Source organism: Pygocentrus nattereri, chromosome 16 (assembly GCF_015220715.1).
Source record: "Pygocentrus nattereri isolate fPygNat1 chromosome 16, fPygNat1.pri, whole genome shotgun sequence".
Classification (NCBI taxonomy): Eukaryota; Metazoa; Chordata; class Actinopteri; order Characiformes; family Serrasalmidae; genus Pygocentrus; species Pygocentrus nattereri.
In genome coordinates this window covers 31,410,897-31,555,075 of record NC_051226.1, presented here as the reverse complement: position 1 = coordinate 31,555,075, position 144,179 = coordinate 31,410,897, and the positions used below count along the sequence as shown (strand labels likewise).

Below are 144,179 nucleotides of genomic sequence, written 5' to 3'. Positions count from 1 at the left end.
ACAATTAGTGTCCTCAGTTCCCAAACGCTTATTGAGTGTTGTTAAAAGGAAAGGTGATGTAACACAGTGGTAAACATGCCCTGTCCCAACTTCTTTGGAACGTGTTGCAGACATCAAATTCAAAATGAGTGAATATTTGCAAGAAAGTTTATCCGTTTGAACATTAAGTATCTCGTCTTTGTAGTGTATTCAATTGAATATAGGTTGAAAAGGATTTGCAAATCATCATATTCTTTTTTTTTTTTTTTTTTTGTTTTACACAAAGTCCCAACTTCACTGGAATTGCCGTTGTAGGTATTTTTTGGATTTGAACAAAACTAGTTCAAACTGCTTGTTACTAAAAGACGTATTTTTAGGTTGATTGGATGAGCCATTTTACAGCATAATGTATTTCAGTATTTAACTTTTACTGAACCTTTTAAAATAGATTTAAATGTCTTCTGTTTGGTGGCAACTGATGAAACATAATTTGTTTCAGAACATCCATTAAGGTGTGATTACTATTATATTTTTTATGTTTAGATATTTTTTCAATAAGGCATATGTGTCATGTTATACTGTTCTATAATGCCCTTTTCTTTGTTTTTATTTAATATTACATTTGGTGTGTTGCATAGAGGCACCAAAAAGTGACTGTTGCACCATTTAAGGTGGAACAGGAAGATTCTGCTAGAAGCTCTGTCAGTTTCACGCAGTTTATGATTACCTGTGTCATACTGTTACAACATAAATGTAAACTGTTGTTTTTATTGAGTTTATTTATTTATTAAAACGGAATATGAATACATACCACCCTCATTATGAAAAATACCACCTTTAGAAAAATAAAAAGGTTGCCCATTACACATCTGCTATTCTTAAAAAAAAATCTATCACCATTTTTTAGTAATGGAAAGAGCATTTTGGAATGAAACTCCAACTGTTTCCCCAGCTGAAAATTACAGCTATTTTTATTTGCCAGGTGACAGCAATGTGATAACCGCTATATGTCAAGCGGCCATAGAGTCTGGAGTGAATATGTCTATGAAACTATTTAAAGAGAAGGAAAATCATTACTATTAACAGGTTACAATGTTCTGAATGAATCAAATCATATTTGTCGTCACATCACATTTATGCAGCTGCAAGGTGAGTGAAATCTTGTGCGGAATCCCTTTGCAGATTTGTATATATTGCACAATATTGCATATATGTGTACATATTTACATTCTGGCCTTAATCTGATGTCCTTAGCACAGCATGCTAAAATGCTGTGGCAATTTGAGTGATTTCAGAGCTCATCATAAAAGGTAAGAGTGAGAACAATTAGTCTGGGAAAGTGCTCTTCAAGTAACTCACTAATGTTAAAGCTAGAAGAACATTTTCTTTAGTAGAATGTTGAGGAAACTCTGGCAAATCAAAAGGTAATTGCTGACTTGTATCTGTGCTCTCATTGTTCTGCATCCAAAACAGGTGCAAGTTTAGATGATACGTGTAGTGATTTAGAATCACTACACATGAATGTGATGAGTGTGATCAGAACACTGTTGTTATGTAAAGTGACACTAATCACCCACACCAGCCTGTCTGTTAAACAAATGACTTCATCTGCAAGTCTTACATCACGTACATCTAACAAGTTCTCTCTCTCATACTTTCAAAGACTTCAGATGCTCAGTTGGATTCAGGCTTCAGAAATCACCCTTTTGGACCCAATTAAATTTGACCCATCAGAAGGTCTAGCTGTGTGAGTGTGCTGAGTTGTTTTATTTATTGTTTATTATGTATTTTGTTATTTTTGTAAAATAACTTTTAATAATAATAAATTTAATAATAATAAAATTTAATAATAATAAATTTTGTTTTGTAAAGTGTCTGTGGGTTTGAGGAAGGCGCTATATAAATTAACTTTACTATTATTTTTTGTGTTTATCATATCTACTTATTAAAAAGGACAAGTTGCATCTTTGGTACTCTGAACCTCCATTGGTGCTTATAAACCACCGGTTTATACACTTGGCTACTTGTGGTTTAAGGTTCAAAGACTTAACTTAAGGCTCCACCTCTGCTGTTAGAAAAATTCTGGTATTTTCCACCATGCACACAAATTCTCAGGGGCTTTGCTATCTAATGATCATACCTTTATTAATGATGTTCTCTTGAATCTTCATGTTTATTTATTTATTTTTTAAAACCTATTTGAATGACTCATTTAATTTTATTGATTACTTTTTGTTACTGCAAATAAGAAAAAATACACATTAAAACACAACATCCATGCAGTATCCTTTTATTGTGAAATTGATTGTAATATTTCACACTACAACATCAAGATGAGCTGGAAATAGACTGTCACTGATGTCCAGCTTTCTATAGAGTCCTCAAAGCACAGAGGATTGTATCCACATTTGGGGCAAGGCTGGGCCAGTGTTCTGGAGACCAGACTGCTCAAGTCAGCGAGCACTGATGATGACGTTGAAGGGATCAATGCAGCCAAGGTGCTCTGCAGCTGGGCAGCGTTCAGGGGGAAGTCTGTGCTGGTGGTCTGGAACAAATAAGTAATTTTGGCCAGAAGAGACTGCAGGGTAGAATCCAGGCTGGACTCGACAGAGGAGGTCAGGGATGGACCATCACTGATGGTGTTCTGGCTGAAGCCGAGATCCAGGGAGGTCTTGCTGGCACTTGGGGTCACCTCCTCAATCAGGCCTGACTGAGGGGTCTGACTTTGGGAGGTGGAGGCCAAAGTCATGGACTTGGAACCAGAGTTCTGTTTTGCCTTGACTTGCAAACGGCGCTTCACATGCATGAGGAGCTCAGGGTGCTCTCTGCGGAAGTAGCCATTGTAGTAAACTTCTGTCTGTGGTAAACATGGAGAGGGAATAGGTTACAGCTTGTTTACATGCTTAATATCTATTCAGCTGCAGTTGTTCTAATCCAGGGTTCACCAGTTCTCATCCTGAAGGGCCAGAGTCCAGCACAGTTTGGTGATTTCCACCAACAAACCGGGAAATAAAACTGTACAGGTCTCCTCCCCCCAGAATGGGAACTGTTGGTCTCTATTCTTACCTCAGAAGTAGATTCCTTCTGATCCATACAGGTGCTCTCTAATTTGCCCTCCAAGGACCTGATCTTCTTGAAGCCATGCAGGTTGAGCTGTCGCTTGAAGCTCTTCATAACTGAAGTCTCAAAGATCTAACTCTCCCTGTTGACTAAGAATCTCAGCCAAGAAAAGTTTTACATCAATGATGATGGTGATCCCCACTGGTGCCATCCGATGGACTTGTAGGTCTTGTTCTACACTATGTGCCACAACTTCTGTGGGAAGGTGAGGGTGGAAAAGTTCACCTCCTTACCATCAGTGCGGCTCCTTTTGATTGAGAATGTCTGGCCGAGGGTCTGGTCATCACTACCTTAACTCGCTTTCCTTTTCGTTGTGTTGGTCACTTAACAGCAAAAATCATCAACCTATCGCTGAGATGAGATTTAGATTCTGAATCAACTGCAGGTACAATGCATATTGCTGATGTTGAAGTAGCATCTCAAATTCCAATGATAAGGTGAACATGCAGGCACTCAATAATATGATAATTTTTTAAGCACATTTCATGTCCTGGCATGTTAACCTTGTCTGAGTCCCTCAGAAAACCTTTAGTAAGCTACATATTTGGGACTCTAGACCTCAGTTTTCTTCCAAGAATGAGATGCTATTTCAGCATCAGCGCTGTGTTCTACCTCCAAAATGCAGAGTCTAATCAAGTCAGTAAATCAAAGACTCCTGGTTATATCTGATCATGGCAATTAATAAAGCTGAATAAGTGCTGAATCATTAGATTGGAATCATAATATCATTTTGTCAGTTCTAAAGGCTGTACAGCACCACCTTCATGAAACTACTGCTTTCACTTTATTGCACAGATTTAGTGAAAGTGCATCTTTTGGTAAATTATTAATCTCTCCAATTACATGACATACAGCAATTTTAACACTCATTTGTAAATAACACATGGTGAAATCTTCACTGGTATCTTGAGATATCCTGAATATCTAGTATACCAAATATTTTAAGAAAAATTGTACATGTAAATTGTTTTATAATAAACCTTTTTTGAAAAAAAGACAGATCTTCGTTCAAATACATGACCATGCTTTTTTAGGATGTAGTCCCTCCTGATGTCAATCTTTTTGCAAACTAAATATTTAAATTTATTGAAATTAGACAGAATTAAACCAATCTCAATGCTGTGGCCTAAACTGATGTTTTTTAGTCAATTTTCTGATTCCAGTAAGTTCCACTTTATCTGCAGAAGTTACTTTACTGTTTACTGCGTTTTAGGGGGTTATTCACAGTAAATTACATAAAAAAACAGCAGTAACACTACTGTGGTTCAAATGAGTACGGTTAACGGTTTCAGACTGCTGTGCTCAGTCTGAGCTAGATCTGAGCTAGTTTGCTAGATCACCGGTCTGCTGTGCTGGTTGCTCGTGTTGAGAATCTGCTTCTGAGGAATCCAGCACTACACTAGACACCTAACCTAGCTAGCTACGTCAATTAGCTGCGAGCTAAGTGACCTGGCGCTTTTCAGTTCATGAGAAATATCATTATACGGCTTTCACACTGCGCTCAACAACAGATTGAACAGCTGAAAACTAAACGAAAACCAAAGAGACACTGTTTATATCAGAAAACGCGAACAGACAGCAAGCTAAGCTCAATGAGGCCGATGAACACCATTCAGTCGTGATTCACGTAGCTAGCTAGTTAGCGGTTAGACGGACAGATGCGCTGTTATAAGCATCAAACACGGACCTCAGCTGTTAATGTAGATATTAAGCTAATTTTCACCATATATTTAATCTGATAGAGACCGCCAACAGTCTCGCTCATGTCATACAGAGGGCACAGCCACACAGAGGCCACAGCTGCTGCCTGGTGAACCTCACTTTTAGACTGGGCTGCATGAAGGATGGACATGAACACAAACACCGCTAACGCTACAATACAGAGAATAACAGGGAGAAGGTTTTCTTACCCTTTTACTGCCACAGATCCCGTCTGACCTTCTCTGTCTATATTGCAGTTTTTGGTTCTCTTGACATCCCACAACTCAAATTCAAAAAAACTCAAAATTAGAATCTGACAAGCAGATGTAAATAATCCAGGTGGTGGATAAACTGAGTGGGGAAGCAGCTCTAACGGATTTTCAAATTTCACCGGGTGAAGGGCGCGCTCAGCTCTGATTGGCCAGTTTCCTGGATGACAGTCAGATTAGCCAATCATGCTCAATGAAATGCGGTGAGACAGACAATAGCAAATGTTACAGCGTGATAGCGTAGCAACAGTAGGAACATATGACCTCGAAAAGATAAAGAAATTAAATATGCGTATTTCGTTTATATTTAACTAGTTGTTGAAATAAGGTTTCCATTGCCGTGTATGAATAAAAATGAGTAACGTGTAATAGTAATTTTCTCATTTCTGTTCACCATTTCCTCTGTAGAGCACTGTGGATCAGCCTTGTTCTGTTTAAAATGCTATATAAGTAAAGTTGATGACTTAACTTTACTAATGCAAAATAGCAAAAGTATTTATAGCATTTTTACTCCCAAGTTCTGGAGTGTGGAAATCATAGCATTGTCATTTTGGATTTTTTTTTTAACAGCAGATTCCAGTTTAATTCAACACATTGAATAGAAATTATTTTTAGGATATATTAGAATTTATAAATATTAACCCACTCAGCCTTTTGTTGTGCAGTGATCATTGTTTTTTTCAGAAATGTGCTCACAGGTAATCAAGGTTTACTATCAACAAGCAGAAACTGATGAGTTCACACTAAATATGTGAAAAAGTTCAGTCCTGCATTGAGGTTGAATCTTTCTAGTATGTTGCTGGTCTAAAGTCCCGCCTGGACTATTGCAATGCCTTGTTTTTCTGACTTACTCACCATGACATCACTGGCTGGGTGTGGGCAGAATGTTGCAAACTTGAGAGCATTGTGGCGTTGTACTGTTTAAAAAAGACTATGCATCATGTTTGATTTAATGAATCATGTCTGTTAAGTTGGTATCTATTACAGAGTTTGAATGTAAAATTATACAAAAATATAAAACTAATGAGATTTAACTTTAAATACAAAGAAAAACATTAAAGTATTAGTATGGACATACACATTTTTATTATGTGCTACTTATTTAATTACAGAAAATTAGTGTCTTTTTCCAGAAATTTGCATGTAATGTAAAACAACAAAATAAATGCTGTATAAATGATAATGTAATTTTTCTGTAAAAAAAAAATATATAATTTGTCATTATTGGCAGAATCCTTAAAATAATAGTTGGACTGTTAAGTTACAGATGTTGTCCATAATTTTACACTTTTTTTTTTAAACAGTGCATCACGGTACCACTCTTTTCAGTACCCAACCTTTCACTAACGTTTGTAGAAGCAGTCTGCAGGCCCAGGTGCTTGGTTTTATACACCTGTAGCCATGCAAGTGAATGGAACACCTGAATTCAATGATTTGGATGGGTGAGCGAATACATTTGGCAATACAGTGTGGCTGATCTATAATTTCATAGGAATGGATGTAGGTATTCAAAGGTAAGTACATCCAAATACATCTTAGCATTAATGTAGATTACCATGTGTATCTGAAAAAGGCATGTGCAGTTTTGAAATCAGAAATACAGACACCTTCTAAGCTGCTTATCCTTCTGGATCATGTATGAGGTTTGTCAGAAAGCTTATATTGAAGTCAAATGATTCATGATCTGTTAATCCTGAGCACCCATCAATTATGAGCCAACAGATCATCAGCTGTTAAGTTTATTTTTGTTGTGTTTCATCTATTGACTGGGCACCTGAAAATAAATGCAGCACCTTTTAAGATGGTACAGGACACTTGAATAAGAGGTTTACGAATAAGAACCTAACTTCAGCTTTGTCTGAGTGTGTACAAAAAATCTGCAGTGTGCTAGAAAATATCAGACACTGTTAGCTGTACAAAAGTTACAAGATGATTTATGTCAAATGCTGACATTTTATATGGCCTGGAAATGTTTGCAAAGTGAGTTAAGGCCAACATTACTCAAAATGTGTCATATAAAGTACTGTGCAAAAGTTTTAGGCAAGTGTGAGAAAATGCTGTAAACTAAGAATGCTTTCAAAAATATAATTAATGATTGCATTTTGTAAATTGATAAAAATAAACAAAGTGAGTGAACAAAAGAAAAATGTAAATCACATCAATATTTGGTGTTACTAACCTTTGCCTTCAAACCAGCATCGATTCTTATAGGTACACTTGCAAAAAGTCAAGGAATTTGTAGGATTGTTGTCAGGTGTATGATCAACCAATTATACCAAACAGGTGCTAATGCTCATTAATGTCACATGTAGGTTGAAACACAGTCATTAACTGAAACAGAAACAGCTGTGTAGGAGGCTTAAAACTGGGTGAGGAATAGCCAAACGTCTACCAAGGTGAGGTTGTGGAAGACAGTTTCATGTCACAGGTCAAACACTATGGCAAGACTGAGCACTAGTGATGGGTAGATGAGGCGTCATGAAGCGTTTCGACCCATAGGGAAAACTGTATTGATACTGTGTCGATACTGTGTCACTGAATATTGACACCTACTGGACCTTAAAAATCCCTACAGGCAACCTAGTTGACGGACTGATTTGATGACCTAGTCTATACAAAATATGTTTTAAGTCATTGTATTTTATTGCGTGTTATGTTATTTCATATATTCAGTTACATTTTAAAAATCTTTGATATTCTATTCTTAGATACAGTCAATAAATAACGTGAACATGTAACATAATGTGAAAATGTGAATGTGTTTGGAATGAGGATGCTTGTGGACTGTTTTTTTTTCACAAATTTTTATTCAAAAAAATATGTTTTTCCAACGTTTTGAATTTTAGTCTGTTACGCTTTTTTGAAACTACTTCTCCAGCTGTAGAAAACACTCACTCACACGGGACAGATGAGGCTGGAGTGCAAAGATATTTTAAGGACAGCCGGAAGAGATTTGGATAAATAGCCTTTTGGTTCTGCCAGTATATCATAGGATCCTGAGACCTGGCAATATTGCCCTCTGCCAGGTATTTCTGCACCTCCTGGATGGCATCAGCAGTGGCACTTTTGGTTTTTCTGCTTATTTCAACATCAAGATGGTGCCAAAGGTTATCAAAAAACAATAAATTGGCATTTAAGTGCATGATGTCCAAACAACAACAAACAAATAATGCTGAATAACATGCCTGATGTGGATGCAGACAGCTATTGTGAAGACGGTCCAGGCTAGGGCTCATTTGTGCGTCCGATTACAGATGCACATTTGGACTGCAGTCTACTGATGGCCTCATTGCCCTTGGAGGAACTGCGGAACCCGAGTGATTTAAATCTGGGGTCTAGAAGTGTTGCTAGGGTCAACACACTTAATGACTCCAGATTGGAAGCAGTGTCTGTGACTTGACGCTTCAGGTGGCTGCCTGTGTGTGCAGGTTTGAAGCATTACGCTCTAGTGCAAGATAGAGCATTTTCATCATCGGGATGACCTTTGACCCTGACACTCGCCTCTCTTCAGACAACTCCACTATAGCTTGATAGAAAGGAGCAAGCACAAGAAGTGTTTCTCCTATGATGGTATGCTCATCAGCTGTAAGTGGAGACAAATCTGTTTTTAGAGAGGCCAGAGATACCCACACTGGTTCCCTCTCAAAATGCAGCCTTGAGAGCATTTCATATGTGCTGTTCCAGCATGTTGGCACCTCATTTAGAAGTTTCAGGGTTGGTCGACCCATCTGTTGCTGCACTTGAGCAAGCTTCTCCTTGGCTGTAGTGCTTGATCTGAAGTATGTGACAATGTGCCTAGCTTTGTGCCTGATGGATGTAAGTGTGGGGATCTGATCACATGATTTTCTAACTAATAAATTGAGAGTATGTGCAATGCAAATCGAGTGCTATATTTGGAGCCGTCTAGTGGATGCGATCATGTTTGGATCATGTAGGTCAGTCACAAGACAGTTTACTTTATTGGTATGGCCCAGTCCTCCATTATGGCTCTTTTGAGTTGGGCCAAATTGTCAGCAGTGTGACTTTGTGGAAAGTATTGTACTCCCAACACAGATGTACACAACTGCAAATTCTCATTAATGTAGTGACAGGTAAGAGCCAAGTAAGCCTCCATGTTCACAGATGTCCACATGTCAGCTGTTATACTCACTGCCACAGCTTGCTGTACTTCCATTTTCACTCGTTCACGTTCCTCCTTGTACTTTTTGGCCACCATTTGTTTGATGGTCTGAAAATTAGTCAAACTAAAAATAAATAAATAAATACATTTAAATCAAAGATTACATAAATTGGATTTATCAACTACTACTTTCGATCATTTCCACACAAACCTTTCTGGTTGGCAAAACATATGAGGGCTCAAGGACTTGAACCAGTTCCTTGAACCCTTCACTCTCCACAATGCTGAGGGGCTGGCAATCCATCAAGATGAAATTCAGCAGAGCCTCATCCAGCATCTGCTTCCTGGAAACTTGATGGTTAAAAATGAAGTAAAGAATACATGTTACATAAAAACAACTGTGAGTCATTTGTAGAATGGTTGTATACCTGAGTTTATCCTGTATCTGGGACTTCATTCTCATGTTTCTCATGTTTAAATATGACTGTCATATTTAAACAAATCCAGCTCCTCAATGCTGAAGCATTATAGCTTCAGCATTGAGGAGCTGGATTTGTTTAAATATGACAGTTCTGTCAAACAAATGCGACATTGAACCTGCAGAACATAATATAAATAGTAAACTAAGAGTCAATTTGAGATGAATTTGGATTCAGATAGATCAAGTGGAAGCTCTGAAAGGAACCAGATGAAACAACGCAATTAAAACAAATACCTTATTTTCCGACGTAAGATCAAAATGGTCCAACACAGCAGAAAACGTTCTTTTTCCCTGAGGCTGTTCCATAGTTTTGGATGGTTTACATAGTTTCAGTGATTTTTTTGGCAGATGCATCGCGACAGATGCGCTTCCTTATAAACACAGTTTGGCGCGTTAAAAAAAAAGAAAAGTGAGACGTCTGAAAGCGAGACGCGGGGTTTGCTCTAGGAGCATGTGCCGACTCATCAGTGTTGCCGAACCCATCACTACTGAGCACAGCAACAAGACACATGGTAGTTATTCTGCATCAGCAAGGTCTCACCTAGACAAATATTTCAAAGCAAACTGGTGTTTCAAGATGTACTGTTCAAGCTTATTTGAAAAAGCACAAAGAAATGGGCAATGTTGATGATCATAGATGCAGTGGTTGGCCAAAGAAACTTTGTGCAGCAGTTGGACAATGCATCAAGCTTATTTCCCTTTAAAATTAGATCATGTCCAGCAGTGCCATCAGCTCAGAACTGGCAGAAACCAGTGGGACCCAGGTACACCCATCTACTGTCTGGACAAGTCTGGCCAAAAGAGGTCTTCATGGAAGAGTTGCAGTCAAAAGGCGATACCTCTGACATGGAATAAGGCCAAGTGACAGAACTATGCATGAAAACATAGGACCTGGTGTGCAGAAAAATGGCAGCAGGTGCTCTAGACTGATGTCGCAAAAATTTAAATATTTGGCTGTAGCAGAAGAAGTTCGTTTGCCGAAGGGCTGGATAGCGGTACAATAAGTGTCTGCAGGTGTAGCAGACGTAAACAGGTTCGGACAATCAGAGAAGAGCCACACCACAATGGAGAGTCAGACTTCAGGATTTTATTGCTGGAACTGAGCACAAAACATGGGGCAGAGTTAGCATAACACACGCACGCAGGCAGACAGGCTCACACTCTCTCTCCCTCTCCAGTCCAGCGGTCACCATGTGACTGTGTCAGTTTTCCTTTTTTTTTTACATCAATTCAACCAAGTCCAACCCCACATCGAGCACAACAGAGAATCGGTAGAAGAAATAAACAAAACCAGCCGCGGAGATATCACAACCAGAACACACGTAAATATCACACAGTGTACATAAAATGTTAATATTTTGTATTGTAGATAAAATGAAAATATTTTATACTGTAAATAAAATGTAAATATTTTATACTATAAATAAAATATAAATATTTTATACTGTAAATAAAATATATTACAATGTAAACTCAAGCTAATTGAAACTGGCCAGATAGAGACCTTGGATACCGTATAAAATTATATAGAACACTACACAAGAGGGTATATTTATCACATATGGAGACATATATTAAATCACAATGAGCAACAAGTGGCCACTTTTAGAACTAAATTACTTAACTGACTAAATCCATCAAAACTCTGGATTAAAAACTAGTTGTAAACACTTAACCTACTAGTGAAACATACCTGAGCACAAAACATGGGGAAGAGTTAGCATAACACACACGCACGCAGGCAGACAGGCTCACACTCTCTCTCCCTCTCCTGCACAAGGCAAAAAAACTCATGAGGCACAAAACTGGGGTTAAAAACACTATTTACGCTGTGTTCTCATTAAGAACGGCAATTCAGCTTCACTATGAGGTTATAATACATCCTTCATCAGATTTATAGAGCTCTAAGCTCCTAAAGAGGGACTTTTACACGAGAGAGAGTGAATGCACATCTTACCAGTCCAGCGGTCACCATGTGACTGTGAATAGCCCGGGAAAGCACACAGCTTTCAGGCGTGGTGTAGCGCTAATTAGTGCCCCATGTACAACAAATAAAGGGGGAACCCCAAAAGAAAACTTTTTTTACAGAGAACTGAGCTTAAAACGCACATATAATTTTGTGTGAAAGCTTTGAGGGAGTTCACATCGAACTATTAAATATTTCTGCAAGTATCTAAAATAATAATAAAAAAAATTGAAAGAGCAAAAATAATACGGTTACATTCTCCCCCCTGAACTTCTCAAAGCTTGGACCATAAGGTATAAGACCCTTAAAGAACTCATCAATTCCTGGCATATACTACCATGCAACACGCGTTACCCAACTATTAGGGAAAGGGGCAAAATAGAGTTGATCAGGCTCGCAGATGCCCTCTTGCTAAAGGGGTGCCTTATACACCTCCAACAGGTATGCTCTGATGATAATTCATTCTCATGGTCTAAAGGGAAATATTTTACCCATATCACTAAAATGCACTATGACAAAAAGGATTTTGCAAAATACTTAGCTGAGCCATGTGTCACTTTCTGTGTCATGTTGTGTATTAGCCTATTCACAGGTTTCACAAGTCTACCAGCTCTTGTTTTGACATGAGTCACTATTTCAGTAACAGGTGGTGGTAGGCTATGCATAGATGACACAATAGGCCTTTCTGTGTCCTCCCTAACATCGGGCACTATGCCTTTAGTGGACCCTATTGTTTCAGTGTCGTCTCTGCCACCATTAGAATGACCAATACTTGACTCTAAGTCCATGCTCTCTGTTTGCTGCCCAGGCTCTCTCTCAGAAGTACACAGGTTCTCCTCTGGACCATTAGGGTCGTCCAGTGCTGCTATCCAGCTGGCAGTCTGTCCTTCTTTGTCGGGTCTGTCATCAAGCGTTAAAGACTGCCTGGAAGACACTTCGGTTGGATCATTCCCTGCCTCTGAATCTCCAAATGATGGTTCTACTTCATCCTCTGTGTCAAAGGGTAGGAAGCTAACTTGTAGCATTAGATTACGGTGAACCACCTTCTCTTGGCCAGTTCTGATGTTTTTTACACGATAGATGTGGCGCTGAGGATCTTTGGAAATCACTGTGTAGGGTACAGACTCCCACTTGTCTGCCAATTTCCGACGTCCTCATTCACCTTTGTTGGCAAGTAGTACTTGGTCAACTTCTTCAATGTCGTAACCCTTTGTTCTTCTGTTGTAGAGCTCTGTTTGGCGTTGCTGACTTGCGTTAGCATTGGCTTGAGCAAGGGACAATGCTTCCTTGAGATCGTCTCTCATCTTTTTAACATAGCTGTCAAAGTCTGTTATGTCATTGTCTCTCTCTGCATTATGGAACATCACATCTACTGGTAGACGGGGGACCCTACCGAACATTAAGAAAAAGGGTGCATAACCAGTGGACTCGTGAGCTGTACAATTATATGCGAATGTCAGAGTCTGCAGCATTTGGGGCCACTTTTGTTTTTCCCTTGGGGCTAAAGTTCTAATCATATTGCCCAGTGTGCGATTGAACCGCTCAACGTTTCCATTACCCATGGGGTGATAGCTCGTAGTTCTCGACTTCTTGACCCCAGAAATCTGCAGTAACTCTTGTATCAGGTGGCTCTCGAAATTTGCACCTTGGTCCGAATGGATGCGCTCCGGGAATCCGTATACACAGAAGAATCTGTCCCATAATTGATGAGCTACTTGTTTGGCTGACTGATCATTGCAGACATGAGGAATGAGACATTTTAGTAAAATGGTCAGTAACCACCAAGACGTCCACACTCTTACCACGGGAGTCTTCTGCACTCCAAAAGTCTATACAGACCAGTTCTAATGGTCTTGAGGTTCTCACACTCTTGAGTGGAGCTCGGCCTTCAGGTTCGGGGGTCTTACTCACGACACATCGCTTACAGTGCTTGACATATTTCCTTATGTCTTGTTCCATGTCGACCCAAAAGAATCTCTGCCTTGCCAAGTAAAGTGTCCTGCTCTGTCCTTGGTGACCGGCATTATCATGGACACCCTGCAATGCCAGCTCTATCAGTGAAGCAGGAACAACATACTGATGGCGTCTCTTTGCTGACAAAGGGTCTTTGCAGACACGGTACAGCATCCCATCTAACATCTTTAACTTGTCCCACTGCTTGAGGGTTTTTAGAGTCTTGAATGTCTCCTTTGTCCTCTCTCTCCTCGATGGCTTTCTGCCTCGTGTAACATATGAAAGAACTCGAGACAAAATGGGATCATCCTGCTGTTTATCTTGAAGTTCCTTCAGAGACAGAACAGGTAATGCACTTTGGCCGGGTGGCAGCAGGTCGTGTGCACTCTGGGACAGCCACAAGCCCACTTTCTCTTTAAAGCCTGCATCCCACTCTATGTGACTATCCAGAATAGCAGACACCTCATCACAGGACAATGAGCAATGTGTTAATTCTTGGTGGGATGATGCGGGTTGTACGACTTGGCACTGGGCACTGACATGGAAGGTGAGTTGAACAGCATCCTCTTTGAAGTGTTGTGCTTCTTCAAGCAAAACTGTATATGGTTCCGTCACCAATCTCTGGCTAACACGTGCACGAGTGAAGGGTTGTCTACTCAAGGCATCTGCCACCACATTTTTGCTACCAGGGATATACTGAATGTTGAAATTGTATGGTGCCAGCTTAGAGACCCACCTCTGCTCACATGCATCAAGCCTGGGATTTGTTAAGATGTAGGTCAACGGATTGTTGTCCGTCCAGACAGTGAAAGTTTGCCCTTTCAGCCAGTGACTGAACTTATCACATACTGACCACTTTAGAGCCAAAAATTCCAAGCGATGAGCAGGGTATTTGCTTTGAGCGCGAGTGAGAGACTTACTAGCGAAAGCTATGGGTCGGGCTTTTGTCTCACCTTCAGAGACCTGCGATAGCACAGCTCCCAAGCCATCAAGTGAGGCATCCGTAGACAGGATGAAGGGTCGGTTGAAGTCAGGGTGGGCGAGCACTACGGATTCCAAGAGTGCTAATTTCGGGTTCTCAAATGCTTTGCAATGCTCTTCTTTCCAGTCATTGGTGTTTAGTTTTTTGAATGCAGATTGTCCACGTCCATTAACTTTCCTCCCTTTTGGTGCAGCAGTTAAAGCGAACAGGGGTTTAGCTATACTGGAGCAATTTTGTATAAAGCGCTGATAGTACATTACCATGCCAAGGAACGCCTTGATTTTTCTCTGTGATGGAGTGACACCGTCTTCCATCATAAGATCAGCTTCTGTCATAGCGGTGATTGCTCCGACCTTGTGGGGATCAGTTGCTATCCCATTCTCGTCAACAACATGGCCCAGGAATTTCACACTCCATCGCAACAGGTGACACTTCTTGGGTGCTAACTTTAGGCCATGAGCACTTAATCTATTAAAGACCAGCTCAAGTCTGTTCAGGGCTTCGCCTTCGTTGGGTGCGACCACAAGAAGGTCATCCAAGTAGCAGAGTAAAGTGTGGAAATTTTGATCGCCAAACACACCCATCATGAGGCGCATGAAGCTCGCCGGACTGTTGCATAATCCCTGCGGCAATCTGTTGAATTCGAATAGGCCCATGGGAGTTGTGAAAGCAGTGAACTTCTTATCTTCCTCTGCCATCTCAATGTTATAAAAACCAGAGGTAAGATCCATTGCACTGAATATAGCATTGCCTCCTAAAGCAGCAAGACAGTCGGCCTGGTGCGGTAGAGGGTGGGCATCTTTTGTGGTGCGAGCGTTCAGCCATCTGTAATCCACACATATTCGTAAGTCGCCACTCTTCTTCCACACAAGCACTAGTGGTGAGGCCCACTCACTGGAGGATTTGCGAATGATCTCACGCTCCTCCATTTCTGAGAGCACCTGCCTGAGCTTATGATAGTGCCCAGGGGGCACACGACGATAAGGGAGTCTGAATGGCCGATCATCGGACAGGTGTATACGGTGGGAGAAGTCTTTGGCTTTGCCACAATCTAGTGTGTTCTTTGAAAACACCTCTTCGTGTTTACAAACTAGATCTACCAACTGTTCCTTCCAATATGCCGACACTTCACACGAGTCAACATCAAGGTCACCTAACCCAAGCTGGTTCAATCTGTCATGGAGACTGGATTTGGGTAGCTCTTTGTCAGCTGTGGGATCATCCACCTTTTGATTTAACACCTTCACATCACTACAGGCTGACTGTCGGGGGTTGATATCAAAATCCTCAAGGGCCAGACAGGGAAATACATCAGCCACTCTTGAGTTCCTCCTCAGTATTACTGGCCTATCACATGGGTTCAATATCTTGACTGGAACCCACCTATCTGCACTCATTGAAGCTACAACCCTCCCAACTATGATGTTTTTGTTATGAGCTTGAGATCTTGGTGGCTCTATAAGGATAGCACTCCCCTCAGAAACTGTTGTGGTAGCTGGTAATTTTGCCCACACAAGGTGCTCCTGCTTAGGTAAAAGTGTGATGGCTTGGGTGAGTTTAGCTGTTCCGACCATGCTGGGAATTTCCTTGCCTTTCCATCTGTGCAGGCCAGACAGCATATTCAGAAACTGCTCAATTTCAGACTCTCCTGAACTTTCAGGCTGGCTGAGAACACGCCAGTAGCTAGGAGTTTTCTTGAGTTGACTGAGAATGTACTTGATAACGTTGGTGCCCAGAATCATTTGGTCACGTTGTCCAGGGACGACTAGCGTAGGAACAGTGACTGCATGGCCATACACCTCAATTTCTATGTCACAGATGCACTTTGGCTGAACTTGAGCTCCACCACAGCCTACAAGTGTGATGGCTGAGCATGGTTCACTGGGTTGTAGTACGATCCCTGAACTCTTGAGCTTTTGTTCTGCTTCCTCATTCATTGTACAAGCCATGGACCCGCTGTCTAATAGAGCTCTCAGGGAAATCTGGTCCTTTACTAAAACATCTGTGTAGAACAAGCTATCTGCTTTTTCCAATTTCATTACATTTTGAAACAAGATGGCACTTGTGTTGGGAGAATTTTCACAGTACTTTTCGTACACTGACACATCATCGATACTGAGGGTTTGGCCTTTATCACTCACATTGTCCCCTCCCGAATGCGAGTATGCTAGTTTCCCTGGTTGTGTGGCACTGGCTTGGGGTGTAAGGTGGGTGGAGCAACTCTGGGACAGTCTCGTCGCTGGTGTCCACCATCGAAGCAGGCTAAACATCGCTTCTCCTTCATACAGTGTGAGCGGGTAGAATGCGATGTGTCACTACACACTCGACAGGCTACACCACAAGCCCAAGGTGACACATGAGGTACAGCAGGACTGTGGAGGGACTGACTAGTGCGTTCTAGTACCTTTTCCAACATACTGAGGACACGCTCTAATGCATTTGGGCTAGCTGCTACATTTTCAGGGGGGTTGGAGGTGTTATTAGAGACAGATTGAGCTGAACTTACAATGGTATGCTTGTCCTCAGCAGCTTGTTCAGAGCTAACAGCTGCTGCAGCTGATGCAACCTGGACTGTACGAGGTCTTAGCATGCTAGGAGGGTTGCGTGACTGGCTCTCCCTCTGATACTCATCTATGGCCTCCTGAACTTCTTCAATTGACCATTTGATCATGGGTTTACATTTGAAGACGCTGGATAGATCAGGGCTGTTGCAGTTTCGTATAAACATCATAGCGATTTCAGCGTTAATGTTCTCCATCTTACCCCCATTTTGCTGTAGATAGTTGGCGGCCCGCTCTGCAGTGGCATTTAACCGGACCAAGTAGTCGACAGGGCTCTCCTTGTCTTTGGGCCGTGTGGCATAGAAATCGGCAAGTGGCAAGGACGACACAGGGCTATCACTAAAGTAGCGTTTTAACACATCATATATATTCTCAGAACTCACTACTGTGTTAGGGGCGGAGCTGCTCTTAAGTCCTACCTTCACTATGTTCTTAGCCCTACCCAAAAGGTGACTCAGAATTGTGTTTGACCTTTCTGTGTCAGGGCAGCTACTTTTGTGTAGATACAGCTCCATAACATCTATCCACTCCTGGACAGTGTACTTGTCGCTGTCATCCCCTCTGAACATGGGAGGCTCTTTGATGTCTGACCTAACGACTACACTCATCTTGGAGAGGTCGAGTGAATTGTTGAGGCTTTCAGTCTCCCTATTACAGGGTGGCGCTAATGGGGTGGTAGTAACTGGGCTTTGATTAGCTAATATTCGACTCGCAATGGTCTCACCAATTTGGCTCCCAAGCTCCCCTATCAACTCACGCAACTGTTGGGTCACATCACTGTTATTATCCCTGGGAGTTGAACAGGTTGGCATTGCTGGCACATTACGAGGGGTACCCCGTGAACCTAACGGGCTATCCCGGGTCAACTGTAAACCATGTGGGAGACCTATGGTCTCATCTGACATGTGCAGCGCTCTGCCCCTTCCAACCAGTGGGGAGAACACATTAAACGTATCATGACCTCTGCCCCTACCGGCCATGGTATGTGTGTCTAGACAAAAACTCATACACACTATTTTGCAAAAAAAAAACAAACAAAAAAATAATTAATAAAACTGACTTTCAATTTAAGGTGTGATTCATGAAGAACTGTCCATTGACTGTTACTGTTACATCTGCTGCATGGATCCTCTGACCTTGCGAAGCAATACTCCAGGCGTCACAAACTCACAGCTTGACCCCGGCGCTCGGCTGCGGCTGAACATGAAGATCCGGGTCACGGCACCAGTTTTATGTAGCAGACGTAAACAGGTTCGGACAATCAGAGAAGAGTCACACCACAATGGAAAGTCAGACTTCAGGATTTTATTGCTGGAACTGAGCACAAAACATGGGGCAGAGTTAGCATAACACACGCACGCAGGCAGACAGGCTCACACTCTCTCTCCCTCTCCAGTCCAGCGGTCACCATGTGACTGTGTCAGTTTTCCTTTTTTTTTTACATCAATTCAACCAAGTCCAACCCCACATCGAGCACAACAGAGAATCGGTAGAAGAAATAAACAAAACCAGCCGCGGAGATATCACAACCAGAACACACGTAAATATCACACAGTGTACATAAAATGTTAATATTTTGTATTGTAGATAAAATGAAAATATTTTATACTATAAATAAAATGTAAATATTTTATACTGTAAATAAAATATATTACAATGTAAACTCAAGCTAATTTAAACTGGCCAGATAGAGACCTTGGATACCGTATAAAATTATATAGAACACTACACAAGAGGGTATATTTATCACATATGGAGACATATATTAAATCACAATGAGCAACAAGTGGCCACTTTTAGAACTAAATTACTTAACTGACTAAATCCATCAAAACTCTGGATTAAAAACTAGTTGTAAACACTTAACCTACTAGTAAAACATACCTGAGCACAAAACATGGGGCAGAGTTAGCATAACACACACGCACGCAGGCAGACAGGCTCACACTCTCTCTCCCTCTCCTGCACAAGGCAAAAAAACTCATGAGGCACAAAACTGGGGTTAAAAACACTATTTACGCTGTGTTCTCATTAAGAACGGCAATTCAGCTTCACTATGAGGTTATAATACATCCTTCATCAGATTTATAGAGCTCTAAGCTCCTAAAGAGGGACTTTTACACGAGAGAGAGTGAATGCACATCTTACCAGTCCAGCGGTCACCATGTGACTGTGAATAGCCCGGGAAAGCACACAGCTTTCAGGCGTGGTGTAGCGCTAATTAGTGCCCCATGTACAACAAATAAAGGGGGAACCCCAAAAGAAAACTTTTTTTACAGAGAACTGAGCTTAAAACGCATATAATTTTGTGTGAAAGCTTTGAGGGAGTTCACATCGAACTATTAAATATTTCTGCAAGTATCTAAAATAATAATAAAAAAAATTGAAAGAGCAAAAATAATACGGTTACACAGGCAACAGTGAAACGTGGTGGAGGTTCCTTGCAAGTTTGGGGCTGCATTTCTGCAAATGTAGTTGGAGATTTGGTCAGGATTAATGGTGTTCTCAGTGCTGAGAGATACAGGCAGATACTCATCCATTATGCAACACCATCAGGGAGGCGTATGATTGGCCCCACATTTATTCTTCAGCAGGACAATGACCCCAAACATACAAAGTCATTAAGAAATACCTTGAGTGTAAAGAAAGTTCCTCTTACCATATAGGAGCACTTTGTAGTTCTACAAAGACTGTACAGACTCTAGTTCTTCTGTTTTTCTGCATACTTTGTTACCCTGTTCTTCAGTGGTCAGGATCCCACAGGACCACTACAGAGCAGGTATTATTTGGCTTGAGGATCATTCTCAGTACCACAGTGACACTGATGTGATGGTGGTGTGTTAGTGTGTGTTGTGCTGCTACAAGTTAATCAGATAAAGCAGTGCTGCTGGAGTTTTTAAACACTGTGTCCACTCACTGTCCACTCTATTAGACACTCCTACCTTGTTGTTCCATCTTGTAGATGTAAAGTCAGAGATGATCGCTGATCTGCTGCTGCACAGTTTGTGTTGGTCATCCTCTAGTACCAGGTCACAGGACACTGTTGGCTGGTTCTCGGTCTAGCAGCGACACTGAAGTGATTAAAAACTCCAGCAGCGCTGCTGTGTCTGATCTACTTGTATGACCACAACACACTGCAGTGCTGAGAATGATCCACCACCCAAATAATTCCTGCTCTGGGGGGTCTTGACCAATGAAGAACAGGGTAACAAAGTGTGCAGAGAAACAGATGGACTACAGTCTGTAACTGTAGAACTACAAAGTGCTCCTAAATGATCAGCGGAGCTGCTAAAATGAGTAGTGAGTATAGAAATCAGGAGGTGGTGTTTACTCTTTCAAACGCAAGTTACTAATTTAAAACTAAGCAGCAGGTTTCAGGGCCTTTTAGGGGGACTGTTGCAAGTGTTTATACAGTTTGCACTAACAATTTGAATCTGTACAAAGGACAGTGAGTAGTAGTTATTTGTTCATTTGATTTTCAGTAGCTGTTTTAAACAAAGTGGTTTTATTGCCTCTTTTCTCTATTTTGTTAACTATTTGTATGCAGCACCAATGATTTTGTTCTGTTTTAAATCACTAGTTGCAGATGAAAAAACAAATGCTAAAACAAATTCCTAAAATATTTTTAAACTTCAATAAAACTAAGTTTTAGTGCAATTCATAATTTTGCAGAATGGCATATTTAAACATCTGAAATAAGTTCTTTTAATGTGTTAATTTAACTCATTTAGTCAAATATGTAAAAAACGCAGTTAAAAAGATTGCATTATGAAAGGCTGTGTGCATGTAAAATTCTAAAATTTTATTTAAAATTTTTGTACTGATTTGGGATATATGGATGCATGGAATATATTGAATAAATGCAAGTTACAATTCTGTTTTGCGCATTGTTCTATGTTTACATTGACTTAAATTCATTACATGAAGGAAGTTCAACTCATTTTTTTTTTTACTTAAACTTGATTTCTTTGAGTTGGCCTGACATATTTTAAGTTGAATTAACCTAATACAGTTAAGTTGGCCAAACAAAAGTTGTTTGGTTGAACTTCCTTAAAAATACTTCATGTTGATTCTACTTAAGGTCCATGCAGAACATTGCCTTAATTTTTTTTTTCTTTTTTTCTTTTAAGTAAATCCAACACTATATAAATGAACTTTGCTTGCTACATATTTGGCTATAACATACTTTTCAGAATATTTGGATCAGAGTTCTGGTGGAATGGGAGTAAGCTGGAGTGTTTTTTTTTTTGCTGAGTTATCTTTCCTTTCCCTAAATTATCATGGTAGCTCTGGCTTAAAGTGGATCAATGCTGTCCGTGTTTCTGGATTCATGGCTTCAGAGAAACATTAGATTGTGATCTCTGCTGCTGTAATTGACTTCAGTCTGTATATGTTGTGCACAGCGCATCTTGTACAGGATCTTAAATTCAGATTTTCTATTTTTCAATCCAAGTAAGCATTGCTCTCTGTTGGAACCTAAATTGCAAGTATAGAAATTTATTAATGAAATATTGCCTCTGATTTTGCCTGAAAATGTCAATTTAGATATTGGTTAATCATGTACCGTCTGTATTTGTACTCATTAACAGTTTGTTTTTCCCTGTATGTTACATTAATACTGTAATTCTTTAACATACTGTCGTTGCTTCTCTCAGTAAAGTGGGTTCATTTTGTAATGAACACTTATTTACTTCTGCTTTGCCTGTTTGTAACTGACATTTTCAGAATAATACATTCACAGCTACGTTGTTTCATTCTCTAAACCGAGGGTCATTTGCGTATTTTGTTTTCCATTTTTTACTTCCAGGTTTTCACTTTTCTGTTTGTATGGAGCACTGTGTCATTGCTTGTCTCTTTATTTGGAAATTTTTATTTTGCGTGTTTTGCTTCATTTAACCTTAGGTTGGGCCACAGACTGGCTAAGGTCAGAATGTTGTTTTGAGTATGAGTGTACTGTTTGATCATGAGCATCTGTGGTAGTGACTGTTTCTCTGACACAGGAAGGAGTTCATATTGCAGATCATCCAGCAGTTTAAGGCACACTTGATACAGAAGTAGAAGACATGACTGAAATGTTGCTAAGTTTTGAAAACTAAGCATCACAGCTGTACCCACGTGCTCATCAGCAGTTAAAGCGTCAGGTGTTCTGCTATGAGGGTAAAAAAACCCCGAATCTGCCAGCACGATATCTGAATATGGTGATGCATGTGGCTCCAGTAACTAATGCATTGGTGCTTACATCACCTCTCAGACAGCTCAACTCTCTGGGTTTATCGTCCTTTAAAATAACGAATCTGTGTGGATTTTTAACATGCTATAACAGTACAAGTCTCTCTGCTGTACGTGGCAACTCATCAAAAGTCAGTAGATCATATACATACCTCCCTTCATTCAGTAATGACTGTTTGACCTCAGTGCACGGCACATCACCCTTCACGAAAATGTTTTCAAGATCGAGACTGTTCAAGTTGTCATTCTCACTGTGTACAGCAACAAATATAAGGGCAATGCAAGTCCACTGCCCTTCTTGAGAAAATTCATTACTTCCTACATCAGCTTGGCAGTGAGATGCCACGACTGAGGTAACATGTGTCTTCAGAGCGTTTACTGGATAACACTTCTGGGTCGTACCTTTGCTGCGGCTTCTAAATGTCAATACAAAAGGCAATCTTACTAATAAATTAAATGATTAAATATGTCTAAAAAGGTACAAAAGAAACTACAAATAATGCATGCACTAAGTATTACTCAATCAAATATTGTGTGCCTATGTTCTTATGTTAAAACTAAATAACCAAACCCAAAGGCAGTTTGTAGTACTGCAGCATTATGAATGTAAACAAGGCTACTAAACAAACTGCAAATACAAAAATCTTTAAGTATGGAATAATAAAACAATATTAAACTCTTCACACTTTGTAATCAAGTAGGATGTGACTTGATGATCTTATGCTTTACAGTTAAGACAAAAACATGATCAGTTGCCAAGAAATTTGCAGTTACATTACATATCCACATTTGCTGTCCATTTCAACCATTAATCCACTTAAAACAAAACAATAAACAAAAACATCTTTTATCTTTTTTTCTATTAAGCCTCTTCAAAATATAACTCATGTGCTTGAGTATTGTTACAATATGCATTAATAATGACATTTGGACCCTTCCATTTTACCATTTAAAAGCATGTAAGAGACTTTAGTAACATTTTAGTATCAGCTGTATTCTAATTCAAAAGCTCACAGATCACAGTAACATCATTTCTTCTTTACCTAACATTTTTAACATTCAACAAGTTCTTAGGTGACAAAAATACGGTTTTTAACTTTATATGCATTGTAACAAATGACCACACGCAATACTTTCAATTGGCAACGGCGTGGGTGCCTCGTGGTGCTTTGCTAGCTATGGAGCCTAGCTAACTCCTGCTTGCCACCACAGACTCATTTAACTTCATTTCAAACGGTTTTCTAGTGACAAAATACTGTTTAGAGAGGGTTATATACTGGATTACTCTGTTTTTCACAAGAAACATTGAAGTTTTATGTGTTTTTACCTGTAAAAAGGAGAACAATGAAATGACAAACACTCAAGCATCTCGTCTTGTCTACATCTTGATGTTGAATAAACGAAGACGCAGCGAGAGTGCCCCTCTCAGGTTGAAACAGGCATGAGTAATCGATAATCCTTTAAATCCAGTATATAAACCACTACTAACAGAAAACAGATAAAACAGATGAATTTCTTACTGTACAAAATGATAGCTTGTTTTTAATCCAAAATCTTTTTAACTTTTAAAACTAGCTACAATACATGTATGAGAAAAATCAAAGCAGTGAAGATACAAGAAAAAAACTCACAATTTCTAACCCTCTTTTATCCTGTATTAATTTGTATAACAGTCTTTTTGTTCCTTTCAAAGAGCCGATGAATTGCAGTGCTATTGTACTTACACGTTTAACCCTTTACACAATGTGCTTTCTTTTGTATGATGTTCAGAGGTAGACTCATTCTGATTGCATGTCCAGTTGGGACAAACTGCACTTTGCGAGATGGTGCTTTCAGTTTCATGTTGGTTAGACGATACACACTTTCCTGAGCTGGAACCTCAACATTGTGCAGAAAAACACTACCAACCTTTCGCAAATCCTGTTTTGCATCCATATTTCCTTGCCTTGAAGCCTCTTTCTGAGCGCATGACAATAGCAATCCCATCTCTCTCTCTCTGCTTTTGAAATTTAGATGATGTACACAACACAGGAATAGGCATCAACCACAAATTGTATATCCATATTGGCACTCCAGCAACGTAAGAGGTCTCGATTATACTGGTTCACCCACACATCACAAGGTGTTCTCTTTAAAACAACACTGGTTTTCTTTGCCATCCTTAAGTAAGCAGCTTCAAATATTTCTTGATTTATGCCAATTGAAGCAAACAAAGCATCAACAGAGTTAAAGTTGACCTCAGTGTTTAGCAAAGCATCCTTTACTTTTTCAATTATTGCTTCTGCTAAATCTTTTTCTATTTGAGGGCTGATTATGTTTGACGAGTTCTTTTCCTTGTCACAACTCCCATCAGCATCATTTTTAGCATCATCAGTTGTACATCTTATTATAAATGTTCTGTTACTTGGAGGACGTGGGAAATTGAATCTACAGGCTGTTCCCTTTTTTTGCATGTTTCTGGGTGTCATTTGCTGTGTTGTTGTATACCTGAGACAATTTTTTGCATTTCTGTGTCATCTTCTGTTGGCATTTCATGTTATATAATGATCAAGAAATGCAACAATTTCATGCTCTACATTTATGTGAGTCTGAGGAGCATCTTCCACCCAGAACAAGCAGTGAGTATGAGGTGAGCCACGTTGCTGAAATTCTACTCTGTAAAAGTAATCAACAATTTTACCGATTGGCTGTGCTTTCCATCAACAATCCTTTCATTTCCTCCACCATCAAGAGGAGAAAAACAGCAAATTATTAGTGTGACTGTGTATTTAGTTTAGAAGAGTAAAATACAAACACCAACTATTACATAGAAATATTTTAACTTCAGTCCACATCTGAAAACATTTAATTTGAACAAGTTTAAAAAAAATAAAAAATAAAAATTGTTAAGGGAGCATCAATATCCTATGACAAGATAAGCAGAAAATGAACAAAAACTGCTGTTGAGCTATTCCTGAATTTACCAATAACACAAGACTTTCCAATGTTGCAGCCAACAAACAACAAAACCAGACAATCTGCCTGCTCTGTTTTTGAGGCTGCTCAATTCAAAACAGGGTCCAAGGTTGTGCAGCTACCAACCCAACAACACAACAGTTCTCTTAAAAAAGACTTAATTCCTCTTAAATAATGGACTTCACATTGATAAATGTGGGTAAAATACCAACCAACTGAACAGTAACAGTAACCCGCCTGAAGACTGCTGGGATAGGCTCCAGCATCCCCCCGTGACCCTGACGGAGAAGCGGCTTAGAAAATGGATGGATGGATGGATGGATGAATAGTAACACTTTCTCTGTCTGAACTCCTCTGGTGCACCTCCTCAGTCTGTAGGTTCAGGCTCAAAGGCTGTAGGTTCACAAGTGTCTGTGGTGTTGCCTGAGCAAGTTCATTCTCTACCACTTCAACGATGATCATATTTGCTCTGCTTGTGTAAGAATCCTATGGATCGGTATCCTAAGTTTAAGAAAAAATATGCAAAATTATGATACCCTTGTATGCTTATGTAAAAATTCATTTAAGTAAACTCTTTCTGAAACAGTGAACATGTGAAAATGTTTCAGTGCCGCATATCTTTGCCCACTAACTACACACCTGTGATATCACTTTTTGAAATGTTTTATCTACTATGCTTTGTAAATTGGAACACTATCCAGAATATTTTTTGAAAGCCTCTTAGCACAAAGATTTCTGTTAAATGGTGGATCAAGCATCACTGTGAACACTAACACTCTCTGCCAGTATTAATATGATAATCTAAACAATAATATCATTTCAGAGATCTGGCCCAGCTAAATAATAACTACTGACTATTTTTAATGGGTCTGGTAAAGCAGGGAAAGCAGTGAAATGTGCAGGTCAATGTTATATAGTATTAGTATAAAACAAAAATATAATCTGACTACTGGCCCCAAACAATCTTATCCTACAGAGAAAATAAATATATTGCTGTATCTTAATACAGATATAATCAATATGATTATTCCATGATAGGAATTTATGACATAACCTGTTTGATTTCCTCATCAGGAATTCTCAAAGGAGTGTGGATATGAATCAGGGGGGAGACCAAAAATAACCTCCTCTGTCTTCTTTGTATTAATAAGATTATTCTGATTACATCAATCTAATAGCCCATCAGCACCCTACTGAAATACACTATATTGCTAAAGGTATTCACTCACCTGCTGCTTCTACAAACATTAGTGAAAGAATGGGTAGCTCTCAGGAGCTCAGTAATTTCCATGGTACCGTGATAGGACACCACCTATGCAACAAGTCCAGTTGTGAAATTTTCTCACTACTGAATATTCCACAGTCAACAGTCAGTGGTATTATAACAAAGTGTAAGGGATCGGGAACGACAGCAACTCAGCCATGAAGTGGTCGGCCATTTAAAATGACAGGATCAGCGGATGCTGAGGCGCATAGTGCGCAGAGGTCACCAACTTCCTGCAGAGTCAATCACTACAGACCTCCAAACTTCATTTGGCCTTTGGATTAGCTCAAGAACAACGTAGAGAGGTTCATGGAATGGGCTTCCATGGTCGAGCAGCTGCATCCAAGCTTTACATCACCAAGCACAATGAAAAGCACCGAATGCAGTGCTGTTATGCACCACCACTGGACTCTAGAGCAGAGGAGATGTTCTCTGGAGTGACTGATCACGCTTCTCCATCTGGCAATCCAATGGACGAGTCTGGGTGTGGCGGTTTGGCCAGAACAGCAATTGTCTGACTGCATTGTGCCAAATGTAAAGTTGGGGGTAGGGGGGGCAGGGGTGTATGGTGTAGGGTTGTTTTTCAGGAGTTGGTCTCAGCCCCTTAGTTCCAGTGAAAGGAACTCTCCATGCTTCAGCAGATCAAGAGATTTTGCACAATTTTATGTTCCCAACTTTGTGGGAACAGTTTGGGGACACCCATTCCTGTTCCAAAACCAGTGCATAAAGCAAGTTCCATAAAGACATGGATGAGTGAGTTTGGTGTAGAAGAACTTGACTGGCCTGCACGAAAAATTCCTGATGAAAATCCAGAAGAAGTGCTCTAGCGTATGTTTGGATACACAAATGGACCAATGTAGTTACTGCATTTTCGGTACTGTGACCTTGTTTATATGCAAACTGATATGAATCTAATTTACCATACATTGCCTTAGTAGGATCCATAACTATAATTGGCTCACAAGATTTCATAACAATTGATGTCGTTGCTACTGGACGGAAACACTTCCAATCCTTAGGACATGATATTTTAAGTACTGGTGTAATAGGAAATGCCTTCCCTATTCTAGGAATAGTGTGTTTATCTACAGAAAGCTGGAAGACTGCTTGCCAGACTAGAGCCAGTTGCCTTGCAAATGATTTTAGTACAAAAGCACTAATATTATGTGGAGCACTAGCTGTCCAATGACAGTGCCTGAGCAGGAGTTTGAAAAGAAGCGGTGGCTGGTTTCACAGGTCTCGGTGGAAATCCTTTTGTTAGCTTACACCCTCCTAGCGTTGATAGCATTGTGTGACTGGGGTCCTAACTAGTGGGTAAAAATCTAAAAAAAAAAAGAAAAGTGTTTGAGTTGGTTTCCTTGCTGACGACATCCCCATCATGTTCTTCATAGGGTCCCTGCCCCTCTTTGGGTTCTCGGTAGTAAAAGCCTCTTCCAGTCTCTTTCTATACATCATTTTTGCAGAATGCAGTCGAATTCCCGCAATAAATAGAAAGGCCTCAACGTTATGTCCACAATTTCAACACTTCTGTGGAATGTTGTCTCATGAACTGTGTAGAGTCAACACCATCGTTTACTGATGTACACACAGATGCCCCCTCCTTTACTTTTTACTAAACTGGTGCTTCTGTAAAGACATTTCACAAAATTCAAAGCAGTAACTGACATACGCTTCTATCTCCTCCTTCTTGTTGTTTATTGAGTGCAGGTTGGTGAGTATGATAGATGGAAGAGGAGGTCTTGTATACCTTTGCTGCAGGCTTTCTTGATTTCCTCCTCTCTTTCCTCAACTCAATTGGAACAGAATCCACAATCACTTTAGTCCACTTATGTGCTATACTCCAGGAAGATGCAGACGGTAAGAGTCTTAACAGCATGTCTGTCACAACACACAGAGTCGTGTCCCATCACCATCCTTGTTTGACATAGTTCCCACTGATATCGTAGCTGTTGCAAACTGTTTATTTGCACAACACAAACAACAAACAAGACCATGATACTTATGGCCCTCATTTTTCCATATATACATACACAATCACACATACACTTAGGGGCAATGTAGCATGTCCAATTGGCCTAACAGCATGTCTTTAGACTGTGGGAGGAAACCCACGCAGACACGGGGAGAACATGCAAACTCCACACAGAGAGGACCCTGGTCGTCTGGCCAGAGAATCGAACCTAGGCCCTCCTCGCTGTGAGGCGACAGCGCTCCACTCCATTGTGCTGCTCTGTTGGAAAAACATAAACATAAAATGTGGGGTGTGTGTAATGTGTGAAAGCTACATTTTGCAGACAGAATTTAGAAATGATTATCAACTGGAATATTAAGCCAGGATTAGCCCACAAGTGTCGTCTGACATACCTGTATATGTTGGAAGTTCTTAGCATTTACTGGGTGTATCAATGGTGGTGGCAGAAGGTCATTTCCTGCACCTAATGCCACATCAAGCACTTCATTTGGCTCTGCATTCTGTAAGGTCAAATACATGAAACAAGTGACTTTGATGTACAGCTACCAGACAAACTAAACCAAGAGTTAGTCTTTCATTATTATTACCTTTTTGAGATCCTGGTCATTATGCTCAACATTCCACTCAGTTGTTGATGCAAGCTATTAGAAGGACCTTGGATTGTGTAAGATACGGCCTCGGAGTCTGCAGTACTGGTATGTACTGCTCCCTAATTCATTTATTTGTTTGTTTTAATTCCAACCTGCACATGCCTTTTTCAGAAATACACATTTACATGAATGCTAAAATGTACTTGGATGTACACACATTTGAATAGCTTCATACATTCATATGAAATTATAGATCAGATAATCTATAATGCGTTATATTAGCCAAAGCTTTTACATGGATTCTTACACATGAAATGTCTTGTGAAAAAACAAACTGTGATTATCTGCAGAAAAACAGACTAAACTTGAGCATTTTTATTACATGAGCAATTTTTGAGAACATCTTAACATTGGGTCCATAGACAAGCATTCATTTTACAGCAGCCAGTGGCTTCACTGTGATGTCATCAGCACTCTAGCTCTCTCTCTCTCTCACTCACTCACTCACTCACTCACTCACTCACTCACTCACATACATATATATTGTAGCATTTGTCGCCACACAGCTCCATTATGACATCATCAGTGACATCACAAGTGAGTGAAAGCATATAAACCCCACATTTCAGTTCAGCAGCTCATTCTTGATTAATCACTCGTAGCGATAGGTTGATTGACTTATGCTCTAAAATTACCAACACAATGAAGAGGAAAGCGAGTGAAGGAATTGATGACCAGATCCTCGCCCAGATGTTCCTGATCAAGAGGACCCGCACTGATGGTAATGAGGTGAACTTTTCCACCCTCACCTTCCCACAGAAGTTGTGGCACATAGTAGGGAACAAGACCTACAAGTCCATCGGATGGCACCAGTGGGGAACCTGCATCATCATTGATGTAGAGCTGTTCTCAGCTGAAATTCTTAGTCGACAGGGAGAGCTAAAGATCTTTGACACTTCAGTTATGAAGAGCTTCATGCGACAGCTCAACCTGTATGGCTTTAAGAAGATCAGATCCTTGGAGGGCAGGTTAGAGAGCAGCGGTATGGATCAGCTGGAGTCTACTTTTAAGGTAAGATGGCTAAGAATAGAGACCAACAGTTCCCATCCTGGGGGGAGGAGACCTGTACAGTTTAATTTCTCAGTTTGTGGGTGGAAATCACCAAACTGTGCTGGACTCTGGCCCTTCAGGATGAGAACTGGTGAACCCTGGATTAGAACAACTGCAGCTGAATAGATATTAAGCATGTAAACAAGCTGTAACCTATTCACTCTCCATGTTTACCACAGAAAGAAGTGTACTACAATGGATACTTCCGTAGAGAGCACCCTGAGCTCCTCATCCATGTGAAGCGCCGTTTGCAGGTCAAAGCAAAACGGAACTCTGTTTCTAAATCCATGACATTGGCCTGCACCTCCCAAAGTCAGACCCCTCAGTCAGGCCTGATTGAGGAGGAGACCTGTAACACCTCCAAGACCTCCTTGGATCTCAGCTTCAGCCAAGAAGCCATCAGTGATGCTCCACCTGTGACCTCCTCTGTTGATTCCAGCCTGGACTCTACCCTGCAGCAGAGCACCTTGGCTGCATTGATTCCTTCAATGCCACCATCAGTGCTCGCTGACTTGAGCAGCCTGGTCTCCAGAGCACTGGCCCAGCCTTGCCCCAAATGTGGGCACAATCCTCTGTGCTCTGAGGACTCTGGGAAAGTTGGGCATCAGTGATGCTCCATCCCTGACCTCCTCTGTTGATTCCAGCCTGGACTCTATCCTGCTATCTCTTCTGCTGAAAATGACTGATTTGGCCCAGACCATCAGCACAGACCTCCACCTGAATGCTGCCCAGCTGCAGAGCACCTTGGCTGCATTGATTCCTTCAATGCCACCATCAGTGCTCGCTGACTTGAGCAGCCTGGTCTCCAGAGCACTGGCCCAGCCTTGCCCCAAATGTGGACATAATCCTTTGTGCTCTGTGGACAGTCCAATTCACAATTAAAGGATACAACACCAATGTAGCTTTTTAATGTGTCCTTTATTTATTTGTTTTTGGTAACAAAAAGTAATAAATAAAAAGAAATGAGTCAGGAACATTCAAATACATAAAAAACAAAAAAACAAACAAAAAAATATGATTAAAAAAACCATAATAATTAATAAAAGGTATATACATAAGACAGCAAAGGGCTTGAGACTTTGTAAAACTCTGAAAAATACCAGAACTTTCCTAAGCAGCAATGATGAACACTTAAGTCAACCCTTTGAACCACAAGTAGCCAATTGTATAAACCGGTGGTTTATAAGCAGCAATGAAGGTTCTGAGTAACAAAAATGCAGCTTGTCCTTTTTAACAAGTATTTAACAAGATATGATAAACACAAATTATAAACTGCACTTTAATATTATTATTAAGTGCCTTCCTCAAACCCAAAGATACTTTACAAGAAGATCAGAAAATAACAAAATACATAATATACAATAAATAAAACAGTATACACACACACACACACACACACACACACCTAGATCTTTTGATGGGTCAAATTTAATTGGGTCTAAAAAAGTGATTCATTTTGGTTTAATAATGGGATGATGGTTTAATGATCTCTGAAAAGTAAAACTCTGTACACTGTATTTGCATTTGGGTCCAGAGCCTAAAGCCCAGGCTGAATGCACTTTGCCTGTAATAAGAACTGAAGCCTTTTTTCTCAAACTGAGCATCTGCAGTCTTTGAAAGCATGAGAGACTGAACTTGTTAGACGTAAGTGATGTAAGACTTACAGATAAAGTCATTTGTTTAACAGGCAGGCTGGTGTGGATGATTAGTGTCACTTTAGACGCAGACGGTACACAACTGTACATATCAGCCAAGCCTGATGACAAATACAGATTAAAGAAAATACAGAACATGTAAAAGACATGAAAAGCTGGATGTTACGGAACTTCCACCTACTAAACTGCAACAAAACAGAGGTTCTCCTTCTGGGCCCAATATTAACAAGAAATAAATTACCATATATCATTTTAAATCTCGCTGACTTTCCAGTTACACCTGGCTCAGCAGCAGGGAATTATAGTAAACAGAGACGCTGGTGCTGTCGTCCCTCTGCTCGTACGCGGTCACTCAGGTTTGTGGACGGTGGAGCAGAGGGATGCCAAACTGTTTCAGAGCGCTCTCGTGTCCGTGTCTCCTTCTGGTTCTCTCCTTTTAGCTAAGCTGTCATAGTCAGATCTGCTGGAGTCGTTAGCCACACTCTGGAAATGTTCACATGTTTTACATACAAACAGACAGAATAAAACTAATTCCCTATCCGTCTTTTTTCCAAGTATACAACCGCCCACATGTTCGGCCGGACACTGAAGGATGACTGTCGAGCCCTCCTGCTACCCACTTCAGACAAGCTGCCCACGCCCGGCTACCGCCTCCTACCTTGGACTAGCTGCCCACCCTACACTGATGTTTTCATAGACTCCTGGCTATTACTACTACTAATACTACTTTATGTATCCACTCTGCTGTCACTACATGGTGACACAAGAATAGTTTTGGTAAGTTGGAGGTGGAACTCACTCACTTACCCCTTAAGCAGACAACATTTCACAAAACGTTAGCAGTTATAACGCCCCCTTCAAGGTTATAGAAAAGTTATGAGCATTTTTGTAAATGTGATTGTCTTGTGAACTTTCTAAGCTTAGTCACATTTTGGATGTGCTGGTTTGAATTAAAAATCAGTTCTGTTTTGGGTTTGTTCAAATGCTGTTGTTGCCCTGGGAGACGGGGGCAGGACAAAGACTTTTCTCTTCATTCACTTGAACAGAACACAGTTCATTTTGGTTAAGCTCAGTAATAACACTCTTTATTAAGTCTTATTTTCAAATCATATCACTACATTGAAAAAATCTTAAATCCACAACAAAAACAATGAGCAAAAAAGAGAATATGCTCCGTATGTATTTTAACATCTGTGATTGTGACTCAAATGTGGCCTCTCAGCAAGTTTACTGCAACACGATCTATAATAAAGTGGTTCCAATCTTGCATACTATGGACTTGGATCTATCTCCTCAGTCACTATTCCCTTAGCCCGATTTCTTTATTTATAGATGGATTTGATCGATGAACAGTTTTTTTTTAAGTTATCTTTTTTCCATAGAATGTTTTCAAAAGTCTCAACATGGATGTCCTGAACTCATAAAGGTCAAGTGTCAGGCCAAGTACAGTGCCACACGAGCACTTAGCTATGAAGTGGTGGACGGCACAATTGCAGTTCAAGCAGCTAGGTCTATAGCAAACAGTGCCCTGTGTGAGCCCACTTCATTTTTTTGCTAAATTTGCATAATATGCGAAACCTACTTTTGTGAACTAGTCCTACAATTTTCACTCAATCCTCATGTTTCTGGTATCACAAAAGTCAGAAGAGTCTGTTTATCTATAATCAACAAAAAAATCCTGACATTCGAAATAATTGAAACTTCATATGCTTTTTCAAGTGAAGATTGTGTGGATGCCTTTCAATTTCGGTGAGCATACGTCATTAAGGGGCAGGGCAATTGCCAATTAACAGTTTCTCAGCATCCGTGCTTCCAATCAAGGTGAAACTTGGCAGACATCATCTACTACACATATGATAAGTGAGTATTGAAGGCCAAGTTGATACATTGAACACATAGAGACATAGAGGATGTTAAAAATAAATGGAATAGAGGGGACTCTTTTTTCTCTATTGGAGATTGTAAGGCTGATGGTTTAGGTGTTTTATTTTATAACAAACTGTTTAAAATTACAAACTATAGGGAATTAATCCCAGGAAGATTGATCTATGTGGATTGTTTTTATAAAAATAAAAAAATTAGAATTATTAATATATATATACAGCTAAAGATAGAGTAAGGAAAATGCAGCTTTTTAAAGAACTTAGTGTTATTATGTGTAGGTTTTTGTGTTATTGTATGTGGAGATTTTAATACAGTTACAGACCAGAACGATAGACTTACTAATAAACCGTGTGAAATACGACGAGAAGGCGTCTTTCTAAAATCCATGATGCACGAACAAAACTTTAATGATACTTTTAGAATTCTTTACCCTAATAAAATAGATTTTACAAGGTTTAGCTCTACATGTAACAGTCGTATCGACAGAATTTATATAAATAATGAAATCAAAGTGTGCTCATATGAAACTAAAATGCTACTAAATTCTGATCATTTGACTGTAATATGTAAACTTAATTTGAAGGGTGAAATTAAAAATAATTATTGGAAATTAAATATAAATATATTAATAGAAATTAATAGAATAAAATCTCTTGGAATTTTCGCCCGAAATATTTATGATTATGAGAATTATGGGAAACCTTAAAAATACAAATGAAAGATTTCTTAAAAATAAAATCTCGGAAAATTAATTCATATAATAATAAAATATATGATTCAATGATAAGACAATATATTGATTTAAAATGCAAAAAGATAAGAACTGAATCTGAAAATAACGAATTGACACATTTTAAAGAAAATATTGATTTAATGAATAAAAATATATATAATAATATTCAGGTTTTTTATCTGGAGCTAATTCTGAAGAAATCCAGAACAATGAAAAAATTATGTCTCTGTACAAATCAAGAAAAGAAAATTCTTACATCTTATATTTAATACTAATGGTGACGTTATAGCTGATCCAAAAGAGATAAGAAATGTGATTAGAACCTTGTGTGAAGAAATGTACAAAGAAATTAAAATAGACAAAAATATGATGAACAAATTTTTAAACATCCAATTTAATAATAATAATTTGGAATGCTTAGGTGATAAAATTTTAGAAAAAGAAGTCACTGAAGCAATAAAACAATTAAATCCTAAGAAATGTCCAGGTAAAGATGGCCTTCCAGCAGAATTTTATAGTAAAAATATGTGTAATTTGGGCAATTTATTAACACGGGTGTATAATGAGGGAATTGAACAGGGTTTTATGTACAACAGTTTTTATGAAGGTGTGCTCTCACTGCTGTATAAAAAAGGGGATAAAAGGGACATTAATAACTGGAGGCATCTGACTCTGATGAACTTGGACTATAAAATCTTTGCTAAAATCATTATGAACAGACTACATGAGGTTCTGGATGACGTCATCACAGAAGAACAGACGTGCTCCATTAAAGGAAGACGGATGTGGGACAATTTGAGCACTTTAAGAGAACTTGTGTGTGACAAAAACAAACAGTCCTTTTATGTTGTAGCTCTGGATCAAAGAAAAGCTTTTGATTATGTGTCGAGAGAATATTTATGGGCCGTTCTGGAAATGTATGGTTTCCCTTTAAATTTTATTAATATGATCAAATGTTTATACTCTGACTCCAAGGTGCAAGTTAATGTCAATGGGAGTTTGACAGACCAGTTTAAAATTTGTAGAGGAGTAAAACAGGGATGTCCTCTTAGTGCAGCTCTTTACATCGTAGCCATTAACCCTTTGTTTCTAAAAATAAAACAAGACTTGAGATTAAAAGGAGTAAATATTGGAGATAAAAACAATTATAACAGCGTACGCAGATGATGTTACTGTATTTATTAAATCACAAATCGAACTTGACATAATAAGAAATCATTTTAAAGAATATGAACAAGTGTCTGAAGTACAATTAAATATGAAGAAATCAGAGTGTGTATGGATTGGAGATGAAAGTAAAGAATTCCCAATTAATGTTTTAGAAAAAGAAAATATGAAAGTCTTAGGAATATTTTTTAATAATAAAGGATGTGTCGATTTTAACTGGGAACAAAAGGAAAAAGAAATAAAAGATGAAATAGGTAAGTTTAAAAATCATAATTTTAGCTACCAAACCCAAATAAATGTCATTAAAACGTATATAATATCTAAAATAATTTTCTTAGCTTCTATATTTCCTCCTACAGATAAATGGACCAAATTGCAGCCTGCAAAGTTATTGCAGGGGGCATTTACAGACAAGCAGCCTGGGTAGGAAAATTAACAAACTGGAAAGAAAAAAGAGGATGCCACAGATCCAATTTCCCATATTTTAAATTACTGTATTCAGATTTTATTGCAAATCATAAACATCTCAATATAAACTGGATAAACGATCATAGTAAAGAAATATATAAACTAATATGTAACTCTATATATGGTAATATGATTATTTACAAAGATATACAACCAAATAAATATAAAAATGCATGCAATAATATTAACAATAAAATTCTATCAGGAAATCTGAGAGATGTATCGTGGTTAATCTCTGTTAGGAGACTACCCGTAAGAACTGTAGTCAGGTGGAGCTGCTATGTAAAGACTATAAAATGTCCCATGCCAAACTGCAACGCTGAAGAAGCTTTAGAACACTTTTTATTTGATTGTTATAGATCTAAAGAAAGCTTAAATATAAATATACAAATGAATATGAAGACAATAGCATATGGATTATTTGGAAACGCTCTCCCAAAACAACATAAGGAATTATTATGGCTAATCATTTGCATTGTAAAAAGTCAACTGTGGAAAACAAGAACGAAAATGACGATTGATCAAGCTTTTGTGTCCAGTGATATTGTTTTTAGTCATATTATACGGGAACTGAAAAGAAGAAGGACTATTGATACAAAAAAACAAGAAGGTAAGAAATGGGACTTTCTGACCTTTTAAAATATAAAGTCTGTAATTGTTTTGATGTTTTGTATGTAATGATGATGTTTGTTTGTTAATTGTAAACTGTTATACTTTTTGCTAAAATAAAGTTTCTAAAAAAAAAAGCAATTGCCAATTAACAGTTTCTCAGCATCTGTGCTTCCGATCAAGCTGAAACTTGGCAGACATCATCTACTACACATATGATAAGTGAGTATTGAAGGCCAATTTGATACATTGAAACTTATGGCCGCCATCAGCCAAACAACATTTGACAGGCCTTTGACATGCTTAACATTGACCAACCATCATGAAACTTGAAAGGTATCTCTGTATAGTCACTTTCTAACAACCAGTCAAGTTTCAACAGATTTGGCCACTGGGGAGCACTAGTCATGAAAATCACTTAATCATCACATGTTATTAAGACATAAGTACAAATTCGTCCAAAAGTCTATGAGTCAAATGTACAACAGTGTGCCAACAAATTTGCAATTACATTTCAAAAATGCATAGTTTTTAGTCATTTTTAACTGTTTGAACACCATGCTTTGTGAACTAGTCTCTGGCTTTTGATGTAAACTTTTTGAAATTGGTTCTGGAAATATTCTCGAGTGTGTCTAGGTAAAAAAAAATAACAATAAAATTTGGACTTTTGCACCCGTCCTTATGTTGGTTTATCAATTCATCACTGTGGCCATGGCATTGCTCTGTTGATTTGCTATAAGTCAACAGTCTTTGGCCTGATCCTCTCAAAACTTCATGGCTTTATATAAATTGAGACACAGATGAGGTCTGCAAAGTTTGGTCCAGATACGCCTTTAGAAGGGAGCGTTAGCACTCAAACACTCAAAAAAAATGCAAAAATGCTATTACAAGGTTATTACAAAGTTTACGGATAAACAAGTGGTGCTGTTTGATTCTGTTCATTGAACTGAATAACTTTTGTAATTGCTTATTATGTCAGAAATTGCACTTTAGGCTTACAATTTAGGCTTATTCTTTCAAAGACTACCATTTATTATACACAGGTCGAAAGGTCAATCTGAACAAAACTAAACCTCTTCATTGATGGTCCCTGATTAATAATCATATAATAGTGAGAGCTTTTGAGTAATTCTGAATCACTTTTACTTAACTCCTTTATATGAGGAACACTCTTATGGGTACATTAGGACTCATTATGGCAAGGCTTAAACTTTAGGAACAAAACTACTTTGCAAACTGAACTATATCAGAAAATGTAACATCCATCCATCCATCCATTTTCTAAGCCGCTTCTCCGTCAGGGTCGCGGGGGGGAGCTGGAGCCTATCCCAGCAGTCTTCGGGCGGAAGGCAGGATACACCCTGGACAGGTCGCCAGTCCATCACAGGGCAGACACACAGACACAGACAGTCACTCACACACTCACACCTAGGGACAATTTAGGACACCCAATTGGCCTGACTGCATGTCTTTGGACTGTGGGAGGAAACCGGAGAACCCGGAGGAAACCCACGCAGACACGGGGAGAACATGCAAACTCCACACAGAGAGGACCCTGGCCGCCCGGCCGGGGAATCGAACCCAGGCCCTCCTTGCTGTGAGGCGACAGCGCTACCCACCACGCCACCGTGCCGCCCAAAATGTAACATTAGTTATGTATTTTGACATCTATGTGGAGAATGTTTCAACTGCTCTACAAACTTCAAATGGCCAGTGCATACAAAAAGCATGTATCGCTTTAAAAGACCACAGCTCAATAAGTGTAGCTTGTGTACATGTCCCTATACAACTACACGAATTTGATAAAGCAGAACCACAGCTAAATGCTTTGCACAGCTGTACCTTCTTAGATTTTTTGCTAATTTGCACCTCACAATTTGAAGCTGTCATATGAATAGAGACTCTGATAAGTGTGTGTAAATTAAGGTCCAGATTAGTCTTCTGGGGAAGCTAAAGTACTCAGAAACTAATGTAGCAATTATAAAAATCTATCACAATTATATTTTGAAGTCTATTGGTAAAAAATGGTACCATTTGATTCAGGCTTCTGTTCTTATCCATTTCAATTTTATATATTATGTCAGAGATTGAACTCCTTGTTTGGCATTTTGACTTTATTGAAAGACTACAGCTTATTATAGCCAGGAAAAATGGCAATCGGAATATAACTCAGTGAACATCTTTGCTAAAAGGCCCTGATCAGTAATCATAAAATTTGGAGATCTGCTGCTCACGTTGCTTGGAGGAAAGTGGCAACCGTCAGATTGTTATGTCAGGTAACAGACGCCTACGCCAAATAGCATTGCGTTTAGTGATTGGGGGTGGGGGTGTGGGAGGGCTATCCTACCCACCAGGGTCATTTCAGCGTCTGAAGTGGACACTGAGTCATGGTTTCTTTTGTATATGTGAACACGCCAAACAAACTCAAATGGCCCAAAATCGGCCTGTCGAGGTGGTCCCAGTTCAGGTCGCTTATAGTTTGTTTTGTCATTCGATTAATTTATGCATTGTGAAAACAAAACGGTCCCAGTCTGCTTTAGCTTTATGAAACATGAATCCAGTAAGTTGCACTTCCCTCCTGGGACTGTGTGAATTTAACCACGTTTCTGCCTTATATCTTTGAGGTGACATGTTAGTCCTTGAACACTGTGAAGTAGAATTTTGCATGATGACTGAGATGGTGCTGTTTCTAGCACTCTTTCAATAAATGCAGGCATGCTTTGCATCAAAGTGTCAATATCTTCTTTTGCATATATAGCACTTTCTTTGAAATCCTGTATTATGAGTGCATCAAGAGAGGTTACACAACTTAAAGCCACATATGCTTGTCCTGCTGCAAATATCTTTTTAAGTGACACAACAGCCTTTTCCACAATTAGGCCTTGTACTTTATGAACAGTGCAAGCCCAAGCCAATTTCAGAGGAATCTGATGCTGTATACCACCACTTTTCGTTACTCTTTCTTCAGGTTGCACTGGTGTTGCTTTAACCAGTCCAGGTTTTAAGCAAGGATATTTTGCTCTTAATGCTATGCCAGCTTTTTCATTGTCAAATGTAAGATATTTTTGATGGAAAATCCAGATCATTGCTGAAACATACTTCATTAACTATACCAAATGTGCCGTTTACAAGTCCATCTGAAACATCAATTAAGCAGCATTACACGTGTGTTGACACCTATATGCAGTGCCTGTGTCAGACGTGTTGAGAACTGTGGTATGATATCCATGATTCTTTTCCAGTCGACCAGTTTTAGCAATCCTCTCAAAATCCTGGGCATGAATGACAGTAGTATCTGAGCACATTCTGCGTAACATATGCGTGTTGCGGTCATCAATTTCTTCATTAGTTGCATATATATGGAGATCAGTACTGTCTTCTCCTTCACCCGTTTCACACTGTTTCAGCATGTTAATATCTTGTTCTGGCAAATCCTCACCTCTTTTGTGTTTCCTTAACCGACTGAGCAACTGTGTCTTTTTGTCTCATAATATTTGTGAGCTCAGCCAAAGCAAAATGATTCTGCCATAGATTCACACCTGCATGTTCAGTATACAGAAGTTTTTCCTTTACAGGACCAAGCTGTTAAGTCTCCAACTGCAATTGTAGAAACTTTCCCAAAAGGTGAATAATCCCGTTTGTTAGATCTGTCTCAGGCTGCCATGAATGTAAGCATGAAGATTGTGATCGACCATTGAATTTTCATCATTTATTAAAATCTGCAGGTTTCCTAGTTTATATCTCAGTGAGTTTATTTTATCACTTCCTAGTGGTTTATAAGGCAGCTTTATATCTTTTCCAATGGAAAGGCAGGTATGTATAGTTGCAGCATCAATGTTGTAGGCACTAACACCCATTGGAGCTGGTAATAATACATGAATCTCTTCAGGATTATCTGACAAGTGAGACAGGATGCAACATGCTTCATAATGTAATGCCTTAATTAGCATAGACTTTCCAACACCACCAGGACCAGATATAAATCCTCGAAAAGGCTCAGGATTTTCACCATGTGTCCTTTGTAAACACCACTGATGAATTTTATAAAAGATTTCAGACTATTTCTCATTAAGTGAACAAATCAAATCCATTGCTTGCTGCTTTGGCATACAGTAAGGATTATCTTACCATGCACAAGTTGATTTTGGTTGTAGGTATGGTATCACATCACTATCTTCTCCCATATCTGTTGTTTGATATGACTTGCTAGCAAGGCACTCTAAGCGTTGAACTTCACTCTCTGGACAGATTTGTGTCCATGCATTTTCTATTACCCCATGAATCTCTAGGTCTTCTTGAGCCTAGTCTATGATGTCAGCTGTGTCAAACATTGTAGACTCAAATAGGGCAATCAGTTTTAGTCAGCAAAGTTCATCACAAAATTTGACATACCCTGTTTCATACAATTCCTGATGTGTTGAATTTGGATGGTTTTAACTGACAATCCAAATAATGAGGCAAAAAGAGCTGCAAAATGCTTTGATAATATTTCTCTGGATCCTTTGTGGTTGAAAACAGAGCATACGGAATCACAGCAGGATCAGTGAGTGTTCTTTTCTTTACAAATGCTAATCCTTGGTCCAACTTTATGTTGTCTGTGGATGAGCCTCCAGATTTGGACAATACTCTGTACTCAGATACAAAGGATGCCAGACACATTTTAGCAAATGCTTCACTTTTTGGTCTCTCTTTGTATCTGTCAGTGATACTGGTCATCCAGATATTCAGTCTTTCATCACTGCATTCTGCTTTCTTTTGTATGACGTTCAGAGGTAGACTCATTCTGATTGCATGTCCAGTTGGGACAAAGTGCACTTTGCGAGATGCTTCATGTTGGTCAGACGATACACACTTTCCTGAGCTGGAACCTCAAGATTGTGCAGAAAAACACTACCAACCTTTCGCAAATCCTGTTTGGCATCCATATTTCCTTGCCTTGAAGCCTCTTTCTGAGCGCATGACAATAGCAATCCCATCTCTCTCTTTGCTTTTGAAATTTAGATGATGTACACAATACAGGAATAGGCATCAACCACAAATTGTATATCCATATTGGCACTCCAGCAACGTAAGAGGTCTCGATTATACTGGTTCACCCACACATCACAAGGTGTTCTCTTTAAAACAAAACTGGTTTTCTTTGCCATCCTTAAGTAAGCAGCTTCAAATATTTCTTGATTTATGCCAACTGAAGCAAACTAAGCATCTACAGAGTTAAAGCTGACCTCAGGGTTTAGCAAAGCATCCTTTACTTTTTTCATAATTGCTTCTGCTAAATCTTTTTCTATTTGAGGGCTGATTATGTTTGACGAGTTCTTTTCCTTGTCACAACTCCCATCAGCATCATTTTTAGCATCATCAGTTGTACATCTTGTTATAAATGTTCTGTTACTTGGAGGACGTGGGAAATTGAATCTACAGGTTGTTCCCTTTTTTTTTGCATGTTTCTGGGTGTCATTTGCTGTGTTGTTGCATACCTGAGACAATTTCTTGCATTTCTGTGTCATCTTCTGTTGGCATTTCACGTTACATAATGATCAACAAATGCAACAACTTCATGCTCTACATTTTTGTAAGTCTGAGGAGCATCTTCCACCCAGAACAAGCAGTGAGTATGAGGTGAGCCACGTTGCTGAAATTCTACTCTGTAAAAGTAATCAACAATTTTACCGATTGGCTGTGCTTCAGACAATCATGTCTTTAAGAGAACAGTGGAATCGATAGTCAAACATTCTGGCAGCTGTCACTGGGTTGGTCTTCAACAGACCGCATCGTTCTGACCAGTCAAGCTCATCAATTGCTACTTCTTTTCTCTCTTGTTTCAGGATTGTTTACAGTTGTTCAGGCCATCGCAGATCAGCAGAGAATGAACAAAACCACGTAGGAATATCCAGCTTCCTCACCATGGCAAACAAGTCTTTCTGAACACTTTGCCACAAAACAGGCATGCCTCTTATGGGTTTGAGGAATTCGTAGCCCTCAACATAATTCAAAATTCTCTGTAGTGATTCTTTGTTAGTCAACCTTTCTGAGGTAATGTGAGTTTGTCTTTGTGTGTCATATCCTTTCCTCACAGCTGTCTTTGTCTGTGCTGTCTTCATTGACATGTTCCTCACATTCATCATTGTGCTCTTCAGCTTTACTTAATGGATTAATCCAATCATTGTTAAACTGCTCATCACTGTAGAATTTGTTATGCTCTTTGAGGTACATCAAAGCATTCTTAATGTTTTCTGGCCATACAAATTAATATTCATAGTGCTCTTTGTATGTTAATTTCCTCTTTAGTTTCACACAAATCATGAGATCAGCATTTTCTGATCTTGGGTGACATCTGTAATGTTAGGTGGTACACACGTTACTGGACCATGAACAACATTTTGCCCTCCTTTTGGCAAACACACAAGTCTCATGAATGGAATATGCATTCCAACCAAATGCTGGTCTAGAGAATTTAATCTGTGTAACTTGGGAGGAATTGGCTCTAGTGACAGGTTGCAGACTTTGCAACGCTCTTTTATGGCATTTTACCACTTAGAATCTTTCTTTGACATGTGTAGCAAATCCTAGTAGAGTGATCCTGCAGGGCCAGTTGTCTTTGTGCAGTCAGCTGTGCAGGTGTCATTGCATGTATGTAAATAGGTGTCTGTAATGCACTTTTCTGCCACTGATGCAATGTGGGGTTTTTTGAGAAAATCTTTTTTGGCATTGTAGCACTTGATTTTTGAACAGCATTTGATGACATACTGAACAGACATGTTCAAGTCCTGTTCTTATTTTCTGCCTAAATTGTTCAATAACATTCTATTTCTTTCCTTCATTTTACTTCATTATTTCGTCTTTCTACATTTCGGACTTTAGTGGCATTAGCATAAAAGTCCACACAACTTTGTTTTTTAGCTGCTTGGTACTCTGGATCTGTATGGTATGCTTCAAAACAATGTGTTTTAACAGCTTCCCTGTGACTTTCATTTGTGACATATTTGCAGACACTTAGCTCTTTGACATGTTCTCCGTGTTCCAGGTTTGTGGAATACTTGCTTATACTCTGTTCCTTGATACGTTCTCTATATTCTAGGTCTGTAGCATACTTGGTGATGCTCAGGTCCTTCTTTTCTTGCTTATACTGTTCATTTGTTCTGTATTCATCAGCACTCCTTTTCATGACAATGTTTCTGTAAAGTTCATCCTTATGGTATCGTCTCAAGCTGTTCTGAACTTTCTCCTTCTTCTTCTGTTTATTTGGCTCATTTTGTTTTTGCTTTTTCGTCTTGCAAGTTCATGACGGGTCGAGGCAGTTTGGCATTTTGTTGTTGCAGTACTGTGAGCACAGACAAGCACAGGTTTCTGTACCATTACACTTGACACATATAACCACTTCATAATGGCACTGATTACAGTGTATCAGGTAAATTCCTGCTCCTTGATCATAACGTTGTGTGCCATGATGACATGTTGAGTATTTTAGTAATTTATTCTCAGTGTAGGTAAATATCAACACCCAGCAGAAGCTTGGATTTCCACTTCAGTAGCCCAGGTTCCCACGTATTTCATCCGTGAAGTAGCTACATAATGGATTCATTTTGGATTAATTTGGTATCATATGTGTAACAGCAGACCGTCTGATTTTCCCATGTTCTTTCTCACTTACAATCACTGACACTGACAAACACCTCCGCACTGCGGCCGTCCCGTTTAGCTCATTCATCTGCCAAGACTTTAGTTTCATTTTTACATTCATGGTATTTGGCTGACGCTCTTATCCAGAGCGACTTACAATTGGATTATTTTACACAGGGAGGCAAAGGTAGTGTTAGGAGTCTTGCCCAAGGACTCTTACTGGTATAGTGCAGGGTGGTTACCCAGGCAGGGGATTGAACCCCAGTCTACAGCATAGAAGGCAGAGGTGTTCCCCACTACACCAACCAACCAAGTTTCAGTATTTACCACAGCTACATGTTCAGCATTAGGTGCTGTGCGTTTACATTTCACTGCGTCACTGTACAGAAACAGTCCACTGGATGTGCAACACCACCCATCTGTGGGCTTTCCGTAACGTCCGTGACTGAAACACCGTTACCTTCGGGGCGTGTGTTTCCTGCGTGCAAAACACGAGCCCTGTTTGATGACAGCACATGTATTCACTCTCACAGTAAACAAGCATCAAACTGTGACAAAACTTATTACTGCTTCATCATGTGACATATACACACCCTGCATTTCCCCATATTAAAATCTATTTCCTTCAGGTTTTAATCAAATATTGGGGTAGCAGAGCAATTGGTGTAATTCTTCCCACAACACTTTCAGCAATTAATTGAAGCACTGTGTTTATCTTGGTCTATGGACTACCACTGTCCATCATGTTACAGAATTTAAAATGTAAAGCACACTCAGGTACTCCAGAATCAGAAATGAACGTCACTAGTCAATAATACACCAGGAGAGGAAAGTAGGTATTTTGCAAACTCTAGCTGTTGTATATTCTTAATGGATATTCAAAATAATGTCTCTGTATGCAGTAAAACTAATATATACAATAATTACTAATCATTACAATAATAATAATTTTATTATTATTATTAATAAATACCTAGACATTTCTGATACCTTGATACTCAAATACATTTAAAGTATTATTTTTGTCCGTCAGGACTACATACTTTTATTTCAATATTTTGTAATTTTTTTTAGATCTGTACTTTGCATCTCCTCTTTTTACAAATGAAAACCACTAAACTGCACTACAGAATACATCAGATCTTTAACTGTAGACCTTCTATTTAGTATCTTGTCCTTTCTAATCAGTAGCAGGTAATTCACCAATCCATTATATCTACACTTCAGTTAAATTCAACCCAGAATAAAATCCAGCATCTTAAAGTAGATGGAGGATCCAGAGTCCACAGACATGTGAGCTACATGTTCACTGTACTTGGGAAAGTAACATGGCCATCCTGTAAGACATGTGATTGTATCATACAATAAACAGGAAATGCTCTTTTAACAGACAACAGAAAAAAACATGAGCAGCAGCTGCTGTAATGTAGTGGGTAACACAGCTGTCCTTGCAGCAGACTGGAATGCAACCACTCACCTGGGCAAGCACACAAATTTAAGTCAGGGTTGAGGGGGATACTGTACACATTTCTCAAAGCCACCACTCTTCTTTCTTGCGTAGCAGACCAAGCATAACAGTAGTGACAGGTTGTTCTCAGAAATTGCTGCACAAATTTGCAGTGACTCATACACAAAGGGTCATATGTATAAACATGTGCAAACAATGCACTGAATGTGCTCTGATGTAATAAAAATATGCAAACACAAAGCATCCATATTTAACATTAGATTTACTCATCATGCAAACTTCACTTTGCCTTCCCCTCCAAGTGCAAGGGCCCATGAGTGATGAATCATGCAGCAACTACTGGAATGTAGCCAATAATTTTATAACAAAGCACATACAGTATATGAGCTCTATATGATGAAATGTTCAATTGTTGTACAAACAATGCAAGTATACACTACAGGAGCCATACCATCAAGAACTTTTTCCATTCATATTTTTCTATTAAATCAATATACTTTACCCTTAGTATACTAAAATACATACACTATATATATATATATATATATATATATATATATATATATATATATATATATATATATATATATATATATATATATACATATATACATATATATATATATAAAAGCTTCTGATCCAACCACTGTGATTTTCTTGCTTCAAGGTGTTCCTGAACACAGAAAAATAGCACATTTAAAACAAAACTGTCCTGTCCATTTTCAAGTTCATAATATCACATTAAAAAAAATATTACACATTACAATCTACATTATTAATACCATTGCTGTATACACACAGTTCCAAATGCACAAGAAAATTCTCTTGGCTTTGCTTAATTAATTAAGACAATGTTTTTGTATGCACACAATCAAAATGCTTGTAAAAATACAGACAGAACTTTTGTGAATAGAACTTAGATAAGGTCAGCAGCATCGCAGCATATTATAGCTAGCAGTCAATATGAATGAATAAAATCTTTACCTAGTACATTTTAGGTTTCAAATAAAACCCACAATGGGGCTTTTGTAATTTCAGAACGTTCATTTCAGCTTAATTTCAGATGTGTGCCTCTTTTTGGCACACAAGTTCCTTCACCATCTCCATCTCTCTTTCGTCACAGTTTTTTCCACTGGTGTTTGTGTAACTTCCCTTTCTGTACCATACCTCTGAATAGTGACTGTCCATGTGGTCACGTATGGACACAACCTAATGTTGCTAATGCATTAACAGTGAGCGTTGTTGCTGTGATTACTGAAACTGTGAGTTAGACCAATATTAAGTTAACTCTTGCAGTTCATTGTTACATACCAGTACATTATATACAAAATTCATACATTTGTATACATTTTAAATGGTATACCAAATAACCAATGGGCTACCGCTGCTCACACCCTGTATAAATAAAAATAATGTGTGTGAACAAGATCCTAATATGTGGCGCAGGACATTGTAAGGCATGATTCTATTCCCACAAGATAACACAATAAACACTGGCAATATGAGTAAAATGATGTATTTTGGGCTGTAATGCCAAATATACTCAAGTACATAGTAAATGTGATTCAAGTTTTTCTCCGAGGTTCCAACTTCAAAAAGCAGCTACCTTTAAGTTCAGTTAAACATAATTCCTCCCAAATTAAACCAAATACACACAGATAAACACTAATGAGAGATTATTCTGACTTCAGACAGTTTTCTTTCATACATGCATATAATTTATTATATATATATATATATATATATATATTCACACACACAAAGAACCATTACATGAACATTGATATATATAGAATGAACATTAATATATATTTAATAAACAATATATATGGAATTAAAGTCTCTGTTGCAGGGTTGAGGATGGCAAACAAAAACTGCATCAATAAATGGCCATTAATAAACTCCAGGTGGAGCTTAAAGGAAGGGAATTCTGATAAAGTGACCGTTATGTATACACAGTGATCCCTGGGAGTGAGTGATCTGAGAGTGGCTGATGTATAAGGTGAGGCTACAGATGGGTGGACCTTCAATAAATGCATAATTGGACATGGTGCAGAAGAAAGGGGGCGGACATGGGCTGGAGGTTAGGGAACTGGCCCTGTGACCTGAAGGTTGCCAGTTCGATCCCCAGTGCTGACAGTCCATGACTGAGGTGTCCTTGAGCAAGACGCCTAACCCCTTCACATATGGGTTAAACGCGGAAGTGAAGTTTCCCCGTTTGTGGGATTAAATAAGCATCACTTAAACTTGGAGTAGATGAGGCCCTGATTTCTGTTTGAAAAATGCTCTTTTACTGAGAGGAAGGGAAAACAATGGAACTTGAAAAGCAACTGAAAATTGAGGTCGGTCACTCCTAGCCCTACTCCTTCTTCTGATGGTCACCAAACACTCTCGCTAACTCTGAGCTGAACAAAATAACACAGTAAACACACACACACACACACACACACACACACACAAACATATTGTAACTGAACATCATAAATATATGAAAGAACAAGGTAAACAGTCTGTTTAGCAGGTGGGGGAGGCTCAACGCTACAACACTGAAAGGGTTAACTCTGCTCTAACTCTGCTCTAAGCAGACTTTGCAGCAAGCATAGCTACTGTCCTTGGCAGTTTTGCACAAACAACTTGCTCCTCTTATCGGGACAACATTCTGTCCAGAACCATTTGTTCTCTTTCGTAGGTAAGATTATCGTACACAGAGCAGAAGCCCCCCTCCTTTGGGCAGTTCTGGTGGTCCGTGAGTGTCAGCTTAGCATTTCATGACTGTTAGACAACTTATTTGGGTCCACCCTGTTTGCTTGTACGCAACAGGGCAGGACGTGTTTGTATAAAAGAAGGAGTGCCCTTCTTTCTTTGTGCAGAAGACTTAATAAACTCTTTGATTGATTAAGAGAGTTGTTCTGTCTTCCTGCACCGAGCGCTCCCGCTGCAACTGAGACTTTCCACAGGACAGGTGATCCACTCTCTGGTTCCTCTTCATGAACGGACCAAAAACGGCCGGTCCTTTCAAATGGTGACTCCGACGTGTTCTCTTCACCCAGGTAAGTCCAATTAATCGTTTTTGGACCTCTACCTGGTTGTCGAGATCACCTGGGTGTTCAGAGCGAACCGACCCAGCCCTGTCGGGTGGGCGGGAGTACGAGAGTGAGAGTAGAGAGGGTACATTTAAACCTAAGCGCTTAGTGGGAGACAGGGAACGTCCTATAGTGGAAACTCTCAGTACAGCTCTCACTGTATTTTTCCATACTGGGCACGTCGTTCCAACCAGAGCCGGAAGAGACACCGGCTGCATGGATGCGTAGATGTAATTTGGGCTATTATGTTGATCCATTTTTGTCCAACCTAGCTGGTTGGACCGAAAGTAATCCGCAAATACCCGCATACCCCAGGGATTAATGAAGGCATAGGGGATCCCGGATGAGACCTATCTTACATGAATGAAAGCTATAAATCGTGGTATGACATGAAAAAGGTGTGGGATGAACTGAAGAAACTCTCTTTATGTGTGTGAAGTTTGGTTTTACGCCATCTGCGCTCAGCCTTTCTGCATTCTCTCTTTTGGGTCTGTGCTGCTACAGTGATGATATCAGCGGTACATGTTTTCAAAACAAGCATGGACCCTGTGTCCCAATTATCTCTCCCATTCCAGTTCGTATCAGAAGCAGAAAGAACAAGGAGTTTAGGTCAGATACTGTGAATACATCCAATCTGCAGTATGTTGGAGGTAACTCACAGTCTTTGAAACAAAGTGCACAGGTTATTAAGTTAGCTCTACTGAATATTAGATCTCTTACAAATAAGTCTTATATAATTAATGATTTAATTACAACTCACAGGCTTGATTTCATGCTTTTAACAGAGACATTAAATTCATATAGTGCTGATATTGTGTTAACTGAGACGGCTCCACCAAACTTTAACTTTTTTAATGTTTCATGCACCGGCAAGAAAGGTGGAAGTGTAGCAATGCTGTTTAATGATACTTTCCAATGCAAGCAGTTACCACTTGGTGATTTCACATCTTTTGAATATTTAGATGCGATTTTAAAGGGGGCACAAAGAATATTATTAGTAACTGTCTACAGACCTCCAAGGTACAATGCTAGTTTTATTGATGACTTCACAGATATGTTATCTTTTATTTCTACTGAATTTGATCATTTTGTTATTGCTGGTGATTTTAACATTCATATTGATAATCACAAGGATAATTACGCCAAAGAACTTGATGTACTTGAATCTTTTGAACTTTCTCAGCATGTGACTGGAAGCACACATTGCCATGGTCACACTTTGGATGTGGTTATCTCAAAGGGTCTTAACATTTCAGCCTCTATTAAGGATGTTGCATTGTCTGATCACTGCTGTGTATTTTTTTTTTAAATGTGGACAATCCACAGCAGTGCCAGGCAAGTTAGGTTTAAGAAAAGACAGATAAATAACAGGACAGCTGCACTTTTTGTTACCAAAATGTGCTCTTCCCCTTGCCAACCATCTGAATCATGACCTTCCTGTTGTGTCTCTCAATGTATCTGGTGTTGATTATAATTTTCTCATTGATACCGGCGCCACGCTCTCTTCGCTATGAGGGGCTTTTATCATCTAGAATCACTAGCTCTGTGGGTATTACAGGACAGCCCTTCTCATCTCCGTATACGCCCCCACTTCTGGTTGTATGCGACGCAGTGCGATTTACTCATTCTTTCGTGTTCATGCCAGATTGTCCCTTTAACCTTATGGGGCGGGATTTAATGAGTAAACTTGGTCTATCCCTATCCTTTTCTGGTTCGCGCATGACCGTGTCTACGGGAGATTTCAATCGCGATCTCAACATCGCCAATAAATCCTTTAAATCACCTGTGTCTGCTCTGCTGTCTGTCTCACATGCCATAGAGGTTCCTGAGCCTCTGCGTTCCATACCACACACTGTTTGGGCTGCACATAGGGATGATGTTGGCAGGGTTGACTGTAAACCATATGAGGCTACTCTAAAAAGCCCCACTCCTGTTTTTGTTAAACAATACCCTTTGCCCGAGCACAAACTGTGTGGTATAGACTCTATTCTACAGAAACTTCTCTCTTTAGGTGTGGTCGTCCCATGTCAAAGTGCGTATAACACACCGATTAACCCAGTCCCCAAGCCGGACGGTTCTTGGCGATTCACTCAAGATTTTCGACGCCTTAATGACGCCATCGTGCCTATCGCCCCAATTGTGCCTGATGTCTCTTCGATATTGACCTCCATTTCGTGTCAACATGCATTTTTTACTGTTTTAGACGTTAGTTCTGCTTTTTTCAGCATTCCTGTTGAACCTGACACCCAGCCGATTTTCGCTTTCACTCATCGCCAACGCCAATACACGTGGTCTCGTTTGCCGCAAGGTTTCTGCGACTCGATTGCGGCGTTCGCCGCGTCGCTCCGAGACCTCATTTCTGACCTTTCCCTCCTGCAGTGCTCCTGCAGTATGCAGATGACCTTCTGATTTCGGCCCCTGACAGCTCCACGTGCACTGAGGCATCTAAACTGGTCCTCATGCGCTTGGCTACACTGGGCTTCAAGGTTTCACTAAAGAAACTGCACACATACTCGCAGACTGCAAACCTTGGGGAGTAGCTGGCCACCGCCCTTCTTTGTCGAAGTCGTAGTTTTCCCAGGTGAAGCTTACAGAGAAAACAATGTGAATATATATGTGTATATTATTAGACTTTTTCAAAATTCGCTTTCAGACACCCTATTTGTTTTAATCATTTTGCTTGAAGAGGAAGAGACTCACCTCTTTGGTCTTTGATGGGTTGACCCTTTGTGTTGCGTTAAGGACTGAGCTAGCTGGGATGCTGAATACAGTGCCAAAAGGTGGCACCTGCTGGCTCGTTTGTCTAGGGCTATGATTCTCGTGTAGGGTGCGAAAGGTCCTGGGTCCAAATCCCGGACGAGACCTGCTTTTAAAAAGAAAAGTAAAGCTTGAACTGAGAGGGTAATCCTACACTCTCGTCAGTAAGAAAAAAAATCAATTGAGTTGGCGAAACCAGCAACCTGTGTGTTGGCTCGTTGGTCTAGTGGTATGATTCTCGCTTCGGGTGTGAGAGGTCCCGGGTTCAAATCCCGGACGAGCCCAGGTTTTAAGGCAACTTCCCTTTACTTGCCATGGGTTTACAAATCATCAAAGGTGTGTTCGGCTTGTGCTGTAGCCCTTTCCTAAATCCAGGTTCCTGTGGCTATTTTCTCCTTCTGCATCACCAAGTTGATAGTCTGCATACAACGCAAACTTGAGGGAAAGTAAAAATGCCACACGGCCCACACTGTTCATGGTAAATGACAACAGCAGGATGTATTCAACAAGGACTTTTGCAGAGGGTTTGACAAGTTCTGGTTTCTAAGCCCAGATGAGCCGTAGTTTAAACACGATTTAGAGAGCGTTCCTCTTTCATGGGTTGGTCATTTCTTTTGGTTTGGGGAAAACGCCAGCCGAGATGATGACTGTATGTACGAAGCTTCTGCCTATAGGCTTCTTGGTCTAGAGGTATGATTCTGTATTTTACAAAATGGCACCATGCATCCAAATTCCAAACCATCGCTCAGGGTGGCTCACAGACAGACATAATTTGCTCACATACTCACACACTGCAAAGAAACTGACTACCATGGATGCCGCCCCATACAGAATTCCTGACAAACCATTTTTGGGCAATAACAGCTTCCTGGATGCATACGGAAGTCTGACAAGGATGTTGGAGCAAGACTACAGAGGTACAGCACTTCATCAAAAACAGGATGAGTTCAACAAGGATTCTTGACGAGGTTTTGACATGTACTGGTTTCTAAGCCTGGACATGGTTTAAACATGATTTGGAGAGGATTCATCTTTCATGGGTTGTTCATTTGTGTTGGTTTGGGGGAAAATGTCAGCCTGGATGTGGACTGCAAGGTGGAAGCTTCTGCTTGTTAGTCCAATACTATGATTTTCGCTTAGGGTACGAGAGGTCCTGGGTTAATATCTTGGGCGAACACTGACATTAGATTTCATGTAGAGCAACAGCTGAAATGTCTGTTTTCATTCTTTGTTTTCAAGATGCAAACATGCTGCCGAGGACATTGAGTGTGGCAGAGGAATGTCTTTATGTTGTTCTAGGGGTATGGTTCTTGCTTTGGTTGAGAGAGGTCCTCATTTCCAATCTCAGACGAGTCCAAGTTTTAACTTCATTTGTCTCTAGTTGGGCTGCATTAATAAATATGGTTGCTGTCTCCCACATGAAATCCAAGCAATATAGGAAATAGTACACATGTTCCCACATCTATCCACCTTGAAAACTCTGAGCTTTTTCTCTTGATATTTAATCAATCATGTCATTGCTGATAGATAAAATCATTTCTGAGCACAAGAAAGTTGAGGAATATGTTTTAACTTTGCAGGTGTCATTTTTAAGATGTTCAGCATCACCATATATGAACTTTGACTTAAACAGTAACTTTGCAAACAAAAAAAAAGAAAAACTTTGACAAGAGGAGTTCAACAACCATTCTTGCTAAGGTTATGAAAGGTCCAGGTTCAAGCTAAAAGCGGCAGAGTAGTAGGTGTTAATGTGTCCTACGTAGTTCTGAGTCAGGGTCGGTAGTTTCCAAAATGTCACCGTACGTCCAAATTCCAACCATCTCTCAGGAAGCCTCACAGACAGACATAAATTGCACACATACTCGCAGACTGCAAACCTTGGGGAGTAGCTGGCCACCGCCCTTCTTTGTCGAAGTCGTAGTTTTCCCAGGTGAAGCTTACAGAGAAAACAATGTGAATAAATATGTGTATATTATTAGACTTTTTCAAAATTTGCTTTCAGACACCCTAAATGTTTTGATCATTTTGCTAGAAGAGGCAGAGAATCACCTCTTTAGTCTTTGATGGGTTGACCCTTTGTGTTGCGTTAAGGACTGAGCTAGCTGGGATGCTGAATACAGTGCCAAAAGGTGGCACCTGCTGGCTCGTTTGTCTAGGGCTATGATTCTCGTGTAGGGTGCGAAAGGTCCTGGGTCCAAATCCCGGACGAGACCTGCTTTTAAAAAGCAAAGTAAAGCTTGAACTGAGAGGGTAATCCTACACTCTCGTCAGTAAGAAAAAAAATCAATTGAGTTGGCGAAACCAGCAACCTGTGTGTTGGCTCGTTGGTCTAGTGGTATGATTCTCGCTTCGGGTGTGAGAGGTCCCGGGTTCAAATCCCGGACGAGCTCAGGTTTTAAGGCAACTTCCCTTTACTTGCCATGGGTTTACAAATCATCAAAGGTGTGTTCGGCTTGTGCTGTAGCCCTTTCCTAAATCCAGGTTCCTGTGGCTATTTTCTCCTTCTGCATCACCAAGTTGATAGTCTGCATACAACGCAAACTTGAGGGAAAGTAAAAATGCCACACGGCCCACACTGTTCATGGTAAATGACAACAGCAGGATGTATTCAACAAGGACTTTTGCAGAGGGTTTGACAAGTTCTGGTTTCTAAGCCCAGATGAGCCGTAGTTTAAACACGATTTAGAGAGCGTTCCTCTTTCATGGGTTGGTCATTTCTTTTGGTTTGGGGAAAACGCCAGCCGAGATGATGACTGTATGTACGAAGCTTCTGCCTATAGGCTCCTTGGTCTAGAGGTATGATTCTGTATTTTACAAAATGGCACCATGCATCCACATTCCAAACCATCGCTCAGGGTGGCTCACAGACAGACATAATTTGCTCACATACTCACACACTGCAAAGAAACTGACTCCCATGGATGCCGCCCCATACAGAATTCCTGACAAACCATTTTTGGGCAATAACAGCTTCCTGGATGCATACGGAAGTCTGACAAGGATGTTGGAGCAAGACTACAGAGGTACAGCACTTCATCAAAAACAGGATGAGTTCAACAAGGATTCTTGACGAGGTTTTGACATGTACTGGTTTCTAAGCCTGGACATGGTTTAAACATGATTTGGAGAGGATTCATCTTTCATGGGTTGTTCATTTGTGTTGGATTGGGGGAAAATGTCAGCCTGGATATGGACTGCAAGGTGGAAGCTTCTGCTTGTTAGTCCAATACTATGATTTTCGCTTAGGGTACGAGAGGTCCTGGGTTAATATCTTGGGCGAACACTGACATTAGATTTCATGTAGAGCAACAGCTGAAATGTCTGTTTTCATTCTTTGTTTTCAAGATGCAAACATGCTGCCGAGGACATTGAGTGTGGCAGAGGAATGTCTTTATGTTGTTCTAGGGGTATGGTTCTTGCTTTGGTTGAGAGAGGTCCTCATTTCCAATCTCAGACGAGTCCAAGTTTTAACTTCATTTGTCTCTAGTTGGGCTGCATTAATAAATATGGTTGCTGTCTCCCACATGAAATCCAAGCAATATAGGAAATAGTACACATGTTCCCACATCTATCCACCTTGAAAACTCTGAGCTTTTTCTCTTGATATTTAATCAATCATGTCATTGCTGATAGATAAAATCATTTCTGAGCACAAGAAAGTTGAGGAATATGTTTTAACTTTGCAGGTGTCATTTTTAAGATGTTCAGCATCACCATATATGAACTTTGACTTAAACAGTAACTTTGCAAACAAAAAAAAAGAAAAACTTTGACAAGAGGAGTTCAACAACCATTCTTGCTAAGGTTATGAAAGGTCCAGGTTCAAGCTAAAAGCGGCAGAGTAGTAGGTGTTAATGTGTCCTACGTAGTTCTGAGTCAGGGTCGGTAGTTTCCAAAATGTCACCATACGTCCAAATTCCAACCATCTCTCAGGAAGCCTCACAGACAGACATAAATTGCACACATACTCGCAGACTGCAAACCTTGGGGAGTAGCTGGCCACCGCCCTTCTTTGTCGAAGTCGTAGTTTTCCCAGGTGAAGCTTACAGAGAAAACAATGTGAATAAATATGTGGATATTATTAGACTTTTTCAAAATTTGCTTTCAGACACCCTAAATGTTTTGATCATTTTGCTAGAAGAGGCAGAGAATCACCTCTTTAGTCCTTGATGGGTTGACCCTTTGTGTTGCGTTAAGGACTGAGCTAGCTGGGATGCTGAATACAGTGCCAAAAGGTGGCACCTGCTGGCTCGTTTGTCTAGGGCTATGATTCTCGTGTAGGGTGCGAAAGGTCCTGGGTCCAAATCCCGGACGAGACCTGCTTTTAAAAAGCAAAGTAAAGCTTGAACTGAGAGGGTAATCCTACACTCTCGTCAGTAAGAAAAAAAATCAATTGAGTTGGCGAAACCAGCAACCTGTGTGTTGGCTCGTTGGTCTAGTGGTATGATTCTCGCTTCGGGTGTGAGAGGTCCCGGGTTCAAATCCCGGACGAGCTCAGGTTTTAAGGCAACTTCCCTTTACTTGCCATGGGTTTACAAATCATCAAAGGTGTGTTCGGCTTGTGCTGTAGCCCTTTCCTAAATCCAGGTTCCTGTGGCTATTTTCTCCTTCTGCATCACCAAGTTGATAGTCTGCATACAACGCAAACTTGAGGGAAAGTAAAAATGCCACACGGCCCACACTGTTCATGGTAAATGACAACAGCAGGATGTATTCAACAAGGACTTTTGCAGAGGGTTTGACAAGTTCTGGTTTCTAAGCCCAGATGAGCCGTAGTTTAAACACGATTTAGAGAGCGTTCCTCTTTCATGGGTTGGTCATTTCTTTTGGTTTGGGGAAAACGCCAGCCGAGATGATGACTGTATGTACGAAGCTTCTGCCTATAGGCTTCTTGGTCTAGAGGTATGATTCTGTATTTTACAAAATGGCACCATGCATCCAAATTCCAAACCATCGCTCAGGGTGGCTCACAGACAGACATAATTTGCTCACATACTCACACACTGCAAAGAAACTGACTACCATGGATGCCGCCCCATACAGAATTCCTGACAAACCATTTTTGGGCAATAACAGCTTCCTGGATGCATACGGAAGTCTGACAAGGATGTTGGAGCAAGACTACAGAGGTACAGCACTTCATCAAAAACAGGATGAGTTCAACAAGGATTCTTGACGAGGTTTTGACATGTACTGGTTTCTAAGCCTGGACATGGTTTAAACATGATTTGGAGAGGATTCATCTTTCATGGGTTGTTCATTTGTGTTGGTTTGGGGGAAAATGTCAGCCTGGATGTGGACTGCAAGGTGGAAGCTTCTGCTTGTTAGTCCAATACTATGATTTTCGCTTAGGGTACGAGAGGTCCTGGGTTAATATCTTGGGCGAACACTGACATTAGATTTCATGTAGAGCAACAGCTGGAATGTCTGTTTTCATTCTTTGTTTTCAAGATGCAAACATGCTGCCGAGGACATTGAGTGTGGCAGAGGAATGTCTTTATGTTGTTCTAGGGGTATGGTTCTTGCTTTGGTTGAGAGAGGTCCTCATTTCCAATCTCAGACGAGTCCAAGTTTTAACTTCATTTGTCTCTAGTTGGGCTGCATTAATAAATATGGTTGCTGTCTCCCACATGAAATCCAAGCAATATAGGAAATAGTACACATGTTCCCACATCTATCCACCTTGAAAACTCTGAGCTTTTTCTCTTGATATTTAATCAATCATGTCATTGCTGATAGATAAAATCATTTCTGAGCACAAGAAAGTTGAGGAATATGTTTTAACTTTGCAGGTGTCATTTTTAAGATGTTCAGCATCACCATATATGAACTTTGACTTAAACAGTAACTTTGCAAACAAAAAAAAAGAAAAACTTTGACAAGAGGAGTTCAACAACCATTCTTGCTAAGGTTATGAAAGGTCCAGGTTCAAGCTAAAAGCGGCAGAGTAGTAGGTGTTAATGTGTCCTACGTAGTTCTGAGTCAGGGTCGGTAGTTTCCAAAATGTCACCGTACGTCCAAATTCCAACCATCTCTCAGGAAGCCTCACAGACAGACATAAATTGCACACATACTCGCAGACTGCAAACCTTGGGGAGTAGCTGGCCACCGCCCTTCTTTGTCGAAGTCGTAGTTTTCCCAGGTGAAGCTTACAGAGAAAACAATGTGAATAAATATGTGTATATTATTAGACTTTTTCAAAATTTGCTTTCAGACACCCTAAATGTTTTGATCATTTTGCTAGAAGAGGCAGAGAATCACCTCTTTAGTCTTTGATGGGTTGACCCTTTGTGTTGCGTTAAGGACTGAGCTAGCTGGGATGCTGAATACAGTGCCAAAAGGTGGCACCTGCTGGCTCGTTTGTCTAGGGCTATGATTCTCGTGTAGGGTGCGAAAGGTCCTGGGTCCAAATCCCGGACGAGACCTGCTTTTAAAAAGAAAAGTAAAGCTTGAACTGAGAGGGTAATCCTACACTCTCGTCAGTAAGAAAAAAAATCAATTGAGTTGGCGAAACCAGCAACCTGTGTGTTGGCTCGTTGGTCTAGTGGTATGATTCTCGCTTCGGGTGTGAGAGGTCCCGGGTTCAAATCCCGGACGAGCTCAGGTTTTAAGGCAACTTCCCTTTACTTGCCATGGGTTTACAAATCATCAAAGGTGTGTTCGGCTTGTGCTGTAGCCCTTTCCTAAATCCAGGTTCCTGTGGCTATTTTCTCCTTCTGCATCACCAAGTTGATAGTCTGCATACAACGCAAACTTGAGGGAAAGTAAAAATGCCACACGGCCCACACTGTTCATGGTAAATGACAACAGCAGGATGTATTCAACAAGGACTTTTGCAGAGGGTTTGACAAGTTCTGGTTTCTAAGCCCAGATGAGCCGTAGTTTAAACACGATTTAGAGAGCGTTCCTCTTTCATGGGTTGGTCATTTCTTTTGGTTTGGGGAAAACGCCAGCCGAGATGATGACTGTATGTACGAAGCTTCTGCCTATAGGCTTCTTGGTCTAGAGGTATGATTCTGTATTTTACAAAATGGCACCATGCATCCAAATTCCAAACCATCGCTCAGGGTGGCTCACAGACAGACATAATTTGCTCACATACTCACACACTGCAAAGAAACTGACTCCCATGGATGCCGCCCCATACAGAATTCCTGACAAACCATTTTTGGGCAATAACAGCTTCCTGGATGCATACGGAAGTCTGACAAGGATGTTGGAGCAAGACTACAGAGGTACAGCACTTCATCAAAAACAGGATGAGTTCAACAAGGATTCTTGACGAGGTTTTGACATGTACTGGTTTCTAAGCCTGGACATGGTTTAAACATGATTTGGAGAGGATTCATCTTTCATGGGTTGTTCATTTGTGTTGGATTGGGGGAAAATGTCAGCCTGGATGTGGACTGCAAGGTGGAAGCTTCTGCTTGTTAGTCCAATACTATGATTTTCGCTTAGGGTACGAGAGGTCCTGGGTTAATATCTTGGGCGAACACTGACATTAGATTTCATGTAGAGCAACAGCTGAAATGTCTGTTTTCATTCTTTGTTTTCAAGATGCAAACATGCTGCCGAGGACATTGAGTGTGGCAGAGGAATGTCTTTATGTTGTTCTAGGGGTATGGTTCTTGCTTTGGTTGAGAGAGGTCCTCATTTCCAATCTCAGACGAGTCCAAGTTTTAACTTCATTTGTCTCTAGTTGGGCTGCATTAATAAATATGGTTGCTGTCTCCCACATGAAATCCAAGCAATATAGGAAATAGTACACATGTTCCCACATCTATCCACCTTGAAAACTCTGAGCTTTTTCTCTTGATATTTAATCAATCATGTCATTGCTGATAGATAAAATCATTTCTGAGCACAAGAAAGTTGAGGAATATGTTTTAACTTTGCAGGTGTCATTTTTAAGATATTCAGCATCACCATATTTGAACTTTGACTTAAACAGTAACTTTGCAAACAAAAAAAAAGAAAAACTTTGACAAGAGGAGTTCATCAACCATTCTTGCTAAGGTTATGAAAGGTCCAGGTTCAAGCTAAAAGCGGCAGAGTAGTAGGTGTTAATGTGTCCTACGTAGTTCTGAGTCAGGGTCGGTAGTTTCCAAAATGTCACCGTACGTCCAAATTCCAACCATCTCTCAGGAAGCCTCACAGACAGACATAAATTGCACACATACTCGCAGACTGCAAACCTTGGGGAGTAGCTGGCCACCGCCCTTCTTTGTCGAAGTCGTAGTTTTCCCAGGTGAAGCTTACAGAGAAAACAATGTGAATAAATATGTGTATATTATTAGACTTTTTCAAAATTTGCTTTCAGACACCCTAAATGTTTTGATCATTTTGCTAGAAGAGGCAGAGAATCACCTCTTTAGTCTTTGATGGGTTGACCCTTTGTGTTGCGTTAAGGACTGAGCTAGCTGGGATGCTGAATACAGTGCCAAAAGGTGGCACCTGCTGGCTCGTTTGTCTAGGGCTATGATTCTCGTGTAGGGTGCGAAAGGTCCTGGGTCCAAATCCCGGACGAGACCTGCTTTTAAAAAGCAAAGTAAAGCTTGAACTGAGAGGGTAATCCTACACTCTCGTCAGTAAGAAAAAAAATCAATTGAGTTGGCGAAACCAGCAACCTGTGTGTTGGCTCGTTGGTCTAGTGGTATGATTCTCGCTTCGGGTGTGAGAGGTCCCGGGTTCAAATCCCGGACGAGCCCAGGTTTTAAGGCAACTTCCCTTTACTTGCCATGGGTTTACAAATCATCAAAGGTGTGTTCGGCTTGTGCTGTAGCCCTTTCCTAAATCCAGGTTCCTGTGGCTATTTTCTCCTTCTGCATCACCAAGTTGATAGTCTGAATACAACGCAAACTTGAGGGAAAGTAAAAATGCCACACGGCCCACACTGTTCATGGTAAATGACAACAGCAGGATGTATTCAAAGAGGACTTTTGCAGAGGGTTTGACAAGTTCTGGTTTCTAAGCCCAGATGAGCCGTAGTTTAAACACGATTTAGAGAGCGTTCCTCTTTCATGGGTTGGTCATTTCTTTTGGTTTGGGGAAAACGCCAGCCGAGATGATGACTGTATGTACGAAGCTTCTGCCTATAGGCTTCTTGGTCTAGAGGTATGATTCTGTATTTTACAAAATGGCACCATGCATCCAAATTCCAAACCATCGCTCAGGGTGGCTCACAGACAGACATAATTTGCTCACATACTCACACACTGCAAAGAAACTGACTACCATGGATGCCGCCCCATACAGAATTCCTGACAAACCATTTTTGGGCAATAACAGCTTCCTGGATGCATACGGAAGTCTGACAAGGATGTTGGAGCAAGACTACAGAGGTACAGCACTTCATCAAAAACAGGATGAGTTCAACAAGGATTCTTGACGAGGTTTTGACATGTACTGGTTTCTAAGCCTGGACATGGTTTAAACATGATTTGGAGAGGATTCATCTTTCATGGGTTGTTCATTTGTGTTGGATTGGGGGAAAATGTCAGCCTGGATGTGGACTGCAAGGTGGAAGCTTCTGCTTGTTAGTCCAATACTATGATTTTCGCTTAGGGTACGAGAGGTCCTGGGTTAATATCTTGGGCGAACACTGACATTAGATTTCATGTAGAGCAACAGCTGAAATGTCTGTTTTCATTCTTTGTTTTCAAGATGCAAACATGCTGCCGAGGACATTGAGTGTGGCAGAGGAATGTCTTTATGTTGTTCTAGGGGTATGGTTCTTGCTTTGGTTGAGAGAGGTCCTCATTTCCAATCTCAGACGAGTCCAAGTTTTAACTTCATTTGTCTCTAGTTGGGCTGCATTAATAAATATGGTTGCTGTCTCCCACATGAAATCCAAGCAATATAGGAAATAGTACACATGTTCCCACATCTATCCACCTTGAAAACTCTGAGCTTTTTCTCTTGATATTTAATCAATCATGTCATTGCTGATAGATAAAATCATTTCTGAGCACAAGAAAGTTGAGGAATATGTTTTAACTTTGCAGGTGTCATTTTTAAGATGTTCAGCATCACCATATATGAACTTTGACTTAAACAGTAACTTTGCAAACAAAAAAAAAAGAAAAACTTTGACAAGAGGAGTTCAACAACCATTCTTGCTAAGGTTATGAAAGGTCCAGGTTCAAGCTAACAGCGGCAGAGTAGTAGGTGTTAATGTGTCCTACGTAGTTCTGAGTCAGGGTCGGTAGTTTCCAAAATGTCACCATACGTCCAAATTCCAACCATCTCTCAGGAAGCCTCACAGACAGACATAAATTGCACACATACTCGCAGACTGCAAACCTTGGGGAGTAGCTGGCCACCGCCCTTCTTTGTCGAAGTCGTAGTTTTCCCAGGTGAAGCTTACAGAGAAAACAATGTGAATAAATGCTACTCTGGTCTGCTCTCTGCTACTGTCTTGCTGCTGTTGCTGGTGGTGTGCTGATTGCTAGCTCTCTTTAATTTACTTCAATTTCTACATTTACCCCTGTTTTCTTCCTCTTTCACCCTTCATACTTACTAATCCACCTTTAGCCTGCCTCCACTTTGCTCTACCCACCTATTAATCCACTCTTAGCTCACTTTTACAGACTTCTTCCACAGGTTTGCTGGATTAGCTGTTTGCTGCTGCTGTTTGGTTTGTGTTAGTTTCTAATTTCAACTGAAACAAGGTGAGTGCTTTTTTGTCATGGCTACTGCTGGGTTTTTCTCTTGTTCAGAGTGTGGCATGTTTAGTTTAGACCCCTTCTCCACCGATAGTCATAATGATAGTGGTGTTTGTTCAAAGTGCAAGCTAGTTAACTGCCTGGTAGAGAAGGTGGACAAGTTAGAGCTGCGTATCCGGGGTTTAATAAGGGATAGACAGCAAGGGTCACTGTTAGCAGCCCCGGGTACACCAGGGAGAGCTAGTACCCCCTCGACTCCGGCCTTAGAGCCCCCACAGCAGGGCGAATGGGTAACGTCTCGGCGGCATAGTCGAAAGGCTAAGGCTAATGCTACTGCAAAGGCCACAGCCAGCCCACCTGTACACCATGCTCCCCCAGTTCATGTGTCAAACAGGTTTGCCCCGCTCAGTGAAGCACCCGCTGAGGAGCCTGTTAAAGGTACTCTGGTGATAGGAGATTCTATCGTCCGGCACGTGAAATTAGCTACTCCTTTAGGGGCACCAGCGGCTAGAGTTATCTGCTTACCGGGAGCCAGAGCACCGGACATTAGTGGCAACCTTAGGCTGTTAGCAAATAGGAGATATTCGAGGGTAGTTATTCATGTAGGGGCCAATGATATTCGTCTGCGGCAGTCTGAAGTAACTAAGGCTAATATTAAAGAGGTGGTTAAACAGGCCCAGACGCTGTCCGAAGAGGTAATCTGTTCTGGCCCCATCCCAATGAGGCGTGGCGATGAAGCTTACAGCAGGCTTTCTTCGCTGAACCGCTGGATGTCCAAGTGGTGTACGGACAATCATGTGGGCTTTATAGACAACTGGCTAATGTTTGAGGGCAAGCCTGGTCTTTTAGGTAGGGATGGTGTCCACCCCACGCGGGATGGTGCTGCCTTACTTTCATGCAGCATAGCACATAGTCTCTTAGTTAGTCGGCAGAGTAGCAGTAGCCTTAGAAGCTGCTGACAAACCGGAGCCGGGACCAGGCCGCAGACAGAGAGGCTTAACCGACCGTCTGTGAGCTGCAAAGAGACGTTACCTAGATACCAATGTATTCAGACTGTGTCTGTCCCCCGAGTCAAACATAAATGTCAAAAAACTCAAACAGTAAATCTAAATAACCTAACGTATATTAAACAATCATATCCAGACTGTAGCACTAGCACTTCAAAACTAAAGATTGGTTTACTTAACATAAGATCTCTAAATTCAAAAGCAGTAATAGTGAATGAAATCATAACTGATCAGAAATTTGATGTGTTGTGCCTCACTGAAACCTGGATTAGACCCGATGAATATTTAGCATTAAACGAAGCCACCCCTGCAGGCTATAATTATATACACAACCCCAGATCGTCCGGTAGAGGAGGCGGGGTCTGCATAATTTTTAGAAATTCCCTAGCTGTCAATCAGAAACACTATGATAATTTCACTTCTTTTGAGCTTCTTTACATCAATATAATTAATCCAATTACAAAACAGAATGCATTTTCTTTAATTAATATTTACAGACCACCAGGACCCTATGTAGAATTTTTAAAAGAATTTAGTGATTTCGCTGCAGATTTAGCAGTTTGTAGTGATAAAGTAATTATAGTAGGAGACTTCAACATTCATTTTGAAAAAGTTGATGACTCATTAAAAAAGGCTTTTGCATCAATTCTAGACTCAGTTGGTATTGCTCAAAATGTAACAGGACCTACGCATTACTGTAATCATACTCTGGATCTGGTTTTGACCCTGGGTGTTAGCATAGATAACCTAGATATTCTTTCTCAAACCTCAGTAATCTCAGATCATTATCTTATTTCTTTTAAACTTCATCTTAGTCATAATATACGTACATCCCCCAGCTACTCTATGAAACGTTCAATAACGCCCTTTACCGCTCAACAATTTACTGATAACCTTCCTGATTTATCAACCATAGTGTACTCTCCAGGTAACCCAGCAGAACTAGACAAACTAACTGATTGTTTAGAAAATACCTTCCGGTCTACTTTAGATGGTGTAGCACCACTTAAACACAAAAAAGAGAGACAGAAAAAACTTGCGCTGTGGTATAACGACCAAACTCGTACTTTAAAGCAATTAGTACGAAATTTTGAGCGAAAATGGCGATCAACCAAACTGGAAGTATTCCACTCTGCTTGGAAAGACAGTATTGTTGAATATAGAAGAGAAATTAATAAAGCCCGCTCAGAGTATCTGGCCTCTCAGATCGAGATTAATAAAAACAACCCTAGAGTTCTCTTTAGTGTTATTTCTAAACTGACTAAAAATCAGGCAGGTACTGATCCTCAGATTCCAGCAATCCACACTAGCAATGCTTTTATGGACTATTTTGATAATAAAATCGAAAATATTCGGGACAAAATTCAACAGATAAATAGCACAGCTTGTCTGTCATCTGGTGTGGCTGATATAGAACAAAATCCAGCTACCGAAGTCAGGTTGGAAGTTTTTAACCCACTACATCATTTAGAACTGGAGAAAATTATCTCCTCATCAAACTGCACAACCTGTACACTTGATGCAGTTCCCACAAAACTATTAAAACAGGTATTACCAGACATAATTAAACCACTATTAACAATAGTAAACTCATCATTAAACCTGGGGTATGTTCCCAAAGCCTTTAAACTAGCAGTAATTAAACCTTTGATCAAGAAACCAAATCTTGATCCTAGTGTACTATCTAACTATAGACCTATTTCAAATTTACCATTTATTTCTAAGATTTTAGAAAAGGCCGTGGCCCAACAACTTGGCTCTTATCTGCAAAGAAACCAGATCTATGAAAAATTCCAATCTGGATTTAGGCCTCATCATAGCACTGAGACAGCTCTAGTTAAGATAACAAATGATCTGCTTCTTGCCGCTGACCAAGGCTGCGTTTCTTTACTGGTACTTCTTGATCTGAGCGCAGCTTTTGATACAATAGATCATAATATCCTCCTAGAAAGATTAGAGAAAATGGTCGGTATAACTGGAACTGCCTTATCATGGTTCAAATCATACTTGACCGATCGTTTTCAGTTTGTGAGGGTAAATAATATACCCTCCAATTATACAAAGGTTAGATATGGAGTTCCACAAGGCTCTATCTTAGGACCGTTATTATTTACGTTATACATGCTCCCCCTGGGCAAAGTTATTAGAAAACATAATGTTAATTTTCATTGTTATGCAGACGACACGCAGCTCTTCATATCAGCCAAACCTGATGACAAACAGAGAATAAAGAAAATGGAGGATTGCGTAAAAGATGTGAAATCATGGATGTCACACAACTTTCTTCTATTAAATAGTGATAAAACAGAAGTTCTTCTATTAGGCCCTAAAGCTGCTAGAAATAAATTATCACACCTAATGTTGAATCTGGCCGACTTCTCAGTCACACCTGGTTCAACAGCTAAAAATCTTGGCGTTATCATAGATTCAGATCTAGCATTTGATAAACACATATCTAATGTTACTAAAACAGCTTTTCTACATCTCCGTAACATCGCCAAGCTAAGAAATGCTTTATCCTTACATGACGCAGAAAAATTAGTACATGCCTTCATTACGTCAAGGCTAGACTACTGTAATGCGCTACTGTCAGGATGTTCTAGCAGTAACTTAAATAAACTTCAGCTAGTTCAAAATGCTGCAGCCAGGGTCCTTACTAAAACTAGAAAATTTGACCATATTAGTCCAGTCCTATCAGCTCTTCACTGGCTTCCAGTCAAATTCCGCATAGACTATAAAATTCTCCTGTTAACGTATAAAGCCCTACATGGGCTCGCTCCTGAGTATCTGAGAGACCTTATCTCCTATTATGAACCACCACGATTACTTAGATCACAGGGTGCTGGCTTCCTAGTAGTTCCCAAAATTCAGAGAAGCTCTGCAGGAGGAAGAGCTTTCTCTTATAAAGCGCCCCAACTCTGGAATAATCTCCCCGATAATGTTCGGGACTCAGACATAGTCTCAATCTTTAAGTCTAGACTAAAAACTTACTTGTTTAGTTTAGCTTTTGGTAGTTAATGTTAATTCCCTTTAGATAAGGCTGCAGATCCAGGGGTTCATGGACATAGTGAATTGTGGGTAAACTGAGATGCTGGTGCTGCTGTCACTCACTACATGCAGTCACTCAGGTTTGTGGACGGTGGAGTGGGTGAATGCCAGTGTCTCAGGGAGCCTCCGTGTCTATGTTACCTTCTGGCTCTCTCCCTTTAGTTAGGCTGTCATATTCAGACCTGCCGGAGTCATTAGTCACACTCTGATAATTTTTTACATTTTCTGTTCTTCATAAATCCAGTCTAAACTAATTCCTAAATCTTTCCTTCCTCCGAGTTACTGACTGTCCACCGGTCCGGCCCAATACTGATGGATGTCCCACCCTCAAGTCCCCCTGTCCCCCTGATTGACCAGACTGATGGAAGTTTCTGGAACGCAGCTTCTCCACTACAGATCACATCCAAATCTATATGAACTCTAATTGTTTCCACTGTTGATTATACACACCTGAATATATTAGAACTGCGTGGATGTAAAATTGACTTTTCAATGTTTAACTTATAAGTTGTCTGACCAGTGGTAGGATGGTCCCCCCTTTAGATGTGAGTCTTGGTCCTCCCGAGGTTTCTTCCTCCTCCAGCTCTGAGGGAGTTTTTCCTTGCCTCAGCGCTCACGGGGGTTCTGTATATTCTGTATATTATGTTCAGTGTTTTGTCTGATTCTCTGTGCTGTGATTCCCATTTTTGTAAAGCTGCTTTGTGACAACATCAGTTGTAAAAAGCGCTATATAAATAAATTTGATTTGATTTGATTTGATAAATATGTGGATATTATTAGACTTTTTCAAAATTTGCTTTCAGACACCCTAAATGTTTTGATCATTTTGCTAGAAGAGGCAGAGAATCACCTCTTTAGTCCTTGATGGGTTGACCCTTTGTGTTGCGTTAAGGACTGAGCTAGCTGGGATGCTGAATACAGTGCCAAAAGGTGGCACCTGCTGGCTCGTTTGTCTAGGGCTATGATTCTCGTGTAGGGTGCGAAAGGTCCTGGGTCCAAATCCCGGACGAGACCTGCTTTTAAAAAGAAAAGTAAAGCTTGAACTGAGAGGGTAATCCTACACTCTCGTCAGTAAGAAAAAAAATCAATTGAGTTGGCGAAACCAGCAACCTGTGTGTTGGCTCGTTGGTCTAGTGGTATGATTCTCGCTTCGGGTGTGAGAGGTCCCGGGTTCAAATCCCGGACGAGCCCAGGTTTTAAGGCAACTTCCCTTTACTTGCCATGGGTTTACAAATCATCAAAGGTGTGTTCGGCTTGTGCTGTAGCCCTTTCCTAAATCCAGGTTCCTGTGGCTATTTTCTCCTTCTGCATCACCAAGTTGATAGTCTGCATACAACGCAAACTTGAGGGAAAGTAAAAATGCCACACGGCCCACACTGTTCATGGTAAATGACAACAGCAGGATGTATTCAACAAGGACTTTTGCAGAGGGTTTGACAAGTTCTGGTTTCTAAGCCCAGATGAGCCGTAGTTTAAACACGATTTAGAGAGCGTTCCTCTTTCATGGGTTGGTCATTTCTTTTGGTTTGGGGAAAACGCCAGCCGAGATGATGACTGTATGTACGAAGCTTCTGCCTATAGGCTCCTTGGTCTAGAGGTATGATTCTGTATTTTACAAAATGGCACCATGCATCCACATTCCAAACCATCGCTCAGGGTGGCTCACAGACAGACATAATTTGCTCACATACTCACACACTGCAAAGAAACTGACTCCCATGGATGCCGCCCCATACAGAATTCCTGACAAACCATTTTTGGGCAATAACAGCTTCCTGGATGCATACGGAAGTCTGACAAGGATGTTGGAGCAAGACTACAGAGGTACAGCACTTCATCAAAAACAGGATGAGTTCAACAAGGATTCTTGACGAGGTTTTGACATGTACTGGTTTCTAAGCCTGGACATGGTTTAAACATGATTTGGAGAGGATTCATCTTTCATGGGTTGTTCATTTGTGTTGGATTTGGGGGAAAATGTCAGCCTGGATATGGACTGCAAGGTGGAAGCTTCTGCTTGTTAGTCCAATACTATGATTTTCGCTTAGGGTACGAGAGGTCCTGGGTTAATATCTTGGGCGAACACTGACATTAGATTTCATGTAGAGCAACAGCTGAATGTCTGTTTTCATTCTTTGTTTTCAAGATGCAAACATGCTGCCGAGGACATTGAGTGTGGCAGAGGAATGTCTTTATGTTGTTCTAGGGGTATGGTTCTTGCTTTGGTTGAGAGAGGTCCTCATTTCCAATCTCAGACGAGTCCAAGTTTTAACTTCATTTGTCTCTAGTTGGGCTGCATTAATAAATATGGTTGCTGTCTCCCACATGAAATCCAAGCAATATAGGAAATAGTACACATGTTCCCACATCTATCCACCTTGAAAACTCTGAGCTTTTTCTCTTGATATTTAATCAATCATGTCATTGCTGATAGATAAAATCATTTCTGAGCACAAGAAAGTTGAGGAATATGTTTTAACTTTGCAGGTGTCATTTTTAAGATGTTCAGCATCACCATATTTGAACTTTGACTTAAACAGTAACTTTGCAAACAAAAAAAAAAGAAAAACTTTGACAAGAGGAGTTCAACAACCATTCTTGCTAAGGTTATGAAAGGTCCAGGTTCAAGCTAACAGCGGCAGAGTAGTAGGTGTTAATGTGTCCTACGTAGTTCTGAGTCAGGGTCGGTAGTTTCCAAAATGTCACCGTACGTCCAAATTCCAACCATCTCTCAGGAAGCCTCACAGACAGACATAAATTGCACACATACTCGCAGACTGCAAACCTTGGGGAGTAACTGGCCACCGCCCTTCTTTGTCGAAGTCGTAGTTTTCCCAGGTGAAGCTTACAGAGAAAACAATGTGAATAAATATGTGGATATTATTAGACTTTTTCAAAATTTGCTTTCAGACACCCTAAATGTTTTGATCATTTTGCTAGAAGAGGCAGAGAATCACCTCTTTAGTCCTTGATGGGTTGACCCTTTGTGTTGCGTTAAGGACTGAGCTAGCTGGGATGCTGAATACAGTGCCAAAAGGTGGCACCTGCTGGCTCGTTTGTCTAGGGCTATGATTCTCGTGTAGGGTGCGAAAGGTCCTGGGTCCAAATCCCGGACGAGACCTGCTTTTAAAAAGCAAAGTAAAGCTTGAACTGAGAGGGTAATCCTACACTCTCGTCAGTAAGAAAAAAAATCAATTGAGTTGGCGAAACCAGCAACCTGTGTGTTGGCTCGTTGGTCTAGTGGTATGATTCTCGCTTCGGGTGTGAGAGGTCCCGGGTTCAAATCCCGGACGAGCCCAGGTTTTAAGGCAACTTCCCTTTACTTGCCATGGGTTTACAAATCATCAAAGGTGTGTTCGGCTTGTGCTGTAGCCCTTTCCTAAATCCAGGTTCCTGTGGCTATTTTCTCCTTCTGCATCACCAAGTTGATAGTCTGAATACAACGCAAACTTGAGGGAAAGTAAAAATGCCACACGGCCCACACTGTTCATGGTAAATGACAACAGCAGGATGTATTCAACAAGGACTTTTGCAGAGGGTTTGACAAGTTCTGGTTTCTAAGCCCAGATGAGCCGTAGTTTAAACACGATTTAGAGAGCGTTCCTCTTTCATGGGTTGGTCATTTCTTTTGGTTTGGGGAAAACGCCAGCCGAGATGATGACTGTATGTACGAAGCTTCTGCCTATAGGCTTCTTGGTCTAGAGGTATGATTCTGTATTTTACAAAATGGCACCATGCATCCAAATTCCAAACCATCGCTCAGGGTGGCTCACAGACAGACATAATTTGCTCACATACTCACACACTGCAAAGAAACTGACTCCCATGGATGCCGCCCCATACAGAATTCCTGACAAACCATTTTTGGGCAATAACAGCTTCCTGGATGCATACGGAAGTCTGACAAGGATGTTGGAGCAAGACTACAGAGGTACAGCACTTCATCAAAAACAGGATGAGTTCAACAAGGATTCTTGACGAGGTTTTGACATGTACTGGTTTCTAAGCCTGGACATGGTTTAAACATGATTTGGAGAGGATTCATCTTTCATGGGTTGTTCATTTGTGTTGGTTTGGGGGAAAATGTCAGCCTGGATATGGACTGCAAGGTGGAAGCTTCTGCTTGTTAGTCCAATACTATGATTTTCGCTTAGGGTACGAGAGGTCCTGGGTTAATATCTTGGTCGAACACTGACATTAGATTTCATGTAGAGCAACAGCTGGAATGTCTGTTTTCATTCTTTGTTTTCAAGATGCAAACATGCTGCCGAGGACATTGAGTGTGGCAGAGGAATGTCTTTATGTTGTTCTAGGGGTATGGTTCTTGCTTTGGTTGAGAGAGGTCCTCATTTCCAATCTCAGACGAGTCCAAGTTTTAACTTCATTTATCTCTAGTTGGGCTGCATTAATAAATATGGTTGCTGTCTCCCACATGAAATCCAAGCAATATAGGAAATAGTACACATGTTCCCACATCTATCCACCTTGAAAACTCTGAGCTTTTTCTCTTGATATTTAATCAATCATGTCATTGCTGATAGATAATAGATAGATAGATCATTTCTGAGCACAAGAAAGTTGAGGAATATGTTTTACCTTTGCAGGTGTCATTTTTAAGATGTTCAGCATCACCATATTTGAACTTTGACTTAAACAGTAACTTTGCAAACAAAAAAAAAGAAAAACTTTGACAAGAGGAGTTCAACAACCATTCTTGCTAAGGTTATGAAAGGTCCAGGTTCAAGCTAAAAGCGGCGGAGTAGTAGGTGTTAAGGTGTCCTACGTAGTTGTGAGTCAGGGTCGGTAATTTGCAAAATGTCACCGTACGTCCAAATTCCAACCATCTCTCAGGAAGCCTCACAGACAGACATAACTTGCACACATACTCGCTGTTACGACCCCATAGTTAAGCCTAGGGGAAAAGGGGCCAGTAACATATGGTTTTGATGTGATGTTTGTAACACGAACCAGGAAGGACCAAGACACAACACGTTCAGCATCTTACTTGCTGTTTATTTCACACTGCACCGGGGACAAGTGAGTGAAACCCTCCCCTCAAACTAACAGCCACCAATATTTACAATATTTACAATATTTATATCTTTCAAAATAAACACTAAATGGACTTCTGGACCCGGACGGCACCAAAGGACAGAAATAATCAAAACCAACGAAAAATAATGCTACCCTAGATCGTTGCTTAGTGAAAAACAAAACACTGACTGCACTAGTCTCCCCAACACAAAACCGAAATACACGGGTTGGCGCCCGCCCCTTACCTAGGGTGTCTATACATAGGGCCGCTACGTGATATAATATGTATGAGCGTGCCCCTCTACCCTGTCCAGAACCCCAAGAAAACACAGCAGCAGCCGCAGCGAGAGAGAGAGAGAGAGAGAGAGAGAGAGAGTTATAATACAAGAAAACAGACTATCAGTGCCAGGAACTTAAGCTTGCACTAGGCCACATCAATAACCCGACACACAACACAGTCCCGTGAAAACAGTGGAGCAGCAAGGAAAACACGGAACCAGCTTAGACTCCAGGGGTAACGCCAGCTTCCTCAAGCTTCGCCGGTCTTCTTTTAAAAGCCAAGTCCCTCCTCCAGGGCCTGAATTCTGGATGATGATTGGCCGCAGTGGGGGACAGGTCCTCTGACAATGATTGACACTGCAGCCAACCCGTAATAGAGATAGGGAACAAACGAGGGAGGGGACATACCGGCGAGCAAGCAGGAAAGGGAGAGAGACTAGAAAAGAGAAAGAAAATAACACCAGCCAGAAAAGCCCCCCCCCCCCCCCTTTTCAGGCCCGACACGTAACACGCCCACCCCAAAGAGCCAACCTGTTGGCGACAAAACAACAAAACAAAACAAAAAACATCAAACCCGGAAATAGTTACACCCTAGATAGAGCATCAGCAATTACATTGTCAGCTCCTTTCTTATATCTAACATCCAGGTTATAGTCCTGTATAATCAGAAACCATCTCATAAGCTGACGGTTTTGGTTGTACATCCGAGACAAAAACACAAGGGGATTATGATCAGTGAATGTTACCACAGGCAAAGAACTTGAACCTACATAGACCTCAAAATATTGTAATGCTAACACTAATGCTAGTGCTTCTTTCTCAATGGTGGAGTACCCAAGTTGATGTTTGTTGAATTTTCGAGAAAAATAACAGACAGGGTGATCCACCCCATTTTCATCCTCCTGGAGTAGCACAGCTCCAGCCCCAACCCCACTCGCATCCACCTCCAATTTAAAAGGCTTGGCAAAATCAGGGGCTCCAAGCACAGGAGCAGAACACAACAAGGCTTTAATATTGTTGAAAGCCTCTTGGCATTGTGGTTTCTTTAGTAGCGATGCTGTAAAGGTGTAGGAACAAACTCTTCGGTGACACTCGTCTCTTGCATATAAAGATGTTTATTAGCATTGAGAGGTCGAAGTCACAGACAAGCCTTCGCGAACCAAGCTTGGAGAGAAAAGCCAATTGTTTCTCTGACACATACGTTCTCGGCTCTTGTTTTTATAGTCACAGTGGACATATAGCCCACATCTGGTGTCTATTAAGATAGCAATGTATGGGGCTTCTCAAGCATATATATTTTCTCCAAAGAAGCCCTTGTCACCTAATACCATATATAGACATTGTTTATATTCAGGGGGCCTCCCTCCTGTCCAATGGTCCCTGGGTCAGTTCCACTACTACCTTGAGATCCCAATCTCATTTCAGTCAGAGGCCCACAGGATAAACTCCAACCAGGATCTACACAGTATAATAACCAATATGATAGAAATTAATGTTATGACTATAGAATTAATAAGATCAAATTCACCACAGCATACAGGTGACCAACTGAAAGAGGATGAGGGACTCAATAAAGCAGTCAGGGGTTCAGCCACAGTAGAAAAATTTCTACAAAAACTGCGGTAATAGCCAACCATCCCTAAAAAGCGTCGTAACTCACGTCTCGTTTTGGGAGGGGGGAACTGAATAATGGCTGTAATTTTCTCCTCTAGAGGTCGGACTTGTCCATGACCAATCTGTTTACCCAAGTAGGTTATAGTAGCCTGAGCAAATTCACATTTAGCTAGATTCAGTGTTAGATTGGCCTCTGCCAACTGCTTAAAGACTGTTTCCAGTGAATCCAAGTGGCTTCTCCAGTCCATGGACCATACGACTATGTCATCTAAGTAGGCAGTACAGTTGGGAACATCAGCAAAAACAGTATTTACCAACCTCTGAAAAGTAGCAGGTGCATTTTTGAGGCCAAATGGCATAACAGAGTATTGTAGAAACATGTCAGGAGTAACAAAAGCTGATAACTCAGAAGCTCTAGCAGTTAACGGAACTTGCCAATATCCTTTTAGCAGGTCCAATTTAGTCACAAAATGAGCAGAACCAACATTATCAACACAGTCGTCAATCCGCGGCAAAGGGAATGAGTCTGGGACTGTTACGGCATTTTGTTTCGTGTAATCTGTACATAACCTAAATGTGCCATCAGGTTTTGGCACTAGCAAACAAGGTGAGCTCCAGGGACTACAACTTGGTACAGCTAACCTATGCTCCAACAAATATTCCACTTCTTTACGCATTATTTCCCGTTTTGTAGCGTTACCCCGATAAGCATGTTGCTTTATTGGACGATCAGTCTTCACTTGAATATCATGGTGAAGAACACTGGTTTGTTTAGGTACATCACAAAAAAGAGATGGATACTGGGTAATCAAGGCTATAAGGTCTTCTTGTTGGGGACGTGGCAAGTGTCCTACCAAATTTGAGTCAGGGGAATCTAGCTTGGACTGTAGTTCTGAATTTGGCAGCCTAGCTTCTAATCGGGCAGTAGAACGGAACTCTAACCCATCATTCTCATCAAGTAAGCTGTTATAGGCTGATACAGACACTACAGCTATAGCCACAGGGCTGTGTGCTATCTCGGGATCAATGCCTTTCCCTGGAGAGGTCTCCCACTCATAGTACGGTTTTAACATGTTTATATGACAGACTCAGGACTTACGTCTACGATCAGGAGGGCTGACAACATAATCAACCTCGCTCAGTTTTTCTTTGATAACATATGGGCCAGTAAACCTGGAAGACATAGTGGAGCCAGGGACAGGTAGAAGTACCAAGACTTTGTCTCCGACAGTGAACTCACGGACTATGGTTTTTTTATCATATGAACGCTTCATTTTTGTCTGTGAAAAGCATATCTTTGGACAGGGTACAAGCCCGGTGCCAGCACTCACGAAAGGAACTGACATAATCTAAAACATTCATGTGTACGTTGGGTAGGTCAACTTCAAAAGACTCCTTAAGTATCTTCATTGGCCCACGTACTGAATGTCCAAAAACCAATTCGGCTGGACTAAACTGCAAAGACTCCTGCTTAGCTTCTCGGGCAGCAAATAAAACTAACGGCACCCCCTCATCCCAGTCCTTCTCGCTGTCGAAACAATACTTCCGCAACATTGACTTTAAGGACTGATGAAATCGCTCTAGCGCTCCCTGTGACTCAGGATGGTAAGGGCTGGACATTTCATGTTTAACTTTCAATAACTGCATAACCTGAGCAAAAAGTTTAGAAGTGAAGTTGGATCCTTGGTCTGTTTGTATTACTCGTGGGAGGCCAAAGGTAGTGAAGAATTTAATTAGAGCCTTTACAATGGTCTGAGCTGTGATTCTGCGCAATGGTACTGCCTCTGGAAACCATGTGGCAGCACACATGATAGTCAACAGGAACTGGTTACCATTTTTTGTTTTAGGTAGAGGGCCAACACAATCAATTAAAACTCTTTCAAATGGTTCACTCATCACAGGGATAAGGTGCAGGGGAGCAGGAGGGATGATTTGGTTTGGTTTGCCCACCATCTGACAGGTTTTGCACGACCGACAGTAACTCACTAAATCCTTGCGCAAAGCAGGCCAAAAGAAATGTTTTAAGACACGTGAGTACGTCTTGGTGATTCCTAAATGTCCTGACCAAGGATGGTCGTGAGCTACACTCAATACTAAAGTCCGAAACACAGAAGGAACGACAATCTGGTGAACTGCGTCTTGTACGGCTGCTTGAGGGACCCATTTGCGCATTAATATGTCATTGTCTAAAAAGAAAGCTACCTGCTTTTTCTCAATATCCTCACAGTCACACACAGAAAGAAAGCATTTAGCCAAACTGCCATCAAGTTTTTGAGCTGAAATGAGTTCTTTTCGAGTAACACCAGTTGGGGATGAAGGTGACATCTCTACTACATCCTTTGTAGTAGTGGCTGGTGGGGGAGAAACGAACGGTTCATCGCGAGCTAAGAAAGAGTCAGAAAGGTCGACTACATCCGCCGTGCGTTTAGCTTGGGCCCTTGTAACTGCACAGGCGGGGAAGACATCTGAAAACCTTTCCCTCAGCTCATCTGTGAAAGTACGAGTGCTGGGCGTGCTGGAAACGACTAAAGGTGGAACAACCCTTTTGCCAGCTAGATCATTACCAAGAATAAAGTCCACACCCTTAACAGGTAACTCCTGCCTAACCCCAATTCATACAGTACCGGTTACTAGGTCAGAACGTAAGTGAACTTCATGTAGGGGCACTTGAACGTAACTCATTTCTAAACCCTGGCAAAGAGCATATGAACCAGTACAGGATTCAACGGACAATGGCAAAACATCTTCACGAATGAACGACTGCGCAGCCCCAGTGTCACGTAGTATGACAATGGGCTGGCCACATTCATCCGTGTGAGACTCGGACACGGTACCAGTAAAGATAAAAGGCCGGTAACATTCATCAGGGGATACGGCTGCTTCTGGAGAAACTGCCTTCACAAACCCCACCCCTTTTGGCTGTGGTCTTTTCTCCTGGCACTCCTGTTTACATTTTAGGGCATAACACTCGCTAGCTATGTGTCCTGGTTTGTGGCAGTAATAACACTCCACCGAGGCCAAGTTACGGTTTGGTGATCGGGTGATTTGCGAGGCTGGCTGGTCTTAAGACTTATGTCATTTGTATTCCATGAGCTCGGCTTCAAAACGAAAATACTTTTGTGTGTCAAAACAAATTCATCAGCGAGTACTGCAGCCTGAGAGAGAGTGGTTACTTTGCATTCATTTAAATACACAGCAAGGCGATCAGGCAGGCAGTTTTTAAAATCCTCGAGCAGCATAAGTTCTCTTAATGACTCCTGGTCTGTCACTTTGCTAGCCATAACCCATTTATCAAACAAAACACACTTCTCCCGTGCAAATTCGACATAGGACTGAACAGGTGCTTTTCTAAAACCTCTAAATTTCTGATGGTAAGATTCAGGTACAAGTTCATAAGCACGTAGGATGGCTGCTTTTACTACGTCATAATCCATGCTGTCAGTTAGTGAGAGAGAAGAACATACCTCTTCTGCTTTTCCCACGAGCTTGCATTGGAGAAGCAGTGTCCAATACTCTTTAGGCCACTTCAATGATATAGCGATACGCTCAAAGATACTGAAATAAGTATCGACTTCAGCTTCTCTGAAAGGAGGCACGAGAGCTATGTGTTTTGCGACGGCAAATACAGGGCGGGATTCCTCCACACTCTCAGGCCTAGTAGGACGAAGAGGGGCAGGCTCTGGGTCAGAAAAAGGCACAGGAAGCGAATCCGGCTCGGTATGGGGTTGTGGGGTAAACTCCTTCACCCTCAATTCTAATTCCCACAGTCGAATCTCCTTTTCCATGTCCAGCTCCATTCGTCAAATTGACAGCTTGAGCTCCATCTCTGCCCGCCTTTGCTCTGCCCTCTCCTCTCGTTCCAGTTCCCACCTAGTTACGGGCTCTCTCATACGGGCCTCGTCCCGAAACTCGGATGACCCTGCAGAGAGCGGGTCAAACCGTGGTAACGATGCAAGATGTTTAGGAGACACTACCACGGCCGCCCCATCCGCCGAAACAGGGGACATCGGCGGCTCTGAGTGCTGAGCGGAGGTATCAGTAGCCAGAGGCAAAACATGCAGCTCCACAAGCCTGTCCATAACGAGTTGTTTTATTTCTCTTTTCACTAAATGTCTGGGTACCAAAATATTAAAATGTGTAGCTATCTGTAGCAAATCATCCTTTCTACAGGTATCCAATTTCTCTAGAGAGGGAGCACTCAAAAACGAAGCTAAAACAAACCGCTGAGCCATAACAGATATATAAACACTGCGTTCAAATGGCGAAGCAAGCAAACTGGTCCGCACTACACACGCTCACATCAGACCATAAACAAAACACAGGGATTAATGATCCCGGACGAGCCCCCACATGTTACGACCCCATAGTTAAGCCTAGGGGAAAAGGGGCCATTAACATATGGTTTTGATGTGATGTTTGTAACACGAACCGGGAAGGACCAAGACATAACACGTTCAGCGTCTTACGTGCTGTTTATTTCACACTGCACCGGGGACAAGTGAGTGAAACCCTCCCCTCAAACCAACAGCCACCAATATTTACAATATTTACAATATTTATATCTCTCAAAATAAACACTAAATGGACTTCTGGACCCAGATGGCGCCAAAGGAAAGAAATAATCAAAACCAACGAAAAACAAAGCTACCATAGTTCGTTGCTTAGTGAAAAAACACTGACTGCACTAGTCTCCCCAACACAAAACCGAAATACACGGGTTGGCGCCCGCCCCTTACCTAGGGTGTCTATACATAGGGCCGCTACGTGACGTAATATGTATGAGCGCGCCCCTCTACCCTGTCCAGAACCCCAAGAAAACACAGCAGCAGCAGCGAGAGAGAGAGAGTTATAATACAAGAAAACAGACTATCAGTGCCAGGAACTTAAGCTTGCACTAGGCCACATCAATAACCCGACACACAACACAGTCCCGTGAAAACAGCGGAGCAGCAAGGAAAACACGGAACCAGCTTAGACTCCAGGGGTAACGCTAGCTTCCTCGAGCTTCGCCAGTCTTCTTTTAAAAGCCAAGTCCCTCCTCCAGGGCCTGAATTCTGGATGATGATTGGCCGCAGTGGGGGACGGGTCCTCTGACGATGATTGACACTGCAGCTAACCTGTAATAGAGCTAGGGAACAAACGAGGGAGGGAACATACCGGCGAACAAGCAAGAAAGGGAGAGAGACTAGAAAAGAGAAAGAAAATAACACCAGCCAGAAAAGCCCCCCCTTTTTCAGGCCCGACACGTAACACTCGCAGGCTGCAAACCTTGGGGAGTAGCTGGCCACCGCCCTTCTTTGTCGAAGTCATAGTTTTCACAGGTGAAGCTTACAGAGAAAACAATGTGAATAAATATGTGTATATTATTAGACTTTTTCAAAATTCGCTTTCAGACACCATATATGTTTTGATCATTTTGCTAGAAGAGGCAGAGAGTCACCTCTTTAGTCTTTGATGGGTTGACCCCTTGTGTTGCGTTAAGGACTGAGCTAGCTGGGATATTGAAAAGAAGGCCAAAAGGTGGCACCTGCTGGCTCGTTTGTCTAGGGCTATGATTCTCGTGTAGGGTGCGAAAGATTCTGGGTTCAAATCCCGGACGAGAACAGCTTTTAAAAAGAAAAGTAAAGCTTGACCTGAGAGGGTGATCCTGCTTTCTCGTCAGTAAGAAAAAATCAATTGCGTTGGCAAAACCAACACCCTGTGTGTTGGCTCGTTGGTCTAAGGGTATGATTCTCGCTTTGGGTGTGAGAGGTCCCGGGTTCAAATCCTGCACGAGCCCAGGTTTTAAGGCAGCTTCCCTTTACTTGCCATAGGTAAGTTTCTAAAATGGCACCGTACGTCCAAATTCCAACCATCTCTCAGGAAGCCTCACAGACAGACATAACTTGCACACATACTCACAGACTGCAAACCTTGGGTAGTAGCTGGCCACCGCCCTTCTTTGTCGAAGTCGTAGTTTTCCCAGGTGAAGCTTACAGAGAAAACAATGTGAATATATATGTGTATATTATTAGACTTTTTCAAAATTCGCTTTCAGACACCCTATATTTTTGATCATTTTGCTAGAAGAGGCAGAGAGTCACCTCTTTAGTCTTTGATGGGTTGACCCTTTGTGTTGCGTTAAGGACTGAGCTAGCTGGGATGTTGAATACAGTGCCAAAAGGTGGCACCTGCTGGCTTGTTTGTCTAGGGCTATGAGTCACGTGTAGAGTGCGAAAGGTCCTGGGTTCAAATCCCGGACGAGACCTGCCTTTGAAAGGAAAGGTAAAGCTTGAAAGGAGGGCGTGAGCCTACACTCTCTTCAGTAAGAAAAAATCAATTGAGTTGGCGAAACCAGCAACCTGTGTGCTGGCTTGTTGGTCTAGGGGTATGATTCTCACTTCGGGTGTGAGAGATCTTGGGTTCAAATCCCGGACGAGCCCAGGTTTTAAGGCAACTTCCCTTTACTTGCCATGGGTTTACAAATCATCAAATGTGTGTTCGGCTTGTGCTGTAGCCCTTTCCTAAATCCAGGTTCCTGTGGGTATTTTCTCCTTCTGCATCACCATGTTGATAGTCTGAATACAACGCAAACTTTAGGGAAAGTAAAAATGCCACACGGCCCACACTGTTCATGGTAAATGACAACAGCAGGATGTATTCAACAAGGACTTTTGGGTAACACTTTACATTAAGTATCGACTAACTAACATGAAGTAATGCATTAGTTAACATGAAGTAATGCATTAGTTAACATGAAGTAATGCTTTAGTTAACATGAAGTAATGCATTATTTAAACATGAAGTAATGCATTAGTTAACATGAAGTAATGCATTAGTTCACATGAAGTAATGCATTATTTAAACATGAAGTAATGCATTAGTTAATATGAAGTAATGCATTAGTTAACATGAAGTAATGCATTAGTTAACATGAAGTAATGCATTAGTTAAGCGAGATAAAGACTTTTACTTCTACTTAACACTGTTTGCTTAATTCCATTTCAGTCAATAATGTTTAGTTGCTTTTTTTTGATGGTTCATCTTTGGCCCTGTATTAAAGCTCAATAATATATACAATATAATTTAACCTGTAACATATTCTTATGCGTGTATTCAAGAAGGAATCATATGTACCATTCTCGCATAACGATCAGGCCTGGATGAGGCAGCTTGATGAAATTATTTATGTACCTTCAACCTCTCTTCTTTTAGCTTTATTTCATGATGCATATGCGTGAATGCAAATGTGACTTTTTTTTGTAAGTCCTCCTATATTTACAATTGCAAATATAAGCAATGAGTGTATACACATACATTTCATAAAAACACCCTCAAACATAATAAAAACCAATCATGCCTTTGTAAAGCATTACTAACATCTGTTAAACATTACCAATCCTTTATTAGGACTTGTTCAATGAATCAAACATACCTGATGTAAAGTGTAAACCAATAATGCCTTTGTAAAGCATTACTAACATCTGCTAAACATTACCAATCCTTTATAAGGACTTGTTCAATGAATCAAACATACCTGATGTAAAGTGTAAACCAATAATGCCTTTGTAAAGCATTACTAACATCTGCTAAACATTACCAATCCTTTATTAGGACTTGTTCAATGAATCAAACATACCTGATGTAAAGTGTAAACCAATAATGCTTTTGTAAAGCATTACTAACATCTGCTAAACATTACCAATCCTTTATTAGGACTAGTTAAATGAATCAAACATACCTGGTGTAAAGTGTAAACCAATCATGCCTTTGTAAAGCATTACTAACATCTGCTAAACATTACCAATCCTTTATAAGGACTTGTTTAGTGAATGTAGAAGGCATAACATGAAAAAGTACTACTAAATTAGTAAAGCACTTTAGGTAGTTTAATGATGTAATTGGAAAGCATTACACAAAGTTAAAACAATAAACAATATTTACGTTTGCATTACTACCTAGAAGGAACAGAATAAACAGTAGAATTACCAAACGGCTTTTACTATTCAACTTTGGCCTTTTAACATGTTTTCTGATATTTAACAGAAGCCTGCAAAGAACCCTGCATTGAAAATACTTCAAAACACCTTTAAATGATGTCCTGTATATATAAAATTCTGCTCACAGTATCTCAACAAAAAAAACTGTCGAAATTTACTCTGAATTACCTGCTGCAACTGTGAAGGGTTTCCCTGAGTTTTAGAAAGCAGCACAAACAAATTACTGTCAAATAACAACCCAGTATAAACAAAAAGGGTAGGATTATAAAAATGAAGCCTTTTTTATTACTTAGCTTTGACCTGTGACCATGTTTTCAGTCATTAAACAGAACCCTTCAATTTACATATTTTTCAATACACCTTTAAAATAAAGCATTTTTGCACTCTATATACAAAATAATGTTCACAGAACACAAAAATATCTAAATTAACTTAAAATTAAATGCTGCAACTGAAAAAGGTTTCTCTAAGCAGCACATCCACGTAATAGGTCAGCCTACTTCTTCTGAATAGGAAGCAACTTCCCCTCAACTTTCATATTTGAAATTTTCTCAGCAATGCTTTTGTCCGAAGCTATTACATCTTGGCACTTTTTAGCGAAGTCTAACAACTTCTCCTTTTTTCCACGATCATCATTGAGCTGGCGGTATGTCTCTGGTGCGGCAAGGGATAGCTCTGCAATAGAAGCAGTCTGGGCAATTGTGTTGCAGTCTACCCCGTACTTCTGGAATGACTTGGCCATTGTGTTTCCTTTCATATATATGGCCAGCACTTTTTCATATCTTCAGATCACCTCAGCAGGGACACAAACTATACAAAAGAAAAGACAAGAGACACTGACATGAGTTTTAAGAAAAAAAAAATGTCATCCTAAAAAATATTTATGTTAACTTTTATGTTATATAGATTACTACCACTGCATTACTTGCATTAAATGGTACCTCCATGTATTTTCTATTCAATAAAAATCAGTCACTCTACCCCATTGCCCCCACTTTATAACCTTTAGTTCATGCCTAGCATAAGGCATGGTCCCAATAGGTTCATATTTCTGTGCTCCAGAGACCCTGTGTTCTATTGACAATTCTTCTCTACTAGACAAGCTGTGTTTAGGCATTTATATCAGGAATGGGATCAGCGTAAAGCAGACGAATCCTTTCATTAGAAAGGGTGTTATAAACACACAGTGAGAGACACAGTGTAGTGTTATGCTTTACAGTTAGCAAGGTGTTCTTTTCATGAAATGCAGTTTCACTTTTTTCTTCCAAATGTACCTATGAACTCACAATTGTTAGATTAATATGTCAGGAACTAAGTCATTAGTGTAGGTGAATACATATACCACGTTGGAAGATGGGCCCTTTCTTCTCCTTCTTGTGCTTCATCTTTTCTTTTTTCCCTTTTATTTTTTCCCGTCTTTTCTTCTTTTTCTTTTCAAATGAGGAATCAGTACTGTCAGAATCAACAAAGGAATCTAAATAATCAAATGAGCTGGAATCTATGACGATAGATTTTTTTCTTCCGTTTAACTCCACCCTCCACTTTTTCTTCTTCAGCCTTGTTGGCTACAACAACAACAACAAACTACTAAACAAAATTGAACACTTTAACATTTTCATCTCATATAATAAGAACCTTAAATTTTCAACAAATCTTAGTCTACCTTCTGCAGACAGGAATGTCAGAAAGTGTAGACAGACTGTAATTCCACAGTGCTGTACGTACAGTGTTTACTGTTATTTTATGCATTTTTTTCCTCTTTACTAAACAGTCTTGTCTTTCTTTTCTGTATCACAATTTCTGTATTACAATGAATGTGAATCTTGTCTAATCTCCTATTAGTCCCCACATACATTGTGCACTGTTGAAACTGATATGCGGCTTACAGTAAAAGTGCAGCCCTGTGCATTTTCAATCACTCTCTTGAAAACCAGCCATCAGAAAGACACATACACAGTTACAGACATACTGACAATGTGACTTGTTAGTCTTGTGTCTTGTTAGTCATCAATGACACGCCATTCTGATTACACTGTCATGTTCTTAACCACCATCTTAACCATATATATATATATATATATATATATATATATATATATAAAATCAGGGGTACCTGTGAATTTTGACAAAAACTTACCTTGAGTTAATTGTGTCCTCAGAAAATCACGTTCTTCCTCTAGATCAGGGGTCCCCAATTACATTTTCTTAAGGGCCGCATTTAGCCAACAGCACAAAAGCAAGGGCCAGCGCATTAGTTGCATAATGTTACCTAATTAGGCAGACAGTACAGTAGCTACTTGTTTGCTGATTTAGTGGATGTCATTAATTAGGTATATCAAGAGCAGTTGTATTATTTTACTCACCATTCAATGAGAGAAGTGACAGCGGCGGGTAGAAACAAGAGACCTGAAGTTGGGGTGGTGCTCTGTAGTGGCAATGCGAAGACACTGTTCTAGGTGTGCACTGGAGAGTTTATTTCTGTCCTGGCTTTTGATAATGTTCATTGAAGAAAATGAAGACTCACAGATGTAGGTGGAGGGAAATGCTGTGAGAAGCAGCATTGCAATCTGTCTTGCCTGGCTAAACTGGGGAATCATGTTGATCCAGAATTCAGTCACACTAATATCCTTGTGCTGCTCTTTGAGCAAATCTGATTTTGATATTTCCAAGATCTCCATCTGAAGAGATGCTTCATCCAGAGATGGAAGCAGCCTTTTGGCCTCAGCAGTCCACTGACCATCTGCAGAAACAGAAAACGGCTGACGCAAAAACAGGAGGATTTCACTTGAGAGGTTGAAGCTCTCAAATCGTACCTTGAAGTTTTCTATCAGTCTTCCCAAGAATGCTTGCATCACAGCATCCTCTTGCATTTTGTTCTTCTCACAGTGTTGCTGCAGCTTAGGAAAGTGCAGTTTTATTCCTTGTATATCTCGCTGAAACAAGTCCAGTTTTAAACGGAAAGCTTCAACTGCTTCATACATGTCTGCAATGGTATGATTCTTTCCTTGCAGTTGCAAATTCAGCTGATTAAGATGAGATGTGATGTCGCATAAAAAATGCACATACGCCATTTCTTTGCTGTCATTCATCAATTTCAGAAAAGAGTGAGCCTTTTCATTTTGCAAGTTGCCAAGGAAAGAACAGAGTTCATCATGTAATTCGCACACTCTCTCCAACACTCTGCCTTTGCTAAGCCAGCGCACATCATTATGCAGCAACAGATCATGATGTGCAGCAGACATTTCCTCCAGCAGAGCCCTGAAAAGGCGATGCTGCAAACTAGAACTCTCCCTAATGAAGTTTACGAGCTTCATCACGTTATCCATGGTGTCTTTTATTTTCCCACACAGTTTTGCACACAACACTGATTTGTGAATGATGCAGTGAAATGCTGTTAGAGCGGGGATAACAGCTGCTAGCCTGCTTACCAGACCCTTCTGTTGCCCAACCATGGACGTGGCGCCATCAGTGACAACAGACGTGACTTTGCTTATGTCCAATCCAATGTTTCTTTCAAAGAACTGAGTTAGTTCGCTAAAAATGGCCTCACCCGTCGTGCGCCCGTGTAGGGGCAGCAAACAAAGCAGCTCTTCTCGAAAATCCTTCTCATCAAAAAATTGCACGAACACGGACAGCTGCTCGATGTCCGTCCTATCACAAGACGTGTCAATGGCGAGCGACATGAAGTCCGTTTTCTTCAGACGTGAGAGCAGGTCACACAAGCAGTCCTCCGCTAAAACCTCCACCCTTCTCATGCAGTGTTGTCCGATAATGGTACATGCTTCAACAAATCCACCACAGTTTCCCTTGTTTTTTCATTGTGGCTCAAAACTTCTTCCACCATATCAATCGCACACGTCTTTATCAATTCGGCATCCGTGAAAGGTTTCTTAGCTTTTGCTAAGTTCCATGATACGCGCAGAGACGCCGTTGTTGCGTTTTCCTGTGCAGATGTTGTCTTATGGATAGTAGTAACAGAATGATTGTAGGAGGCAATCAAACTTGCAATCTTTTGTCTTCGAATCTCTGATTTTGCTGGGAAGTTCTCATTGAAATTGCTGTGGCGTGTTTCAAAGTGCCGCTTGATGTTAGCCACCTTGCAGACAGCAACTGTTTGAGAGCATAGCAAGCAAGTTGGCTTAGCATTGGCACGGTCTGGTAAAATAAAACAAAATTCGTCGGTCCAGACAGAACTGAACTGTCTATTTTCGCTATCAACTTTACGTTTTTTCGCACTGGCCATGGTTTTGTGCAAGCAGGACTTACTTATGCTGTGTTCCACAGAGGTAGCTCGTCAGGCGTTGCCTGTACTGCTCTGCTCTCGTATTTTAGCCGCCAGTATGTTAAATACGCATGCGTATGTGTTTGGCGGCGGGCCAACAGTTTGCCCCTCTAGGCCGCCTATTGGGGACCTATGCTCTAGATCTTTAATCTTTTCCTGCTGTGATGCTACCTTCAGCTTCAGTAACTCCACCTCAGATTTGGCTTTAGCTAGAGCAATTTGAGCTGTGGGGGACTGTGAATCACCTAAGAAAAAAAGTATAAAGCTCAATATTATCATACACCACTATAATCTGTACATAAACACAACATGTTTTGTGTTTGCAGTTTCTAGTATTTTAGACAGATATTTAAATAGCAACCATTCAGAAAAAAAATAACTAGGCATTACAGATTTTTAGGAGAGATAAACATAACGCTGAAACTTAAGGTATTACAGCTAACTAAGGCCAACAGTATTTTCTAATCATTACTTAAAATGGTGGTCACCAGTTACTGGTTTGTGTTAAAATACATACACTAGAAGTTTTTTATGCAATAACACCTAAACAAGGAACGCTGTCGTTATCACTAAATAAAGCAGACAAAATAGACATCCTAACACTATATAGCTGGTGCTTAGACAAGTCAAACAGTCAAACTGGAAAGTTCGATTCCTTTTACTGAACCGGTTCTTTTGAACGTATGAATCAATCATCTGATTCAATCTATTTTATAATTTCATGTAATGATTTTTGTAACGATCACTTTTATATTTCACATTTATTATACTATCATACGTGTTTTTAAGAGGATTACATTGGACATAGATGTTGTACTAAAACGCTTGACTCGTTCGAAAGCCTGAAGCGCCTCCAATGAATCGAACTTCCCATCACAGCACGTTTAGCTTCAACGTTTAACCATCTTACCTCTGCCGGCTGCACTGGTGTTATCATGTGTGGTTTCACATTTACTGCCTGAATCTTTCTCTTGCTGCTTGGTCCGTCTACGAGAAACTTTCATGGTAATTTGGAACAGGGAACTCTCTTACCTTCCTAACGAAACCTAAACAAACACTTCATATGGTCGCGCGCATGACACAGACCCAGTATCACCTGTGATTAGCTAGTGAAGATGACTGGATTAAACTGACTGGCTGAACGAAAGCGGCAATTTTACACTTCCGTATAGGTAGTCTAGGTGAAAATATTCCAGTAAGAAGATCTCCGCAATGGCACTCAGGGCAAAAATCCTTAGGTTAATTGATGGGGTTAAAACCAGAAGGTCTACACTGAAACTAATCAAATGGCTCATGAAGGAAAAATTACTCATGGCCAAAAGTAGATGCAATAAGTGCAGCAGACCTATGACAATGGTTCCATATTCTCATAAAAAGGACAAATTTACATGGTAAGTAATTCATCATGATAATTTTATTTTGTTTTATATCTATTATGTTAAAAATAAAATAATATATTTTTTACAACATTTCTTCAGGATCTGCAACACACAGCCACACAAAGGGAAGCCATGCACCAAATCCATTAGATCAGGATCCTTATTCGAAAGATCCAGAGTCAGTTTGGTGTCCTGGATGAAATTCATATATAGGTATTTCATATATTAAACATGTTTATCAATAGCAATATATGCATATGCATATATATGTCTGGCACTGTACCTTCATTCTAGAAACCTGTACTGTGTACAGTTATTACACTTCCCTTCATGCAGTGGTTTATTTTACAATTATAATATTTTGTCATTCACATTTTTTCTTGGTGAAAATTTAGCCAATGCAATGATTTATTTGTCATTTGATTGTTATATAATATAGTTATTTTGTCTCAGATTCGCCCAGGGTCTACGGCTAAGACAGGTCGACATAATCAGTGATGGCATAGCTGGCAGTTCAAGAACACTCTCTAGGATGGCTAAGTGTTTACGCAATGTGTGCAAAAATTCAATGGATTCCTTCATCAGAGACAAAGGACAGCGTGTTGGTGGTCGAACTGAGTTTACTGTAATTGATGAGAGCCACTTCCGACATAAACGCAAGGTAAAAATGATGGATCCCCATGTCCATATTTTTTCAACAATTCATAAATACTTTAAAGTTATTATTTCTCAAAATATTATTAAAGGTGTATTACTACACTAGTTAACTACAGTTATCATCTCCTGGTTATAGAGTGCTCTGGGATAACTCTTAATCCCTTGTCATAGGTACATTTTGAAATGTTTAAAAAATATATAAAATATTAGTTTGTACAGTTTTGATATTTGTTAAATTGTATACATATACAGTACCAGCCAAAAGTTTGGACATACCTTCTAATTCATTTGAACACATTTGACTGGTACTGTAGATGTACTTTGTGGCCTATCTTATTCACGGCATACATTTGGCAACCACTTTTACCCTGTTCTACAATGGTCAGGACCCCTACAAGACCACCACAGAGCAGGTGTTATGTGGGAGGTGGATTCTCAAGACTGCAGTAACACTGACATGATGGCTTTGTGTTAGTGTGTGTTGATGATGCTGGAGTGAGTGATGCTGGAGGACACATTGTGTCCACTCTCTGTTTACTCTATAAGACACTCCTACTAACACTGACACACTGAGACACTACATTAGTACACCTTTTACTGCCTACCTGCTGCGCTGTCCACCTTGTAGGTGTAAAGTCGGAGACAATAGTTCATCTGCTGCGGCACAGTTTGTGTTCCTTCATCAGTGGTCACAGGGCACTGCCCACAGGACGCTGTTGACTGTACAGTTTTGGTTGGTCGACGATTCTCAGTCCAGCAGTGACCCTGAGGTGTTTATAAACTCCAGCAGCACTGCTGTATCTGATCTCACACCAGCACAACACACACTAACGCATCGCCACCACGTCAGTGTCACTGCAGTGCTCGGAATCATGCATATAATACCTGCTCTGTGGTGGTCCTCTGGTGATCCTGGCCTTTTGGCAGTCATGGATAGGTCTGCCCACAGCTCTGGAAACGTGTGCTCATTGCCCCCTACTATATTTGTTTTTACTAGAGTGTGTTTATGTGGGTGTTTCACTGCACATATAGGTTGCTGAGGACAAATTCCTCTGCAAAAATTACACAATTGGTAAACGATTCTAAATTCTTTGAAAAGGGGTTAACACTATTCAGTGAATCAGATGGACTACAGTGCAGCTACATTACCAGTCTCAGGATTTAGACACTCACATATCATTTAACTGAATGTCCAACTAAACAGTCCAAAGTTTTGACTGATACTGTAGAACACATGAATTATTATCATTGACTCTTATTATTTGGCTACCATGATGTTGATTTAGGCTAAAACAATGCATTAACAGAATGTAAAACAAATTATTTTTCTGTCATACCATTTGAGTTTTCTCAAGATTTTATTACTAATCACTAAATATTTTTGCATGATATATTCTTCAAATGGTAGATAATGTAGTTTCAGTGATAGTGTTTCTTTTGTTGTTCTATTTACAGTATGGGCGAGTTAGAGCTGGCCAAACATGGAGGAGAAAGAAATGGGTGTTTGGAATATTAGGAGTTCGCGGTCAAACTCGCAGACCGGTTTTGCGGCTTGTGGAACATAGGTCAAGACGTGCTCTTCTTCCCCTGGTGCGACGCCATGTGCGCCAAGGAAGTACCATCATTAGTGATGAATGGAGAGCATACAGAGGTGCCCTTTCAGATATGGGATACATCCACCTCACTGTCAATCACAGCAGGAACTTTGTCAACTCTCATGAGCATGGTCCTCATACAAAGGACATGTATGGAGACTGAGGGGAAATCAAACAGAAAGTATTTTAATTGAACATCTTAAGATAATAGAGTGGACTTACTGGTTGGGAAAATGTCACAGAGATGGTCCTCTGGGCAGGCTGCTGAAGGATATTCGCAAGCTGTTTTCTGTTTAGTGTACCTTTACAATTCGATTTTAACAGCCAATTAGAAATAACATGTTTACTAGGGCTGAAAGATTAACCAGTTCAGCCCTTATTGTTTACCATGTATATTTGGGTATAGATCAACTTTCAGTACAGCAGTAACACTGTCATGGTGAATATGGTTTTGATTAGGTTTTATCAGTGATCCAGTAGCTGACAATATCTAGACAGGAGCAACTTGGTAGTAACTAAGCAGCAGTATCAAAATAAAATAGACTATACATCGAAAACATGACCTACAGTTTATTACTGTACACCAACAAGCCAAGCTGCAGGGCAGGGGTTTCTAATAAAATTTGAATGATGGTTCTGATATCAATAAACTGTTAAAATACTGTTTTATTACTAGCGTTCATATATCTCTATCTGAAATATTATATTGTGTAAGTGTTTATAATTAAGTAATCTGAAATTGTTTATTCAGATTGTATTTGTGTAATGTTAAATGAATAAAAATGTTCTGGATACAATAAACACAACCACTGTTATGCTGTGAATAAACAAAAAAAACATATATAGTATGTTGTTTGGTCACACATTTGCCTTACTTTTTAAAAAGGTATACCTTCCATTACTGTTTTACGATCACTAACACAATACTGGATTACACTTTACATCAGGTATGTTTGATTCATTGAACAAGTCCTTATAAAGGATTGGTAATGTTTAGCAGATGTTAGTAATGCTTTACAAAGGCATGATTGGTTTACACGTTACATCAGGTATGTTTGATTCATTGAACAAGTCATAAAAAAGGATTGGTAATGTTTAACAGATGTTAGTAATGCTTTACAAAGGCATGATTGGTTTTTATTAAGTTTGAGGGTGTTTTTTTATGAAATGTATGTGTATACACTCATTGCTTATATTTGCAATTGTAAATATAGGAGGACTTACAAAAAAAAGTCACATTTGCATTCACGCATATGCATCATGAAATAAAGCTAAAAGAAGAGAGGTTGAAGGTACGTAAATAATTTCATCAAGCTGCCTCATCCAGGCCTGATCGTTATGCGAGAATGGTACGTATGATTCCTTCTTGAATACACGCATAAGAATATGTTACAGGTTAAATTGCATTGTATATATTATTGAGCTTTAATACAGGGCCTAAGATGAACCATCAAAAACAAGCAACTAAACATTATTGACTGAAATGGAATTAAGCAAACAGTGTTAAGTAGAAATAAAAGTCTTTAACTCTCTTAACTAATGCATTACTTCATGTTAACTAACGCATTACTTCATGTTAACTAATGCATTACTTCATATTAACTAATGCATTACTTCATGTTAAATAATGCATTACTTCATGTTTAAATAATGCATTACTTCATGTTAACTAATGCATTACTTCATGTTAAATAATGAATTACTTCATTTTAACTAATGCATTACTTCATGTTAACTAATGCATTACTTCATGTTAACTAATGCATTACTTCATGTTACTTCATGTTAACTAAAGCATTACTTCATGTTAACTAATGCATTACTTCATGTTAACTAATGCATTACTTCATGTTTAAATAATGCATTACTTCATGTTAACTAATGCATTACTTCATGTTAACTACCGTATTTTCCGGATTATAAGTCGCACTTTTTTTCATAGTTTGGCCAGGGGTGCGACTTATACTCCGGAGCGACTTATAGTCCGGAAAATACGGACTTCACGGCAACCGGGAGAATGCGCCACGCTACGTTCTCGGAAGTCATTGAATGGATCAGCAAAGCATGGGCTTCCGTGAAAACCGAAAGCATCCTGCTGGGATTCAGAAAGGCTGGAATAATTGCAAATGTAACTGACGACGAGTCTGACAAAAGCGACGAAGAAGAGGAAGCGGCACTTCGTCCACCTCCAGAGTTAGCGGAGTTGTTCATAAGTGACACTGAGGATGAAGAGTTCAATGGATTTGATGATTTGGAGTGATATAAACTTTGATAAAAATGGTTTGATAAACTTGTTAGCATGTTCTTTGTTATAGTTTGTCATTTTTATCTGAATAACTGTTCATGTTACGTTAACTTGGATTTTATTAAACCCCCCCAAAAATGCGACTTATACTCCGGTGCGACGTATATATGTTTTTTTTTCTTTACTGTGCATTTTTTGGCTGGTGCGACTTATACTCCGGAGCGACGTATAATCCGGAAAATACGGTAATGCATTACTTCATGTTACTTCATGTTAACTAAAGCATTACTTCATGTTAACTAATGCATTACTTAATGTTAGTTAGTTGATACTTAATGTAAAGTGTTACCGACTTTTGCAGAGGGTTTGACAAGTTCTGGTTTCTAAGCCCAGATGAGCCATAGTTTAAAGACAATTTAGAGAGCGTTCCTCTTTCATGGGTTGGTCATTTCTTTTGGTTTGGGGAAAACGCCAGCCGAGATGACGACTGTACGTACAAAGCTTCTGCCTATAGGCTTCTTGGTCTAGAGGAATGATTCTGTATTTTACAAAATGGCACCATACATCCAAATTCCAAACCATCGCTCAGGGTGGCTCACAGACAGACATAATTTGCTCATATACTCGCAGACTGCAAAGTAACTGAATACCATGGATGCCGCCCCATACAGAATTCCTGACAAACCATTTTTGGGCAATAACAGCTTCCTGGATTCATACGGAAGTCTGACTAAGCATGTTGGAGCAAGACTACAGAGGTACAGCATTTCATCAAAAACAGGATGAGTTCAACAAGGATTCTTGACGAGGTTTTGACATGAACTGATTTCTAAGCCTGGACATGGTTTAAACATGATTTGGAGAGGATTCATCTTTCATGGGTTGTTCATTTGTGTTGGTTTGGGGGAAAATGTCAGCCTGGATGTGGACTGCAAGGTGAAAGCTTCTGCTTGTTAGTCTAATACTATGATTTTCGCTTAGGGTGCGAGAGGTCCTGGGTTAATATCTTGGGCAAACACTGGCATTAGATTTCATGTAGAGCAACAGCAGCAAATGTCTGTTTTCATTCTTTGTTTTCAAGATGCAAACATGCTGCCGAGGACATTGAATGTGGCAGAGGAATGTCTGTATGTTGTTCTAGGGGTATGGTTCTTGCTTTGGTTGAGAGAGGTCCTCATTTCCAATCTCAGACGAGTCCAAGTTTTAACTTCATTTGTCTCTAGTTGTGCTGCATTAATAAATATGGTTGCTGTCTCCCACATGAAATTCAAGCAATATAGAAAATAGTTCAAATGTTCCCACATCTATCCACCTTGAAAACTCTGAGCTTTTCTCTTGATATTTAATCAATCATGTCATTGCTAATAGATAAAATCATTTCTGAGCACAAGAAAGTTGAGGAATATGTTTTAATTTTGCAGGTGTCATTTTTACGATGTTCAGCATATATGTTTTGATCATTTTGCTAGAACAGGCAGAGAATCACCTCTTTAGTCTTTGATGGGTTGACCCTTTGTGTTGCGTTAAGAACTGAGCTAGCTGGGATGCTGAATACAGTGCCAAAAGGTGGCACCTGCTGGCTCATTTGTCTAGGGCTATGATTCTCGTGTAGGGTGCGAAAGGTCCTGGGTTCAATTCCCCGATGAGACCTGCTTTTAAAAAGAAAAGTAAAGCTTGAACTGAGAGGGTAAACCTACACGCTCGTCAGTAAGAAAAAATCAACTGAGTTGGCGAAACCAACAACCTGTGTGTTGGCTCGTTGGTCTAGGGATATGATTCTCGCTTAGGGTGCGAGAGATCCCGGGTTCAAATCCCGGACGAGCCCAGCCTTTACAAAAAACAGTAATGCTTGAATTGAGTGGTTTCGCTTTCACTCTTGTCAGCAAGAAAAAATGAATTGAGTTGGTGAAACTGGTGACTTGTCTTTTGGATGCTTGGTCTAGGGCTATGACTCTCGCTTCGAGTGCGAGAGGTCCTGGGTTCAAATCCCAGAAGAGCCCAGCTTTTAAGGCAACTTCCCTCTACTTGCCATGGGTTTACTAATCATCGGACGTGGGTTCGGCTTCTGTTATAACCCTTTCCTAAATCCAGGTTCCTGTGGGTATTTTCTGAAATGCTTTATAGTCACAACCTTGCTACATGTAGGCCAAAGCCATGTCGTTTCATTGTAGACATATTGTTTAATTCTGAGTTTTACATATTCTGGATGCCTTTTCAGCACCCTATGAATCACCATGTTGATGGTCTGAATACAAGGCAAACTTGAGGGAAAGTAAAAATGCCGCATGGCCCACACCGTTCCTGGGAAATGACAACAGCAGGATGTATTCAACAAGGATTTTTGCAGAGGGTGTGACAAGTTCTGGTTTCTAAGCCCAAATGAGCTGTGGTTTAAACATGATTTAGAGACCATTCCTCTTTCATGGTTTGATCATTTGTTTTGGTCTGGAGAAAACACCAGCCGAGATGCCGACTGTAGGGAGGTAGCTTCTTGCCATAGTCTTGTGTGTTTAGGGGTATGATTCTGTATTTTACAAAATGGCACCATACGTCCAAATTCCAAACCATCTCTCAAGGAGCCTCACAGACAGACATAACTTGCGCACATACTCGCAGACTGCAAACCTTGGGGAGTATCTGGCCACTGCCCTTCACTGTCTAAGTCGTAGTTTTCCCAGGTGAAGCTTACAGAGAAAACAATGTAAATAAACATGTGGATATTATTATACTTTTCCAGGATTCGTTTACAGAGACCATACATGTTTTGATCCTGTTACTAGGAGAGGCAGAGAATCACCTCTTTAGTCTTTGATGGGTTTGACCCTTTGTGATGCATTAAGGACTGAGCTAGCTGAGATACTGACTGCTGTGCCAAAAGATGAAATCTGCTGGCTCGTTGGTCTAGGGGTATGATTCTCGCTTAGGGTGCGAGAGGCCCCGGGTCCAAATCCCGTGTAACTCCCTCCAAGTTGAAAAACGGACACAAGGCGTTCCTGAATTTTACTGGCATTTAATCGGACACAGGTGTCACTAACGATGCCGTGAGAACTGTACAAAACATAAAATAATAAATTTTCATACAGTAAGGGATTCTCATAGAGAATAGACAATAAAGAATATGATTCAACAACATAAAATATTCACAAATCAGTGGCTTGACTTACAAACAACATCAGTAAATTCTGTATAGTCCTTGGGGCCACGTAACTAACAGAAACTTGACAAGTCTTTCACAGATAAACATCTTATTTCCGATACACACACATTAAAATACAAATTGCATACCTCATTGGCCGCATTAACTTGAAAGGGTTAACAAAAACACATCTCGGAATGTCTTCTTTAACCAAGAGTCAAAACTTCGCCGCACACTTCTCCAAATCTCTAGCGTACGGAGAAAAAGGAAAACACGTTGCCCTCTACCGAGTGTAGCGTGTAACTGAAAATATCGCTCTATCCCAAACAGCAAATTAAACATTGGTTCCACCCTGGAAACACTTGTAGAACCTTTAAACGTGCATTTTTTAACGATACATATTACAATCAGATTTTAATAAACATACATTATTTTACCTTACTTGAACTTATTTATTGTTACTTCAATCATGAATTTAACAAACTGTATGACTGCCACTGACGGCAGCCACATCCCGGACGAGCCCAGCCTTTACAAAGAACAGTTAGGCTTGAATTGAGTGGTTTCTCCTACACTCTTGTCAGCAACAAAAAATGAATTGAGTTGGTGAAACTGATGACTTGTCTTTTGGATGCTTGGTCTAGGGCTATGACTCTCGCTTCGAGTGCGAGAGGTCCTGGGTTCAAATCCCAGAAGAGCCCAGCTTTTAAGGCAACTTCCCTCTACTTGTCATGGGTTTACTAATCATCGGACGTGTGTTCGGCTTCTGCTATAACCCTTTCCTAAATCCAGGTTCCTGTGGGTATTTTCTGAAATGCTTTTCAGTCGAGGGAAAGTAAAAATGCCGCATGGCCCACACCGTTCCTCGGAAATAACAACAGCAGGATGTATTCAACAAGGATTACCGCACAGGGTGTGACAGGTTCTGTTTTCTAAGCCCAGATGAGCTGTGGTTTAAACATGATTTAGAGACCATTCCTCTTTCATGGTTTGATCATTTGTTTTGGTTTGGAGAAAACGCCAGCCGTCATGCTGACTGTAGGGAGGAAGCTTCTTGCCATAGTCTTGTTTGTTTAGGGTTATGATTGTGTATTTTACAAAAAGGCACCATACGTCCAATTTCCAAACCATCTCTCAGGGAGCCTCACAAACAGACATAACTTGCACACATACTCGCAGACTGCAAACCATGGGGAGTATCTGGCCACTGCCCTTCACTGTCGAAGTCGTAGTTTTCCCAGGTGAAGCTTACAGAGAAAACAATGTGAATAAACATGTGGATATTATTAGACTTTTCCAGGATTCGTTTACAGAGACCATACATGTTTTGATCCTGTTACTAGGAGAGGCAGAGAATCACCTCTTTAGTCTTTGATGGGTTTGACCCTTTGTGATGCATTAAGGACTGAGCTAGCTGGGATATTGACTGCTGTGCCAACAGATGGCATCTGCTGGCTCGTTGGTCTAGGGGTATGATTCTCGCTTAGGGTGCGAGAGGCCCTGGGTTCAAATCCCGGACGAGCCCAGCCTTTACAAAGAACAGTAGTGCTTAAATTGAGTGGTTACTTCTACACTCTTGTCAACAAGAAAAAATGAATTGAGCTGGTGAAACTGGTGATGTGTTTTTTGGCTGCTTTATATAGGGCTATGACTCTCGCATCGAGTGCGAGAGGTCCTGGGTTCAAATCCCAGAAGAGCCCAGGTTTTAAGGCAACTTCCCTCTACTTGCCATGGGTTTACTAATCATCGGACGTGTGTTCGGCTTCTGCTATAACCCTTTCCCAGATCCAGGTTCCTGTGGGTATTTTCTGAAATGCTTTATAGTCACAACCTTGCTACATGTAGGCCAAAGCCATGTCGTTTCAATGTAGACATATTGTTTAATTCTGAGTTTTACATATTGTGGATGCCTTTTCAGCACCCTATGAATCATCATGTTGATGGTCTGAATACAAGGCAAACTTGAGGGAAAGTAAAAATGCCGCATGGCCCACACCGTTCCTGGGAAATGACAACAGCAGGATGTATTCAAGAAGGATTTTTGCAGAGGGTGTGACAAGTTCTGTTTTCTAAGCCCAGATGAGCTGTGGTTTAAACATGATTTAGAGACCATTCCTCTTTCATGGTTTGATCATTTGTTTTGGTTTGGAGAAAACGCCAGCCGAGATGCCGACTGTAGGTAGGAAGCTTCTTGCCATAGTCTTGTTTGGTTAGGGGTATGATTCCATAATTTACAAAATGGCACCATACGTCCAAATTCCAAACCATCTCCCAGGGAGCCTCACAGACAGACATAACTTGCGCACATACTCGCAGACTGCAAACCTTGGGGAGTATCTGGCCACTGCCCTTCACTGTCGAAGTCGTAGTTTTCCCAGGTGAAGCTTACAGAGAAAACAATGTGAATAAACATGTGGATATTATTAGACTTTTCCAGGATTCGTTTACAGAGACCATACATGTTTTGATCCTGTTACTAGGAGAGGCAGAGAATCACCTCTTTAGTCGTTGATGGGTTTGACCCTTTGTGATGCATTAAGGACTGAGCTAGCTGGGATATTGACTGCTGTGCCAACAGATGGCATCTGCTGGCTCGTTGGTCTAGGGGTATGATTCTCGCTTAGGGTGCGAGAGGTCCTGGGTTCAAATCCCGGACGAGCCCAGCCTTTACAAAGAACAGTAGTGCTTAAATTGAGTGGTTACTTCTACACTCTTGTCAACAAGAAAAAATGAATTGAGCTGGTGAAACTGGTGATGTGTTTTTTGGCTGCTTTATATAGGGCTATGACTCTCGCATCGAGTGCGAGAGGTCCTGGGTTCAAATCCCAGAAGAGCCCAGGTTTTAAGGCAACTTCCCTCTACTTGCCATGGGTTTACTAATCATCGGACGTGTGTTCGGCTTCTGCTATAACCCTTTCCCAGATCCAGGTTCCTGTGGGTATTTTCTGAAATGCTTTATAGTCACAACCTTGCTACATGTAGGCCAAAGCCATGTCGTTTCAATGTAGACATATTGTTTAATTCTGAGTTTTACATATTGTGGATGCCTTTTCAGCACCCTATGAATCATCATGTTGATGGTCTGAATACAAGGCAAACTTGAGGGAAAGTAAAAATGCCGCATGGCCCACACCGTTCCTGGGAAATGACAACAGCAGGATGTATTCAAGAAGGATTTTTGCAGAGGGTGTGACAAGTTCTGTTTTCTAAGCCCAGATGAGCTGTGGTTTAAACATGATTTAGAGACCATTCCTCTTTCATGGTTTGATCATTTGTTTTGGTTTGGAGAAAACGCCAGCCGAGATGCCGACTGTAGGTAGGAAGCTTCTTGCCATAGTCTTGTTTGGTTAGGGGTATGATTCCATAATTTACAAAATGGCACCATACGTCCAAATTCCAAACCATCTCCCAGGGAGCCTCACAGACAGACATAACTTGCGCACATACTCGCAGACTGCAAACCTTGGGGAGTATCTGGCCACTTCCCTTCACTGTCGAAGTCGTAGTTTTCCCAGGTGAAGCTTACAGAGAAAACAATGTGAATAAACATGTGGATATTATTAGACTTTTCCAGGATTCGTTTACAGAGACCATACATGTTTTGATCCTGTTACTAGGAGAGGCAGAGAATCACCTCTTAAGTCGTTGATGGGTTTGACCCTTTGTGATGCATTAAGGACTGAGCTAGCTGGGATATTGACTGCTGTGCCAACAGATGGCATCTGCTGGCTCGTTGGTCTAGGGGTATGATTCTCGCTTAGGGTGCGAGAGGTCCTGGGTTCAAATCCCGGACGAGCCCAGCCTTTACAAAGAACAGTAGTGCTTAAATTGAGTGGTTACTTCTACACTCTTGTCAACAAGAAAAAATGAATTGAGCTGGTGAAACTGGTGATGTGTTTTTTGGCTGCTTTATATAGGGCTATGACTCTCGCATCGAGTGCGAGAGGTCCTGGGTTCAAATCCCAGAAGAGCCCAGGTTTTAAGGCAACTTCCCTCTACTTGCCATGGGTTTACTAATCATCGGACGTGTGTTCGGCTTCTGCTATAACCCTTTCCCAGATCCAGGTTCCTGTGGGTATTTTCTGAAATGCTTTATAGTCACAACCTTGCTACATGTAGGCCAAAGCCATGTCGTTTCGATGTAGACATATTGTTTAATTCTGAGTTTTACATATTGTGGATGCCTTTTCAGCACCCTATGAATCATCATGTTGATGGTCTGAATACAAGGCAAACTTGAGGGAAAGTAAAAATGCCGCATGGCCCACACCGTTCCTGGGAAATGACAACAGCAGGATGTATTCAAGAAGGATTTTTGCAGAGGGTGTGACAAGTTCTGTTTTCTAAGCCCAGATGAGCTGTGGTTTAAACATGATTTAGAGACCATTCCTCTTTCATGGTTTGATCATTTGTTTTGGTTTGGAGAAAACGCCAGCCGAGATGCCGACTGTAGGTAGGAAGCTTCTTGCCATAGTCTTGTTTGGTTAGGGGTATGATTCCATAATTTACAAAATGGCACCATACGTCCAAATTCCAAACCATCTCCCAGGGAGCCTCACAGACAGACATAACTTGCGCACATACTCGCAGACTGCAAACCTTGGGGAGTATCTGGCCACTGCCCTTCACTGTCGAAGTCGTAGTTTTCCCAGGTGAAGCTTACAGAGAAAACAATGTGAATAAACATGTGGATATTATTGGACTTTTCCAGGATTCGTTTACAGAGACCATACATGTTTTGATCCTGTTACTAGGAGAGGCAGAGAATCACCTCTTTAGTCGTTGATGGGTTTGACCCTTTGTGATGCATTAAGGACTGAGCTAGCTGGGATATTGACTGCTGTGCCAACAGATGGCATCTGCTGGCTCGTTGGTCTAGGGGTATGATTCTCGCTTAGGGTGCGAGAGGTCCTGGGTTCAAATCCCGGACGAGCCCAGCCTTTACAAAGAACAGTAGTGCTTAAATTGAGTGGTTACTTCTACACTCTTGTCAACAAGAAAAAATGAATTGAGCTGGTGAAACTGGTGATGTGTTTTTTGGCTGCTTTATATAGGGCTATGACTCTCGCATCGAGTGCGAGAGGTCCTGGGTTCAAATCCCAGAAGAGCCCAGGTTTTAAGGCAACTTCCCTCTACTTGCCATGGGTTTACTAATCATCGGACGTGTGTTCGGCTTCTGCTATAACCCTTTCCCAGATCCAGGTTCCTGTGGGTATTTTCTGAAATGCTTTATAGTCACAACCTTGCTACATGTAGGCCAAAGCCATGTCGTTTCAATGTAGACATATTGTAAGAGCAATAATTTGCAATGATTCCAATAATTGTTTATTTGAATAAGCTGTGAAAGTTCTAGTTCCTTGCAAGATATCGGTGTGACGTATGTGAAGGGGGTGGGGCTAAGAAAGAGGGAAAGGTTGTGTAGAGGACGCAGTAGAGAGAGGTTGTGTTTTTTCTCTCAGACCTGCAGCACTGAGTAGCCGAAGCTGTTGTGTGGTTTTTATTAAAAGTGGCTCCACCGAACTCAATCACCGGGTCCTTCACTCTTCTTTGTTTCCTCGTCCTCGCTACCTATCGCCAACCGAACTAAACCACAGCCCCGAGTCTTGGTAAGACCGTGAAGAAGCGAACACTAAGTTTTACACTGGTGGCAGCGGTGACCGGCGATTATTGCATTGAACTTTTTTTTTAGTTTGTTTTGGTGTTGGACTGTAGAGTTGCTAGGTGGACTGTTGAACTTTTTTTTCCACATCTGCTTAAACTTTTACGCTACGAGCTGCTGGTATTTTGCTTGTTTTCTGCATTGTGAAATGGCGGACGAAGAGATACAGCCTGCTGCTTCTGCCGCCGCGATGCATTCACAACTGCCGTTTCGGATTGAACTTCCCGCTCCGTTCACGGGCGAGGGACTAGAGCCATTTAGTTCATGGATTCAGCGATTTGAAGTTGCTCTTGATGTTTCCACTGCGCAGTTAGAAAAGGCAAAGCTACTCGCTGCTAGACTCAGTGGCCCTGCATTCGCATACTGGCAAAGTTTACCCCCGCGAGTGAAAACGGACTATGATCAAGCTAAATCTCGCTTGAGTGCTGTTTTTGGGCGAACCTCCTTTTTGGCTACTTTTCAGACACACTTAAATGCCCGCCCTCGCAGAAACCAGGAACCCCTCGAAGTTTATGCTGCTGATCTCACTAACTTAGTGGCTGAGGCTTTTCCAAAATATGGCCCGGAGGCACAGAGTTGTGAAATTTTCCGCCGTTTTGTGACTGGTTTAGACCCGTCCCTTCAGCTTAAGATTCATGAACATGGGGCAGTCACCTTAGAGGCTGCACTGAAAGTGGCAGCCCAGTGTGAGCGGGCGCAGTTAGCCTTGACTGTTGCCTCACATACACCTGTAATGACTGTTACATCACAAGCCAGCCACAGTTTACAGTCTCCACTTGCTGATTTAACAGCCGCTGTTGCTGACTTGAAAGCAGAACTGCATGACTTGAGACAGACACATCTGAAACAGACTGACAGTAGACTGGACCGACTCGCGCAGCAGGTTGCTGAGTTCCCATGGGGGCTGCGAGACTGTGCTCATCCTGGGCTCCTGCCATGCTCTGCTAATACCCATGGCTGGCCAGTTCGACATCCAGAGCGAGAGAGCCTTCATCACTGCAGCTGCGTCGACCGTTGTGTCACATCTTCACATGCTCCCACCAGAGGGCGTCAACCTCTTCGGGATGACCTCTCACCACCACGGCATCTGTCTCCATCAGCTGGGAGGACTGGCCATCCTGCTGATCTGCGTTACACCTTGGATGGCGACAGTTCTGCCCACCTTCGAAGACCACGCCACCCTCTTCCTCATCATTATGACACACATCGCCAGCGTTCAGGTTACTGGGAGGACTTCTCTCCTCCCAGACGTCGCCATGACAGGTATCCTACTCGTTCCCCGTCACAGGAACGTCACCCACACCCAGTTCATCACTCCTCTGACACAACCCATACTTCTAAGCCATATAGGGCCCGGTCCCCATCCCCTGCCCCACGGTATGCACGTACGAGACACTCCTCATCCCCTTCCCCACCCTCAGCCTCACATAATCGACTTCCTTACCCTTCTCACTATTCCCCTTCACGCCATGTCCATTTTTCCATGCCACATGATACTGTAGACCCTTCCTCCTCCCAGCGTCAGGGAAACTATTAGAAGCTGGCATTGTGGGCCACATGTCAGCTTCGCCAGCCCAGTTGGCCCCTCCTCAGTCCCTTGACCCTAATGTTGACACATTCCCTGCTCCTGTCATAAGACTTACCCTCTCAGGCTCTGAACAGTATGCCTTGATAGACACTGGTTCCGGTCTATCCCTCATCACTGAGGAGTGTTGTAAGGCTATCCCTGCTCTGGCCTCTCAACCCATCAGAAAGTCCTTTGTCCTGGCTTCATCAGTGACAGGACATTTACTGGACATGATAGGATGTATTACGGCCCTTGTGCATATTGGTGATGTTACCCTGTCCCATATCTTTCACATTGTGCGCACCTCCAGTCACCCTGTGATTTTAGGATGGGACTTTCTTACACAACACAGTGCCACCCTGTCAGTACCACATGCACATTTACAGATACTTGACACTGTTGTGCATTTCTCCTCCCCACAACACCTTATTCCATTACAATGTGCAGCTATTGCTGCCTCCCCTGTCACTGTTCCCCCTCTGTCTGAAATGGTGATTGCGGTCTCTATTAACTGTGGAAATACCAAGGTGGCCTGTGCTGAATCTTACGTAGGCATTGTTGAACCACATCCCCCTTCGACTTCTGCGTTGGCCATTGCTAGGACACTCACAACAGTTCATGATGGACAAGGGCTAGTTAGGGTAGTTAACCCCTCCCCAGAACCAGTCTCCCTTGCAGGTGGATGCCCATTAGGCCAGGTGTTTTCCCTTTCAGGCCGTCCACAAGAGGAATACACTTTGGTCTCAGTTGCTGCCACCTCCAGCGCCTCCAGTTGCCCAACTCCGGCAGTAGATCTATCTCATACGTGTCTGACTCCGAGTGAAATACCACAACTTGAGACCCTTTTGAAAGATTTTGCTGATGTTTTCAGCTCCCACCCCTATGACTATGGCCGTACTGATCTTACCCATCATGCCATCGACACAGGTGATGCTAAACCCATTAAGCTGCGGCCATACCGCGCATCTCCAGCCACACAGGTCTTGTTACAGCAGGAAGTGGACAAGCTCTTGGAGCATGGCATCATAGAGGAATCCCATAGTCCTTGGTCAGCTCCGGTGGTGCTGGTCCGGAAAAAAGATGGCACCCACCGGTTTTGTGTGGATTATCGCCGACTTAATGCAGTAACAATCAAGGATTCCCATCCACTTCCTCGTGTGGATGACACTTTGGATAGGCTAGCTGGTGCCTGTGTATTCAGCACCATTGATCTCACTGCTGGATATTGGCAGATCCCACTTCACCCTCGAGACAAAGAAAAAACGGCATTCTCTACTGGGACTGGGCTGTTCCATTTCCGGATGATGCCTATGGGAATTTCCAATGCCCCCCCGAGCTTCCAGCGCTTGATGGAGTTGGTTCTCCGTGGCCTCCACTGGAATATTTGTTTAATTTATCTTGATGACATCATTGTGTATAGTACTGATTTTGCCCAACATCTCCAGCACTTGAGAGAGGTTTTCCAATGTTTTCGTTCTGCTGGCCTCAAATTAAAGCCATCCAAGTGTCACCTTGCTTGCTCTTCAGTCACATTCTTGGGCCATCAAGTCTCTAGTGCAGGTGTTCGGCCTGACCCCTCTAACACTGAAAAGGTTGCGTCATGGCCTGTTCCTCACTCAGCTACAGAGGTGAGAGCCTTTTTGGGTCTCTGCTCCTATTATAGGAGATTTATTAAGCATTTCTCTCACATTGCTGAACCTTTGCATCGACTCACTCATAAAGGAGTGCTCTTCGATTGGTCTCTGGCTGCTGCTGATGCTTTCAAGACACTGAAACATGCTTTGACCTCACCACCCATTTTGGCCTTCCCCAATCTGTCTGCTCCTTTCCTACTGTATACGGATGCCTCCCTTCATGCCATCGGGAGTGTACTGTCTCAAAGGGTGGCGGGAAAGGAACATGTCATTGCATATGCCAGTCATACGCTCTCAGTTTCAGAAAGGAAGTGGTCAACATTTGATCGCGAGCTATACGCCATTGTCTGGTCTGTTCGCCACTTTCGTCATTACCTGGCTTTTCATCCATTTACCATCATCACAGACCACAAGCCATTGGTGGGCCTCAAAAAGCTCCCATTGGATCAGGATCCCACTGGTAGGCGTGCACGCTGGGCTGTTGAACTGGACCTCCACGACTGGACTGTAGTTTACCGTGATGGCACTAAACACCTCAATGCAGATTCCATGTCCCGCCGCCCCCACAACACTTCATCTGATATACATTCTCCCTCCATGCCTGAGAAGCCTCCTATGGCCACAACGGCAACCCAGACAGCTCCTGAACATTCTAGGCAGAAATATTTCCAGGCCCCAGCCTGCCACTTGCAGGGGACTGACTCGTCTCACATTTCCATTAACTTGGTTCGCATTCAGGCAGATTGGGATCTCCCCACAAAACAACGGAATGACCCAGATATTGCAATGGTGTTTGGCTGGTTGGAACGTGGCTGGCGCCCACCCCTTTGGAAACTCAGAACATCATCCCCATTCCTTCGCAAGTTGTGGTCGCAGTTCCCTCGTCTGAGGATATGTAATGGCCTTTTATGTAGGCATGTACGCTGCTCCTCTCCAAATGGTCACCTTGGCCAGGTGGTTGTCCCTCGCCTACTAGTGCCTGAAGTGCTACGTTTCTTGCATGGGCACCCTGCAGCAGGACATTACGGCGTGGCTAAAACGCTGGACAGGGCTTTGCGCTCCTTCTATTGGCCCTACATGTCCTCTGACATCTCACAATATCGTCGTCAGTGTGCCGCGTGTCAGTCACGGCGGTCACCGGTTCCCAGTTCCCAAGCTCCGCTGGTCTCGATTTCACCTAGCCGACCCTTTCAAATGGTGGCTGCTGATATCACGGAACTTCCTGTGTCACCCAAAGGCAACCGTTATGTATTGGTTCTTATGGACCTGTACACAAAATTCGTCAACCTCTACCCACTGCAGACTCAAACAGCGATTTCTGTGGCACGCTGCATCTTTGAACAATACATCCCTCAGCATGGTGTCCCTGAAGCTCTGCACTCAGATCAGGGACGGCAATTTGAATCTGACCTCGTGAAACACCTTTGCAGTCTGATGTCAATTCACAAGCTTCGTACGTCGCCCTACCATCCTCAATGTGATGGCATAGTGGAACGTTATAATCGCACACTGAAAGGTGAACTGGCCAAATACCTCTTTGACTTGGGCCAAGAGTGGGATGATCATCTCCCTCAAGTTGCAATGACTTACAACACCACAGTCCATGCCAGTACTGGATTTACTCCTTTTTTCTTGGCCCATGGACGGGAAGCCCATGTCCCAGTGGACACTTTGCTCAACACTCCTGATTTTGTCTCCTCAGGGTCAGTTGCAACTCCGGCTGTATATGCCTCTTCTCTGCGCATGCGGCTTAGGAAAGCCTACGAATCGGCTACGGCTTTCAGGGACAGAGCCCAAGAGCGCCAGCGAAAGTACTACGATCGCCATCTCAACTATAGAACTTATGCACCTGGTGACTTAGTTTTAGTAGATGACCCAGCCCACCACCGTAATAAGCTTGCCCCACGCTGGATTGGCCCTTATGAGATCTTGGGCCCAGTCGTGTCAGCGGAAAATCCTTTGCCTGTTGTTTTTCGGGTACGTGACTTGGCCCGTCCACTAAATACGCCCAAAGTCCTACACTACAATCGGCTGAAACCTTTTTTCCCTGGCCCCCATGGCACTGCTGTCCGAGCTCCGCTGTCCGCTCCTCCTAACCCTCCCACCTCTTTGATCTGTCCCTTGTGGCCTGACCCACCTGAAGCTTCAGAGCTGGCCCGTCCCCTCACGACCCTGCCAAACATGCTCCCACGCTCTGCGCGCAGAGAAGTCTCACAACCACCTTTACCCAGCCCCTTGACACACACCCTTCCGGCACACACAACCTCTGCCCCCCAGGAACCTGTTCCTGCTCCCCCAGGCCCCCCTCTTCTCCTTCAGGACCCATCCCCCAGCCAATCCCTTACCCTCATGGGCTCGGCTCGCCGCCAGCGTCGGGTGCCTGCGCACCTCAAAGACTTTCATATGTATTGATTACATTTACTCGTTCTGATTTTTGATCTGATTGTTCTGATTTTTTTTTTTTCTTGTTGTTGTTGATATTGGCCTCATCTCGGCCTTTCTCCTCCCTTACCTGTTGACTTTATGCTTTTGCGACATTTTCATTTCTTCTTTGATTGATTGTTGCTAGTGTTGGAAATGAGGACATTTCTTTTTGGGTGAGGGAGTATATGTAAGAGCAATAATTTGCAATGATTCCAATAATTGTTTATTTGAATAAGCTGTGAAAGTTCTAGTTCCTTGCAAGATATCGGTGTGACGTATGTGAAGGGGGTGGGGCTAAGAAAGAGGGAAAGGTTGTGTAGAGGACGCAGTAGAGAGAGGTTGTGTTTTTTCTCTCAGACCTGCAGCACTGAGTAGCCGAAGCTGTTGTGTGGTTTTTATTAAAAGTGGCTCCACCGAACTCAATCACCGGGTCCTTCACTCTTCTTTGTTTCCTCGTCCTCGCTACCTATCGCCAACCGAAGTAAACCACAGCCCCGAGTCTTGGTAAGACCGTGAAGAAGCGAACACTAAGTTTTACAATATTGTTTAATTCTGAGATTTACATATTGTGGATGCCTTTTCAGCACCCTATGAATCATCATGTTGATGGTCTGAATACAAGGCAAACTTGAGGGAAAGTAAAAATGCCGCATGGCCCACACCGTTCCTGGGAAATGACAACAGCAGGATGTATTCAAGAAGGATTTTTGCAGAGGGTGTGACAAGTTCTGTTTTCTAAGCCCAGATGAGCTGTGGTTTAAACATGATTTAGAGACCATTCCTCTTTCAAGGTTTGATCATTTGTTTTGGTTTGGAGAAAACGCCAGCCGAGATGCCGACTGTAGGTAGGAAGCTTCTTGCCATAGTCTTGTTTGGTTAGGGGTATGATTCCATAATTTACAAAATGGCACCATACGTCCAAATTCCAAACCATCTCCCAGGGAGCCTCACAGACAGACATAACTTGCGCACATACTCGCAGACTGCAAACCTTGGGGAGTATCTGGCCACTGCCCTTCACTGTCGAAGTCGTAGTTTTCCCAGGTGAAGCTTACAGAGAAAACAATGTGAATAAACATGTGGATATTATTAGACTTTTCCAGGATTCGTTTACAGAGACCATACATGTTTTGATCCTGTTACTAGGAGAGGCAGAGAATCACCTCTTTAGTCGTTGATGGGTTTGACCCTTTGTGATGCATTAAGGACTGAGCTAGCTGGGATATTGACTGCTGTGCCAAAAGATGGCATCTGCTGGCTGGTTGTTCTAGGGGTGTGATTCTCGCTTAGGGTGCGAGAGGTCCCGGGTTCAAATCCGGGACAAGCCCAGCCTTTACAAAGAACAGTAATGCTTGAATTGAGTGGTTTCTCCTACACTCTTGTCTGGTTTCTAAGCCCAGATGAGCTTTGGTTTAAACATGATTTAGAGACCATTCCTCTTTCATGGTTTGATCATTTGTTTTGGTTTGGAGAAAATGCCAGCCGAGATGCCGACTGTAGGGAGGAAGCTTCTTGCCATATTCTTGTTTGTTTAGGGGTATGATTCTGTAATTTACAAAATGGCACCATACGTCCAAATTCCAAACCATCTCCCAGGGAGCCTCACAGACAGACATAACTTGCGCACATACTCGCAGACTGCAAACCTTGGGGAGTATCTGGCCACTGCCCTTCACTGTCGAAGTCGTAGTTTTCCCAGGTGAAGCTTACAGAGAAAACAATGTGAATAAACATGTGGATATTATTATACTTTTCCAGGATTTGTTTACAGAGACCATACATGTTTTGATCCTGTTACTAGGAGAGGCAGAGAATCACCTCTTTAGTCTTTGATGGGTTTGACCCTTTGTGATGCATTAAGGACTGAGCTAGCTGGGATTACGACTGCTGTGCCGAAAGATGGCATCTGCTGGCTCGTTGGTCTAGGGGTGTGATTCTCGCTTAGAGCGCGAGAGGTCCTGGGTTCAAATCCCAGATGAGCCCAGCCTTTACAAAGAACAGTAATGCTTGAATTGAGTGGTTACTCCTACACTCTTGTCAACAAGAAAAAATGAATTGAGTTGGTGAAACTGGTGACGTGTTTTTTGGCTGCTTTATATAGGGCTATGACTCTTGCTTCGAGTGCGAGAGGTCCTGGGTTGAAATCCCAGAAGAGCCCAGGTTTTAAGGCAACTTCCCCCTACTTGCCATGGGTTTACTAATCATCGGACGTGTGTTCGGCTTCTACTATAACCCTTTCCTAAATCCAGGTTCCTGTGGGTATTTTCTGAAATGCTTTATAGTCACAACCTTGCTACATGTAGGCCAAAGCCATGTCGTTTCATTGTAGACATATTGTTTAATTCTGAGTTTTACATATTCTGGATTCCTTTTCAGCACCCTATGAATCACCATGTTGATGGTTTGAATACAAGGCAAACTTGAGGGAAAGTAAAAATGCCGCATGGCCCACACCGTTCCTGGGAAATGACAACAGCAGGATGTATTCAACAAGGATTATAGCGCAGAGGGTGTGACAAGTTCTGTTTTCTAAGCCCAGATGAGCTGTGGTTTAAACATGATTTAGAGACCATTCCTCTTTCATGGTTTGATCATTTGTTTTGGTCTGGAGAAAACGCCAGCCGAGATGCCGACTGTAGGGAGGAAGCTTCTTGCCATAGTCTTGTTTGTTTAGGGTTATGATTCTGTATTTTACAAAAAGGCACCATACGTCCAATTTCCAAACCATCTCTCAGGGAGCCTCACAGACAGACATAACTTGCACAAATACTCGCAGACTGCAAACCATGGGGAGTATCTGGCCACTGCCCTTCACTGTCGAAGTCGTAGTTTTCCCAGGTGAAGCTTACAGAGAAAACAATGTGAATAAACATGTGGATATTATTATACTTTTCCAGGATTCGTTTACAGAGACCATACATGTTTTGATCCTGTTACTAGGAGAGGCAGAGAATCACCTCTTTAGTCTTCGATGGGTTTGACCGTTTGTGATGCATTAAGGACTGAGCTAGCTGGGATATTGACTGCTGTGCCAAAAAATGGCATCTGCTGGCTCGTTGGTCTAGGCGTATGATTTTCGCATAGGGTGCGAGAGGTCCCGGGTTCAAATCCCGGACGAGCCCAGCCTTTAAAAAGAACAGTAATGCTTGAATTGAGTGGTTTCTCCTACACTCTTGTCTGGTTTCTAAGCCCAGATGAGCTTTGGTTTAAACATCATTTAGAGACCATTCCTCTTTCATGGTTTGATCATTTGTTTTGGTTTGGAGAAAACGCCAGCCGAGATGCCGACTGTAGGTAGGAAGCTTCTTGCCATAGTCTTGTTTGTTTAGGGGTATGATTCTGTAATTTACAAAATGGCACCATACGTCCAAATTCCAAACCATCTCCCAGGGAGCCTCACAGACAGACATAACTTGCGCACATACTCGCAGACTGCAAACCTTGGGGAGTATCTGGCCACTGCCCTTCACTGTCGAAGTCGTAGTTTTCACAGGTGAAGCTTACAGAGAAAACAATGTGAATAAACATGTGGATATTATTATACTTTTCCAGGATTTGTTTACAGAGACCATACATGTTTTGATCCTGTTACTAGGAGAGGCAGAGAATCACCTCTTTAGTCTTTGATGGGTTTGACCCATTGTGATGCATTAAGGACTGAGCTAGCTGGGATTACTACTGCTGTGCCAAAAGATGGCGTCTGCTGGCTCGTTGGTCTAGGGGTGTGATTCTCGCTTAGGGTGCGAGAGGTCCTGGGTTCAAATCCCGGACGAGCCCAGCCTTTACAAAGAACAGTAATGCTTGAATTGAGTGGTTACTCCTACACTCTTGTCAACAAGAAAAAATGAATTGAGTTGTTGAAACTGGTGATGTGTTTTTTGGCTGCTTTATATAGGGCTATGACTCTCGCTTCGAGTGCGAGAGGTCCTGGGTTCAAATCCCAGAAGAGCCCAGGTTTTAAGGCAACTTCCCTCTACTTGCCATGGGTTTACTAATCATCGGACGTGTGTTCGGCTTCTGCTATAACCCTTTCCTAAATCCAGGTTCCTGTGGGTATTTTCTGAAATACTTTTTTTTTTTTTTTTTTTTTTTTTCCTGTCTTGTCTGGCGGATTTGCAATCAGAATTATGGTCAGACTGCGTTACTGTGCCAAACAGATTTACTTTTCCAAAATGAGCACTATAGATTATAGGCTCATCTTGTCAGTGTTTCTTTTTCTTCATTTATTTTTTAATTATTTGATTTCATTTTGTTTATACATTTGATATTTTTAATGAAAATGTGTTAGCATCAGGAGTACCAGGCCAGGCCCTGAAGCCCCAAGGCGCCCCCCATCTGCGGGGGAAGTAGCAACCACAGGGGAGCAGCCGGGAGAGGACCGGGGACAACAATCCCCCGACCCAGAACCAGCTGTCCTCACATACACTCAACCTCATATATACATCTACATACCTTCACTCCCTTATATTCCTCCACCCCTATATATACACCTACGCACACATACCTCCACACCTATATACATTCCTACATACATACATACACCCACATATATACATACACATCACCCCAATATGTACAAACACCCACCCATATATACACCCCCCCGTCCCCCTAGATGAGGTGGGGGCGAATGGAAAGGCCAGCCAGTAACAGTTTGTATATGGATGCATACATGGGACGAACGTGCACACGTGCGGGAGGGCGCACACACGGGAGGAACATGCACGACTGCACACGAGTCCGAGGGCGCACGCCAGGGAAGAATGCGCGAGGGCGCACGCCAGGGAAGAATGCGCGCGGGCGCACAGACGCCCACACCCACCCAACCATACAATGCCACATGGCTGGCACCGCCATACCGGCCACCCTCCGCGGCGGGGGCGGCGGGGGCCCGGGCAGCGACCCCAGAACGCCAGGAATGCCCCCGGCCCAGCCCCTATGTATGTGTATGTATGTATGTGTGTGTGTGTGTGTGTGTGTGTGTGTGTGTGTCTGGGGGTGGATGGAGGGGGGGTTATGTAGGTCCAGAGGCAATGATCCTCTGGAAGAGGAGAGCCAGCTGACTAGCTGGCTCATGAGGCTCCGCGTTTCACTGTCCCCCCGCTCGAGGCAGGATGAGGTCGGCCCGGGGAGGTCACGGAGACACCCTACGCCGCCACCCCGCCCAAGCCCCCACCTCCCCCACCGCAGAGAGCAGCCCGCCCAGCAACACCAACCACACAGCACCACATGCCCATGCGAACGCGGGCGTCCGCACATCCACACACCCCCCCCCCCACCGCACACACCCCCGGACCCACACACAGCCCCCCCCCCCGCACACACACACCCCCACACATACACACACCCATCCCACATATACATCTACCCTCATGTGTACCCACACATTCACTTAGACATATATGTACACCTAGACACATTCATCCTCTATATACACCCAAACATCCACCTGCTCTCATATATACACCTACACATAGACCCCCACACCTATATACACCTGTACCGAACCATTCCAGTCAAACAACAACAGACATCAACGAGACAGAAGACAAGCTGGCCTGAGTCAGGAACCCATTGCCCCCAGTCCACCCCACACCCCCCCCACTGGACACCGCCCCACCCCCGCCACTCAGGCACCCCAGAACCCCAAGGCACAGACCCGACGCCCCGACGCAAGGTCAACCCGCCCCACCCGGTGGTGCGCCCGCAGCGGCGCAAGCCATCCCCGCACGGGCAGGGACCCAGCATGTGGTCGGGCGGCTCTAAGGCATCGGGCCCCGGGTCCCGCCACTAGCCCCGGAGGGGAGGTTAGCTACCCCACCCAGGGCCTGCACCCGCCCTCCACGCATCCCCGGACCTGCACCCGAGGCAAAACGGCGGCGCCCCCCGAGCCCCCACCCATCCACCACCAACCAGGGCAAGCACACAGACACCCCAGGTCAGCCGCCGAGGCCCCCCAGCTTACTCAGGAAGTTACCGACACAAGCAGTCATCCCAGAGTCAATTCCCAGCCACCAACTAGGCCATCCGGGAGATGAAACCACAGCCAACCACCCCGACTAACTAGTGGAGTTGATCAGTGGGATCAAAGAGAGTTAAATTCCTCCAACTGGTTTTTAGAGGAAGCAGACATTCTTTCCAGACTAATGTGATCAAATAATAAATTTTTGTAAAGAGTAATATGTAGATCTTTTTTTTGCTTCCAGTTAATGAGGATGGTTTTCTTGGCGATGCATAGGGCAGTGAGAACTATGTGTGATGTATTTGCATCCATAACCAATTCACTGACGTCTCCTAAGATGCACAGTCTGGGTGAGGTTGGGATGCAACATTTAAGCCACGTGGACAAGTCTGTACATATCCTGTGCCAGAACATCTGAACAGGCCTACAATCCCATATAGCATGCAGATAGTTATCGGTTACATTGGCTGTACAGTGGGTGCATATGTTTGATTGTGCTAGGCCCATTTGGAACATCCTTTGTCCTGTATAATGTACTCTATGAAGGACTTTGTATTGTATAAGTTGTAAGTTGGGGCTTTTACTTATTTTGAAGATATTTGAACATATTTCTGTCCAAAAGCTTTGATCTTGATTGATAGAGACATCACGTTCCCATTTGGCTATTGGGAGGGAGATTGAGTCATCAAATTTTAATAATAATTTGTACAGTTTTGATAATAATTTAGGGGTACATAAATTTAAAAATTCAGTTACCCATGTTGATATTTCCTAATTTAGTTGGTTGGGATTAAATCTCTCTTGAATGATGGATTTCAATTGTTGATATTCAAGAAATTTACTGTTGTTTATTCCATATTCTAATATGAGTTCCTGGAATGTGATAAAGTTTCCCTCTTTAATAACATGTTCTAAATTTTTTATTCCCTTTTCACGCCATGATGTGAAATTTAGTACTTTCTTATTCTGACAAATGTCTGGATTGTTCCAAATGGGTGTTAGTTTGCATGGAATAAGTGGAGACTGAGTTAGTTTTAGAAATTCCCACCAGGCTGTCAGTGAGCTATTTATACTGAGGCTTTTAAAAGCGTCGTGGCGCTTAATATTAGAGCTAATGTAAGGTAAGTCTGAGAGTTTTGTTTTTCTACAGAATGCTTGTTCTAGGTCCAACCATGGACTGTCTAGTAAGTCAGGTTTGATCCATTTTGAAATGTATTGTAATCTATTGGCTAAGAAATAATTATAAAAATTTGGTAGTTCTAAACCACCATTGTTTTTCGGCTTTTGTAGAGTTTTCAGACTTATTCTTGATGGCTTATTTTTCCATAAGAATTGTGAGATGTTTGAATCTAAGGACTTAAACCAAGCAGCAGGGGGTTTATTTGGGATTAGTGAGAATAAATAGTCGATTTTTGGTAAAACCATCATTTTAATGGTAGCGACTCTCCCCATGAGTGATATAGGTAAGGCGTTCCAACGTTTGAGATCATCTTCTATTGTTTTCAGTAAAGGGATATGATTTAACTGCACTAAGTCTGAAAGCCTAGCAGAGACATGTATGCCTAAATATCTAATATTACCTGATTGTAGTGGAATGGCGGTTGTGTTCTGGAAACTACAGTTTATAGGCAAAACTGTTGATTTTCCCCAGTTGATGGAATAGTCTGATATAGAAGAGAAGCTATCTATTAGTCTAATTGTATTCGGGAGAGAAGCTTGGGAGTTTTCCAGGAAAAGTAATACATCATCTGCATAAAGACTTATCTTGTGGTTTGTAGTTTCTGTGTTAATTCCTTTAATATTTGTATTTTGTCGAATTGCTGCTGCTAATGGCTCAATGAAGATAACGAAAAGTGAGGGTGATAGTGGGCAGCCCTGCCTGGTGCCCCTCTGCAGAGTGAAGCTTTGTGAAGTGATATCGTTTGTCCTAACACGTGCACTAGGAGAGCTATGTAAGGTTTTGATCCAGTTTGTGAAGGTTGAACCAAATCCAAATTTGTGTAGGACTGCTAATAAATATTTCCAGTTTACCCGATCAAATGCCTTTTCTGCGTCTAAAGATACAATGGTTGTTTCTAATTTGTTAATTGTGCAGTAATCTATTATGTTTACTAGTCTGCGTGTGTTATTGGCTGATTGTCTACCCTTGATAAAACCTGTCTGGTCAGGATGTACTATAAGTGGAGTGATTTCCTCTAATCTTCTGGCAAGGACTTTGCAAATAATTTTAAGATCTACGTTTATGAGTGAAATTGGGCGATAGCTAAAAGGCAGTGTAGGGTCTTTGCCTGGTTTAAGAAGTAGGCTAATGTTAGCAGAATTCATGTCTGGGGACAGTACGTTCTCATTTTGAATTTGAGTTACCATTCTGAAAAAGGTTGGTTCTAGCACAGACCAGAATTCTTTGTAGAACTCTACTGGAAATCCATCTGGGCCTGGGGCTTTGTTATTTGGTAGATGCTGCAGGGCTTCATGTAATTCGGATAAAGCAAGTGGTGAATCCAGGGCAACAACTTGTTCATTTTTCAGCTTGGGGAGATTTATATTATTAAGAAATTCTTCAATAGCTGCGTTAGAAGGATTAATCTGTGATGAATATAAGGCTTTGTAAAACTCTTTAAAAGCTTTATTTATTTGTTGTGGATCATGAGTAATGTTTCCAGTTGAGACTTTAATAGAAGAGATAGTTGTTTTTTCTTTATTTAGCTTTAACTGGTTAGCAAGGAATTTTCCGGATTTATTGCTATGTTCAAAGTTCTGCCAACGCAACCTTTGCAGTAAAAATTGTGTCTTTTTGTCTATTATTTCATTTAATTCTAGTTTGAGTTTTCTCAGCTTGCTCATTGTGTGTTCTTGTGGTGAAGCCGCATGGGCAGCTTCTAAGGGTTTTATTTTTTCTTCCAATTCTAATACCTGTATTTTTTCTTTTTTTTTTCTTATGTGTGCAGTAGGATATTATCTTCCCCCGCATTACTGCCTTTCCTGCTTCCCAAAGAACACACGGTGATGTTCCTGGCAGGTCGTTATTTTCTAAATATGTTGTCCATTCCTTTTTGAAATAATTAATGAAATCTTGTTCTTTAAGTAATGATGTATTTAATCTCCAGTTCCTATTTGTTGGTGTGGTTCTTTTCTGTGCCAGAGAGAGAGATACCGGTGCATGGTCACTGATAGTGATAGGGTGAATCTGAGTGTCTGTGACATCCATCATAATAGAATTGCTAACTAAGAAGTTGTCTAAACGAGAATGTGAATGGTGTACTGCTGAGAAGAAGGTGTAATCCCGGAGAGTGGGGTGATGTGAACGCCACGCATCAGAGAGCCCAAAGTTGTTCATATATTGTTTTAGAGTGTCTGCAGACTGCCAGTTCCTTTGACTCACTGCTGTACTGAGCCTGTCGATTTTTGGATGAAGCACCAGGTTGAAATCTCCTCCTATTATTCGTTTGGTGTCAGAATGATCAGAGAGTGCAGTGAAGATATTATGAAAAAAGGAGGGGTCGTCAACATTTGGCCCATATATATTAGCAATACATAAATGCATATTTAGAATCGACAAGTTAAGTATTATAAATCTACCTTCAGGATCTGTTATATTGTTGCTAATGGAAAAGTTTATCCTTCTGTTAATTAGTATGGCCATCCCCCTTTGTTTTGAGTTGTAGCAGGCTGAGTTCGCATGAGGGAACTGAGGAGAGGTCAGTGTGTATGTAGGTGTTTTTGACATATGTGTTTCCTGTAGAAAGACAATATCTGCTTGCAAGTCGCTTAGCCGATTAAAAATTTTCAATCTCTTTTCCCTCGAACCAGCTCCACGTACATTCCATGTAACAAACCTCAGTGTACTCATGTTAAAACTAGCTGTTTGAGTGTTGGATGTTTACTAGAGGTGTATGTGTTGTATAAGTGTGCTGTATGCCTGTGTTGTATGTTTTGTGTGTGTATCTGCACTATATGTCTGTGTGTGTGTGTCTGTGCCTGCATGTATCGGTCGTGTATGCCTATGTGTCTGCGCTGTGTTTGTGTGTGTCTCCTGTATGTTTGTGTGAGTGTGTGCTGTGTGTCTCTGTGTGTGTCTGTTAGATATGCCTGTATGTATGTGTGTGTGTGTGTGTGCTGTGTGTCTCTGTGTGTGTCTGTTAGATATGCCTGTATGTATGTGTGTGTGTGTGTGTGTGTGAACAAATCGCTTAAAGTGAATGAACAAATCGCTGTGTGGGTATTGAAAGAGAGAGGGGGAGGAAAAATGCTTCTGAAATGCTTTATAGTCACAACCTTGCTACATGTAGGCCAAAGCCATGTCGTTTCATTGTAGACATATTGTTTAATTCTGAGTTTTACATAATCTGGATGCCTTTTCAGCACCCTATGAATCACCATGTTGATGGTCTGAATACAAGGCAAACTTGAGGGAAAGTAAAAATGCCGCATGGCCCACACCGCTCCTGGGAAATGACAACAGCAGGATGTATTCAACAAGGATTTTTGCAGAGGGTGTGACAAGCTCTGTTTTCTAAGCCCAGATGAGCTGTGGTTTAAACATGATTTAGAGACCATTCCTCTTTCATGGTTTGATCATTTGTTTTGGTTTGGAGAAAACGCCAGCCGTGATGCCGACTGTAGGGAGGAAGCTTCTTGCCATAGTCTTGATTGTTTAGGGTTATGATTCTGTATTTTACAAAATGGCACCATACGTCCACATTCCAAACCATCTCTCAGGGAGCCTCACAGACAGACATAACTTGCACACATACTCGCAGACTGCAAACCTTGGGGAGTATCTGGCCACTGCCCTTCACTGTCGAAGTCGTAGTTTTCCCAGGTGAAGCTTACAGAGAAAACAATGTGAATAAACATGTGGATATTATTATACTTTTCCAGGATGCGTTTACAGAGACCATACATGTTTTGATCCTGTTATTAGGAGAGGCAGAGAATCAGCTCTTTAGTCTTTGATGGGTTTGACCGTTTGTGATGCATTAAGGACTGAGCTAGCTGGGATACTGACTGCTGTGCCAAAAGATGGCATCTGCTGGCTCGTTGTTCTAGGGGTATGATTCTCGCTTAGGGTGTGAGAGGTCCCGGGTTCAAATCCCAGACGAGCCCAGCCTTTACAAAGAACAGTAATGCTTGAATTGAGTGGTTTCTCTTACACTCTTGTCAACAAGAAAAAATTAATTGAGTTGGTGAAACTGGTGGTTTGTTTTTTGGCTGCTTTATATAGGGCTATGACTCTCGCTTCGAGTGCGAGAGGTCCTGGGTTCAAATCCCAGAAGAGCCCAGGTTTTAAGGCAACTTCCCTCTACTTGCCATGGGTTTACTAATCATCGGACATGTGTTCGGCTTCTGCTATAACCCTTTCCTAAATCCAGGTTCCTGTGGGTATTTTCTGAAATGCTTTATAGTCACAACCTTGCTACATGTAGGCCAAAGCCATGTCGTTTCATTGTAGACATATTGTTTAATTCTGAGTTTTACATAATCTGGATGCCTTTTCAGCACCCTATGAATCACCATGTTGATGGTCTGAATACAAGGCAAACTTGAGGGAAAGTAAAAATGCCGCATGGCCCACACCGTTCCTGGGAAATGACAACAGCAGGATGTATTCAACAGGGATTTTTGCAGAGGGTGTGACAAGTTTCGGTTTCTAAGCGCAGATGAGCTGTGGTTTAAACATGATTTAGAGACCATTCCTCTTTCATGGTTTGATCATTTGTTTTGGTTTGGAGAAAACGCCAGCCGCGATGCCGACTGTAGGGAGGAAGCTTCTTGCCATAGTCTTGTTTGTTTAGGGGTATGATTCTGTATTTTACAAAATGGCACCATACGTCCAAATTCCAAACCATCTCTCAGGGAGCCGCACAGACAGACATAACTTGCGCACATACTCGAAGACTGCAAACCTTGGGGAGTATCTGGCCACTGCCCTTCACTGTTGAAGTCGTAGTTTTCCCAGGTGAAGCTTACAGAGAAAACAATGTGAATAAACATGTGGATATTATTATACTTTTCCAGGATTCGTTTACAGAGACCATACATGTTTACTGCTGTGCCAAAAGATGGCATCTGCTGGCTCGTTGGTCTAGGGGTATGATTCTCGCTTAGGGTGCGAGAGATCCCGGATTCAAATCCCGGACGAGCCCAACCTTTACAAAGAACAGTAATGCTTGAGTTGAGTGGTTTCTCCTACACTCTTGTCAGCAAGAAAAAATGAATTGAGTTGGTGAAACTGGTGACTTGTTTTTTGGCTGCTTTATATAGGGCTATGACTCTCGCTTCGAGTGCGAGAGGTCCTGGGTTCAAATCCCAGAAGAGCCAAGGCTTTAAGGCAACTTTCCTCTACTTGCCATGGGTTTATAATCATCGGACGTGTGTTCGGCTTCTGCTATAACCCTTTCCTAAATCCAGGTTCCTGTGGGTATTTTCTGAAATGCTTTTCAGTCAAGGGAAAGTAAAAATGCCGCATGGCCCACACCGTTCCTGGGAAATGACAACAGCAGGATGTATTCAACAGGTATTTTTGCAGAGGGTGTGACAAGTTCTGGTTTCTAAGCCCAGATGAGCTGTGGTTTAAACATGATTTAGAGACCATTCCTCTTTCATGGTTTGATCATTTGTTTTGGTTTGGAGAAAACACCAGCCGAGATGCCGACTGTAGGGAGGAAGCTTCTTGCCATAGTCTTGTTTGTTTAGGGTTATGATTCTGTATTTTACAAAATGGCACCATACGTCCAAATTCCAAACCATCTCTCAGGGAGCCTCACAGACAGACATAACTTGCACACATACTCGCAGACTGCAAACCATGGGGAGTATCTGGCCACTGCCCTTCACTGTCGAAGTCGTAGTTTTCCCAGGTGAAGCTTACAGAGAAAACAATGTGAATAAACATGTGGATATTATTATACTTTTTCAGGATTCGTTTACAGAGACCATACATGTTTTGATCCTGTTACTAGGAGAGGCAGAGAATCACCTCTTTAGTCTTTGATGGGTTTGACCCTTTGTGATGCATTAAGGACTGAGCTAGCTGGGATATTGACTGCTTCTGCTATAACCCTTTCCTAAGTCTAGGTTCCTGTGGGTATTTTCTGAAATGCTTTATAGTCACAACCTTGCTACATGTAGGCCAAAGCCATGTCGTTTCATTGTAGACATATTGTTTAATTCTGAGTTTTACATATTCTGGATTCCTTTTCAGCACCCTATGAATCACCATCTTGATCGTCTGAATACAAGGCAAACTTGAGGGAAAGTAAAAATGCCGCATGGCCCACACCGTTCCTGGGAAATGACAACAGCAGGATGTATTCAACAAGGATTAGCGCAGAGGGTGTGACAAGTTTTGTTTTCTAAGCCCAGATGAGCTGTGGTTTAAACATGATTTAGAGACCATTCCTCTTTCATGGTTTGATCATTTGTTTTGGTTTGGAGAAAACGCCAGCCGAGATGCCGACTGTAGGGAGGAAGCTTCTTGCCATAGTCTTGTTTGTTTAAGGTTATGATTCTGTAATTTACAAAATGGCACCATACGTCCAAATTCCAAACCATCTCTCAGGGAGCCTCACAGACAGACATAACTTGCGCACATACTCGCAGACTGCAAACCTTGCGGAGTATATTGCACTGCCCTTCACTGTCGAAGTCGTAGTTTTCCCAGGTGAAGCTTACAGAGAAAACAATGTGAATAAACATGTGGATATTATTATACTTTTCCAGGATTCGTTTACAGAGACCATACATGTTTTGATCCTGTTACTAGGAGAGGCAGAGAATCAGCTCTTTAGTCTTTGATGGGTTTGACCGTTTGTGATGCATTAAGGACTGAGCTAGCCGGGATATTGACTGCTTCTGCTATAACCCTTTCCTAAGTCCAGGTTCCTGTGGGTATTTTCTGAAATGCTTTATAGTCACAACCTTGCTACATGTAGGCCAAAGCCATGTCGTTTCATTGTACACTGCAAAAAATCAGTGTCAAAAAATAAGAAAAATAAAAACAAAATAAGAAAAAAAATCTTGAATCAAGCAAAATTATCTGCCAGTATAGTGAGAAAATTTAGCTTGTTAAGAATTCTTGAAACAAGAAAAAAAATCTTGCAGTGTAAATTATCTTGTAATCTCAAAAAACAGTAAAAATTAACTAATATAAGACATTATGACTAGATTTAAGCAAGACCCGCTTGATCAAACATCATAAAAATGATCTATAAAATGCCAAAACTAGCATATTAATCTTGTTTTGAGAATTTTCACAAAACCTCATTTGGTCACAAAAATCTTAAAATTAGAATCCTTTATTAATTTATTTTTTTCTAATTTAAGACTGTAATTCTTATAATAAGACACATGCAGTAATATTGTACTCTAAATGAAGAACAGTAAAAACAACCACATCCAGTATGGTCAATCTTTTTTTATTAATTCCAGAGACATGAAATATGTACTTACAAAAATAGTTCCAATGAGGCTACATAGAATTTAACAAGTGTGCAGTATGGTGGTGGTAACTCAACCTCATTTTAAAACTTACAACAAAAGACACATGTCTCTTTTGGCTTAGATAAACAAAAGAACACCATGTTCCTGAGTTTGTTATGGTGTTTTATTTTTAACAATTAAACTTCTCTGAGAAAGAGCATTTTTATGAACTAAGATACCTAACGCAGCTTTGTTATTTAAACACAAACGTAGTAAACAACCAGCTCTATTATTTACACATCAAACATCTTACATTTTTTCATCTGAATTGTTTGACTGACCAAATAATGATGTATGTAATACAAATCAAATCACATTATCAGTAGGGGTGTAACAAATACCCGTAATGATAGCAACTGCTGCATGGCCATAGGGTACTTTCTCTACTCCCCAATGAACTTTTTCCACTCTGACAAAGTTTTTTTGTAGGATGAAGTTGCATCCCGATCATGAATGGCATCCTGCAGAACTTCTGTCTGAAGTATTGACAGGAGTGTTGCAATGCACTTTGGATAAGTCAGATGAAATGCGTAGTAGTACGCTAAAAGATAGAGCACACCTGTGTCTATGTTTTCTTTTGGAAAAGTTGTCACAGGTGTAGACCCAATGGCCAGCATGCAGTTGTTATCACAAACGATCAGAACTGGACTGAAGACTGGTCTTCTCTGAAGGTAGGTGGTTGGGTTTTCTGTGGGCTGTAACAAAGAAAATCAATATGAGTATAGAATATGCTGTCTGAAACATTCATTTAAATCAAAGTTATAATCTAAATTTGGTTTCTAATGATTATGAAGTTTAGAATACAAACTGCAATCAAACTACTTTCAAGGAGAAATCTGGAACCTGATGATGAAAATAAAAATTGAAATGGAATGGTGAATTCACCGTTACACAGGATAGAGCACACAACCTTGGCCCTCCACACAAGGGTTCATTGCACTACTCATGCAAGGCAAGTTTTATTATATCATTTGCAGACCACAAACAAAAGTATTCCAAAAGGCATTCACAATCTCCTAATTTTGTCTTAGATAAATTTCACATACAAGGCATTTCTTACCTCAAGAACATGCACCATCGCCTCACTTGCATGTCCCAACTTCTTGGGTAGGGCCACAGGTGAAGGGAACATCTCAGGCAGAGCCTTCATCATGGCTACAGAGCGTGTCACTGTTCCAGACATAAATAGATTAATTATTTAATATACTTTTTTGTGTTGACCATTTGATTACCATTATTTGTGTTTAAATCAGTGTGATAGGGTAGTGTGTAGTCTGTATTAATGAATTTACAAATTAATGTTCACACATTTTGTTTTAAACATCAAGCTCAGGTCTAGCTAGAGGACCTCCAATATGTTCTGGAGTAGCACAACACCATTCTGGATCTGTTTCAATTCACAGCACCCAATATGAAGATCTGCAGCCCCTGATGTCTAAGCTTAAGTGTATAAGCAGCTGTTTAAAAAAATCCTGAAAAGTTTCTAACCTTTGTCCTGTGTTGTTGGCGGTCCCAGAACCTTTTTAAATACCCCATAGAACTGAGCTTTGCTATTAAAGCTCTCCCAGCGGGTCTTCAGGTCAGAAATAAAGTCAGGGTTAGATCTGTCAAGAATACGGCGAAGTTCGTCCATAACCTGGTGCAAATAAACGAGAACACACAACCATACAAAAAGATTTAACACATGTTCAAGTTCTAGTTAGGGGCGTACAAGAAATAAATACATTTGCTTACATGATCTACTTCTCTGAAACAGGGGTATGCTTGTAGTATGTTAGCTGGCCTGTCCTGGTCTCTCAAGGTGTCAGAGTTGATAAAGGCTCTACGAGCATCAAACTCAAGGTCAAGCAGCTGAGCAACTGCCTCCTTGTTAGGTTTCGGCCTTTTATACATCTCTTGCAGGGTATGGTAATGTCTTGCTTGACTTTGCTGACTTTCAGTGCCAGAATGGACTCCTAGATCTTCAGTAGCTTCTCCTCTCTGGTCAACAATTTCTGTTTAAAAACAAAGCAGTCAGTTTTTTACAAATATAATCTATAATAAAAGAATCACAATAAATCACACTTACCAGCAGGTGAATTCATGCCATCCAAAGATGATGCGCTGCTTCTTGTTCTGTCTAAGAGTACAGTTGATGCCGTGCTTCCTGGTGACTCGGAGACTGATGTGCTTGAATCATCTGAACACTCCAAATTCAGTCGTCTTCGTTTCCTCTGTCTTTGTGGTGTAGGTCCCTGACGCTTTTTTGGTGTCTTTATGTTGTGGAGTCTTTTCAGTAATTGCTTAAAAAGCAATTCCTGTATGTGAAAGACATTAAAGTAATGCACTCATTTAATTTCACAATTTACAACTAAATATTTAGACTGCACATTTTGTTTTACTATGGGGTCATTTTTGTAAACCATGTATTCTAGATCCTAACTAGTGCAAATTGTGTAAAAAAAAACTCTACAATTAATAAATAATTTAGCCAGCATGAGGCTGATTTCATGAAAACAGAATTAAATGAGATTAAATTACACATATTTTTACAGTACTGCCCAGCACTAAATCAAAATATGAAATATTTTACCTGCCGGAAAGTATGCAGACATTTATACATTATACTATATTTACAAAAATATAAGTTCAGTTTTCATGATCTATCATGGATGGTGTACTGTGTTTTTCATCAGTGAAACTTTACAGTGTGATATTAATGAAAAGTTGGTTCACAAATGGAACAAACACTTACCCAAGGGTGTCTGCAGTTCACAGAGTTATCACGAAGCATTGGATAATACTCCACAAGCCGCTTTGCCATAGCCTGGAAATCATTTTTGGATGGATACATAAATTCAGTAGTAGTTGCTCTGATGATGGACACCATGTTGGTCACCGTGTTCCTCACTAATCGGCAGCGAAGTTCTTTTGAAAGAGTGCATCCACCTTCTTGGCCAACAAGCTGCATTTCAAAATACTGCTTTCTAATATGTTCCAGCTCACTGTCAGTATACACAACATACTCAGGGTTGGGTAGCTGCCAGGTTCTCGGAGTCTCTTGCACATCAGGAGACCGAGGAGTTTCTGAAACACAAGGGTTGACTTGTACAGTGGCCAGCCCTCTGCCATTCGAACCATTCTCTTGATTGGGGGATGCTGCCTGCTGCCCCTGCTGAAGAACATTAAGCTAATATTACAATTCATAAACTGAAACACTTGGCTGGTAATCACAAATTTAACATGCAATTTTAACTACAACAGTTTTCATATTGATCATTTTGCAGTTTTATACTGAAGCCATTAGCATTTATGCTAGCGGATTTTTAAGCCTTGGGCTATTGTTTTGGATGCTGGCTGGTAACTTAGCAACCAGCTAAAACACTGGTGGCGTGCTGCAGTGGGCGGTAACAAGCCGTGACGCAGTTGCTCTCTAGCTAAAGCGTCTCAATAATGTGATTTATGAGGAGAGATGTCAGATAGAACGCTGCTACTTAAGCAGCTGCCTACGTAGTCAGTGCCTACTTACACAGCTCACTAGGTTTTGAGACACACCCATATATATACACACATATAGATCTGTATATAGTGATGAATCAATTAAAAGAAGATTATTTATTAAAATTTATTTAAATTAGTTGTTAAAACTGACTGAATGCGGATCGTGAATGTGCATTCAAACGTGAGTGACTTGTGACTTAAATTACTCTGTACCTCTTGATCTGTGTGAAACAGGTTCCATATGGCTTTTCTCCTAAGAAAATGTTCAGGTCCAGGAAAAAGATCACGTATGTCTTCACGGGACAGGGTTGGTAACAAGGCTTCACTGATGTTTGCAGCTAAAAAAAAAAAAAAAAAAAAAATATATATATATATATATATATATATATATATATATATGCAAATACTTTTAACTTATCATTCACTTTCCCTGAACATTATTTGTACATTTCTAGTACTTGCAGTGCTACACAAAGCATGTCAACAGATAAAAAAAATAATAAATCAACTAACAAAGGCTTACACTGTCCAGGGGTCATGTATAAGCCTAATTCCCATGTTTTCTCTTTTGTGGTCTTAATATAATTATTTTTGACACATTCTATAAATTATACTATATAAATGCATCAGTGTTTAATTCATAATAATTGTGAGACAGGAAAACAATAATCATGCAAAAATAAGCTTACTGTAAGAATCAGTAAGAAACATATGATATAACCTACACACCTGCTCAACTCTGAATATGAAACAGTTATTTTTCACCACAATTTACACGAAGGGGCAGCAGCACATGCTTAACTTAAATGATATTTTACCTTGTAAGGTAGCCGCTGATACTGCGTCCAGTTTTTCCATAACGGACATCTGAGGGAGTGGGTTCCAGATATGTAGCTTAGTTAGCTAGCTAAGGTCTCCAAGGGTGTCCCAGCAAAAGTCAGATATCTTACTTTTAGCTAGCTCACAAAGGCAACAGGGCTTACAAGGAGATTTGATATTAGTGAGCAAGGTTCATCTTCAGGCTAACGGTACACAGAAAAAAACTTTAGTTAGCTAACTGCTAGCCAATCCAGATAGCTAGCGGTGAGCTAACAGTGCAGCTCCATTCTCCAGTCTGTTAACAGCCGTTCCCGCTTTTCTCGGAGGAAGAAGGGCGCTACTCGAACCGCAGTACTACGTCTGTAGTGTCTACATCCGCTGTTCAAATAATGGGCTATAAAATTTATTAAAAATTACTAACAAACTTTGAAATTTAAGACAATTACAATAGTCTTACATCCTAAACACCTTATTTTGAGTTGTATATATTTAAAGCATTACCAACTTCAAATGATTTACAGCGTACCACCCTTTCCTATTGATGTAACCTTCCGCCACTACAACGATCCTTTTCGCGGTCTGCTGTGGGGTCGAGGCCTCGGTTAGGGCTGTTATGAGGGTGTCTTTACACAGTAAAATGATTTGGCGTTGTTTCATCTGCTGCCTTTTTGTGGCAGTGACATTAAGAGCATTGCTGAACCACATCAATACGGTACACAGCCGTAGTCCGAATTTCCGTGTCATCTGCGGCATTGACGGCTGCACTCAGGAATACAGAGTGTACAACTCTTTTTACTACCACGTCAAACGGAGCCATGCCTCGCATCTCCTCAGCCGCAAGTGTATGAGGCCCAGTGGAGACCGAACGGCGGGTAAAGCCGCGGAGGACAGTGCAGGGCTGTGTACAGCCAGATATGTTCCAATGCAACCGAGAGAAAGATGTTTGGAGAATTTTGATGTACCTAGCATTCAGTCAGCACTAGAGGCACACGAACCCACTACAGCAAGCACACCAACAGGTGTTGTTAGTGATGTTGGCTGCTCCACCACCGAAAATGCCCGAGGTCACGCTGCTCCAGCTCCGGATGGCGCTCCGCCAGCTTCTACTGAAGACACAGCGCTTACAGCCCAGGCGGAACAGGATGAAGTACTACCCGAATCTACACAAGTAAGTTACCTATAAAGTGTTTCAGCTAGCAGAGTATCTGTGCAGCTTATCTGTTAACTCTGTCCAAGTAAAAAAAAAAAAACAAACAAAAAAACAACCTTCGCCCGTAAGTTTCAGCTGTCTGTACCAGTCTGTCCTCTTTTACTAATGAGTCGATTAATATTGAATCGATTCTTCAAATGAGTCGGTGTCGATTCGACCAATGACTGCATGTTGACGTGGAATCGACTCGTTGTTCTTTCAGATAAGTTCACTCAGGTGCTTATCTGACGGTGCGTGGGATGCGCGCAACAGAGTTTAATCACTGCTATATCATTTAATATTTTTTCGTTGTTCAAGTGAAGTGGATTTAACTGCCGTATTCAGCATATATACTCGTGAAATGGTTAATATGTTGATATCATAATATTGATTAAATATTAAAGATGAGATGTCTCTTTTTATCTCTAGCTAGGAGAAAGTGCTATACATGAAGAGACTAATGTGGATCTACTGAAGAAACATGCCACTGCCTTTGTGCTCTCTGCTAAAGAGAAACACCGTTTATCACAGGTAAGTTAATGTGTTGTAACTATATACTGTACATAAACACTGCAACTGGCTCTTGTCAGTCCGTTACTGTTAATGTGATATAATTATGCAGTAATAAGTGTGAAAAGATGTGTGTTTAAGCTATTAGGTTCACTGAATTAATGATTGCTATTATATTGAAAGTTACCAACCAAATTTGGTATTTTTTGAACCAACTAAATTATGTTGTGTATTTAATGTCAAGCATTACATATACATAATGAAGCAACCATACAGTTAAATTATGGACTGACTGATACAGATACTGCACAATTTGAATAATTTCAGATGCTGATAATGAATAAGGCATTTTTGTTTTTCCCCCAGAGTGCAGTCAATGATATTGTAGCTGGAGTGCAGAACTACCAAGCTTCACTGCTGGACAGTTTGAAAAATCAGATGGCACGGGTATTCCAGAGACATTCAGAAGTTACAGATCAGCTGCTTAGTGAGTCAATGGACATTTTTGATAGTTTTGAAGACCCATTTGCCAGAGTTTCCACTACATATATGCAGGACTCAACCGTCAAGGAGCTGTTTGGAGTAGTGGAAGCACAAGAAATTGAGATTGCCCGGTCTGCATGCTATAAAGGACAAGGACCCTCTCGTGCTCTTGCTATTAGATCTGAGTGCATTTACTACATACCTTTGATCAAAAGTTTGGAACAATTACTTTCACATCCTGTGGTTCTATCAATGTTTGACAAAGGTGTAGAGACATGTAGGGCTGGATTTTTAAAGGACATCATTGATGGTGATATTTTGAAATCACATCCATTGTTCTCTGTTAGACCCAATGCCCTACAGCTGATACTGTATACTGACGAAATAGAACTGTGTAATCCTCTGGGGTCACATGCCTCAAAAAACAAACTTCTAATGGTGTACTATACTTTAGGGAATATACATCCTAAATATAGGTCTAAGCTGGCTGCTATCCGTCTACTTGCTATTGCAAAAGCAACGGATATTGCTCAGTGTAGCGTTGATGTGATACTGAATAGAATACTGGAAGATCTGATTTTGCTGTACAATGGTGTGAGAATCAAAACAGTGGCGGATGAGAGAGTTGTATATGGAGCATTAGTCTCATTTTGCGGTGACACCTTGGCTCAGCATGAGGTTACAGGGTTTAAAGAGGGAGTTGGATTTTCATTCTGTAAATGCAGACACTGCGAGTGCAGTTTTGAAGACATGCAGCTTTACTTTGATGAGGACAGCTTTGTTCAACGGACATTAGGTTGGCACATCAGACAATGTAATGAAATTGAGAGGGCCCCTACTGATTTTTTAAGAAACAGTTTGAAAACCACATATGGAATTAACAGGAAAAGCAAATTAGTAGATTTTCCATCATTTGATCTAATTAAGCAAACTCCGCAAGATATCATGCATGTAATACTTGAGGGAGTAGCACCACTTGAAATAAAAAGTGTGTTGAAACATCTGGTCCTGTTAGGACAGCTTGACCTAGACACATTCAATAGCGCTGTACTAGGATACCCGTACTCTTTTGATGTCAGAGACAAACCATCTCCTATAACTGTTACAACACTGTCATCAAATGACAACAAATTGAAGCAATCTTCTGGTCAAATGCTTGTCCTCCTCAAGATTTTACCATTTGTATTGGACAATTGTGAAAGAAGTGCATACATTCAAGCCCTTACTGAATTAATACAGATAGTACAAATTTTGTTCGCACCAGTAATTTCTCTTGCAACCATATCAAACCTCAAAACACTTATCAAGCAGCACTTAGTTAACATGAAGCAATTGTTTCCTGAGAACAATATAACGCCAAAACAGCATTATCTGGTGCACATTCCAGCACAGATTAAAGCTTTAGGTCCAAACACTGCTTTTTCAAACAGTGGTCATCAAAATTAAATTTCAAGAACGTATGCAAGTCTCTGGTAAAGCACAACCAGATGTATGAAAGCTGTCAAAATGTCAGCAGCATGGAACACCCAATTTTTTCAAAAGAGGCGGTAATGGGTCCAGTGTCTGGTGTGACAGATGCACAATATGTACAGGGTAAACTGAAGGATTTTTTGGGTGTAGAAAAGGTGCACCATATTGTGTCTGTAAAATGGCTCGAGCTGAACGGCAATAAGTTTGTCTGCCAGAAGTCAGTGATTATTATTAATGAAGTAGAAGGTTCCCCTGTATTTGGACTTATAAAAAACATATTCATTGCAGATTCTTTATTGTATTGCTTTGAATGTCAAGTGTATGACACTGTAGCTTTCAACCGTGATTTTCTTTGCTATGAAATTGAAGTACCAAATCTTGCTCAAGCTACTGAGTTTGTTGATGCTGATAAGATTGTTGACTACACATCTTATTACGCCATCGGCTTTAAGAACCACACTTACATTCCTCTGAAATATTATCTCTGTGATGTGATTGGCATACACAGATGCACTACTGAATGCAAGTAAGTTATGAGAAAAAAACAAGTGAGTTTTTGAAAAAAAATAACTATTCTGTTCTGTTGCATTATTTATTTCATCCAGTTTTTCATTACATAAAGAATGTATGTATGTGCTTTTGTATAAAGGGATACAATGTAGGGTTGTTGGGCCCAAAAATACAGTTTACATTTTTAATTTATTGTTTACACGTGAAGATTGGTGTCAGACAGTGGTTTATTTAGTGTTGTGTTTAATCCCAGACCACTGTATAGCAGTGTTGTACTCGTGTTAGATCCCACTGCTAGGACAGCATAAAAACCTTACTTTATACATATGATGTGTTTTTATACTATGGCAGTTTATTGAATTGTAGCCCCTGTAATGTGATGTTTTGTATCGACAAGTTCTTGCAAATACACAGCCTTAATACAATGACTGGCCAATTTACATGAAATTTCATTTCTACATTCATTGTTTATATTTTCAGCTCTGTATACTATATCACCCTGTCAGTGTCACTGCAGTGCTGATCCAGACTACAGTCTGGAATTATTGATCTACAAAGTACTTCTGTATGCTCAGTAGAGCTGAAAAGATATAAAGTGTGTATAGGAGGTGGTTTTTAATGAAGTGGCTGGTCAATGTTTGTAAAAAATGTTCTGAAGATAATACATATGTTTATACAGAATTGTTTTACACTGTACTAATGTCATTTGCTCTGTTTGTTATAGAAGCAATGCATTCTGCCACAATTGAAAACAAAATAATAAATTACTTTTCAGTCACATAAAGTGTCATCAGTTTTATTGGAAAATATGCTAAATCTTTTTAAGTCTTAAGTATTTTTAGTCTTGTACAAGTTTTAAGAACATTGTATTCTTAAATTAAGTAAAGTTGTCTTGAAATTCTTATTTTATAGCTGAGAGCCTCAAACACTTTCAGCAATATCAGTAGAATTTCTTATTTCATTTTAGCAAGTCCTTATAACTAGAAAAACAATCTTAATAAAATAATCATAGACAAGGTTTCTAAAAACTAGAAAATGTATCTTATACATACAAATCTAGTCAAGTAAATTATTCTTAAATGAAAAAAACAAGACTTATTATTGATTTTCAAGATTTTTTGTCTTGTTAAGATTTCATTTTTTGCAGTGTAGACATATTGTTTAATTCTGAGTTTTACATATTCTGGATTCCTTTTCAGCACCCTATGAATCACCATGTTGATGGTTTGAATACAAGGCAAACTTGAGGGAAAGTAAAAATGCCGCATGGCCCACACCGTTCCTGGGAAATGACAACATCAGGATGTATTCAACAAGGATTAGCTCAGAGGGTGTGACAAGTTCTGTTTTCTAAGCCCAGATGAGCTGTGGTTTAAACATGATTTAGAGACCATTCCTCTTTCATGGTTTGATCATTTGTTTTGGTTTGGAGAAAACGCCAGCCGAGATGCGGACTGTAGGGAGGAAGCTTTCTTGCCATAGTCTTGTTTGTTTAGGGGTATGATTCTGTAATTTACAAAATGGCACCATACGTCCAAATTCCAAACCATCTCTCAGGGAGCCTCACAGACAGACATAACTTGCGCACATACTCGCAGACTGCAAACCTTGGGGAGAATCTGGCCACTGCCCTTCACTGTCGAAGTCGTAGTTTTCCCAGGTGAAGCTTACAGAGAAAACAATGTGAATGAACATGTGGATATTATTATACTTTTCCAGGATTCGTTTACAAAGACCATACATGTTTTGATCCTGTTACTAGGAGAGGCAGAGAATCACCTCTTTAGTCTTTGATGGGTTTGACCCTTTGTGATGCATTAAGGACTGAGCTAGCTGGGATATTGACTGCTGTGCCAAAAGATGGCGTCTGCCGGCTCGTTGGTCTAGTGGTATGATTCTCGCTTAGGGTGCGAGAGGTTCTGGGTTCAAATCCCGGATGAGTCCAGCCTTTACAAAGAACAGTAATGCTTGAATTGAGTGGTTTCTCCTACACTCTTGTCAACAAGAAAAAATGAATTGAGTTGGTGACACTGGTGAATTGTTTTTTGGCTGCTTTATATAGGGCTATGACTCTCGATTCGAGTGCGAGAGGTCCTGGGTTCAAATCCCAGAAGAGCCCAGGTTTTAAGGCAACCTCCCTCTACTTGCCATGGGTTTACTAATCATCGGCCGTGTGTTCGGCTTCTGCTATAACCTTTATAGTCACAACCTTGCTACATGTAGGCCAAAGCCATGTCGTTTCATTGTAGACATATTGTTTAATTCTGAGTTTTACATATTCTGGATGCCTTTTCAGCACCCTATGAATCACCATGTTGATGGTCTGAATACAAGGCAAACTTGAGGGAAAGTAAAAATGAGCATGGCCCACACCGTTCCTGGGAAATGACAACAGCAGGATGTATTCAACAAGGATTTTTGCAGAGGGTGTGACAAGTTCTGGTTTCTAAGCCCAGATGAGCTGTGGTTTAAACATGATTTAGAGACCATTCCTCTTTCATGGTTTGATCATTTGTTTTGGTTTGGAGAAAACGCCAGCCGAGATGCCGACTGTAGGGAGGAAGCTTCTTGCCATAGTCTTGTTTGTTTAGGGGTATTATTCTGTATTTTACAAAATGGCACCATACGTCCAAATTCCAAACCATCTCTCAGGGAGCCTCACAGACAGACATAACTTGCGCACATACTTGCAGACTGCAAACCTTGGGGAGTATCTGGCCACTGCCCTTCCCTGTTGAAGTCGTATTTTTCCCAGGTGAAGCTTACAGAGAAAACAATGTGAATAAACATGTGGATATTATTATACTTTTCCAGGATTCGTTTACAGAGACCATACTTGTTTACTGCTGTGCCAAACGATGGCATCTGCTGGCTTGTTGGTCTAGGGGTATGGTTCTCGCTTAGGGTGCGAGAGATCCCGGGTTCAAATCCCAGACGAGCCCAGCCTTTACAAAGAACAGTAATGCTTGAATTGAGTGGTTACTCCTACACTCTTGTCAACAAGAAAAAATGACTTGAGTTGGTGAAACTAGTGGCGTGTTTTTTGGCTGCTTTATATAGGGCTATGACTCTCGCTTCGAGTGCGAGAGGTCCTGGGTTCAAATCCCAGAAGAGCCCAGGTTTTAAGGCAACTTCCCTCTACTTGCCATGGGTTTACTAATCATCGGACCTGTGTTCGGCTTCTGCTATAACCCTTTCCTAAATCCAGGTTCCTGTGGGTATTTTCTGAAATGCTTTTCAGTCAAGGGAAAGTAAAAATGCCGCATGGCCCACACCGTTCCTGGGAAATGACAACAGCAGGATGTATTCAACAAGGAATAGCGCAGAGGGTGTGACAAGTTTTGTTTTCTAAGCCCAGATGAGCTGTGGTTTAAACATGATTTAGAGACCATTCCTCTTTCATGGTTTGATCATTTGTTTTGGTTTGGAGAAAACGCCAGCCGAGATGCGGACTGTAGGGAGGAAGCTTCTTGCCATAGTCTTGTTTGTTTAGGGTTATGATTCTGTAATTTACAAAATGGCACCATACGTCCAAATTCCAAACCATCTCTGAGGGAGCCTCACAGACAGACATAACTTGCGCACATACTCGCAGACTGCAAACCTTGGGGAGTATCTGGCACTGCCCTTCACTGTCGAAGTCGTAGTTTTCCCAGGTGAAGCTTACAGAGAAAACAATGTGAATAAACATGTGGATATTATTATACTTTTCCAGGATTCGTTTACAGAGACCATACATGTTTTGATCCTGTTACTAGGAGAGGCAGAGAGTCACCTCTTTAGTCTTTGATGGGTTTGACCCTTTGTGATGCATTAAGGACTGAGCTAGCTGGGATATTGACTGCTTCTGCTATAACCCTTTCCTAAGTCCAGGTTCCTGTGGGTATTTTGTGAAATGCTTTATAGTCACAACCTTGCTACATGTAGGCCAAAGCCATGTCGTTTCATTGTAGACATATTGTTTAATTCTGAGTTTTACATATTCTGGATTCCTTTTCAGCACCCTATGAATCACCATGTTGATGGTCTGAATACAAGGCAAACTTGAGGGAAAGTAAAAATGCCGTATGGCCCACACCGTTCCTGGGAAATGACAACAGCAGGATGTATTCAACAAGGAATAGCGCAGAGGGTGTGACAAGTTTTGTTTTCTAAGTCCAGATGAGCTGTGGTTTAAACATGATTTAGAGACCATTCCTCTTTCATGGTTTGATCATTGTTTTTGGTTTGGAGAAAACGCCAGCCGAGATGCGGACTGTAGGGAGGAAGCTTCTTGCCATAGTCTTGTTTGTTTAGGGTTATGATTCTGTAATTTACAAAATGGCACCATACGTCCAAATTCCAAACCATCTCTCAGGGAGCCTCACAGACAGACATAACTTGCGCACATACTCGCAGACTGCAAACCTTGCGGAGTATCTGGCACTGCCCTTCACTGTCGAAGTCGTAGTTTTCCCAGGTGAAGCTTACAGAGAAAACAATGTGAATAAACATGTGGATATTATTATACTTTTCCAGGATTCGTTTACAGAGACCATACATGTTTTGATCCTGTTACTAGGAGAGGCAGAGAATCACCTCTTTAGTCTTTGATGGGTTTGACCCTTTGTGATGCATTAAGGACTGAGCTAGCTGGGATATTGACTGCTTCTGCTATAACCCTTTCCTAAGTCCAGGTTCCTGTGGGTATTTTCTGAAATGCTTTATGGTCACAACCTTGCTACATGTAGGCCAAAGCCATGTCGTTTCATTGTAGACATATTGTTTAATTCTGAGTTTTACATATTCTGGATTCCTTTTCAGCAACCTATGAATCACCATGTTGATGGTTTGAATACAAGGCAAACTTGAGGGAAAGTAAAAATGCCGCATGGCCCACACCGTTCCTGGGAAATGACAACATCAGGATGTATTCAACAAGGATTAGCTCAGAGGGTGTGACAAGTTCTGTTTTCTAAGCCCAGATGAGCTGTGGTTTAAACATGATTTAGAGACCATTCCTCTTTCATGGTTTGATCATTTGTTTTGGTTTGGAGAAAACGCCAGCCGAGATGCGGACTGTAGGGAGGAAGCTTCTTGCCATAGTCTTGTTTGTTTAGGGTTATGATTCTGTAATTTACAAAATGGCACCATACGTCCAAATTCCAAACCATCTCTCAGGGAGCCTCACAGACAGACATAACTTGCGCACATACTCACAGACTGCAAACCTTGGGGAGTATCTGGCCACTGCCCTTCACTGTCGAAGTCGTAGTTTTCCCAGGTGAAGCTTACAGAGAAAACAATGTGAATGAACATGTGGATATTATTATACTTTTCAAGGATTCGTTTACAAAGACCATACATGTTTTGATCCTGTTACTAGGAGAGGCAGAGAATCACCTCTTTAGTCTTTGATGGGTTTGACCCTTTGTGATGCATTAAGGACTGAGCTAGCTGGGATATTGACTGCTGTGCCAAAAGACACCATCTGCTGGCTCGTTGGTCTAGTGGTATGATTCTCGCTTAGGGTGCGAGAGGTTCTGGGTTCAAATCCCGGATGAGTCCAGCCTTTACAAAGAACAGTATTGCTTGAATTGAGTGGTTTCTCCTACACTCTTGTCAACAAGAAAAAATGAATTGAGTTGGTGAAACTGGTGACTTGTTCTTTGGCTGCTTTATATAGGTCTATGACTCTCGCTTCGAGTGCGAGAAGTCCTGGGTTCAAATACCAGAAGAGCCCAGGTTTTAAGGCAACTTCCCTCTACTTGCCATGGGTTTACTAATCATCGGACGTGTGTTCGGCTTCTGCTATAACCCTTTCCTAAATCCAGGTTCCTGTGGGTATTTTCTGAAATGCTTTATTGTCACAACCTTGCTACATGTAGGCCAAAGCCATGTCGTTTCATTGTAGACATATTGTTTAATTCAGAGTTTTACATATTCTGGATTCCTTTTCAGCACCCTATGAATCACCATGTTGATGGTTTGAATACAAGGCAAACTTGAGGGAAAGTAAAAATGCCGCATGGCCCACACCGTTCCTGGGAAATGACAACAGCAGGATGTATTCAACAAGGATTAGCGCAGAGGGTGTGACAAGTTCTGTTTTCTAAGCCCAGATGAGCTGTGGTTTAAACATGATTTAGAGACCATTCCTCTTTCATGGTTTGATCATTTGTTTTGGTTTGGAGAAAACGCCAGCCGAGATGCCGACTGTAGGGAGGAAGCTTCTTGCCATAGTCTTGTTTGTTTAGGGGTATGTTTCTGTAATTTACAAAATGGCACCATACGTCCAAATTCCAAACCATCTCTCAGGGAGCCTCACAGACAGACATAACTTGCACACATACTCGCAGACTGCAAACCATGGGGAGTATCTTGCCACTGCCCTTCATTGTCGAAGTCGTAGTTTTCCCAGGTGAAGCTTACAGAGAAAACAATGTGAATAAACATGTGGATATTATTAGACTTTTCCAGGATTCGTTTAAAGAGACCATACATGTTTTGATCCTGTTACTAGGAGAGGCAGAGAATCACCTCTTTAGTCTTTGATGGGTTTGACCCTTTGTGATGCATTAAGGACTGAGCTAGCTGGGATATTGACTGCTTCTGCTATAACCCTTTCCTAAGTCCAGGTTCCTATGGGTATTTTCTGAAATGCTTTATAGTCACAACCTTGCTACATGTAGGCCAAAGCCATGTCGTTTCATTGTAGACATATTGTTTAATTCTGAGTTTTACATATTCTGGATTCCTTTTCAGCACCCTATGAATCACCATGTTGATGGTCTGAATACAAGGCAAACTTGAGGGAAAGTAAAAATGCCGCATGGCCCACACCGTTCCTGGGAAATGACAACAGCAGGATGTATTCAACAAGGAATAGCGCAGAGGGTGTGACAAGTTTTGTTTTCTAAGCCCAGATGAGCTGTGGTTTAAACATGATTTAGAGACCATTCCTCTTTCGTGGTTTGATCATTTGTTTTGGTTTGGAGAAAACGCCAGCCGAGATGCGGACTGTAGGGAGGAAGCTTCTTGCCATAGTCTTGTTTTTTTAGGGTCATGATTCTGTAATTTACAAAATGGCACCATACGTCCAAATTCCAAACCATCTCTCAGGGAGCCTCACAGACAGACATAACTTGCGCACATACTCGCAGACTGCAAACCTTGCGGAGTATCTGGCACTGCCCTTCACTGTCGAAGTCGTAGTTTTCCCAGGTGAAGCTTACAGAGAAAACAATGTGAATAAACATGTGGATATTATTAGACTTTTCCAGGATTCGTTTACAGAGACCATACATGTTTTGATCCTGTTACTAGGAGAGGCAGAGAATCACCTCTTTAGTCTTTGATGGGTTTGACCCTTTGTGATGCATTAAGGACTGAGCTAGCTGGGATATTGACTGCTTCTGCTATAACCCTTTCCTAAATCCAGGTTCCTGTGGGTATTTTCTGAAATGCTTTATAGTCACAACCTTGCTACATGTAGGCCAAAGCCATGTCGTTTCATTGTAGACATATTGTTTAATTCTGAGTTTTACATATTCTGGATTCCTTTTCAGCACCCTATGAATCACCATGTTGATGGTCTGAATACAAGGTAAACTTGAGGGAAAGTAAAAATGCCGCATGGCCCACACCGTTCCTGGGAAATGACAACAGCAGGATGTATTCAACAAGGAATAGCGCAGAGGGTGTGACAAGTTTTGTTTTCTACGCCCAGATGAGCTGTGGTTTAAACATGATTTAGAGACCATTCCTCTTTCATGGTTTGATCATTTGTTTTGGTTTGGAGAAAACGCCAGCTGAGATGCCGACTGTAGGGAGGAAGCTTCTTGCCATAGTCTTGTTTGTTTAGGGTTATGATTCTGTATTTTACAAAATGGCACCATACGTCCAAATTCCAAACCATCTCTCAGGGAGCCTCACAGACAGACATAACTTGCGCACATACTCGCAGACTGCAAACCTTGCGGAGTATCTGGCACTGCCCTTCACTGTCGAAGTCGTAGTTTTCCCAGGTGAAGCTTACAGAGAAAACAATGTGAATAAACATGTGGATATTATTATACTTTTCCAGGATTCGTTTACAGAGACCATACATGTCTTGATCCTGTTACTAGGAGAGGCAGAGAATCACCTCTTTAGTCTTTGATGGGTTTGACCCTTTGTGATGCATTAAGGACTGAGCTAGCTGGGATATTGACTGCTGTGACAAAAGACGGCATCTGCTGGCTCGTTGGTATAGGGATATGATTCTCGCTTAGGGTGCGAGAGGTCCCGGGTTCAAATCCCGGACGAGCCCAGCCTTTACAACGAACAGTAATGCTTGAATTGAGTGGTTTCTCCAACACTCTTGTCAACAAGAAAAAATGAATTGAGTTGGTGAAACTGGTGACTTGTTTTTTGGCTGCTTTATATAGGGCTATGACTCTCGCTTCGAGTGCGAGAGGTCCTGGGTTCAAATCCCCGAAGAGCCCAGCTTTTAAGGCAACTTCCCTCTACTTGCCATGGGTTTACTAATCATTGGACGTGTGTTCGATTTCTGCTATAACACTTTCCTAAATCCAGGTTCCTGTGGGTATTTTCTGAAATGCTTTATAGTCACAACCTTGCTACATGTAGGCCAAAGCCATGTCGTTTCATTGTAGACATATTGTTTAATTCTGAGTTTTACATATTCTGCATGCCTTTTCAGCACCCTATGAATCACCATGTTGATGGTCTGAATTCAAGGCAAACTTGAGGGAAAGTAAAAATGCTGCATGGTCCACACCGTTCCTGGGAAATGACAACAGCAGGATGTATTCAACAAGGATTTTTGCAGAGGGTGTGACAAGTTCTGTATTCTAAGCCCAGATGAGCTGTGGTTTAAACATGATTCAGAGACCATTCCTCTTTCATGGTTTGATCATTTGTTTTGGTTTGGAGAAAACGCCAGCCGAGATGCTGACTGTAGGGAGGAAGCTTCTTGCCATATTCTTGTTTGTTTAGGGGTATGATTCTGTATTTTACAAAATGGCACCATACGTTCAATTTCCAAACCATCTCTCAGGGAGCCTCACAGACAGACATAACTTGCACACATACTCGCAGACTGCAAACCTTGGGGAGTATCTGGCCACTGCCCTTCACTGTCGAGGTCGTAGTTTTCCCAGGTGAAGCTTACAGAGAAAACAATGTGAATAAACATGTGGATATTATTAGACTTTTCCAGGATTCGTTTACAGAGACCATACATGTTTTGATCCTGTTACTAGGAGAGCCATCGAATCACCTCTTTAGTCTTTGATGGGTTTGACCCTTTGTGATGCATTAAGGACTGAGCTAGCTGGGATACTGACTGCTGTGCCAAAAGATGGCATCTGCTGGCTCGTTGGTCTAGGGGTATGATTCTCGCTTAGGGTGCGAGAGGTCCCGGGTTCAAATCCCGGACGAGCCCAGCCTTTACAAAGAACAGTAATGCTTGAATTGACTGGTTTCTCCTATACTCTTGTCAACAAGAAAAAATGAATTGAGGTGGTGAAACTGGTGATTTATATAGGGCTGTGACTCTTGCTTCGAGTGCGAGAGGTCCTGGGTTCAAATCCCAGAAGAGCCCAGGTTTTAAGGCAACTTCCCTCTACTTGCCATGGGTTTACTAATCATTGGACGTGTGTTCGGCTTCTGCTATAACACTTTCCTAAATCCAGGTTCCTGTGGGTATTTTCTGAAATGCTTTATAGTCACAACCTTGCTACATGTAGGCCAAAGCCATGTCGTTTCATTGTAGACATATTGTTTAATTCTGAGTTTTACATATTCTGGATGCCTTTTCAGCACACTATGAATCACCATGTTGATGGTCTGAATACAAGGCAAACTTGAGGGAAAGTAAAAATGCAGCATGGCCCACACCGTTCCTGGGAAATGACAACAGCAGGATGTATTCAACACGGATTTTTGCAGAGGGTGTGACAAGTTCTGTATTCTAAGCCCAGATGAGCTGTGGTTTAAACATGATTTAGAGACCATTCCTCTTTCATGGTTTGATCATTTGTTTTGGTTTGGAGAAAACGCCAGCCGAGATGCCGACTGTAGGGAGGAAGCTTCTTGCCATAGTCTTGTTTGTTTAGGGTTATGATTCTGTATTTTACAAAATGGCACCATACGTCCAAATTCCAAACCATCTCTCAGGGAGCCTCACAGACAGACATAACTTGCACACATACTCGCAGACTGCAAACCATGGGGAGTATCTGGCCACTGCCCTTCACTGTCGAAGTCGTAGTTTTCCCAGGTGAAGCTTACAGAGAAAACAATGTGAATAAACATGTGGATATTATTAGACTTTTCCAGGATTCGTTTACAGAGACCATACATGTTTTGATCCTGTTACTAGGAGAGGCAGAGAATCACCTCTTTAGTCTTTGATGGGTTTGACCCTTTGTGATGCATTAAGGACTGAGCTAGCTGGGATACTGACTGCTGTGCCAAAACATGGCATCTGCTGGCTCGTTGTTCTAGGGGTATGATTCTCGCTTAGGGTGCGAGAGGTCCCGGGTTCAAATCCCAGACGAGCCCAGCCTTTACAAAGAACAGTAATGCTTGAATTGAGTGGTTTCTCTTACACTCTTGTCAACAAGAAAAAATGAATTGAGTTGGTGAAACTGGTGATTTGTTTTTTGGCTGCTTCATATAGGGCTATGACTCTCGCTTCGAGTGCGAGAGGTCCTGGGTTCAAATCCCAGAAGAGCCCAGGTTTTAAGGCAACTTCCCTCTACTTGCCATGGGTTTACTAATCATCGGACGTGTGTTCGGCTTCTGCTATAACCCTTTCCTAAATCCAGGTTCCTGTGGGTATTTTCTGAAATGCTTTATAGTCACAACCTTGCTACATGTAGGCCAAAGCCATGTCGTTTCATTGTAGACATATTGTTTAATTCTAAGTTTTACATAATCTGGATGCCTTTTCAGCACCCTATGAATCACCATGTTGATGGTCTGAATACAAGGCAAACTTGAGGGAAAGTAAAAATGCCGCATGGCCCACACCGTTCCTGGGAAATGACAACAGCAGGATGTATTCAACAGGGATTTTTGCAGAGGGTGTGACAAGTTCCGGTTTCTAAGCGCAGATGAGCTGTGGTTTAAACATGATTTAGAGACCATTCCTCTTTCATGTTTTGATCATTTGTTTTGGTTTGGAGAAAACGCCAGCCGAGATGCCGACTGTAGGGAGGAAGCTTCTTGCCATAGTCTTGTTTGTTTAGGGGTATGATTCTGTATTTTACAAAACGGTACCATACATCCAAATTCCAAACCATCTCTGAGGGAGCCGCACAGACAGACATAACTTGCGCACATACTCGAAGACTGCAAACCTTGGGGAGTATCTGGCCACTGCCCTTCACTGTCAAAGTCATAGTTTTCCCAGGTGAAGCTTACAGAGAAAACAATGTGAATAAACATGTGGATATTATTATACTTTTCCAGGATTCGTTTACAGAGACCATACATGTTTTGATCCTGTTAATAGGAGATGCAGAGAATCAGCTCTTTAGTCTTTGATGGGTTTGACCCTTTGTGATGCATTAAGGACTGAGATAGTTGGGATATTGACTGCTGGTCCAAAAGATGGCATCTGCTGGCTCGTTGGTCTAGAGGGTATGATTCTCGCTTAGGGTGCGAAAAGTCCCGGGTTCAAATCCCGGACGAGCCCAGCCTTTACAAAGACCAGTAATGCTTGAATTGTGTGGTTTTTCCTACACTCTTGTCTGGTTTCTAAGCCCAGATGAGCTTTGGTTTAAACATGATTTAGAGACCATTCCTCTTTCATGGTTTGATCATTTGTTTTGGTTTGGAGAAAACGCCAGCCGAGATGCCGACTGTAGGGAGGAAGCTTCTTGCCATAGTCTTGTTTGTTTAGGGTTATGATTCTGTATTTTACAAAATGGCACCATACGTCCAAATTCCAAACCATCTCTCAGGGAGCCTCACAGACAGACATAACTTGCACACATACTCGCAGACTGCAAACCTTGGGGAGTATCTGGCCACTGCCCTTCACTGTCGAAGTCGTAGTTTTCCCAGGTGAAGCTTACAGAGAAAACAATGTGAATAAACATGTGGATATTATTATACTTTTCCAGGATTTGTTTACAGAGACCATACATGTTTTGATCCTGTTACTAGGAGAGGCAGAGAATCAGCTCTTTAGTCTTTGATGGGTTTGACCGTTTGTGATGCATTAAGGACTGAGCTAGCTGGGATACTGACTGCTGTGCCAAAACATGGCATCTGCTGGCTCGTTGTTCTAGGGGTATGATTCTCGCGTAGAGTGCGAGAGGTCCTGGGTTCAAATCCCAGACGAGCCCAGCCTTTACAAAGTACAGTAATGCTTGAATTCAGTGGTTTCTCTTACACTCTTGTCAAAGAGAAAAAATGAATTGAGTTGGTGAAACTGGTGATTTGTTTTTTGGCTGCTTTATGTAGGGCTATGACTCTCGCTTCGAGTGCGAGAGGTCCTGGGTTCAAATCCCAGAAGAGCCCAGGTTTTAAGGCAACTTCCCTCTACTTGCCATGGGTTTACTAATCATCGGACGTGTGTTCGGCTTCTGCTATAACCCTTTCCTAAATCCAGGTTCCTGTGGGTATTTTCTGAAATGCTTTATAGTCACAACCTTGCTACATGTAGGCCAAAGCCATGTCGTTTCATTGTAGACATATTGTTTAATTCTAAGTTTTACATAATCTGGATGCCTTTTCAGCACCCTATGAATCACCATGTTGATGGTCTGAATACAAGGCAAACTTGAGGGAAAGTAAAAATGCCGCATGGCCCACACCGTTCCTGGGAAATGACAACAGCAGGATGTATTCAACAAGGATTAGCGCAGAGGGTGTGACAAGTTCTATTTTCTAAGCCCAGATGAGCTGTGGTTTAAACATGATTTAGAGACCATTCCTCTTTCATGGTTTGATCATTTGTTTTGGTTTGGAGAAAACGCCAGCCGAGATGCCGACTGTAGGGAGGAAGCTTCTTGCCATAGTCTTGTTTGTTTAGGGTTATGATTCTGTATTTTACAAAATGGCACCATACGTCCAAATTCCAAACCATCTCTCAGGGAGCCTCACAGACAGACATAACTTGCACACATACTCGCAGACTGAAAACCTTGGGGAGTATCTGGCCACTGCCCTTCACTGTCGAAGTCGTAGTTTTCCCAGGTGAAGCTTACAGAGAAAACAATGTGAATAAACATGTGGATATTATTATACTTTTCCAGGATTCGTTTACAGAGACCATACATGTTTTGATCCTGTTAATAGGAGATGCAGAGAATCAGCTCTTTAGTCTTTGATGGGTTTGACCCTTTGTGATGCATTAAGGACTGAGATAGCTGGGATATTGACTGCTGGTCCAAAAGATGGCATCTGCTGGCTCGTTGGTCTAGGGGTATGATTCTCGCTTAGGGTGCGAGAAGTCCCGGGTTCAAATCCTGGACGAGCCCAGCCTTTACAAAGACCAGTAATGCTTGAATTGAGTGGTTTCTAAGCGCAGATGAGCTGTGGTTTAAACATGATTTAGAGACCATTCCTCTTTCATGGTTTGATCATTTGTTTTGGTTTGGAGAAAACGCCAGCCGAGATGCCGACTGTAGGGAGGAAGCTTCTTGCCATAGTCTTGTTTGTTTAGGGTTATGATTCTGTATTTTACAAAATGGCACCATACGTCCAAATTCCAAACCATCTCTCAGGGAGCCTCACAGACAGACATAACTTGCACACATACTCGCAGACTGAAAACCTTGGGGAGTATCTGGCCACTGCCCTTCACTGTCGAAGTCGTAGTTTTCCCAGGTGAAGCTTACAGAGAAAACAATGTGAATAAACATGTGGATATTATTATACTTTTCCAGGATTTGTTTACAGAGACCATACATGTTTTGATCCTGTTACTAGGAGAGGCAGAGAATCAGCTCTTTAGTCTTTGATGGGTTTGACCGTTTGTGATGCATTAAGGACTGAGCTAGCTGGGATACTGACTGCTGTGCCAAAAGATGGCATCTGCTGGTTCGTTGGTCTAGGGGTATGATTCTCGCTTAGGGTGCGAGAGGTCCCGGGTTCAAATCCTGGACGAGCCCAGCCTTTACAAAGAACAGTAATGCTTGAATTGAGTGGTTTCTCCTACACTCTTGTCAACAAGAAAAAATTAATTGAGTTGGTGAAACTGGTGACTTGTTTTTTGGCTGCTTTATATAGGGCTATGACTCTCGCTTCGAGTGCGAGAGGTCCTGGGTTCAAATCCCAGAAGAGCCCAGGTTTTAAGACAACTTCCCTCTACTTGCCATGGGTTTACTAATCATCGGACGTGTGTTCGGCTTCTGCTATAACACTTTCCTAAATCCAGGTTCCTGTGGGTATTTTCTGAAATGCTTTATAGTCACAACCTTGCTACATGTAGGCCAAAGCCATGTCGTTTCATTGTAGACATATTGTTTAATTCTGAGTTTTACATAATCTGGATGCCTTTTCAGCACCCTATGAATCACCATGTTGATGGTCTGAATACAAGGCAAACTTGACGGAAAGTAAAAATGCCGCATGGCCCACACCGTTCCTGGGAAATGACAACAGCAGGATGTATTCAACAGGGATTTTTGCAGAGGGTGTGACAAGTTCCGGTTTCTAAGCGCAGATGAGCTGTGGTTTAAACATGATTTAGAGACCATTCCTCTTTCATGGTTTGATCATTTGTTTTGGTTTGGAGAAAACGCCAGCCGAGATGCCGACTGTAGGGAGGAAGCTTCTTGCCATAGACTTGTTTGTTTAGGGGTATGATTCTGTATTTTACAAAATGGCACCATACATCCAAATTCCAAACCATCTCTCAGGGAGCCGCACAGACAGACATAACTTGCGCACATACTCGAAGACTGCAAACCTTGGGGAGTATCTGGCCACTGCCCTTCACTGTCAAAGTCGTAGTTTTCCCAGGTGAAGCTTACAGAGAAAACAATGTGAATAAACATGTGGATATTATTATACTTTTCCAGGATTCTTTTACAGAGACCATACATGTTTTGATCCTGTTAATAGGAGATGCAGAGAATCAGCTCTTTAGTCTTTGATGGGTTTGACCCTTTGTGATGCATTAAGGACTGAGATAGCTGGGATATTGACTGCTGGTCCAAAAGATGGCATCTGCTGGCTCGTTGGTCTAGAGGGTATGATTCTCGCTTAGGGTGCGAAAAGTCCCGGGTTCAAATCCCGGACGAGCCCAGCCTTTACAAAGACCAGTAATGCTTGAATTGTGTGGTTTTTCCTACACTCTTGTCTGGTTTCTAAGCCCAGATGAGCTTTGGTTTAAACATGATTTAGAGACCATTCCTCTTTCATGGTTTGATCA

At 41.3% G+C, this 144,179-nt stretch overlaps 2 protein-coding genes and 21 non-coding genes across 23 annotated transcripts; 22 read left to right on the top strand and 1 right to left on the bottom strand.

The window, feature by feature from the left end:
- Positions 1–51,908: 51,908 nt before the first annotated feature.
- Positions 51,909–51,980, top strand: trnap-cgg. The gene has a single exon. It is a non-coding gene; the product is annotated as a tRNA-Pro (tRNA).
- A 2,034-nt stretch (positions 51,981–54,014) lies between these two features.
- Positions 54,015–54,087, top strand: trnap-cgg. Its single transcript has one exon. It is a non-coding gene; the product is annotated as a tRNA-Pro (tRNA).
- Positions 54,088–56,120: 2,033 nt separating this feature from the next.
- Positions 56,121–56,193, top strand: trnap-cgg. Its single transcript has one exon. It is a non-coding gene; the product is annotated as a tRNA-Pro (tRNA).
- A 2,033-nt stretch (positions 56,194–58,226) lies between these two features.
- On the top strand, positions 58,227–58,299 carry trnap-cgg. Its single transcript has one exon. It is a non-coding gene; the product is annotated as a tRNA-Pro (tRNA).
- A 2,033-nt stretch (positions 58,300–60,332) lies between these two features.
- trnap-cgg lies at positions 60,333–60,404 on the top strand. Its single transcript has one exon. It is a non-coding gene; the product is annotated as a tRNA-Pro (tRNA).
- Positions 60,405–67,534: 7,130 nt separating this feature from the next.
- trnap-cgg lies at positions 67,535–67,606 on the top strand. The gene has a single exon. It is a non-coding gene; the product is annotated as a tRNA-Pro (tRNA).
- A 2,035-nt stretch (positions 67,607–69,641) lies between these two features.
- On the top strand, positions 69,642–69,713 carry trnap-cgg. The gene has a single exon. It is a non-coding gene; the product is annotated as a tRNA-Pro (tRNA).
- Positions 69,714–93,232: 23,519 nt separating this feature from the next.
- trnap-agg lies at positions 93,233–93,304 on the top strand. The gene has a single exon. It is a non-coding gene; the product is annotated as a tRNA-Pro (tRNA).
- A 2,764-nt stretch (positions 93,305–96,068) lies between these two features.
- trnap-agg lies at positions 96,069–96,140 on the top strand. Its single transcript has one exon. It is a non-coding gene; the product is annotated as a tRNA-Pro (tRNA).
- Positions 96,141–97,205: 1,065 nt separating this feature from the next.
- On the top strand, positions 97,206–97,277 carry trnap-agg. Its single transcript has one exon. It is a non-coding gene; the product is annotated as a tRNA-Pro (tRNA).
- A 1,065-nt stretch (positions 97,278–98,342) lies between these two features.
- On the top strand, positions 98,343–98,414 carry trnap-agg. Its single transcript has one exon. It is a non-coding gene; the product is annotated as a tRNA-Pro (tRNA).
- Positions 98,415–99,479: 1,065 nt separating this feature from the next.
- Positions 99,480–99,551, top strand: trnap-agg. Its single transcript has one exon. It is a non-coding gene; the product is annotated as a tRNA-Pro (tRNA).
- Positions 99,552–107,810: 8,259 nt separating this feature from the next.
- trnas-aga lies at positions 107,811–107,882 on the top strand. Its single transcript has one exon. It is a non-coding gene; the product is annotated as a tRNA-Ser (tRNA).
- A 1,722-nt stretch (positions 107,883–109,604) lies between these two features.
- Positions 109,605–109,676, top strand: trnap-agg. Its single transcript has one exon. It is a non-coding gene; the product is annotated as a tRNA-Pro (tRNA).
- An 8,259-nt stretch (positions 109,677–117,935) lies between these two features.
- Positions 117,936–118,007, top strand: trnap-agg. The gene has a single exon. It is a non-coding gene; the product is annotated as a tRNA-Pro (tRNA).
- Positions 118,008–120,262: 2,255 nt separating this feature from the next.
- LOC119265398 lies at positions 120,263–124,746 on the bottom strand. Its single transcript, XM_037545843.1, has 8 exons — positions 124,641–124,746; positions 124,036–124,160; positions 123,077–123,496; positions 122,411–122,639; positions 122,077–122,336; positions 121,831–121,978; positions 121,403–121,512; positions 120,263–121,037 (listed from the first exon to the last, which is right to left on the bottom strand). Exons 1-8 carry the CDS (start codon positions 124,687–124,689, stop codon positions 120,726–120,728), a joined length of 1,653 nt encoding a protein of 550 aa, XP_037401740.1. The 5' UTR covers positions 124,690–124,746; the 3' UTR covers positions 120,263–120,725.
- A 532-nt stretch (positions 124,747–125,278) lies between these two features.
- On the top strand, positions 125,279–128,699 carry LOC119265428. The gene is made up of 3 exons (XM_037546110.1): positions 125,279–125,809; positions 126,260–126,361; positions 126,707–128,699. Exons 1-3 carry the CDS (start codon positions 125,279–125,281, stop codon positions 128,267–128,269), a joined length of 2,196 nt encoding a protein of 731 aa, XP_037402007.1. The 3' UTR covers positions 128,270–128,699.
- Positions 128,700–130,675: 1,976 nt separating this feature from the next.
- Positions 130,676–130,747, top strand: trnap-agg. Its single transcript has one exon. It is a non-coding gene; the product is annotated as a tRNA-Pro (tRNA).
- Positions 130,748–134,278: 3,531 nt separating this feature from the next.
- trnap-agg lies at positions 134,279–134,350 on the top strand. The gene has a single exon. It is a non-coding gene; the product is annotated as a tRNA-Pro (tRNA).
- A 3,808-nt stretch (positions 134,351–138,158) lies between these two features.
- On the top strand, positions 138,159–138,230 carry trnap-agg. The gene has a single exon. It is a non-coding gene; the product is annotated as a tRNA-Pro (tRNA).
- A 2,842-nt stretch (positions 138,231–141,072) lies between these two features.
- trnas-aga lies at positions 141,073–141,144 on the top strand. Its single transcript has one exon. It is a non-coding gene; the product is annotated as a tRNA-Ser (tRNA).
- A 1,065-nt stretch (positions 141,145–142,209) lies between these two features.
- Positions 142,210–142,281, top strand: trnap-agg. Its single transcript has one exon. It is a non-coding gene; the product is annotated as a tRNA-Pro (tRNA).
- A 561-nt stretch (positions 142,282–142,842) lies between these two features.
- On the top strand, positions 142,843–142,914 carry trnap-agg. The gene has a single exon. It is a non-coding gene; the product is annotated as a tRNA-Pro (tRNA).
- The last annotated feature ends 1,265 nt before the right edge of the window (positions 142,915–144,179 follow it).

Coding starts and splice junctions, on each gene's coding strand:
- LOC119265428 (XM_037546110.1), top strand. CDS start 125,279: ATGATTTGGCGTTGTTTCATCTGCTGCCTTTTTGTGGCAGTGACATTA. Junction 125,810..126,259: donor TACTACCCGAATCTACACAA/GTAAGTTACCTA, acceptor TTTTATCTCTAG/CTAGGAGAAAGTGCTATACA. Junction 126,362..126,706: donor AGAAACACCGTTTATCACAG/GTAAGTTAATGT, acceptor TTTTTCCCCCAG/AGTGCAGTCAATGATATTGT.
- LOC119265398 (XM_037545843.1), bottom strand. CDS start 124,689: ATGTCCGTTATGGAAAAACTGGACGCAGTATCAGCGGCTACCTTACAA. Junction 121,979..122,076: donor GTTTCAGAGAAGTAGATCAT/GTAAGCAAATGT, acceptor TATTTGCACCAG/GTTATGGACGAACTTCGCCG. Junction 121,513..121,830: donor GCCAACAACACAGGACAAAG/GTTAGAAACTTT, acceptor TGTCTGGAACAG/TGACACGCTCTGTAGCCATG.